Genomic DNA, 139,773 nt, shown 5'->3' on the forward strand with positions numbered 1-139,773 from the left:
GGAAAGCATACCAAACGCCTTCTTCACTACCCCATCTACCTGTGACTCCACTTTCAAGGAGCTATGAACCTGCACTCCAAGGTCTCTTTGTTCAGCAACACTCCCTAGGACCTTACCATTAAGTGTAAAAGTCCTGCTAAGATTTGCTTTCCCAAAATGCAGCACCTCTCATTTATCTGAATTAAACTCCATCTGCCACTTCTCAGCCCATTGGCCCATCTGGTCAAGATCCTGTCGTAATCTAAGGTAACCCTCTTTGCTATCCACTACACCTCCAATTTTGGTGTTATCTGCAAACTTACTAACTGTACCTCTTATGCTCACATCCAAATCATTTATATAAATGACAAAAAGTAGTGGACCCAGCACCGATCCTTGTGGCACTCCACTGGTCACAGGCCTTCAGTCTGAAAAAAAACCCTCCACCACCACCCTCTGTCTTCTATCCTTGAGCCAGTTCTGTATCCAAGTGGCTAGTTCTCCCTGTATTCCATGAGATCTAACCTTGCTCACCAGTATCCCATGGGGAACCTTGTCGAATGCCTTACTGAAATCCACGTTTACTCCTCTGCCCTCATCAATCCTCTTTGTTATTTCTTCAAAAAACTCAATCAAGTTCATGAGACATGATTTCCCACGCACAAAGCCATGTTGACTATCCCTAATCAGTCCTTGCCTTTCCAAATACATGTACATCCTGTCCCTCAGGATTCCCTCCAACAATTAATGCTCAAATCTTGAAGACTCGAGGACACTCCCAGCACACTCAAAGACGCTGGAGTGAATGCTTTTGCTCTCTCCAGTAAAAGCTGCATATTCTCTACAGCAAAATAAAATCAATTTAAATTTGAAACAAAAATGTTACCTTCCCTGCATCAGTTGCTGAGCTGAGACTTTTGAATGAATAAGGCAGTGACATTTTTTAAGTGAATTTTTAAAATTATTATTCATTCATCGGATAAGGACGTCACTGGCAAGGCCAACATTTATTGCAACATCCTTAATTGCCCAGAGGACAGTAAAGAGTCAATCCCATTGCTGTGGGTCTGGAGTCACATGTAGCCAGACCAGCTAAAGATGGCTGTTTCCTTCCCTGAAGGACATTAGTGACCCAGATGGGGTTTTCCAACAATCAACAATGGATTCATGGTCATCCTTAAGGTCTTAACTCCAGACTTTTATTGAATTTAAGTTCCACCATCTGCCATGGTGGGATTCAAACTCAAGTCCCAGGACATTGCCTGGATCTCTGGATGAATGGTTCAGTGATAATACCACTACCCTGTCATCTCTCCCTTACAGTCGATCTGCACGTCTCACAAACCAGTGGAATCTTCCAGCGAAAGACAACTGAACAGTAAGGGCATGGTCAGCTAAGGAGTAATCATCTCAACATCACAATCGGGCAGCAAACACTGACATTCCAATTTATTTCCCACGCCCACCAATTGTTTATTTTTCTCTACAAAAACAGAAATTGCTGGAAAGAAATCAGAAAGAAATCAGAGTTAGTGTTTTGATTGAGTGACCCTTCCTCAGAACTGATGGCAGCTAGGAAAATGTCAGTTTATTTGCAAAAGATAGAGTGGAGGGAGGAGGTAGGGAGTAAACAATAGGTAAGGATAGAGCCAAAGAGAGAGAAGAACATTTAGACAGACAAAGGAGTCAATAGCAATCTGGCTAGGGGGTGAATAGCTGGTAATGGAGATTGTTAGTGGCCAACGATAGGTTGTGTGTAATAGCAGACCATGTGGTAACAAAACCTGGTGTAATGGATGTTGGGGTTAAGACATGGGAGACCTCAAGCCCTGAACTTGATATTGAGTCCCAAGGCTGTAGGGTCCCCAAGTGGAAAATGAGGTGCTGTTTTTCCAGCTTATGCTGAGCTTCACTGGAGCACTGCAGCAAGCCTGAGACAGAGATGTTGGCCAGGGAACAGGGTGGGGTGTTGAAGTGCCAGGCAACTGGAAGCTCAGGATCTTTTTTGCGGGCAGAGCGTGGGTGTTCTGCAAAGCAGTCACCCAGTCTAGGCTTCAATTCCCCAATGTAGAGGAGACCACACTGTGAGCAGCAAATGCAGGAGACTAGGTTGTGGGAAGTGCAGATAAAGCACTGCTTCATCTAGATGGTGTGTCTGAGTTCTTGGATAGTGAGATGGGAGGAAGTAAATGGATAGGTGTTACACCTATGGCAGTTGCAGGGGAAGGTGCTATGGGGCTGTGGTGGGCTGTGAAGGAAGAGTGGACCAGATTGTCCAGGAGGCAGAGAAGGAGAGGAGGGAAATATATGCCTGGTGGTAGCATTTCGCTGGAGGGGACAAAAATGGTGTTAGTGATTTTTTGGATGTGATGCTGGTGGGATGATGGACAAGGGGAACCCTATTGCTGTTGCAGAAGGGAAGACAGGGGGTGAGGGTGGATGTGCGGGAGATGGGTTGGTACCAGCTGGGAGTCCTGTCAATCACAGCACTGGGGAATCCTCGGTTGAGGAAGAAAGTGGACATTTTGGAGTCTCCCTTGTCGAAGCTGGCGTCATCAGAATGGGTGCAACAGATGAACTGAGAGAATGGAATAAAGTCTTTGCAGGAAACAGGGTGTGAGGATGTATAGTCAAGGTAACTGTGGGAGTGGATAATATTGGTTGGCCAGCCTATCTTCAGAAATGGAAGCTGAGATGTCGAGGAAGGGAAGGGAGGAGTCAGAGATGGATCAAGTGAAGGTGAGAGCGGGTGGAAATTGGAGGTGAAATCGATAAACTTTTCCAGTTCTTGACAAGAGAGGGAAGCAGCACCGATTATGTCATCTATATATCGGAGAAAGAGTTGTGGGTGGGGGCCTTTGTCTGTCCAACTGTTCTTCTCTCTCTTTGAGCTCTATCCTTACCTATCACTTATTCCTTATCCCCTCCCCCCACCTCATTTTCTACATATAAATTGACATTTTCTTAGCTACCATCAGTTCTGAGGAACAGTCACACTCAACCTGAAATATTAACCTTGTTTCTCTCTGTAGATGCTGCCAGACCTGCTAAGCTTTTCCAGCAATTTCTGTTTTTGTTTTTGATTTACAGCATCTGCAGTTCTTTTGGCTTTTATTTACTTTTCTGTTTGTTTTTGTGTGTGTGCGTGTGTGTATGTATGTGTGAGAGAGAGTGAGTGTGAGTGTGTGTGTGTGTGAGTGAGAGAGAGCGAGTGTGCATGTGTGTGTTTAAGGGGGGAATTTATCAGGGATTAGTAGTGTTATATGCCAGTAGTTTACCTCTGTTTACTCATTGCTATTGTCCATAATAAAGAATAATTCTTGTTCAGTACAGAAACCTAGTCTGTGTTTTCTATTAACCTTAGTCTGAAAGCAGGGAAATTGGAGAACTATGAATACTTTTAAAAAGTACTTTAATGTTTGGTGTAATTCCAAGAATAATTGGGGCTTGATTTACAGCACACTACCCCAGTGGATCACATTAGTATAAAGGTGCAACCCTTTCTCACCCCATTATCCCTTAATTAGTTTATATTGATTAACAGTTCCTAAGGTTCATTGGGTGTCATGCATTCTTGCCCAACCCAATCACCAGATTGTTACAACACAGAAGGAGGCCATTCAGCTCATTGTACCTGCACCGTCTCTTCAAATGAGCATCATTACCTACGCCAATCCCCTTACCTTTACCCCCACCCTTCCACACTATATCTATCCAAATAATCATTCAGTCCTCTCTTGAATCCTTCATCCACCACATTTCCAAACAGTACACTCCAGACTCTGACTTCTTGCTGGAGAGTGAAAAGGTTTTTCCTCACTTCACTCTTGCCTTTTTTGCGCATCACTTTAAATTGATACGCCTTCATTGTTGTTCATTTTATAAGTGGGAACAGTTTCTCCCTATCTACTCTACTACATAGCTCACTGACTGCTTGTCACTGAGGATGATTTGAATCCTGCAATTTCAAATGTAAGTGAGCTCCTAATTTTCATCAAGTGTTTTGTTGAACATACATAGGAGTTGATGGTACATGAACCATAATTTGCCAAATGTGAATGAGTCAGCATTTCCCAGAAAAACAGTTTATGTAAAGCAATTGGCACAGAAATTGATTGAAGGAACCATCACTATTCATTGCCAAGAGACGGGCTGGAACGAAAAGCACGGATTTAACTAAGACATGCTGTGGTAGACTTCTACTGAAGACAATAGCCAACAGCTTTGAGAATCCCAGAGTCTTGTGGCTTTGGGATATCGGACTTTTGGTTTTTTCAGCCACTCAAGCCAATCCCACCATTCCATGAGTTCATAACTGATCTGTGACCTACGTCCCACCTTTGTTAGACTTACCTTATTACCTTGGGATAAGCGAAATATCAAATATGTCAAATTAGTAATTGACTGAGCATCAGTTGCCATTTGCAGAAGAGAGATCAGAGTTTCCAGCTCACTTCTTGTGAAGAGGTAGTTCCAAATATCACACCAGAAAGGTTTGGATTTAATATTGACCTCAATTGTTCTCCTGAGTATCTTAAAAATGTTTGAGCAAATCACCTCTTAACATTCTAAATTCCAAAGACACAAAGGCCTGCATCCCAATAACCTGCTGTAGTTGTGGGTATGTTCATCAAGCTGGTAAGTTGATTTGCAGATGTTTTGTCCCCTGTCTTGGTGACACCTTCAGTGCTTTGGAGCCTCATATGGAGCGCTGCTGTACTGTGTCTTCTGGGAGTTATTTGATTCTGCTCCTGCTGCATCCAGTTGTTCGTTGTAGTGGCCGGTATATTGGGGCTAGGTCTATGCGCTTGTTGATGGATGCGGATTGCTAGTTGTCTGCCAGTTTGTCCTATATAGTGTTTTGTAGTCTTTGCATGGAATCCTGTAAATTACGTCTGTCTTGCACACGGTAGGTATAGGGTCTGTTGTCCTGGTGAGTCATTGCCTGAGCATGGCTATCACTTTGTGGGTTGTCATGAATCCCAGTGGTTAGAGAAGTCTGGCCAGAGGACAGCCAGAGAATTTCTAGAAGCATGGCGATCATCACAGACGCCATCAACAAGTACATAGACCTAGACCCAATATACAGGCCACTAGAACGACCGGAACCAGGGTGTAGAAGCAGCAGGAACGGAACCAAATAAATTCCACAAGATACAGTACAGCAGCGCTCCATAGGAGGCTCCTAAGCACTGAGGATGTCACCGAGACAGGGGACAAAATGTCTGCAAATCAACTTCCCAGCTCAGCAAACATATCCACAATTATGACAGCTGGCACCCGAACCACAAATCTTGAATTCCATTAACCTTTAGGACTATTTTCTGCACCTGTTTGTGATGCACCTGGATCCCAAGTCTCATTGGACCTTCAGTATTTATGGCTTTCCACTATTTTTGTACCAGTCCATTACTATGATGATCTACAAAGTTTGATTTACATCTTCAGATGATCACAGGAAGCAAAAGACAACTCATTACAGCAAAACTATTTCTGCTACTTGCTAATGTAAATTTTACATTACTTTTAAATTGTTAAATTTTGTTTAATACCAGACTTAAAACATTTCTCTCTCCATTGATGCTGCCAGACTTATTGTGGTTCTCCAGCATTCTCTGTTTTTAGTTCAGGTTTCCAGCTTCTGTAGCATTTTGCTGTTCTCCCTCTACATGTCTCTAGCCAACAGAGTAATTCCACTCTCTCAATCTTCAGGATTGGCCTTCCTTAGTTTGGGAGCAACCAGCCGAACGCTGTGAATTAAAATTTCATTTTTTTGGTTGTTGTTTATCCTTTTGTTGAAGTATAGTAGCATAAATAAAATTTCCGTCCAAAATAAGGAGGGAATGACATGAAATGTTTGAGTGCAGTTGGACAGAATTACAGTGTAACATCTGTCCTGTCGCAACCACATTGTTGGACTCAGATAGATCACTGCTACTCTCTGAATGAATGGTACGCATTTTGTTCCAGCTGAAATTTTTTTTGGTTCTCACACTATTTGACACACAACGCAGTAGTTGGGTCAAGGTTTGAGTGTGCGTGATTCCTGTGTTTAGCAGCTGACAAGATGCTTTTCCCTGGAAAGTCTCCAAATGTAGCAAAAAGGCAAAGGCCTGAGAGTTCATGGTTCCTGCATTTAAGTGACTGAAACAATCGTTTCTTCTGGACAAGCTCAACCCAGCACCCTGTGGCTGACTGTTTACACCAGTAAACAGCTTGCTATTTAGCACAGCAAGGTCTGGTTAGCTGAGTTGACTGGAGGTTGATTTGTGATGGAGATTGATGCTAACAGTATGGCTTCCATTTCTGCACCTGCTGAAGGTACCATAATGGACTCTCTCTGTAGCCACTTGGCTCCTGCTCCAGTGACTCAAGCTGAAATCAAAATGACCACAAATTAATATGATACACTCAGCTCACCCTCACCTACTCTCTCTTTCTGTTATTAACCTGGGCAGCTTTATCAGCCACATCAAGGGGCATGTTGGAAAGCCCTGAAACTTCACCCTGTCAATCCCTGCTTTATATTAACTTCCTGTCTCCTGCCCCCTGACCCGCCTCTCTCACTTTGAGAAAGAGACAAACGCATCCACACCCTGTGATGACTGGGTCCAGACCCTTTGCTCACATTAGCTCAGAGTAATCATTGGTCTGCCCAATAAAAGCAAACTATTGTGGATGCTGGAAATCGGAAACAAACAAAGGGACAGCTGGAGAAACTCAGCAGGTCTGGCAGCATCTGTGGAGAGAGAAACAGAACTAAGGTGCTGTGTTCTGTATCAGGAGTCATACAAGTCTTGAAACATTAACATCCCTAACACTGACCTGACTGAGATTCATTGTCTTATCGCAGAAACAGGATGTCAAACCTACAATTTTCTGAGCATCAGAACCTCAGCAAAACCACATCTAAGTTCACACAGACCGTGAATAAACAGGACCAGATGCAGTATTGTGGAAATGGTGCCTCTTTAAAGGGCTATTAAGTAAAAACGATCCTGATGGTTGATGTAATTTCTGTCAGACAGCTTCTATCTCGCCAGAGACTGACCCACGTTCCTGCTTCAATCCACTTATTTGCTGGAAAGCAAAAATCGTGACTGAAAGAACATTGCATTATGAATTATGGAGAAATATCAGGCTCGGTCCTGACTCAAACAGGAATACACAGCCAAGTATTTCAGTCAGCTCAAGGCCACAGTCCATTATTCCAGTACATTCCATCCCATAGCATGAATTACATTTATTAATTATCATTCAGCTGACAATCATCACCAAGACAGTGAACAGAATGCTCCTTAACATCATAAACTCTGCAGTGTTGAATAGGCAGATGAGTTGGAGAAAAAAATCCTTTAACTAAAGAAAACGTCAATGGGAGACTTCAGAAACTGATGAGCTTTTGTTTGTCATTAGTGTTCAACACTGGAGGACTAGTAGTTAAACAGGCACAGGACAAAGGGATTGCTAATAGCAGTAAATGGTGAATAGGTGATAGCAGGGTCTGTGCACAGTTATAAATGGCTTGGCTGTGCTTGGAGAAGAGGACAGGAGCTCAGGGTATGGGGGGGGGGAGGGGGGGGGAGGCGGGATAACAAACATGGAGGAAGGTGGTCTATATTGAGAAATGAAATGCAAAGCAGGTGACCACTTTCTGAATACCTCTGTAAATGACCCCGGGTTCCCAGCTGACTGCCACTTCAACTCACCACCGGATTCCCAAGCCAACATTTCTGTCTCAAGTTTAACACAGTGATCCAATAAATTTTGACACAAACTGCAGGAACAACATTTACATACCTTACAGCCTTCAGGACTCAACATGGAGTTTAACAATTTCAGACCATGCCCCACATCTTCAGGATCCTGTTCCCAACACTCATCCCATTTTCAATTATTCACAGCTCCCCTTAATATTTATCCAGCATTTAATACATCCTGTCTTACTATCAGCAATCCCTTTGTCTGTTTTTCCATTTTCTTCTTTCTCTCTCTGGGCACCATCTCCATTTATTGATCTCACTCCACCCTGAGCATCACTCTCCCAGCCTTATCACTCCGTCATCAGCATAAATGCCACCAATTTCCCAGTTGCATTCAGTTCTAATGAGGGGGCCACTGTATTCAAAACTTTATCTCTGTTTTTCTCTCCAGAGATGCGACCAGACCAGCTGAGTTTCTCCAGTATTTTCTGCTTTCGTTTCAGATTGCCAGCATCTGCAGTTCTTTCTTTGACATTACATCAGCCTAGCCACTAAAATATCAATGCATTCCTTTACAAATTGAACAAGAATAATGAGCATAAAAACAAGATTGCATTTTCTACCCTCAGGCATCTAATCCCCATCTTTTAGTTTTTAAACTAAAGGGTCCGTGGGGATTCATCTGTCTAAACTACAGCAAGGAAACTAAGTCAGAATTTCTGTTTCTGCGGGGGTGGGGGATGGGGGTGGGGGGGGGGGGGGGAGGGATAGTTGAAGGTTGGAAATAAATTTAAGATCCATCCATCTTACTGGCAAGTTAAAATTAGACGGGACTGTTTTTACACAGTCAGATCAGACTGTTCTATTCTCTGACCCACACTGACTCCCTGAATCAACCCTTCTCTAAATACAGCAATTACTCCCCCACCATCCATCCCCATGTCTACACCCCCACACACATACCCACACCCCACTCCATGTCCTTAAACCTCAGAAAATCGAGCAATGTGTATTGTTTTACTTTGCTATACATCTCTGATTTTAATCTCCTCTGTGACTGTTTGTAGCTGCCTGGATATCATAATTTTTGTTCAGGTTCTATTGCACAATTTGCTGCGTGAAAGACATCATATAAATGCAAGTTTTTCATTATATTGCTGTATATCCACCTGTTTGCAATGAGAGATTAAATTAAGTTTAACAAGTGCTATTTTGTGACATTTTTCACACCTGACTTAAATAATATTAACCTGCAATATTTCTAATGCCATATTTTGGCATCAAAGGCTACATTCATGTTACTGTAAACTATATGTAAAACGCAGACTCAGTCTTTATGAATCAAAAAGAACCACAGATAAAATAATTAACACAACATGTATAACACTCAGAGGGGAAATGTATTAAATCTAGGGAAACTTGTACAAAGTATAGAAATTCTACCTGACTTCAGAATTCATAGCAATTCATAGCCTTCATTTATGAAAGTTCCTTCAACCATTGTAGGACCCCAGGAACTCATATTATTCCAAGAAATCAAATTTGCACATTCAAAATGAAAGGAAGTTGCATTCAAATTCAATTTCTGGTTTCAGGGATTAAATCTTTGTACTGATAATTGTTTGTTTTATTGATTTATTGAGAACAACCAAATAAGAAACAGTGGGAACACCGTGGGCAGTGCACTGCCTCTAATTAACCTGTTCAGAGATGTTACTGGACACCTTTGGAGCAGATGGGACTTGGAATCTGGTTCCCCTGGCTCAGAGGTACCGACACTACCACTGAACCACTCCATGCATTTCGCACAAGTTGTACAAGAGCCCCCTGTCCGAGCTCACATGCTTCATATTCATACAAAAACACCTGTATGCAGTTAGCTAATGGTCTCCTAAGTGGAGACCTTTTGGATAAGGTAGTCTTCATCAAAAAATCTATTAGGGCATTCCAAAGAAACACTTTTAATTAAAGACAATGTGGAACTCACTATCATAGGGAGTAGTCTGAAACAAATAAATGCCTTTTAGTATATGTATAGATACGTTTAAAATGAATCTGAATAGACACATGAGGGAGAAGGAAATAGAGGGTTAAAATGGCAGATGTAGCCAAGGGAGGATACTTGAGTGGCGTATACATGCTGGCAATGGGGTCAGTTAGCTCACTTGGCTGAGCAGCTGGTTTGTAAATACAGGACAATATCAACACTGTGAGTTTGACTCCTGCTGAGGTTACCATGCAGGATTCTCCTTCTCAACCTCTCCCCTTGCCTAAGGCATGGTGACCCTCAGGTTAAACCACCACCAGTTTTCTCTCTCTAATGAGAGAGCGGGACTATGGTGACTTTACCTTTAAACACCAGCATGACCCCTTTTGGACTAGTTGTTATTTCTGTGCCATGTGTCCAAAGTATGTAAACTTTCCCTTCAGTGCAGCAAAGTGGATTTTCAAGTTTAGACTCTAATGGAGCATCAGGGTGCCCAGAACAGATTTAATCGTCTAACAAAAATACTAACCAAAACATCCTTTCTGAGTTAAGACAGTATTTAAGACATTTAATTGTATTCCTGACAAGTTGTTGCTCTAGGCTGTTTGTAGAGTGGTAACGAGGGGAAAGTGAGGAGTGCAGATGCTGGAGATCAGAGTCGAGAGTGTGGTGCTGGGAAAGCACAACAGGTTAGGCAGCATCCGAGGAGCAGGAGAGTTCGGGCACAAGTCCTTCATTAGGAAATGTGATTCTCCTGCTCCCCGGATGCTGCCTGACCTGCTGTGCTTTTCTCGCACCACGTGTTTTGACTGTAGCGTGGTCACTGTTCATTGCTGTTTCAGTTATTTGTTGATTAAAATTTTTGCAAGGATTCTATTGACTGGTCCTGTTTTCGGCTATCTACAGAAACAAAACAATTCTTCCATTTGATACTAGCTGGGAGCAAATTTATTTTGAACAGCGCCTACTTGATCTTCCCTACTCATGGAGAATCTATTTATCTCAGCCTTAAATTCACATATCCAGAAGTCACACAATACCAGGTTATAGTCAAACAGGTTTATTTAAAATCCCAAGCTTTCGGAATGCTTCTCCTTCGTCAGGTGAAGTCACCCGATGAAGTGCACCTCACCTGATGAAGGAGCAGCGCTCTGAAAGCTTGTGATTTTAAATAAACTTATTGGACTATAACCTGGTGTCGTGTGACTTCTGACTTTGTCCACCCCAGTCCAACATCGCATCATTAAATAGACACAGGAATCTTCTCCCACAGCTCTCTGAGGCCAGGACTTCTAAAGGCTCATAACCCTCTGAGAGAACAAATTCTCCCTCATCTCAGTCTTAAATTGGCACCTCTTTATCTGAGTGTATGCCTCTGGTCCTAGACTCTCCCATGAAGAGAAACGTTCTCTCAGCATTTACCTTGTCAAGTCTCTTAAAAATCCTATACATTTCAGTGGGATCACCTCTCATTCTTCTTAAGCTCCAGTGAGTAGAGTCCCAACCTGTTTAGCCTTTGCACATAAGACAATCCCTCCATCCCAGGGATAATCCTAATGAACCTCCTCTGAGCTACATTTACTGAAATAATATCTTTCCGAAAATAAGGGAACCAAAACTGCTCACCAGATGTAGTCTCTCCAGTTGCAGTAAGACTTCCCTACTCTTATACTCCTATCCCCTTGAAATAGAGGCCAATATTCCATTAGTCTTCCTGATTACCTGCTGCATCTGCATGCTAGCTTTCTGTGTTTCGTGCAAAGTGATGTAGGTGTAATATAAGTATGTTATTTTCTTCTCCATCCTTCCTTGGGATTTGAACCTTTGTTCATGCAAACAATTTATCTGGATCAGTTCTTCAATAGCTTTCATGAAATTCTCAACCAAGTCAACAGACCATTCCATTCTCTATCCAGTGTGGGATTTCATTTTATTGTTGTTATTTCGTGAAAGATTCCTGAACATTTACCTGTGTGGTGATCAGAGACATGCAATCCTGTTTGGATATTTAAATATCCACCTGATTTGTGACTATATCTTGTTTCAAACATGCTGCAGGAGTAAGTGTGGAGAAGTTAAAAATCGGAGTTTCAGTCAAGTCAGTGCAAGGCATTGTTTGGCATTCCAATTGTGTCAATGTCATACTGGACTGACCTCCAGTAAATCAATTTCCAATAAAGACTTGGTATGGCTGCCAAGGTTTAGCCAAATTTATTAAGTTGCCCTGACATTTTGTGCAAAAGGGTTTTTGATTGCAACCGCCTCAACATACATTCCTTAAACTGGGATGTTCTTGCAGACTTCTTATTCCTGACAATGACATTTTCCACATCCTGGGAAGTTTAACTTCTGCTACTTATTAATGGGAGCATGGGGTTTGTAGAGATCTCATGATAAATTCTTAGAATATAGGAATAGAACTACCAAGGTCTGAAACAGTATTGCAATTATTAATGTGTTTGCTCAATACTTCATTATCTCTGGTATCAACTTACATTGTCCCCCAAACTGACAACTCTTTGAGTTTAGTATTTCTCATTTTTGGTTTGAAATCTGTCCCCATCTCTGTCATCTCCTCTGTTTCTGCACCTCTCCATGGACAGCATGGTAGCTCAGTGGTTAGCACTGCTATCTCACAGTGTCAGGGACCTGGGTTCAATCCCAGCCTTGGGTGACTGTCTGTGTGGAGTTTGCATGTCTTCCCTGTGTCTGTGTGGGCTTCCTCTGGGTGCTCTGGTTTCCTCCCACAGTCCAAAGATATGCAGGTTAGGTGAATTGGCCAAGCTAAATTGCCCAGGGTGTTCAGGGATGTGTAGGTTAAGTGCATCATTATGGGGAAATGCAGAGTAACAGGGGAGGGGAATGAGTCTGGTGGGATACTCTCTGGAGGGTTTGGTGTGGACTTGTTTGGCTGAAGGGCATGTTTCCACTCTGTAGGAATTCTATTGATATCTGCACTCCTCCAGTTTTGGTCTCTGCTGCATCCTTGACTTTCATCATGAGAAACTGTCTCCAATTTTCTAAGCCCTTTATTCTGGCATTCCCTACCTAAACGTATCCATGCTTCCATCTTCCTTTAAGCTCCTGACCCCAATACACCTATATGCGACATGAATTATTGTTTGATACCCATCCACACAGGCACAATTACACAGATACTCCCACAGAGACAGACAAAAAAAGGATATAGGGACAGTCACAAGTCCTGAAGAAGATCCTCCTCACTTGCCTTTTAATGAGATCTGTGTTTATCAGTTGTCCTGCCTGGCTTTCTTGTGAGTTTTAAAGTACCCACAGTCCTTTGTCCAAAAAAACAAGGAGGGACAAAGTTGGGTGAACTCTCTGGCACTCTTCTTCGCAGTTGATTGTTGATTTCCCCCAGTTTACCCTTGTGTGAAACTTCCTCATTGATTCTTAAGACAGTCTGGTTCTGCAAGTATCCACTGATACCTCACTAAGGAGCCATCCTTTAACTGGGAATTGAAACAGTGAGGTTGATTTTTGTATTTGTACCTTGCCTTTAAGAAAGTTAGGCTTGAAGGAAGTCATGTACTGCGTATATACAATGTTGCAAATCTGCCTCCCAGTTAAATTTCTACAGGTTTGAAAGCTATACTCACATAAATCAGTTAGGTTTGCTGTAATTACTGCTCTATAACTTGTGATGTGTTCCACTGTTTCAAATTAACTAGCCCATGGAGTTAATAGATCCCAAATGCATGATAGGTTATTAGACCATTACTAATCATTTGGCATAGTGACCAGTTTTAGAAAACATTGCACTGATGAGGCCAATTATGCTTGAAAAAGCAAGTTAGTCTGCAGGAGAAACACATGGTCAGGTCTTCAATCACATTAATGTATATGAGACAACCCTTAATGTCTTTGTTTTTTACAATGTTGGTGAGTGCAAAACACAGCTTGCTGGCAAGAAGACAAATCTCTACTGAGAGGCCAGTTTAACTTACTTGAAAAAGGCAAGCAATCAGGGTATGTGCTGATCTATCGCATGATCAAAGGCATATAGCCAAAATGTCCACAAAATTCCTGAGTTTAAATTGGGACAAAGAAGACCTCCTAACAAACATTAAAGTGTCTGAACGGTGTTTGGAGGTTTTAGATTCAGGTACGTGTGATGCAGAAAAGCAAGCCATTATGATCCCAGCTGATGGTACTACTGAACAAGTCAAATTCCAGAAAGATCCCAACTTGATATGTTTCAAATATTGCCTTTTGTTAATGTTGTGGTTAGCTACTGAAAACATAGTCACACAAAGCTGCAAATGTTCTTTAACAACAGAACATTAGCTTACTACAGAAAAAGGACAACAAAACAAAAGAAACAATTTAAAAAGATATTAACACAAACATTAAAACAAAGTTTCACCCTCTTTCCCAATACTATCCAACACAGAGACTCGGCGTGAGAGATATTATACTTCTACCTCAACTCTTTAATTTTCTACCTCACTGACTCTTTGCAGGTTCTTTTAGAGTCATGGAGTCATAGAGATGTACAGCATAGAAACAGACCCTTCAGTTCAACCCATCCATGCTGACCAGATATCCCAACCCAATCTAGTCCCACTTGCCAGCACTTGGCCCATATCCCTCCAAACCCTTCCTATTCATATACCCATCCAAATGCCTGTTAAATGCTGCAATTGTACCAGCCTCTAGCACTTCCTCTGGCAGCTCATTCCATACATGCACCACCCTCTGTGTGAAAAAGTTGCCCTTTGGGTCTCTTTTATATCTTTCCCCTCTCACCCTATACCTATGCCCATTAGCTCTGGACTCCCCCACCCCAGAGAAAAGACATTGCCTATTTACCCTATCCTTGCCCTTCATGATTTTATAGATACGATAAGGTCACCCCTCAGCCTCTGATGCTCAAGGGAAAACAGCTCCAGCCTTTTCAACCTCTCCCTATAGCTCATTTCTTATCCTTCCGATAGGAAGGAGACCAGAATTGCACACAATATTCCAAAAGTGGCCTAACCAATGTTCTGTACAGCCACAACATGACCTCCCAACTCCTGTACTCAATACTCTGACAAATAATGGAAAGCATACCAAACGCCGTATTCACTAAGAGGCAGTGAGGTCTGCAGATGTTGGAGATCAAAGTTGAGAGTGTGTTGCTGAAAAAGCGCAGCAGGTCAGGCAGTGTTCAAGGAGCAGGAAAATCAGGAGCCTCATTCCTGGTAAAGGGCTCTGGCCCGAAATGTCGAATTTCCTGCTCCTTGGATGCTGCCTGACCTGCCGGAGCCTTCTTCACTATCCTATCTACCTGCGGCTCTACTTTCTGTAGGCTGTGAAAACAATTTATCATTCCTTTCTGAATATGCAAACATGTACCTTTCACACTTCTGAGGGCCTGAACATTCTCAGTTCTAACACCCGAATATTTTTATAGAAACAATCCAACCTTGGAAACCACAGACTTGAAAACACACTTCCCTTGAGATGACTAGCTCCCTTGAACTACACTACATTCTATTTCTTCTGAAATGAACTGAAAAACCCAATTTTTCTCTCCTGATGTAGAAACAAAAACTATTGGCATTAAAAATAAACAAAAATAGAAATTGCTGGAAAATCTCAGCAGGTCTGGCAGTGTCTGTGGAGAGAAATCTGAGTTAGCATTTCACATCCATCTATAGGACATTGTTTTGTTTATTTTAAATTCACCAGTATAAACATTTTATTCATTAACCCCCACTCCAGGGTTTTCTCAGGTCATTGATTGTAGTCACGCACTTTGTTAGCAATGACGTTTTTATTTCATTGTACCGGAAAACTTTATGACAATTCTCTAAAAACTCACAAACCTGACCAAAATCCCTCTGCCTGTAAGTTAGAATCCAACTTCCGAAAATGATAACGCATCATTTTTTATCACGTCTTCACATCCGTCCCCAAAGAGTGAACGAAAATGTATCCTGAAGAGGCATTCCACTTTCTGTCAAAAAATTCTTCTGAGCATTATTTCTAAGTTGAGCTAGTGCAATAATGCATTTACATCATTTATGCACTAATTTTCAACACAATCATATTCAACATTAATGCATTTTGATAATGACATGCAGTTTCCTTTCTAATCTCCTTTGACAAAATACTTGCTGAAACATTGTTCATGTTGGTCATTTGAATGATTTTTAAATTGTATGGCTGTAATATTAAACCCCAATGAAACAGTCTTAAATTCTTATCCATAAATCTCATTTTTAAAAAAACTCAAGGATTTTGATTTGTGTAAATAGTAATATCTGGAGAGTTGTTGGATATGAAAATTGCAAATGAATGGAAGAGGGAGTATGAGACTCAATCTCTTTTGCTCCATAATTGAATATTTCTGTTGACCAGTATTCAATTTAATTGATCAAAGAACATTACAGCACAGGAACAGGCTCTTCGGCCCTCTAAGACTGTGCCAATCCATATTTTCTGTCCAAACCTGCCATCTATTTTCTAAGGATCTGTATCCCTCTACTCCCTGCCCATTCATGCATCTGTCTAGATGCATCTTAAATGATGCTATCGTTCCCGCCTTTACCACCTCGGCTGGCAATGCATTCCAGGCACCCACCACCCTCTGCTTAAAGAACTTTCCACGTATATCTCCCCTAAACGTTTCCCCTCTCACTTTGAACTCATGACCCCTAGTAGTTGAGTCCTCCACTCTGGGAAAATGTTTCTTGCTATCCACCCTGTCTACACCTCTCATGATTTTGTAGGCCTCAATCAGGTCCTCCTTCAACCACCTTCTTTCTAATGAAAATAATCCTAGTCTACTCAACCTCTCCTTATAGCTAGCGCCCGCCATACCAGGTAACATCCTGGTGAACCTCCTCTGCACCCACTCCAAAGCATCCACATCCTTTTGGTAATGGGGCAACCAGAACTGTAAAATAACTGACTGGCTATTTGATCCTTGTGTCATCTTCTTGTAATAAAACAATACCCATACCGATGTTGCAGGCATCAACAGCCAGTTTGAATGGTTTCTCATAATTTGATCCTGTTAAAACCATTGAAATTGTCAACCTTGCTCTAAAATTATCAAAGACTGACTGGTATTCTGTCATCCATTCAAATTTCTTGCCTTTCTTCAATTAATTTATCAAAGGAGCCAGCAAAGTGCTGAAATTCATAATGAAATTCTAATAAAACCCCCTCATACTATTGTAACTCAAATTTCACATTTTGTTTTAGGCACAGGAAGATCCCAAATAGCCCTTATTTTTGATTCTCAATGTGCAACCCTAAGCTTGTCTCAGTGTGTGGCTCACATCTGTCACTTGTGCCTTGACAAGTTCACTTTTAGCCAGATATATAACCAAATTGACTTTGGGGAAACATTGTATATCAGGGAAACCTAAAGAACCTCAGGGATGGGAGCACCAGGAAGGGAAACAGATGCTAAAACTATGGGCCTGTTGAATGAATAGAGTCTGTTTCCTTAGAATGTGAGAGAAATGATCAGGACAGTCAAGAAAATCCAGCTTCAACTATTGATAAAGACCACTGGAAATTCAAAGATTTTATCTCAAAGGGAGAGATGGTTTCTTATTCTTCATTATCAAGGAAATAAACTAATTGAGATATCGAGAAACACTGCAGCAAGTCAATCACTAATGCTAGCTAATGATACAATTTTTTTAGAGGGGTTAATGAAGAAGAAAATGTTAATTGAGCATTTACATGAAGGCCCCACTATGCAGAGTTGGATTAAAGAGTAATAACAGCAGTAATATATTGACATTAAACAGACAATGAGTTCTATGGGAGCCCCATTTTATGTAAGTCCGATGTCACCATGGTATTCGGTGCCCTTCATATCTGCTTTTGTTAAAGTGCCCACCATAACATTTTCTTCTCTGTTGAACTTTAGAATTTTTGATTTCCAATCGTTCTGGTATAAGTATCACTCTGGATTAGTGGTGCTGGAAGAGCACAGCAGTTCAGGCAGCATCCAACGAGCAGCGAAATCAACGTTTCGGGCAAAAGCCCTTCATCAGGAATAAAGGCAGTGAGCCTGAAGCGTGGAGAGATAAGCTAGAGGAGGGTGGACGTGGGGAGAGAGTAGCATAGAGTACAATGGGTGAGTGGGGGAGGAGATGAAGGTGATAGGTCAAGGAGGAGAGGGTGGAATGGATAGGTGGAAAAGGAGATAGGCAGGTAGGACAAGTCAAGGAGACAGTAACTGAGCTGGAAGTTTGAAACTAGGATGAGGTGGGGGAAGGGGAAATGAGGAAGCTGTTGAAGTCCACATTGATGCCCTGGGGTTGAAGTGTTCCGAGGCGAAAGATGAGGCGTTCTTCCTCCAGGCGTCGGGTGGTGCGGGAGCGGCAGTGAAGGAGGCCCAGGACCTCCATGTCCTCGGCAGAGTGGGAGGGGGAGTTGAAATGTTGGGCCACGGGGCGGTTTGGTTGATTGGTGCGGGTGTCTCGGAGATGTTCCCTAAAGCGCTCTGCTAGGAGGCGCCCAGTCTCCCCAATGTAGAGGAGACCACATCGGGAGCAACGGATACAATAAATGATATTGGTGGATGTGCAGGTGAAACTTTGATGGATGTGGAAGGCTCCTTTAGGGCCTTGGATAGAGGTGAGGGAGGAGGTGTGGGCACAGGTTTTACAGTTCCTGCGGTGGCAGGGGAAAGTGCCAGAATGGGAGGGTGGGTTGTAGGGGGGTGTGGACCTGACCAGGTAGTCACGAAGGGAACGGTCTTTGCGGAAGGCGGAAAGGGGTGGGGAGGGAAATATATCCCTGGTGGTGGGGTCTTTTTGGAGGTGGCGGAAATGTCGGTGGATGATTTGGTTGATGCGAAGGTTTGTAGGGTGGAAGGTGAGCACCGGGGCGTTCTGTCCTTGATACAGTTGGAGGGGTGGGGTCTGAGGGCGGAGGTGCGGGATGTGGACGAGATGCGTTGGAGGGCATCTTTAACCATGTGGGAAATTGTGGTCTCTAAAGAAGGAGGCCATCTGGTGTGTTCTATGGTGGAACTGGTCCTCCTGGGAGCAGATACGGCGGAGGCGGAGAAATTGGGAATACGGGATGGCATTTTTGCAAGAGATAGGGATGGGAAGAGGTGTAATCCAGGTAGCTATGGGAGTTGGTGGGTTTGTAAAAAATGTCAGTGTCAAGTCGGTCGTCACTAATGGAGATGGAGAGGTCCAGGAAGGGGAGCGAGGTGTCAGAGATAGTCCAGGTAAATTTAAGGTCAGGGTGGAATGTGTTGGTGAAGTTGATCAGTATCACTCTCCCTACTTCTTTCACTGTAATAAGTATCATTTACTCCTGACTGTCATCCCTAATATCTCTTTACATTTAACATGCTATACTCAGTCATTCCTACTCCTGTCTGGAGTACTCATGATATATTTCATATAATTCACTTCCGGTTGATTTGATAAGATCCAGTGAACCTTGTTTTTAATGGTACCCCCACAGACAAAAAAAAAATTTCGGCAACAACATTTCAAACTTTGGCCTTTTTATCTGCTCAAGTTTTGATAATTTGTTGAACACCCTTCAGATGGTTTTTATCCAGCTTACATGCTTTGATCAGCTTCCTTCTGAAATTCCCTCTGAAATAGGCTGGAAACATAATGTTTGAGATTTGGTTTATCACTTGTATTTTTAATTAAATTAGCTGTCCTCTCACTTTATGCCCAGATATTAATTCACAAGGGTGAGATCTTGTAGCCTCACAAGAAAATAAATTTCATTCACAAATTAGTCATCTTGTTTTGGAATATTTGAATATTTGAAAGATAAAGTTTGAACTTTGATCTCATTGTATTTCTTTGCTTAATCTACACATTGCAAATAAAACTAACTTTTCGGCAATAGTTTCTTTTTCAAAAGGCACTAGGAGTCCTACATGATCTATTAAGAAACTACATAATGGTTCTTCCAAAACCGGTATTAGATTAAAAGCACAGGTATAGTTGGGGTTTAACCAAAACCTGCCATGTCTGACATGGTGAACAACATTTGATGGAATTTTTCAGTAATCCTGACCAATAAAAACATTTTGATATATTAGTATATGTCTTTCCAGTATCAGGGACTTGCCATTTTAATTTTATGAACCTCTTATATCATTATAATACACAAATGGGATTGGGATCTAAATGATCACTGTCTGTTGCTCATCATTTAGTGGCTCAGGTATTAACTATTTCCTCACTTACGATTTGTTTTTTTTTCAAGTAACACTCAGACATTGTTTATAATTTGATTTCTGAGTAGGTTGTTTGGTACAATATGTTTAATTATAAAATTATTTCTATTAAAAAAGATGGGCTAGACATGTACAGCTTCATTTTCTTTAACTTCATTCGTTTTATTTAAATTTTCAAAAATTACATCTGAGTTTCCAAAGCATCATCATCCTCTTTCTTGGACTTGTCTGCTTCCTGTCTAATTTTGTGGGCCTGGGATCTAGTTAGACATAGCTCTTAGGTCCAAAAGGAGTTAAGAGTATGGGGAGAAATTGGGAGCAGGAAGCTAAAAGCCAGCCTGTCATTGCGATGATGGCTTAGATGGGGAGGAATTTGTTAAGTGTGGATGAGAAAACATTCTTATTCAATATGTGGATGTACCTACACGAAAAGGAGCAATAATTGACCTTCTGTTGGGAGAAAAGGCAGGGCAGGTGACTGAGGTGTCAGTGGGGGAGCACTTTGGGACCAGTGACCATAATTCTATTAGTATTAAAATAATGATGGAAAAGGATAGAGTAGATCAAAAAACTAAATTGCAGTATGGCCAATTTTGACAGTATTAGACAGGAACTTTTAAAGGTTTGTCGGGGGCAGCTATTTAAAGATAAAGATACGGATGGGAAGTAAGATAGTGATTTTAAGACACAGTATGTTCCTGTTAGGGTGAAGGGCAAGGCTGGAAGGTGTAGGGAATGCTGCATGACTAGAGAAATCGAGGCTTTGGTCAAGAAAAGAAGAAAGCATATGTCAGGCATAGACAGCTAGGATCAAGTGAATCCCTCAAGGCAGAGAAGAGCAACAGGAGTATACTCAAGAGAGAAATCAAGGTGGCAAAAAGGGGACATGAGCTAACTTTGGAAAATAGAAACAAGGAGAATCCAAAGAGATTCTAAGTTCAATAAGTGGAAATGAGTAACTAGGGAGGGAATAAGACCCCTTAAAGATCAATATGATCATCTATGGGTGATGGGTGAGATACTAAACAATTAGTGTCAGCATTTACTGTGGAGAAGGACATGGAAGTTAGGAAACTTGAGGAAATAAATAGTGACATCTTGAAAACAATTCATACTAGAGAGGAGGAGGTGCTGGAGGTCTTAAAATGCAGAAAGATAGATAAATCCCTGTGACCTGATCAGGGGTTTCCCAGAACATTATGGGAAGCTAGGGAAGACATTGTTGGGCCCCTTGCTCAGATATTTGTATCATCAACAGGCAGAGGTGAGGTGCTGGAAGACTGGAGAGTAGCTAACATTGTGCCATTATTTAAGATAGGCTGCAAGGAAAACCCAGGGCACTATATATGGATGAGCCTGATATCAGTGGTGGGCAAGTTGTTGGAGGGGATTCTGAGGGACGGGATTTGCATGTATTTGAAAAGGCAAGGGCTGATTAGGGAAAGTCAACATGGCTTTATGTGTGGGAAGTTGTGTCTCATTAATCTGAGCCTTTTGAAGAGATGACAAAAAAGCGCTTCTGTGATGTTTCCTCCGGCATTTATAGTGATTTGTATCTGCCGCTTCTGGTTGTCAGTTCCAGCTGTCTGCTGCAGTGGCCGGTATATTGGGTCCAGGTCGATGTGCTTATTGATTGAATCTGTGGATGAGTGCCATGCCTCTAGGAATTCCCTGGCTGTTCTCTGTTTGGCTTGTCCTATAAAAGTAGTGTTGTCCCAGTCGAATTCATGTTGCTTGTCATCTGAGTGTGTGGCTACTAAGGACAGCTGGTCGTGTCGTTTCGTGGCTAGTTGGTGTTCATGGATGCGGATCGTTAGTTGTCTTCCTGTTTGTCCTATGTAGTGTTTTGTGCAGTCCTTGCATGGGATTTTGTACACTACATTGGTTTTGCTCATGCTGGGTATCGGGTCCTTCGTCCTGGTGAGCGGTTGTCTGAGAGTGGCTGTTGGTTTGTGTGCTCTGAGTCCTAGTGGTCGCAGTAGTCTGGCTGTCAGTTCGGAAATGCTCTTGATGTATGGTAACGTGGCTAGTCCTTTGGGTTGCGGCATGTCCTCGTTCCGTTGTCTTTCCCTTAGGCATCTGTTGAGGAAATTGCGGGGGGATCCGTTTTTGGCGAATACATTGTATAGGTGTTCTTCTTCCTCTTTTTGCAGTTCTGGTGTGCTGCAGTGTGTTGTGGCTCTTTTGAATAGTGTCTTGATGCAACTTCTTTTGTGTGTGTTGGGGTGGTTGCTTTCGTAGCTCAGGACTTGGTCTGTGTGTGTGGCTTTCCTGTAAACCTTTGTGGTGAATTCTCCGTTCGGTGTTCTCTGTACCATCACGTCTAGGAATGGGAGTTGGTTGTCCTTTTCTTCCTCTCTAGTGAATCAGATTCCTGTGAGTGTGGCGTTGATGATCCGGTGTGTGTACTCTATTTCTGTGTTTTTAATTATTACAAAGGTGTCATCCACGTATCTGACCCAGAGTTTGGGTTGAATTTGCGGTAAGAATGTTTGTTCAAACCTTTGCATTACAGCTTCTGCTATGAGTCCAAAGATGGGTGATCCCATGGGTGTGCCATTGATTTGTTCATATATTTGGTTATTGAATGTGAAGTTTGTTGTGAGGCACAGGTCCAGTAGTTTGAATATGCCGTCTTTATTGATAGGTTCAACGTCCTGTTGTCTGTTATGTCTGTCCAGCAGGTTGGCTATTGTTTCTCTGGCTAGGGTTTTGTCGATAGAGGTGAACAGTGCCGTTACATCGAATGAGACCATAGTTTCTTCCTTGTCTATGTGTATATTTCTAATGTCCAAGAATTCCTGTGTTGATTGTATAGAGTGTCAGGATCCGCTGATCAGGTGTTTCAGTTTCTGCTGTAGTTCTTTAGCCAGTTTGTGTGATGGTGTCCCTGGTAGTGATACTATGGGTCTGAGTGGGATGTCTGGTTTGTGCACTTTAGGTAGTCCATAGAATCTGGGGGTGTTGTTGCTTTCAGGTTTCATTCTTTGTAGGTCAAACCTGGTTAATCCTAACAAAAACGACAGATAACCAGGTTTGACCTACAAAGAATGAAACCTGAAAGCAACAACAGCATGAGCAAAACCAATGTAGTGTACAAAATCCCATGCAAAGACTGCACAAAACACTACATAGGACAAACAGGAAGACAGCTAACGATCCGCATCCATGAACACCAACTAGCCACGAAACGACACGACCAGCTGTCCTTAGTAGCCACACACTCAGATGACAAGCAACATGAATTCGACTGGGACAACACTACTTTTATAGGACAAGCCAAACAGAGAACAGCCAGGGAATTCCTAGAGGCATGGCACTCATCCACAGATTCAATCAATAAGCACATCGACCTGGACCCAATATACTGGCCACTGCAGCAGACAGCTGGAACTGACAACCAGAAGCGGCAGATACAAATCACTATAAATGCCGGAGGAAACATCACAGAAGTGTTTCACAGGAGGCTCCCAAGCACTGAGGATGTCACCTAGACAGGGGACGAAACGTCTGCAACACAAATTCCCAGCTCGGTGAACAGAACCACAACAACGACACCCGAGCTACAAATCTTCTCACAAACTTTGAAGATGACAAAAAAATTGATGAAAGCAGAGCATTAGATGTTGTGTAGATGGACTCTAGCAAAGTATTCAACAAGGTTCCACAGGGTAGTAAGGTTACATCACATGGATACAGGGAAGCTAGCCAATTGGATTCAAAATTGGCTCGAAAGTAGGAGACAGGGAGTGATGGTGAAGGGTTGCCACAAGAATTGGTGCTGGGTCCACTGGTTTTCATCATTTATGTAAATTATTTAGATGTGAATGTAGGAAATATGGTTAGTACATTTGCAGATGACACCAAAATAGGCAGTGTAATGGACAGTGAAGAAGATTATCCCAGAGTACATTAGGACCTTGATCAGATGGGCCAATGGGCCAATGAGTGGCAGAAAGAGTTTAACTTAGATAAATGTGAGGTGCTGCATTTTGGTAAGGCAAACCAGGACAGTTGATGGTAGTGTTGCCAAACAAAGAGATCTAGGGGTGCAGGTGCATATATCCTTGAAGGTGGAGTCATAGGTAGAAGGGATGGTGAAGAAGATGTTTGGCACACTTGCCTTCATTGGTCAGAGCATTGAGTATGGAAGTTCAGATATCACGTTGGGGCTGTACAGAACACTGGTGAGGTCACTTTTAGAACACTGCGTGCAACTCTGGTCACCCTTCTATAAGAAAGATGTTCAACTTGAGAGGAAGCAGGAAAGATTTACAAGGATGTTTCTGAGTTGGGGGTTTGAGCTACAGGAAGAGGCTGAATAGGCTGGGGCTATTTTCCCTGGTGTGTCTGAGGCTGAGGGATGACCTTACAGAGATTTATAAAATCATGAGGGATATGGATAGGGGAATAGGCAAGGTGTTTTTCCAAGGGTAGGAGAGGCCAACACTAGAGGGCATAGGTTAAAAGCGAGAGGGGAAAGATTTAAAAAGGATGACTTGAGAGGTAACTTTTTCATGCAGAGAGTGGTGTGTGCATGGAATGAACTGCCAGAGGAAGTGATGGGGCTTGTACAACTACAACATTTAAAAGGCATCTGGATGTGTATTTGGATAGATTTAAAAGAATATGGGCCAAATGTTGCCAATGGGACTAGATCAGATTGGAATCGACCACCAGGTCGAAGGGACTGTTTCCATGCTGTATAAGGGAGTAAGGGAGCAGTCACCTCATTAGCGGTTTACTACAGGCCCCCCAATAGTAGCAGGGAGATTGAAGAAAGCATAGGTCAGCAGATTTTGGAAAAGTGTGAATGTAGTAGGGTAGTTGTAATGGGTGACTTTAACTTTCCCAATATTGATTGAAACCTCCTTCAAGCAGATGGTTTGGAAGGAGCTGTTTTTGTAAGGTGTGTTAAGGAGGGTTTCCTAACTCAGTACGTTGACAGGCCGATGAGGGGAGAGGCCATTTTGGATTTGGTGCTCGGCAATGAGCCGGGGCAGGTGTCAGATCTTGCGGTGGGAGAGCATTTTGGGGATAGTGACCACAACTGCCTCACATTCTACATCGCTATGGAGAAAGAGAGAAGCAGGCACAATGGGAGGATAGTTAATTGGGGAAAAGGAAACTATGATACTATCAGACGTGAGTTGGGAAGCATGCACTGGGAGCAATTGTTCCACGGAAAGGGCACTATAGACATGTGGAGACTGTTTAAGGAACAGTTGTTGCGAATGATGCACACATGTGTTCCTCTGAGACAGGCAAGAAGGGGTAAGATAAAGGAACCTTGGATGACGAGAGCAGAAGAGCTTCTCGTCAAAAGAAAGAAGGCAGCTTACGTAAGGTGGGGGAAGCAAGGGTCTTGCTCAGCTCTAGAGGATTACAGGCAGGCGAGGAAGGAGCTCAAAAATGGTCTGAGGAGAGCCAGGAGGGGGCAAGAAAAAGGCTTAGCAGGAAGAATTAGGGAGAATCCAAAGGTATTTTACACGTATGTGAGGAATAAGAGAATGATCAAAGAAAGGGTAGGGCCGATCAGGGATAGCATGGGGAACTTGTGTATAGAGTCTGAGGAGGTAGGGGAAGCCCTAAATGAGTTTTTTGCTTCTGTCTTTACTAAAGAAAAGGATCATGTAGTGAATGAAACCATTGAGGAGCAGGTAAGCATGCTGGAACAGATAGAGATTGAGGAAGCTGATGTGTTGAAAATTTTGACAAACATTAAGATTGACAAGTCGCCAGGGCCAGACCAGATTTGTCCTCGGCTGCTTTGGGAAGTGAGAAATGTGATTGCTTTGCCGCTTGCCAAGATCTTTGCATCCTCGCTCTCCACCAGAGTCATACCTGAGGACTGGAGGGAGGCAAATGTAATTCCTCTCTTCAAGAAAGGAAATAGGGAAATCCCCGGCAATTACAGATCAGTCAGTCTCACGTCTGTCATCTGCAAGGTGTTAGAAAGAATTCTGAGGGATAGGATTTATGACCATCTGGAAGAGCATGGCTTGATTAGAGGCAGTCAACACGGCTTTGTGAGGGGCAGGTCATGCCTCACGAATCTTATTGAGTTCTTTGAGGATGTTACTAGACAAGTTGATAAAGGACGAGCGGTGGATGTTGTATATATGGACTTCAGTAAGGCATTTGATAAGGTTCCCCATGGTAGGTTCATTCAGAAGGTCAGGAGGAATGGGATACAGGGAAATTTAGCTGTCTGGATACAGAATTGGCTGGTCGACAGAAGATAGGAAGTGGTAGTGGAAGGAAAATATTCTGCCTGGAAGTCAGTGGTGAGTGGTGTTCCACAGGGCTCTGTTCTTGGGCCTCTACTCTTTGTAATTTTTATTAATGATTTGGATGAGAAGATTGAAGGATCGGTTAGCAAGTTTGCAGATGATACAAAGGTTGGAGGTGTCGTTGACAGTATAGAGGACTGTTGTAGGCTGCAGCGTGACATTGACAGGATGCAGAGATGGGCTGAGAGGTGGCAGATGGAGTTCAACCTGGATAAATGCGAAGTGATGCATTTTGGAAGGTCAAACTTAAAAGTTGAGTACAGGATTAAAGACGATTCTTGGCAGTGTGGAGGAACAGTGGGATCTTGATGTGCAGGTACATAGATCCCTTAAAATTGCCACACAAGTGGACAGGTTTGTTAAGAAAGCATATGGTGTTTTGGCTTTCATTAACAGGGGGATTGAGTTTAAGAGCCATGAGATCTTGTTGCAGCTTTATAAAACTTTGGTTAGACCGCACTTGGAATACTGTGTCCAGTTCTGGTCACCCTATTATAGGAAAGATGTGGATGCTTTGGAGAGGGTTCAGAGAAGGTTTACCAGGATGCTGCCTGGACTGGAGGGCTTATAATACAAAGAGAGGTTGACTGAGCTCGGACTTTTCTCATTGGAAAAAAGAAGGAAGAGAGGGGACCTAATTGAGGTGTACAAGATAATAAGAGGCATAGATAGAGTTGATAGCCAGAAACTTTTTCCCAGGGCAGAAATTGTTAACATGAGGGTTCATAGTTTTAAGCTGTTTGGCGGAAAGTATACAGGGGATGTCAGAGGCAAGTTCTTTACACAGAGAGTTGTAAGAGCATGGAATGCGTTGCCAGCAGCAGTTGTGGAAGCAAGGTCATTGGAGATATTTAAGAGACTGCTGGACATGCATATGGTCACAGAAATTTGAGATTCGTACATTAGGTTTACCTTACATGAGGATCAATGGACGGCACAACGTCGTGGGCTGAAGGGCCTGTTCTGTGCTGTACTGTTCTATGTTCTATGTTCTATGTTCTCTGTTCTATAATTTGATTTGTTACTGACACATATACCGAGATACAGTGAAAATTGTTGTCTTATATGCTTTACAGGCAGATTGCGCTATACAAGTGCTTCAGGGTAACATAGCAGAGTGCAGGATAAGTGTTACAGTCGCAGAGAAGGTGCAGAGACAGAGAGATCAACATGAACATGAAAGAGGTCCATTAACCTGGACCTATTTTGCCAGTCAGCGAACTGGGTGGGATCAAGGCAGTCTGGGAGGCTGGAAGTGATGTGAGCCATAACCAACTTCTCAAAGCACTTCATAATTACAGAGATCCAAAGGCACCAGGTGGTAGTAATTGAGCCACACTGCATGATTTTTCTTTGGGTCTGGGATGCTGGTGGTCTTCTTGAAGCAGGTGGGGACTTCAGATAATAGTAAGGGAGGTTAAAGAAGTCAGCAAACACTCTCACCAGCTGACTTATGCAGGATCTAAGTGCTTGGCTGAGGACTCCATCCAGGGTTTCCATGGGTTGATCCATAAGAAGGTCAATCCAACGTTTGCAGTAGTGACTGTGGTTACAGGTGTATCCAAGGCTATTGGGACAGTTGGATATCGTTTCATTGACCTTCTGTTCAAAGCGAGCATAGAATGAATTGAATTGATTGGGTAGGGATGTACTGTTGCCTGCAATTCTGTTCAACTTCATTTTGTAGCATGTTATACCGTGCAAGCCTTGTCACAAATGACGAGTGTCTATGTGGTTAATTTGGGTGTCAATCTCTATGACTCTACTGCTTGGATGATCAGCTATTGAAAGGCGGGGCAGGTTCGAAGGGACAAATGGCCTACTCCTGCCCTTAATTTCTAAGTTTCTACTTAATATTATATCTACAGGGACAGCTAATTAAAAAAGTGGTATCATTATCCCACTTCATGTCACATTAGATCCCACATTACTCAACATTACAGTGATATCACATTAGACCAGTTTAGACCAGGTATACAATATAGAATACATCAATACTTCAGTCTAGAAGAGACACACACCCCGTGGGCAGTCCATCATGCTCCAAGTCAAGTGAAAACCATCATTCTCAATCACTCACACCAAGTTAGAGCACATTCCATTAACTCAGATTGTATTACACCCGATTAGATCGCATTAGAGCAGATGAGATCGCATTATGCTGATTAAATCGCATTACACTAGATTATTTCACATTTCATCAGATCACATCGCAATAGATCGGATTAGATGAATTTTAACAGATTAGATCACATTTATGGCATTGCAATATGTGATTCAGACTTTTCATTTCTGTTTATTGGTTACAAAATATTTTATAAAGGATAAAACAAACATCTATTTAACTGAAATTAACAAAAGTCTCCAAACCAATGATGGATATCAGAAACAAAAACAGAAATGGTGGAAAATGTCTGGCAGCATCTATGCAAAGAAAGCAGAACTAACATTTCAGGTGCAGTGTTCCTTCTTCAGAACAAAAACAGAAATTGCTGGAAAAACTCAGCAGGTCTAGCAGCATCTGTGAAGAGAAAATAGTGTGAATATTTCAAGTCTAGCGACCCTTGGGTGCCTGCTTTCTCTCCACAGATATTGCCAAATCTGTTGAGTTTCTCCAGCAATTGTTTCCGATCTCCAGCATCCACACTTCTTTGTTTTAGTTTCATCTGTTTAACTGAACAGGGCAATTAGTTTGGGAAGTAATGTGATGAAACCTCCTGCAATATGTCCAAATAATGTTAGGTAGATTGTTCATTGTGTTTACCTCATACCCAGATCTGAAGTATTCTAATGTGGATAAGGGTAGCCACTTCTTTAGTCTAACTACAAGAGTCCTGTTAAGGAACAATGTGAAGTTTATTGTATTAAACATAGACAAAGAACAGTCTGTACCCTCAATGTTGTGCCGAACTTTTATCCTACTCTAAGATCAAACTAACCTATATACCCTACATTTTACCATCATCCATGTGTCTATCCAAGAGTCACTTAAATGTCCTTAATGTATCTGACTCTACTACCACCGCTGGCAGTGCATTCCACACGCCAACCACTCTCTGTGCATAGAATCTACCTCTGACATCTCCCCTAAACCTTCTTCCCACCACCTTAAAATTATGGCCCGCATGGTAGACATTTCCACCCTGGGAAAAAGTCTCTGGTTATCCACTCTATCTGTGCCTCTCATCATCTTATACACCTCTACCAAGTCACCTCTCATCCTTCTTCGCTCCAAAGAGAAAAGCTCTAGCTCCCTCAACCTTTCTTCATAAGACATACCCTCCAGTCCAGACAGCATCCTGGTAAATCCCCTCTGCATCCTCTCGAAAGCTTCCACATCCTTCCTGTAATGAGACAACCAGAACTGAGTGCAATATTCCAAGCGTGCTCTAACCAGGGCTTTATAGAACTGCAGCATAACCTCACGGCTCTTAAACTCAATCCCCCTGCTAATGAAAGCCAACACACCATAAGCCTTCTTAACAACCCTTATTACTGCTATTTACAGGTTACATGAATATGACCTATATTACAACAGTAAGTACTTACAAAGACACAGGTAAGATGTTTCCCCTGCTTGTAGAGTCTAGAAACAGGGACACAATTTAAAAATAAGGGGGTTATTACTTAGGTCCAGGATGAGGAGAATTATCTTTTACTCAGATGTTTATGAACCTTTGGACTTCTCTGCCATTGAGGGCTGTGGAAGCTCAGTCTTTGAAGGTTTATAAAATAGAGATTGATTGATTTATGATTACCAGTATAGGGTTATAGGAATAGTGTAGCTAAATGCATTGAGATGTTCAATCATCCATGTTGTGTTAAAAGGTGGAGCAGACTTGATGGGCTGAATGGCCCACTACAAATCCTTAGCTCCTGCCCAGAAATAAAATATGTAAAAAACTGGTCATACTTGATCTCCATTTCAAAGAATGAGAACAGCAAGTGATTGTTTCCTTTGCAGTATTTTGGATCTTTGTACATTGTTTCTCTTTTTCTTAGTGGTGTCTGCCTTAACGTTTATGTGTCACATCTTCAATTAATTCCAGTTGGATGTGGTTCATATTCTATCTGTATATCTCTGCTGAAATAGTTCATCACTTTAACTTCTTCACCTGAACAAAATACCCAAACATGACAAAATCAGACCATTTGACCTCTTTCATGGGTTTTACTGTATTTTTCCCAATTCTGGGTGATGAAGTCCACCTCTCGTTACCTCAATGGGTGATGCTTACTGCAAATAGAACCTTTCCGTAAGACCATAAGATGTAGGACCAGAGTTAGGCTATTCAGCCCATCACATTAGATAACGGTTCATCTCAGTTCCAAAGGTTCATCCCTTTGCTCTGAGGATATGCCCTCAGGCCCTAGTCTCTCCTGCTAGTGGAAACATCTTCTCCACATCCACTCCACTCAGGCCTCTCAGTATTCTATAAGTTTCAATGAGATCCCCCTTATCCTTCTAATCTCCCTTGAGCGCAGAGCCAGAATCCTCAATCACTCATTCAATGACAAGCCCTTCATCCCTGGGATCATTCTTGTAAACCTCCAAAGTCAGCACATCTTCCTCAGATATGGGGCCCAAAACTGATCACAATATTCTAAATGCTGTCTGACTGGTGCCTGATACAGCCTCAGCAGTACGTATCTGCTCTTGTAGCTCTCTTGAAATGAATGCTAACATTGCATTTGCCTTCCTAACTGCCAACTGAACCTCTATGTTAACCTTAAGAGAATCCTGAATAGGACTCCTAAGTATATTTGCGCTTCAGATTTCAAAAATCTTTCCCTATTTAGAAAACAGTCTATGCCTCAATTCTTCCTACCAATGGATAGAAACTCACACTTTCCCAAATTGTATGACATGTGCCACTTCTTTGCCCACTCTCCTAGCCTGTCTAAATCCTTTTTTTGCCTCTGCACTTCCTCAGCACTAACTTCTCTCCATCTATCTTTGTGTCATCTGCAAAGTTAGCAACAATGCCCTCAGTTTCTTTGTCCAGATCATTAATGTATAATGTGAATAGCTGTGCTCCCAAACTGACCCCTGCAGCAATCCATTATCCATTGGCTGCCAGCCTGCAAAATACCCCTTTCTCCCTAATCTCTGCCTTCGGCCAGTCAGCCAATCCTCTATCCATGCCAGTACCTTGCTCCTAACACTAAGGATTCTTGTCTTATTTAGCAGCCTCCTCTATGGAACCTTGTCAAGGGCCTTCTGGAAATTCAAATAGATCACATCCACTGGTTCTCCTTTGTCTGACTTGCTCATTACTCCTCAAAGAATTTTGATAGATTTGTCAGGCAAGACCTCCCCTTGACGAAGTCGTGCTGACTCAGCCCTATTTTACCATGCATTTGCAAGTACTCCGCAATCTCATCCTTAATAATGGGCTTTAAAATCTTACCAATGACCAAGATCAGGCTAATCTGCCTATAGTTTCCTTCCTTCTGCCTTCCCCCACTTCTTAAACGGAGGTGTTATGTTAGCCATTTTCTAGTCCTCTGGGACCATCCCTGACTCCAGTGATTCCTGAAAGATCACCAATGATGCCTCCAAAATGTCTGTAGCTATCACCTTCAGAACTCTGGGGTGCAGTCCATCTGGTCCAGATGACTTATCCACCTTCAACCCTTTCAGTTTCCCCACTACTATCTTGTTAATGATGGCCACTACACTCAGCTTTGTCCCCTTACTTTCCAAGCACAAATATAACATCTCTCCATCAGTCTTTTTTCTCATACTACTGTTGTTATAGATTTGTTTGTTCATATTTATCGAATCTGGGGAATAGGAATCAAAGGTTTTGGGAAAAGGGAAGGATGTGGGTATGAAAAATGTCACCCCATTGAATGGTGGAGCAGGCTGTTGGAACTGAATGGCCAATTCCAATTCCTATTTGTTATGGTCTTATTATTGCAATTTTCACTCAAGTAGTTACTTTGCAAATTCAGACGACCTGAAGGTTTAATTTTTTTCTCTTCAGACTTGGAAGAATAGTGGGCCAATGTGTCTGTTCCTGTGTTGTTCTATCCTAATGGCAGTTTATTGGATGGAAGGCAATTTATTGAATGATCTTCCTAATGGTTCCAGGACATTCTCTTAAAGTGTAGGAAATTTAACCTCTCGTTTTTCTTCTGCGAAGGGTTTTGATTGCATATGTCTTTTTTTTATTTCTGTCAGTATAGTTCCTGTTGTAGCAGGTGATTTTTTTTCTTTTCAGTATCTTGGATCTTCACACATGATAGAGCCATAGAGATACACAGTACAGAAACAGACCCTTTTGTCCAATTCATCCATGCTGAAAATGTGTTGCTGGAAAAGCGCAGCAGGTCAGGCAGCATCCAAGGAGCAGGAGAGTCGACGTTTCGGGCATGAGCCCTTCTTCAGGAACAAAATGTCGACTCTCCTGTTCCTTGGATGCTGCCTGACCTGCTGCACTTTTCCAGCAACACATTTTCAGCTCTGATCTCCAGCATCTGCAGTCCTCACTTTCTCCTCCAATTCATCCATGCCGACCAGATATCCTAACCTAATCTAGTCCCATTTCTTACTAACAAAACAACATCACCCTACCACAGCTCCCAATAGCAGACTTTAATTTGGAGCAGGGATCTGTTCAGTGGGTTTTGTCACAGTCTGACTCAATTCAGTGAAAAATGCTTCCATTGTCTGGAAATAAATGTACATCATCAAATGATGTAAATGGTTCCATTGTCTGGATATAAATGTACATCATCTAATGATGTAAATGGTTCCATTGTCTGGATATAAATGTACTTCATCTAATGGTGTAAATGGTTCCATTGTCTGGATATAAATGTACTTCATCTAATGGTGTGAATGGTTCCATTGTCTGGATATAAATGTACTTCATCTAATGGTGTGAATGGTTCCATTGTCTGGATATAAATGTACATCATCTAATGATGTAAATGGTTCCATTGTCTGGATATAAATGTACTTCATCTAATGGTGTGAATGGTTCCATTGTCTGGATATAAATGTACTTCATCTAGTGGTGTAAATGGTTCCATTGTCTGGATATAAATGTACATCATCTAGTGGTGTAAATGGTTCCATTCTCTGGATATAAATGTACATCATCTAATGGTGTAAATGGTTCCATTGTCTGGATATAAATGTACTTCATCTAATGGTGCAAATGGTTCCATTGTCTGGATATAAATGTACATCATCTAATGATGTAAATGGTTCCATTGTCTGGATATAAATGTACATCATCTAGTGGTGTAAATGGTTCCATTGTCTGGATATAAATGTACTTCATCTAATGGTGTAAATGGTTCCATTGTCTGGATATAAATGTACATCATCTAATGATGTAAATGGTTCCATTGTCTGGATATAAATGTACATCATCTAGTGGTGTAAATGGTTCCATTGTCTGGATATAAATGTACTTCATCTAATGGTGTAAATGGTTCCATTGTCTGGATATAAATGTACATCATCTAATGATGTAAATGGTTCCATTGTCTGGATATAAATGTACTTCATCTAATGGTGTAAATGGTTCCATTGTCTGGATATAAATGTACTTCATCTAATGGTGTGAATGGTTCCATTGTCTGGATATAAATGTACTTCATCTAATGGTGTAAATGGTTCCATTGTCTGGATATAAATGTACATCATCTAATGATGTAAATGGTTCCATTGTCTGGATATAAATGTACTTCATCTAATGGTGCAAATGGTTCCATTGTCTGGACATAAATGTACATCATCTAATGATGTAAATGGTTCCATTGTCTGGATATAAATGTACTTCATCTAATGGTGTAAATGGTTCCATTGTCTGGATATAAATGTACTTCATCTAATGGTGTGAATGGTTCCATTGTCTGGATATAAATGTACATCATCTAATGATGTAAATGGTTCCATTGTCTGGATATAAATGTACTTCATCTAATGGTGCAAATGGTTCCATTGTCTGGACATAAATGTACATCATCTAATGATGTAAATGGTTCCATTGTCTGGATATAAATGTACTTCATCTAATGGTGTAAATGGTTCCATTGTCTGGTTATAAATGTACATCATCTAATGGTGTAAATGGTTCCATTGTCTGGATATAAATGTACTTCATCTAATGGTGCAAATGGTTCCATTGTCTGGATATAAATGTACATCATCTAATGGTGTAAATGGTTCCATTTTCTGGATATAAATGTACATCATCTAGTGGTGTAAATGGTTTCATTGTCTGGATATAAATGTACATCATCTAGTGGTGTAAATGGTTCCATTGTCAGGATATAAATGTACATCATCTAGTGGTATAAATGGTTCCATTGTCTGGATATAAATGTACTTCATCTAATGGTGCAAATGGTTCCATTGTCTGGATATAAATGTACATCATCTAATGATGTAAATGGTTCCATTGTCTGGATATAAATGTACATCATCTAGTGGTGTAAATGGTTCCATTCTCTGGATATAAATGTACTTCATCTAATGGTGTGAATGGTTCCATTGTCTGGATATAAATGTACTTCATCTAGTGGTGTAAATGGTTCCATTGTCTGGATATAAATGTACATCATCTAGTGGTGTAAATGGTTCCATTCTCTGGATATAAATGTACATCATCTAATGGTGTAAATGGTTCCATTGTCTGGATATAAATGTACTTCATCTAATGGTGCAAATGGTTCCATTGTCTGGATATAAATGTACATCATCTAATGATGTAAATGGTTCCATTGTCTGGATATAAATGTACATCATCTAGTGGTGTAAATGGTTCCATTGTCTGGATATAAATGTACTTCATCTAATGGTGTAAATGGTTCCATTGTCTGGATATAAATGTACATCATCTAATGATGTAAATGGTTCCATTGTCTGGATATAAATGTACATCATCTAGTGGTGTAAATGGTTCCATTGTCTGGATATAAATGTACTTCATCTAATGGTGTAAATGGTTCCATTGTCTGGATATAAATGTACATCATCTAATGATGTAAATGGTTCCATTGTCTGGATATAAATGTACATCATCTAGTGGTGTAAATGGTTCCATTGTCTGGATATAAATGTACTTCATCTAATGGTGTAAATGGTTCCATTGTCTGGATATAAATGTACATCATCTAATGATGTAAATGGTTCCATTGTCTGGATATAAATGTACATCATCTAGTGGTGTAAATGGTTCCATTGTCTGGATATAAATGTACTTCATCTAATGGTGTAAATGGTTCCATTGTCTGGATATAAATGTACTTCATCTAATGGTGTAAATGGTTCCATTGTCTGGATATAAATGTACATCATCTAATGGTGTAAATGGTTCCATTGTCTGGATATAAATGTACTTCATCTAATGGTGTAAATGGTTCCATTGTCTGGATATAAATGTACATCATCTAATGGTGTAAATGGTTCCATTGTCTGGATATAAATGTACATCATCCAGTGGTGTAAATGGTTCCATTGTCAGGATATAAATGTACATCATCTAATGGTGTAAATGGTTCCATTTTCTGGATATAAATGTACATCATCTAGTGGTGTAAATGGTTCCATTGTCAGGATATAAATGTACATCATCTAATGGTGTAAATGGTTCCATTTTCTGGATATAAATATACTTCATCTAATGGTGTAAATGGTTCCATTGTCTGGATATAAATGTACTTCATCTAATGATGTAAATGGTTCCATTGTCTGGATATAAATGTACTTCATCTAATGGTGTAAATGGTTCCATTGTCTGGATATAAATGTACATCATCTAATGGTGTAAATGGTTCCATTGTCAGGATATAAATGTACATCATCTAGTGGTGTGAATGGTTCCATTGATGCCTTTATGCTTGCAATTCTTCTCGGACTTTATGTTGGCCATTTGGATACTGAACTTCCTTCAGATTTCTAACTTGTGGAAACCATTTTAGACAAACTACTACAATCATAGCTTTCCATCTAATTTATGGTATGAAAATGTTTTTTTATTCCAACATGTCTAACCTCAAGAGATTCAGTTCTTTATTTAGTTTCCATAGAGTCAGCAAACCATTATACAGCTTTTCCTTGACTTTTTGCTTTTTAACCTCTTTGACCTTGAACAAGATTATGTTCAACATGCATGCTCCTATCCAGGTGAGAGATACTTGGATGTGAAGTACATATCATTTTTCTATTATCTGATGTCCTCTATGTTGAAAAGTTACTTGTAGCAGTCCTTTATCATTAAACGCAATGCCTCCTGGACCATGCAGTTGAACAACCATTAGTTGTAAGCAGAGTTTTGGCAAACAAGGCTTGCTATCTCACAATGTTGTGACACTAGCCCCTGTGTCTAATCTGGAATCTGGGAGATACCCTATGATATAATTGTATGCTGAATGATTAGTCTCAGTCATTGATTCTGCTGAATAAAACTTTGGGTTTATTTTCTACTGGAATCTATTCCACCTCACCTACCACTTGGGGTGTCAAGTTGATCGGTCTTTTGCTTTTCTGCAGCTATTTCATGCTACAACACATTTTCTGAAAGTGTCCTACTCTTTTATGACAATAGCATTCTGTTATTAAAAGCTGCACACTGTTCACATGTGAGGGTTCTTTCCTCCACAGTATTGGCCAGACTGGTTTCTGTCACTGCATTGACTTATCTGGTGCGTCTCTGTCCGTCAAGAAGGTAATGGACCCCATAAATCCCCTGCACTAAGGTTTACCTTCCCCTCTTAGGAATTTTTTTATAATCTATTCATGGGAAGTTGGCATCACTGATTAGACCAAAATGTATTGCCCATTCCTAATTGAGAGTCAACTACATTGCTGTGGATCTGGAGTCACATGTAGACCACCAGTTTCCCTCCTTAAGGATCATTGGTGAACAAGATGGGCTTTTATGACAATGGTCATCATTAAAAGCAAAAACAAAACTGCAGATGCTGGAATCCAAAGTAGACAAGCAGGAGGCTGGAAGAACACAGCGAGCCAGGCAGCATCGGGAGGTGAAGTCAACGTTTCTGGTGTGACCCTTCTTCAGTACTCAAGTCTCCACCTCCTGATGCTGCCTGGCTTGCAATGGTCATCATCAAGCCAGCTTTTAATTCAAGATTTTAACTGAATTCTAATTTGACGAGTGGGTTTCAACCCACATGCCCAGAGCATTAGTAGGGTTTCTGGATCATCATTCTGGCTTACTATTACGCCAGTGCCTCCCTGAACTGATTAGTTTTGCTTCCAGCCTTTTGGCTCACTCACCATTGGAATGGCTTTGTCCAGATTTACATCTGTTTCAGACTGCCAAATCTGACAGAGTCATCAGTAATGCCTCCAATAATCCTATCTGTCATGAATTCTGACGTTATGTCACCACAGTTGCATCTCCCCACTAACATGTAGAGCTCATTAATGAAAACAGCTATGGCATCTCCTGGATGTTGCACTCTTTTACTGAATTTTGTCCTTTCAAAAATGTTATAGGATTTCAGTACCTCTTTGAATTTGTCTGCTAAAGGCAGTTCTGCTATAACGTGCATTTGGTCAACACGAGCTCACTGTAACATGTTTGACGAATTGGGGATATTGTTTTTAAAGCTCAAACTTTTAAAACGTGTGTAGTTTGTAATGCCAACACTTTAAATGCTGTTTCTAAATCGCGATCATGTTGGGTATGGGGACTATTTCAAACTCAAACTTGTCAAGCATGAATTAGTGAAGCCACATTCCTGGTCTAACTAGCACAGCCTCATTGAGTATGAAGTCTACTACTATTTAAGATTGCATGAATATGATCAACATAACTACCATCTAGAAGGCCAAGGACAGCAAATACATGGGAACCCCATTCCCTGCAAGTTCCTTTGCAAGTCACTCACCATCCTGATTTGGAAATATGTCACTGTTCCTTCACTATCGCTGGAAATTCTATTCCTAAGGGTAAACCCACAGCACATGGACTGCTGCAGTTCAAGAAGACAGGTCACCACCTCCTTCTGAAGGGTAACTAGAGACAGGAAATAAGTACCAGCCTGGCCAGTGATGTCTTCATCCCACCAGTGAATAAAACTAAATCTGTTAGAGGAACACATTTGCCTCAGGTCTGTGTCTAACAAGCTCCCTCCTTGTTCTAACCACGTCCTTGAGGCATCATTACAGGCGGTGGTGCTAACTCAATCAAATATTAACTCTTTCAGATCCTTTCAGATTCAGATATAACACCAACCATTCATATTTGTGTATTTATTTTAGTGGACAGCCCATCCTCACGTTTCAGTTTTAATGCAGATTTTTAGCTTTGCCCCATGATTAATTTTGCCTCAGATGTTGCAGAGCTGTGAATTCTTTGGTCCTGTCTTTTTCTCTCTAATCTGACTGATTCCTTGAAACCTTTCCGTAACAGTGGCATAGAAAAGTGTTAGCATGTGAGAGGTTGCTCATAAACATTGAAGATTTTGCAGCTTGTTTACATGTTGAAATCTCTTTCTGTTTAGCAGGATCCAGAGATTGAATACACAAATACCATATAACAAATTCTTTGTGTTTTAATGAGATCATTCATGAAGTCCTGTACACAGTTTTTGTTTCCATATTTCTCTCTTTTTCTCTGTCCCTTCCCCTTCTGCCTCACTCACTCCTCCCTATCCTTCTCTCTATCCCTCTCTAACATTCTCCCTCTCTTCTCTCTCCCCCTCTGTGTCTCTCTGTCTCCCTTTCCCTTTCTCTTCAGTCACTGTATTGAAATCAAGACTCATTCTGCCTACAATTCCTTTCCCAAGGTTTAAAACCCAGAAATCAATCCCTCACTGTGTTAACCCCCACCCACTCCCCTCCTTCTTATTATAATTTACAGCCTCTCAAATTCTAAGCTTGGAATTGATTAGCCACCATTTAGCTTGCCTTCTCTCCTCACCTGCGCTGGTTCAATGTCAAAATCAAAGTGGTGCTGGAAAAGCATAGCAGGTCAGGCAGCATCCAGGGAGCAGGAAAATCAATGTTTCGGCCACTCTAATCTTGACTCTGATCTCCAGCATCTGTAGTCCTCAGTTTCGCATGCACTGGTTCAATACCAGACCAGGTTAATTGTGCCCATAGATGGCACCACACCAGACACTGCACTAGGGGTCACTCTGTACCCATGAGTCAGGGTCAGTCGATACCAGTGAACCATTGCATTGCAATTGAGGCTACACTGATGATGAGATTTGAACTGTGAGATCTCACTGCTCCTAAAGGTGTCACTATTGTTCCCAAATTGTTTGCTTAAGTTGTCACTGTGTAAAATTGTTAAACACAGACTCTAAATCCCTTCAGTTCTTATTGACTATTCTGAATGTGACAATTTGGTGACTAACAACTGAAAGTTTGCTTGCGAATGTATTCAGCTTCCAAAATTATCTTCAGATCTAGCTGTACCATAATAGAACTACGTCAGCTATGTCCCATCTTCTCTATCTGGTAAGTAAACTGTTAAAGTTGCTGGAGTCACCAACCCCTTTAAATAACCTCCCCTTTCATAGGGCCTCCATAGTAAGACCTGGCAGCTACCTCTGTAGGAGCTCTGATGTTTCCAATCTGTCGCTCTGATCTGTCTACAACAAAAAAAAATCAACATTTGAACTAACCAGTGGTTTCAGAAAGCATCAAAGAATCATAGAAGACAGAATGAGGCCCTTCGACCAGTTGTCTCTGCACCGGCTCTGTATATTTTCTCTCTCCCTTCCTTAAGGCTCTGCAACATTTTCCTTTGCAAATATTTAGACAATTTTGTTTTGAAAAGTACAGAGAGAGGAAAGGTGAAAAACAAGAAAGAACAGAAGGGAAGGTAGAATTGATTCTATTGGGAAGATTAATTTTATTTTAATTAATTATTTTGTGTTGAGTGGAAAGTAGAAGTTTGTAATGCCTCAGGGATAGCAAGTGAGACTAAATGAGACTCGCAAACACTGGATTCGCAACACAGTGAAATTAAAACATTCAATGGCCATCAAAATACCCAGTTGTTTGTAAACAGATATTAAGACTAACAGATATCAGACACCAAATTAATAACTTAAATAGAAATTATCAATTTAATATTACTACTGTAACTTTAGTAGAGTGAAGCTAAGCAACAAGATAATCTAATTAATGTCCATGACCTAAACCGAGTCTTCTTTGAGTGTAATCCCCACTCTCACAAATAGACAGACACATAGAGTCACAGAGTCATAGAGATGTACAGCACGGAAACAGACTTTTCGGTCCAACCTGTCCATGCCGACTAGATATCTCAACCCAACCTAGTCCCACCTGCCAGCACCCGGCCCATAGCCCTCCAAACCCTTCCTATTCATATACCCAGCCAAATGCCTCTTAAATGCTGTAATTGTACCAGCCTCCACCACATCCTCTGGCAGCTCATTCCATACATGCACCACCCTCTGTGTGAACTATGGGATAAATTGAAAAGAAAATAAAAGAATTGAAATTTGCCAGTTCAAAAACCATTTCAACAACGATTACCAGTTTTTAATGGAATCCTTGATGATGCATTGTATCACAGGCACGTGAGATTGTATATTGTTTGAACTCCAAAGTAACTGGTAAAACAAATAGCTTCCAGCAGGCTCCAAGGAATATTAACTTACTTCTTATGAACTGGGATTCTTTTCTTAGAACATTCAATAATTCTTTAACTGAAAATAACATTAGTGAGAGAAAGTAAAACTCGAACATAGCTTCCTAGTCCAGCAGTTTACAAGCACACAGCCTTCTGCCCAAAAGCACAGTCTAAATCAGTTCATTCTGTGGTTTCTCTTTCTTCTTCAACATTCTGTGATTGGCTGGTCAACACCAACCTTCCCTTGATTGGCCAATGCAACATCCAAACAAATGTCAGTCCTTAAGCAGAACACTTCCTAGTGCCAAACCATCTGCAGTGTTCTTAGAACATAAATTAGCTTGCAATTATCTCTCCAGGCCAGTTCCCAATTGCAAACATTAGTTTATATGCTCTCTCCTACTTTCCAAGCAAACCTGCTACTCAAAGTTCAAAGTTTGATTCTCAATTTCAGCTAAAATCCAAACCAACCCACAACGAAAATCAGGGATGGCCTCAACAAATTAAAAACGGCCCAGAATTTGTTTGGAATGGAGCATTTGGGATGGTTTGCCCCAATAGTTAGATATTTTCCTTCTGGAGTCATAGTCATAGAGACATACAGCACGGAAACAGACCCTTTGATCCAACTCGTCCATGCCGACCAAATATCCCAACCTAATCTAGTCCCATTTGCCAGCACTTGGCCTATATCCCTCTAAACCCTTCCTATTCATATACCCATCCAGATGTCTTTTAAATGTTGCAATTGTACCAGCCCCACCACTTCCTCTGGCAGCTTATTCCATACACGCACCACCCTCTGCGTGAAGAATTTGCCCCTTGATTCCCTTTTATATATTTCCCCTCTCACCCTAAACCTATGCCGTCTAGTTCTGGTCTCCCACACCCCAGGAAAAAGACTTTGTCTATTTATCCTGTCCATGCCCCTAATAATTTTATAAACCTTTATAAGGTCACCCCTCAGTCTCCAACACTCCAGGGAAAACAGCTCCAGCCTATTCAACCTCTCCCCATAACTCAAATCCTCAAACCCTGGCAACATCCTTGTAAATCTTTTCTGAACCCTTTCAAGTTTCACAACATCTTTCCGATAGGGGGGAGACCAGAATTTCATTCAATATTCCAAAAGTGGCCTAACCTACGACCTGTACAGCAACAACATGACCTCCCAACTCCTGTACTCAATCCTCTGACCAATAAAGGAAAGCATACCAACCACCTTCTTCACTATCCCATCTACCTGTGACTCCACTTTCAGGGAACTATGAACGTGCATTCCGAGGTCTCTTTGTTCAGCAACACTTCCCAGGACCTTATCATTAAGTGTAAAGGTCCTGCTCTGATTTGATTTTCAAAATGGAGAACCTTGCATTTATCTAAATTAAACTTCACCTGCTGCTCCTCAGCCCTTTGACCCATCTGATCAAGATCCCATTGTAATCTGAGGTAACCTTCTTCGCTGTTTGCTTTGTTGTACACATTCCTGTAAGTGTCTGCTGATAAGGATAGTAAGAGAGAACATAGAGCAGGACAGCGCAGGAACAGGTCCTTGGACCCATCATGTTTGTGCCGATCATGATGCCATTCTAAACTAATCCCATCTGCCAGCACATGGTCCAGACTCCTCTATGTGCTGCCTGTTCATGCCTCTGTCTAAGTACCTCTTCAACATTGCTACCTTCTCTGCCTCTACCACCTCCACTGGCAGTGCATTCCTGGCACTTACCTCCCTCTGTGTAAAAAAGTGCCTTGCACATCTCCTTTAAACATTCCCCTCTCACCTTAAATCTACGGCCCCCTAGTATTTGACATTTACACCCTGGGAAGAAGACTCTTCCATCTTCTCAGAATTTATACATGTCTATCAAGTCACTCCTCGGCCTTGCATAACCCCTCATCCCAGGATTCAGTCAAGTGAACCTTCTCTGGATTGCCCCTAACATAGAATCATTATTTTCTAAGTGTCTAGTTATCACATTCTTTATAATAAAGTCTGAAAGTTTCCTTATTATTTTTAAAAATCCCTTGAATAGAAGTGAAGCACTGTAGATGCTGAGAAACTGAAATGAAAACGGAAATTACTGGAGAAACTCGGCAAGTCTGGCAGCCTCTGTGGAGAGAAAGCAGAACCGACATTTCAAGTGTGGTATAACCCTTCATTGGACATTCTGAAGAACTCGTCCACTGAGGAGTCATATTGGACTCAAAACGTTAACTCTGTTTCTGTCTGCACAGACACTGTCAGACCTGCCGAATTTGTCCAGTATACTCTGTATTTGTCACTGTAATATTAATTGAGCCTGATTTCTGATGTAGGGCTAATGCCTGAAACATCGATTCTCCTGCTCCTTGGGTGCTGCCTGACTGGCTGTGCTTTTCCAGTACCACACTCTTCAACCATACTATTGATGTCAAACTAGCAGGTCTGTAGTTGTCCATTCTCCCTCTCCCTCCTTTCCTTAGTAGTGCGGTTACATTACCTAGCCCATCACTGGTCATCTCTTTCTAATGAGAGAGTGGCCCCACGGTTCCCTAATACCATGACAATTTTACCTTTACCTTACATTTGCTACATTCCTGACATCAGGAACCTTTCCAAAACCTATAGAAGTTTGGAAGATAATCACCGACGAATTACTATCTCTATAACCATCTGCATCAAAACTCTGGGATATATCATAGGCTCCAGGGAATTTATCAACCTTTTATCGAGCTGACTTGTCAAATACTGTCTCTTTACTAACTCTAATTTAGTTTAGTCCCTCTGTTTCACAAGACCTACAGTTGACAATTTTTTTTCTAGGAGGTTTACTGTATTTCTTCAGTGAAGTAATTGTTCACTTTCTCCATCAATTCCCTGTTCTCTGCTACAAATATTCTGTCTCTACCTTACACATGTTTAAGACTGAGATAGATAGATTCTTGATCAGTCAGGGAATCAAGGTATGGAGGAAGGGCAGGAAAGTGGACATGAGGAATGTCAGGTCAGCCATAATCCTATTGAATGGCAGAGCAGACTCGAGGGGCCGAATGGCCTATTCCTGTTCCTATTTCTTACAGTCTTATGATTTTAACTGGCTAAAGAGTTTTGAAGAGGTAACAGATACCTCGATTTCCAAAAGGCATTTGGTATAGTACCACTAAACAGACTTCTGAGAAAGAATTAGATTAGATTAGATTACTTACAGTCTGGACACAGGCCCTTCGGCCCAACAAGTCCACACCAACCTTTCGAAGAGCAACCCACCCAGACCCATTTCCCTACACTTACCCCTTCACCTAACACTATGGGCAATTTAGCATGGCCAATTCACCTGACCTTTGGACTGTGGGAGGAAACTGGAGTACCCAGAGGAAACCCACGCAGACACGGGAAGAATGTGCAAACTCCACACAGAGAGTTGCCTGAGGTGGGAATTGAACCCGGGTCTCTGGTGCTGTAAGGCAGCAGTGCTAACCACTGTGCCACGGTGCCGCAAAAGTGACAGATCATGGCATAAAAGAAATAGTTAGCAGCATGGATGCAAAAGTGACCAAGAGATAGAAAACAGTGAGTAATAGTTAATGGGTACTTATCAGGTTGGAGGCAGCTTTCAAAGAATTAAAGTCATACAAAATAGAAACAGGCCCTTTGGCCCACCATATCTATGCCAACCAACAAAGATAAAACTATACAAATCCCATTTACCAGCATTTGGTCCATAGCCTGGTGTGACCCAGCATTTTAAGTGCTTATCCAGATGCTTCATAAATATTTGCGGTGGATTCCCCAATGATCCATTTGGGACAATTACTTTTTCTGATATAATTTAATGGACTAGATTTTGGTGTGCAGGGGGCAATTGTAAAAACTGCATATGATACAAAACCTGGTAGCATTGAAAACCATGAGCTGCACAGTGTTGTTCTTCAAAATGACATAGGTAAAAACAAAGACTGCAGATGCTGGAAACCAGATTCTGGATTAGTGGTGCTGGAAGAGCACAGCAGTTCAGGCAGCATCCAAAATTCCAGCGAAATCGACGTTTTGGGCAAAAGCCCTTCATCAGGAATAAAGGCAGTGAGCCTGAAGCATGGAGAGATAAGCTAGAGGAGGGTGGGGGTGGGGAGAAAGTAGCATAGAGTACAATGGGTGAGTGGGGGAGGGGATGAAGGTGATAGGTCAGGGAGGAGAGGGTGGAGTGGATAGGTGGAAAAGAAGATAGGCAGGTCGGACAAGTCCGGACAAGTCATGGGGACAGTGCTGAGCTGGAAGTTTGGAATTAGGGTGAGGTGGGGGAAGGGGAACTGAGGAAACTGTTGAAGTCCACATTGATGCCCTGGGGTTGAAGTGTTCCGAGGCGGAAGATGAGGCGTTCTTCCTCCAGGCGTCTGGTGGTGAGGGAGCGGCGGTGAAGGAGGCTCAGGACCTCCATGTCCTTGGCAGAGTGGGAGGGCGTGTTGAAATGTTGGGCCACGGGGCAGTGTGGTTGATTGGTGCGGGTGTCTCAAAAGGACATAGACAAGTTGGTGGAATGAATATATAGATGGCTGATGAATTTCAATGGAAAGAAATGGAACGTGATACATGTTTATACAAAAAATAGAGAGTAAATGTAAAATCAAGGCTACAACTCTAAAGGCTGTGCAGAAGGAGACCTACGTTAGTGTGTATGTGCATAACTTATTAAAGGTGACATGGCAGGTGGCGAGAGCAGGTAGTAAAGCAAACGGCATCCCAAGCTTCATTAATTCAAAATATACCAAGGCTCCTGAGACAGAACCTTCCAACCACACAACAACTACCTCTAGAAAGACAAGGGCAGCAGATACATGTGAATGCCAACCTCCAAGCCACACACCATCCTGACTTGGAAATATTATTGTCGTTCCTTCAGTGTCACTGGACCACAATCCTGAAACACTCTCCCTAACAATGCCGTGGGTGTACTTACAGCAGCTGGGCTGCAGTGGTTCAAGAAGGCAACCCACTACCACCTTCTCAAGGGCAACTGGGGATGGGCAATAAACACTGGGCCAGCCAGTGACACACACGTTTCATGAGTGAATAAAACAAAACAGAGTCAACATTACGAGATCCGTGACCTTTTGACAGAAATTCTTCAGATAATTCACTGACTCGAAATATTAACTGTATTTTTTCTCTCTACAGAGAGGGACCTTGTGAGAGGCCATAGTTTGGACAGAAACAAACCTGGGACCAGGAATCAGGAAGTAGTGGCACAATCAGAAGGCAGGCAACAATACGTCAAGCACCGAATAGAAACCAAACACAAAACAATATTAGAAAAGCAGAATTAAAACATACAGCCTTCACAATAAGACTGATGATTTGATGGCACAAATTGAGGTAGATGGATATGAAATTACAAAGATGTGGTTGCAGGGTGATCGAGCTTTGGAAATGAATATCCACTTTAGAAAAGAAGGGGAAAGAGAGGAAAGAAGTTGCTCTTATTAAGAAATGAGACTGATACATTGATAACAGAGGATGTTTGATCAAAGGATCAAAGCATAAAATCATGTTAGGAGTAGCTGAGAAACAGCCAAGAGCAGGAAACCGCAATGGGAATTGTTTGTAGGTCACCAAAGTACACTGGTAATGCGGGGCTCAGTATTAATCAGGAAATTACACACACATATAACACGAATAACACTGTATTCATGGGTGACATCAATTTACAGTTAAACAAGATAAATCCAATCAACACAAATGCTGTGGAGGATGAAGCTCAGGAGTTGTATGAGATGAGTTTGTGGAAAAAAATAAAGAACGGTAGATGCTGGAGATCTGAAACAAAAACAGAAATTACTGGAGAAACTCAGCAAGTCTGGCAGCGTCTGTGGGAAGAAAGTAGAGTTAATGTTCCAAGTCTGGTGACTCTTCATCGGAACTAAGTTTCTGAGTCAGTAGTTTGAAGAACCAACTAGGAATCAGGCTGTTTTAGATTGAAGTGAGAAAATGCTCATTGATAAACTTGTTGTAAAAGAAACCTTTGGGAAATAGTGATCATAATATGACAGAATTTCACATTAAACTTAATGTGAGGTAGTTTATTTTGAAATAAGAGTCTCATATCTGAACAAGCGAAACTATGGGGGTTTAAGGAGGAAGTTAGTATGAGTGGATTGGGATAATACACTAAAAGATTTGATGTTAGATAAGGAATGATTAGTTTTAAAAGAAATACAAAAATATCTGCAGTGGTTACTAGAAGACAGTAAAAAGGGATTTACAAAAAGGGATATCGTGTTTGACCAACCTTGGATTTACATAGATAAAGTGAGAACCAGTAGATGTGGTATATTTGCATTTTATGAAGTCTTTTTCTGACATCCTAGGCTGGAGTATTATAAACAAAATTAGAGTATGAGGGGTTAGGAGTAATATTCAGCAATGGGTTGAGAATTAGCTAACAGAATGAAATTAGAGAGCAGGAAGAAACAGGTCATTCTCAGAATGCAGGATGTCACAAGTGAGTGATTGCAAGGATCAATTAAGTCCTGCTGTTCACAATATCAATGATTTGGGCACATGGACAAAACGTAATATTTCCAAAATCTGCTGATACTAAAGGATTTCTGAGGATGATGCCAGGAGACTTCAAATGGACCAGGACAGTGGAATGGCATGAACGTGATGGAATGTAACATGAATAAAAGTTACCACTTGGTAGGAAAAAAAACAGACAGAGCAAATATTTCTTGAATGGTGAGAGGTTGGAAGTGTTAGTGTCCAAAGGGACCTGGGTGACCTTGCACATGAATCACTAAAAGCTATCAGGTAGGTTTATCAACCAATAAAGAAAGCATATGGTCACTGCATTATAGGAAGTATGTGGAAGCTTTGGAAAGAGTTCAGAGGAGATTTACTAGGATGTTGCCTGGTATGGAGGAAAGGTCTTATGAGGAAAGGCTGAGGGACTGGAGGTTGTTTTCGTTAGAGAGAAAAATGGCTGAGAGGACACTTAATTAAGACATATAAAATAATCAGAGGGTTAGACAGGGTGGACAGTGAGAGCTTTTTTCCTTGGATGGTGATGGCTAGCATGAGGGGACATAGCATTAAATTCAGGGGTGTTAGATATAGGACAGATGTCAGAGGTAGTTTCTTTACTCAGAGCGTGGAATGCCCTGCCTGTAACAGTAGCAAACTCACCAACTTTAAGGGCATTTAAATAGTCATTGGCTAGACATATGGATGAAAATGGAATAGAGTAGGTTAGATGGGCTTCAGATTGGTTTCACAGGTCAATGCACCATCGAGAGCCGAACGGCCTGTACTGAGCTGTGATGTTCTATGTTCTATGTTCATATGGTATATCGGCTTTCATCACAAGTGAATTTGAATACATAAATAAAGATGTTTGATTCATTTGTATACAGCCTTAGTGTGACTGTGTGGAGTATTGTGTATAGTTTTGTTTTCTTTATCTAAGGGACAATATACACACCATTTGAGGGAGTGCAACAAAGGTTCACCAGACCTCTCCTGGGATGTGGGATTGTCTTATGAGGTTGATTTGAGGTAACTGTACCTGTATTCACTAGATTTTCAAAGAATGAGAGTTTATTGCATTGAAACTTAGAAACAGGGTGGATGCAGTTGCCACATCCCCCTTGGCTGGTGAACATTGAACCAGGGAACATTGTCGTGGGATAAGGTCTGAGATGAAATGGAATTTCTTCATTCAGAGGGTGATGAATTTTTGAAATTCTCTAGCCTAAAGGACTGTGGAAGCTCAATTATTGCAGATGTTCTAGTCAAAATTGATAGACCCATTAAAAAATTGAATACTGAAGCAGGTTTAATGTGTTGAATGGCCTAGTCTTTTCCCTCTGCTTCTACGTTTTTGTGTGGGGAATGAGCCTGGACGGATGATCGAAGTTTCAGTGGGGGAGCATTTTGGGAACTGTGATCATAATTCCATTAGTCGTAAGACAGCTGACAGGAAAAGGATAAGACTGGTCCACAGGTGAAAGTGCTAAGTTTGGGAAAGGCTAATTATGATGGTATTTAGCAGGAACTGGAAAAATTGGCTTGGGGGCAGCTGTTTAAAGGTAAATCTGCACCTGACCAGTAAGAGTAATTTAAAAGCCAGTAGACCAGAGTTCGGGGTCAGCAAGGTGGGCTTGTATCTATTGGAGTTTTGAAAAACGTGCAGGCTAGGTGGATTAACCAGCAGTACAGGGGTTCAGTCAGGGTTGGGTCTGGGTAGGATGCTCTTCAAGGGGTTAGAGTGGACTTGATGGGCCAAATGGCCTGCTTCCACAATGTAGGGATTTGAACTGTTTTTCTCCCCAGTCACCACGACCGTTTTTTGTTGTTTTTAGCTACTGGTAAATCACCTGAATAGTGCATTCGGTATTTACATACAAACCCGGCTTTGGACACTGAAAAACCATCAAAAGTAAGGGGGACAGGGCTAAATCAAAACAGAGCTGGGGGGGGGGGGAGATAAAGTATCCCCCCAGGGCCCACCTCTCTATCAAGAGTGCTCCCTCCGCAAGTACAGCCGCGCACAAACACAGCCTGTAACGTTTTGCAGTGCAGCAGATCAACTTCACATATGGCAACCCTGTATCCTAGCAGAATCTACTGCTTATGTACATTCATTTGTACAGGTCTCTGTGGTTCACAGCGAATGTCACATTATAAACTCTGGCCTGCACAATTCTTTTGGTTCAAGGTAAATTATCAGTTCACAAACCCAAGCAGAAATTGCTGGAAAAACTCAGCAGATCTTTGGTGTTGTCTTTTGAAATGATCAGCTCCACTTGGTATCATTTTCCAACACACTTTGGCCTCCCTCCCTGTGGCGTTGGCCGCGGGTGTATGAGCAGAAACTAGAAACCAATTTTTGCAGACTGATGGAACCGGAGTTATTTTTAGGGTGTTGCATTGTTCCTGGCCCTTTTGTTAAGTTTATGACTAATGCTTGTGGATTTGCGACGATTAACATTCATCAGATCAGTCATGTGTTCCCAGCAGCTCCGCCCAATGAGCAGATGACAGTACATGGACCCTGCCGAGGGAGCCCAGGCATGGGCTGAAGGTTCGGTGAGTATCTGAGCCACTATTGCTGCACTGCGTTGTGGAGGGGAGGTTAGCCTCAAAGTGATAGAGCACTTACCTATCCAGATCCCCATTGGCAGCAAAAACAGAGGGATCTGTAACCACGAAGTCTGGCTTTAGGCAATGGAAAATATTTACCAGCAGTCTCCCCATCAGCAAGTCATTTGAGGCATTCATTCGAAATTTTAAAAATTGGAACTGCACCTAAATTTGGAAACCAGGGGTTTAATGCAGCTAGAAAAGCTGAAAGCGTGTTGCTGGAAAAGCGCAGCAGGTCAGGCAGCATCCAAGGAGCAGGGGGATCGACGTTTTGGGAATCCTGAAGAAGAGCTCATGCCTGAAACGTCGACTCTCCTGCTCCTTGGATGCTGCCTGACCTGCTGCGCTTTTCCAGCAATACATTTTCAGCTCTGATCTCCAGCATCTGCAGTCCTCACTTTCTCCTAGAAGAGTTTAATGCAGCTAAACTTGTCTTTTGTCCAATTAGGTGGTTCTTATTTGTAATCTCACCAGAGAGGTCAATTAGGGGTTTAGATAGGGTTGACCATGAGAACCTTTTTCCATGTATGGAGTCAGCTATTACGAGGGGGCATAGCTTTAAATTAAGGGGTGGTAGGTATAGGACAGATGTTGGGGTAGATCCTTTACTCAGCGAGTCATAAGTTCATGGAATGCCCTGTCAGTAGCAGTGGTGGACTCTCCCTCTTTATGGGCATTTAAACGGGCATTGGATAGGCATATGGAGGATAGTGGGCTAGTGTAGGTTAGGTGGGCTTGGATCGGCGCAACATCGAGGGCCAAAGGGCCTGTACTGCGCTGTATTCTTCTATGTTCTATCCCTGTCCTTCTATTAGTGGGAATTCACAGAGTGTCAGAGAAAACGTTTGTTTCATCTCGTTCCTTATTCCCTGTCCGTTGCTGTTCAATTTGCTGTTGGTGCTATTTAACCACACAGTTATAACTGACTTTTATGCTCCTGCGATGCGTTTCCATGCACCGACTGTTCTGGATGTTACAAGCAATTAGTGTTACAGGTGTCAACTATCGTTGTGAATCCCTCTCAGAAGAGGGCTCTTGAGGCACAATTAGAGTTTCCCTACCTCTGAGCTAAGAGACCTGTATTCAAGTCCTACCTGTAATAACATCCCTGCACAAGTTGAAGAGAAATATTATGCCTCTCAGAGCCGGAAGTTGGTGTTTCAGTTCTATTCTAGAGACTTTGAGCAGGACCGTTTGTTTCAGTGCTCCCTTTACAATCAGTGATGCCAGAGGGCCCCAGCCCTGACCCAACTCTGAGAGACAGACCGGGCCAGTTCCAGGAAAGGCTTTGTCCTTAACCTAACTCCACATGAGATTCCTGTGTAAAGCCAGGGTTTGACACATTGAGCATTAATTGAGATTCCAGCCCATGGTTATAATGTCAGAGCAGCAGAGTGACGGATCAGGATTGAACCCAGTGAACCTGATATTAATGTAGAAAATATTTGCAGCCCCTGTGCATTGCTTGCACAAGTTCTCTCTGTACTGTTTAACATTCAGAACACCCATGGAATTATGGGGTACAATAACATAGTGGTTATGTTACTGGGCCTATAATCCCCAAGAATCCCTAGTAAACAATTGTTCAATTGCCACTATTAGCATGAAGTTACTGAACTATTGGAGACTGGTTAGCTTGGATGGCTGGTTTGTTACGTAGCGTGACTCCAACAGTTTGGGTTCAGTTCCTATACCAACTGAGGTTACCACAAAGGTCCCACTTTTCAACCTGTCTCCTTGCCTGACACATAGTGACCTTCAGGTTAAAGCACCACCAGTCATCTCTCTGTAACGAGAGAGCAGTCTGGTAGGATTGTAGCAACTTTATTTTTCATGAGAACCTTTTTCCACGTATGGAGTCAGTAAAAATCCAACCTGTCCACAACTATACTTCTGAGGAGGGAATCTGCTGACTCTGTTCAGTCTAGCCTTTACCTAACTTCAGATCCATGGATGGATGAGCTTGAGGCTCTTTTGGAAATTGGCAGATACGATATTGTGGGGATAACTGAGACGTGGCTTCAAGTGGACAGGGCCTGGGAAATGAATATTCAAGGCTACACGTGCCATCGTAAGGACAGACTGACGGGCAGAGGGGGTGGGGTGGCCTTGTTGGTAAGGGATGATATTCAGTCCCTTGCGCGGGGGGACCTAGAGTCAGGGGATGTAGAGTCAGTGTGGATAGAGCTGCGAAATACTAAGGGTAAAAAGACCCTCTTGGGAGTCATCTACAGGCCCCCAAACAGTAGTCTGGATGTCTGATGTAAGTTGAATCAGGAGCTGAAATTGGCCTGTCACAAAGATGTTACTACAGTTGTTATGGGGGATTTTAACATGCAGGTAGACTGGGAGAATCAGGATGGTATTGGACCTCAAGAAAGAGACTGTGTGGAGTGCCTCAGAGATGGATTCTTAGAGCAGCTGGTGCTGGAGCCGACCAGGGAGAAGGCAATTCTGGATCTGGTATTGTGTAACGAACCAGAATTGGTCAGAGACCTCGAAGTGAAGGAGCCATTCGGAAGTAGTGACCATAATACATTAAGCTTCAATCTGCAATTTGAGAGGGAGAGGGTACAGTCGGAAGTGACAGTACTTCTGTTGAATAAAGGGAACTATGGAGCTATGAGGGAGGAACTGGCCAAAGTTCAATGGTGCAATACCTTAGCAGGGATGACCGTGGAGGAACAATGGCAGATATTTCTGTGTATAATGCAGAAGTTGCAGGATCAGTTCATTCCTAAAAGGAAGAAAGATCCCAGGAGGAGGCATGGGTGGCCGTGGCTGACGAAGGAAATTAAGAAACATATAAAGTTAAAAGAGAAAAAGTATAACATAGCAAAGATAAGTGGGAAAACTGAGGACTGGGAAGCTTTTAAAGAGCAACAGAGGATTACTAAGAAGGAAATACGCAGAGGAAAAATGAGGTACAAAGGTAAACTGGCCAATAATATAAAGGAGGATAGTAAAAGCCTTTTTAGGTATGTGCAAGGCAAAAAAATGGTTAGGACTAAAATTGAGCTCTTGAAGACAGAAACAGGGGAATATATTACTGGGAATGAAGAAATGGCAGAAGAATTAAATGGGTATTTCAGATCTGTGTTCACTGGAGAAGACACAAGCAATCTCCCTGAGGTAACAGTGGCTGAAGGACCTGAACTTAAGGGAATTTATATTTGCCAGGATTTGGTGTTGGAGAGACTGTTAGGTCTGAAGGTTGCTAAGTCTCCGGGGCCTGATGGTCTACATCCCAGGGTACTGAAGGAGGTGGCTCGGGAAATCGTGGATGCGTTGGTGATTATTTTCCAGAGTTCGATAGATTCGGGGTCGGTTCCTGAGGATTGGAGGGTGGCTAATGTTATACCACTTTTTAAGAAAGGTGGGAAAGAGAAAGCAGGAAATTATAGACCAGTTAGTCTGACCTCAGTGGTGGGAAAGATGCTGGAGTCTATTATAAAAGATGAAATTACAGCACATCTGGATAGTAGTAACAGGATAGGACAGAGTCAGCATGGATTTATGAAGGGGAAATCATGCTTGACTAATCTTCTGGAATTTTTTGAGGATGTAACTCTAAAGATGGACGAGGGAGATCCAGTAGATGTAGTGTACCTGGACTTTCAGAAAGTTTTTGATAAAGTCCCACACAGGAGGTTAGTGAGTAAAATTAGGGCGCATGGTATTGGGGGCAAAGTACTAGATTGGATTGAAAATTGGTTGGCTGATAGTAAACAAAGGGTAGTGATAAATGGCTCAATTTCGGAATGGCAGGCAGTGACCAGTGGGGTACCGCAGGGATCAGTGCTGGGACCGCAGCTTTTTACAATATATGTTAATGATATAGAAGATGGTATCAGCAATAACATTAGCAAATTTGCTGATGATACAAAGCTGGGTGGCAGGGTGAAATGTGATGAAGATGTTAGGAGATTACAGGGTGACCTGGACAAGTTAGGTGAGTGGGCAGATGCATGGCAGATGCAGTTTAATGTGGATAAATGTATGGTTATCCACTTTGGTGGCAAGAACAGGAAGGCAGATTATTATCTCAATGGAATCAATTTAGGTAAAGGGACAGTACAGAGAGATCTGGGTGTTCTTGTACACTAGTCAATGAAGGCAAGCATGCAGGTACAGCAGGTAGTGAAGAAGGCTAATAGCATGCTGGCCTTCATAACAAGAGGAATTGAGTATAGGAGCAAAGAGGTGCTTCTGCAGCTGTACAGGGCCCTGGTGAGACCACACCTGGAGTACTGTGTGCCGTTCTGGTCTCCAAATTTGAGGAAAGACATTCTGGCTATTGAGGGAGTGTAGCATAGGTTCACGAGGTCAATTCCTGGAATGGCAGGATTACCTTACACTGAAAGACTGAAGCGACTGGGCTTGTATACCCTTGAGTTTAGAAGACTGAGAGGGGATCTGATTGAGACATATAAGATTATGAAAGGATTGGACACTCTGGAGTCAGGAAACATGTTTCCGCTGATGGGTGAGTGCCAAACCAGAGGACACAGCTTAAAAATATGGGGTAGATCATTTAGGACAGAGATGAGGAGAAACTTCTTCACCCAGAGAGTGGTGGCTGTGTGGAATGCTCTGCCCCAGAGGGCAGTGGAGGCCCAGGCTCTGGATTCATTTAAGAAAGAGTTGGATAGAGCTCTCAAAGATAGTGGAATCAAGGGTTATGGAGATAAGGCAGGAAGAGGATACTGATTAGGAATGATCAGCCAGGATCATATTGAATGGCGGTGCAGGCTCGAAGGGCTGAATGGTCTACTCCTGCACCTATTGTCTATTGTCTATTGTATCCAGAGAAATATGGCTGATTTTTAACTGTCCTATGAATTGTCCTGACAGAGAATGCAATTGCATTCAACAAGGTACCTCCTCCTCAGGGCAATAAATTGTCCAGGTCTAGTGACTGAATAAAGAGTGTATTCCATATATTGTTCATAACTTTGCAACTTGAAATTAATGTTACATCTCAGACTCATAGGGTTTAAGTGCACACTGTTAAAAACCAGAAATTGGTCAAAGGATCTTAAATTACTTTGTTTCTGAATTGTAATGGAACACATATTGAATAAACTTAAATGGACATCACATTGGAAAGACCAATCTTGGATATTACTTATTGGAGATAGGGCACTGAGTCACATTCGACTTACAGCTCAGAGTAAGCTATAAATGTTGTGTTCAGTCTGGAATGTCCCATCTACAAGCCAATTGTTGAGCAAGAAATTTCTGTTGGTTAACTTCATCTTTTGAATTCTTGTAGCAAGAGGGAGAGAGGTGATGGTATTATTGCTGGGCTATTAATCCAGAGACAAAAAGTGTGGCACAGGAAAAGCACAGCACGCCAGGCAGCATCTGATGAGCAGGAGAGTTGATGTTTCAGGCATAAGCCCTTCATCTATGCCTAAAATGTCAACTCTACTGCTCCTCAGACGTTGCTTGATCTGCTGTGGTTTTCCAGTGCCACACTTTTCAACTCTGACTTATCAGCATCTGCTGTCATCACTTTCTGTCTGTTGATTCAGAGACCCAGGTAATGTTCTGGAGACCCAGGTTCAAATCCCACTATGGTAGATGGTGGAATTTGAATTCAAAACAAATCTGGATTTAGAGTCTAATGATGGCCATGAATCCATTGTCAATTGTTGGGAAAATCCCATCTGGTTCATTAATGTCCTTCGGGGAAGGAAATTGCCATCCTTACCTGGTCTGGCCTAGATGTGACTCCAGACCCACAGCAATGGGGTTGACTCTTAATTGCCCTCTAGGCAATAAATGATGGCCTGGCTAGCAACACCCTCATCCCATTAATGAATGAAAAAAGGTAAAGTTGGAGTGGTTTCAGGGGTACAGGCAATTGGAAAATAAATGGTGGGGCAAGGGATGTGTAAAATGCCAGGATTGAAGTGTACAAATATTTTGGGGGTTTGTAGGGCTAAAGGAGGTTGTCTAGATAGATTAGAGCAAGGTCATGGAAGGATTTGAAAAGAAGGAAGTGAATTTTAAAATCAAAGCATAATGAGCTTGGGGCCAGAGTATTTTGCTGCATGTCCTCCTGTTTACTTGCAGATCCTTTTCTGGCCCTATCACTTCTTCCAACTTTTCCCATTTTGTTTGAGGTCTCTACGATGCTGGTTCTCCATCTCCTCTTGTCAATCATCCATTCATCTTCCAATCCCACTATGTTGAACTCTTCCAGCACCACACAATTCCATCTGATCATAAGCCTTCCTGTCCTTCGCTCAGGCTGTCCCAGGTACATCAATCACCACACCACATTGCCCTGCGCTCTCTGCAATAGGTGTCCACGACATTTCAATCTCTTATTGGCTAATTTTCTTGATCCTCCCTGCATCTCCCAACCCCCGATGCCCTGGTTCTGGATTTGTCCTCTGTTGTTACTCCACACAGCCATTTCATTAGTAGATAGTTATGGCCCTCTCCTTTTGGTGTTGACCAGTTTTCTGCCGATATATAACCAGGCCACTCTCACAGTGCAAATTGCAGACTTTTCCTTTCAGTTTCAGCGAGACTTCCCAATCACATAACATTTCACTGGACTCTCGGAGAACCCTCTGGTGTCCTTTGAATTACATCACTGGGTCTTTATTCTTGTACCCTCAGATCATCTCTGGCCATTGACGAGATCTTTCTTAAAAAGGTCCAAAAACAATATTCCCCATTGACTATGCACATGCACCCTGGAAGGTACAGTGCAGACAGACACCTATCATCTTTAGGGCACCATTTCTATCATTGTCCTTTTGGCTGGCTGTCTTATTTTAAGTGTGCCTTTCTGTTCTTTTTATCTACCTCTGATTCACAACCTCTCTCTATTTTTATCTGTCTTTTCCAATATCTATTGCTTTGATTCTGTGTCGTTCTATCCCACCCTTTCTCTGGGTCTCTCTCCCTTACGTTCTGTTTCCTATTATGTCAGTACTTGATGGGCACGGCAGATAGTGTTTAGTTCATAACTGAATATGGTGTGTGGACTGTTTCTATTTCTCTGTCCTTGCAGCCAGGCCAGACGTTAGACAGGATTACATTACAAGCAGCAGGAGGTGCTTGGACTTCAGGCTATTCACAACAATCCAGTTTGAACTTTGTGAGCTGACAGCTGATTGCATTGTTATAAAGGAGAGAGAGAGAGACTGACTCTGACCGACCAGTGGGGTTTGTGAGTCAGTGCTCTTTCCATGGGGCAGGTTCAATTGCAACAGCTGGGACTCGAGTGCGTTTCAATTCTCGGACACAGCAAAAATCAAACAGCAATGCTCTCCCTCTCATCGTACAAAATCTCTTATACATTTATTTCTGTTCACTGTGCAAATGTTGCTCATACCTCTTCCTTGATACTGATCTTATATTTCATACTCTCTCCCAATCTATCACTCTGTCTTTCGCTGTCTATCTCACTACATCAACGTGCCTTTATATCCATTTTTTTCTCACTCTCTCTCACTCGTTCTTCTCATCTCTTCCTCTGTTTACATGCAGTTATCTGACCTTCACTTCTCCTTCATTCTATCTCTGTGAATCTCTCTCCATTTGTACCTGTGACAGTATTGTCTTCAAACATAATGGAGTATCACAATTGTCATAAATGTCTCATCGGTTTGATGTTGACACTGCAAGCTATTGCACCAAATATCACCGCGCAATTTCACAGCACATTCAGCAGGTGGGAGTGGGAAAACATACAGTCCTTGCCCAAATCCACGACAGTTTCTTACACAAAAATAGAAATTGCCGGAAAAGCTCAGCAGGTCTGGCAGCATCTGTAGAGAGAAATCAGAATTAACGTTTCGGGTCAAATGATTCTTCCTCAGAACCCAACCTGATTTCTCTCCACAGATGCTGCCAGACTTGCTGAGTTTCTCCAGCAATTTGATTGCAATTGTATTGGTCACGGGTAGGAAAGAGGACAAGACCTGGAGCTCTTGTTATTAGAGCTGAGACTGTCCAGAGATCAAATTAAGCTGTCCGTAACTACAAGATAGGTAGATGGAGAAAATATATATTAACTGGTCAGTCACTAGAAAGAATTAATTTAAGAATATCACCAAAATGGGGAAAAGGAGAAGTCAATATCATGTTTTATACAATGGGTTATTACACACTGGAACATTAACTTCCTGAGCAGAATCTATGATGCAAGAAGAATTAACTATCATTTTTGTTTGAGGAATGTAGCTAAGTCACTCCATAAGAAATTGGCATCCTTAAAGGCCAGAGAGTATAATCACACTGTGACATGTTTACATTTGACATTTCCATTTTAATTAGGGAAATTGAAATTTAAGATTAATGGGTCAATATAATTTCACCAGAAAACTATCAGGAATATCCTTGGGGAGGTGTGGTGGCTCAGTGGTTAATACCACTCCTTCACAGCGCTAGGGACCCGGGTTCAATTCCCGCCTCGAGCAACTGTCTGCGTGGAGTTTGCACATTCTCCCCATGTCTGTGTAGATTTGCTCCGGTTTCCTCCCACAGTCCAAAAGTGTGCAGGTCAGGTGAATTGACCATGCTAAATTGCCCGCAGTGTTAGGTGCATTAGTCGGGTAAATGTAGGAGAATGGGTCTGGGTGGGTTGCTCTTTGGAGGTTTGGTATGGACTTGTTGGGCTGAAGGGCCTGTTTCCACACTGTAGAGAATCTAATTTAAATTGCCTGTAGTGTATAGGGATGTGTAAGTTGCTGGGTTAGCTATGAGAAATGGGGGTGTGGGTCTGAGTGGGATGTTGTTCAGAGGGTAGATGTAGACCTGATGGGCTGAATGGTTTGCTTCCACACTGTAGGGGTTCTATTATTTTATTATATCATTTGCACATGTAAATTTCCAAGCTACCTCAATGAAAGTAGGAGCAGCTCCTTGGTTTTAGAATTCTTGATATTGTACCAAATGATTGAAAGAGGTGGTTGGTGGTCAGTGAATAGAAACTGGGAGCAGGAGTAAGCCATTTGGCCCTTCAGTTCTGCCATTCAGTATAATTATGACCGATCATGTACCTCAATGTCACACTCCTGCTTTTTCCCTATACCCCTCGATGTTTTTCAAATCCATTAAAAAAATCTTACTGGAATAATATATTCAGTGAAAAGCAAGAAAAATGAAAGGTTTTCATTCACATAGTAACTTTGATAACCTGCAGAGGTCTTGAAATATTGTAGCCAATGAAATGTAAGTTCTGTTGTAATGTAGGAAACAGAGCAGCCAATGTTTACGCAGCAAGGTCTCATAATGTGATAATATCCAGGTTATCTACTTTTTAATGATGATGGTTAAAGGATAAATATTGTCCAATAACCTGAGGAGAATTGGCCTGTCCCCTTTTTATATATAATGTGGAGGTGCCAGTGTTGGACTGGGGTGGACAATGTCAGATGTCACACAACACAGGGTAATAATCCAACAAGTTTATTTGAAATCACAAGTGTTCAGAGCGCTGCTTCTTTCTCCGAGATTTGAAATAAAGTTTTTGGACTATAACCTGGCTTCGTCTGGCTTCTGACTTTGTCCTTTTGTATAGTGTGATGAGATTTTTACATCCACCTGGGAGGGCAGGTAAGATCTCGGTTTAAAATCTTGTCGCAAAGTCAGTAGTCTTTGGCAATGCAGCTCTCCTAGTACGACACTGGAATTTAGGTTAGATTAGATTCCCTACACTGTGGAAACAGGGCCTTTGGCCTAACCAGTCCACACCGACCCTCCAAAGACTAGCCCATTCAGACCCATTTTTCTCTGACTAATTGACCTAACACTATGGGCAATTTAGCATGGCGAATTCACCTGACCCACACATCTTTGGACTGTGGGAGGAAACCCGCGCAGACACAGGGAGAACGTGCAAACTCCACACAAACAGTTGCCCGAGACTGGAATCGAACCTGGGACCCTGGTGCTGTGAGGCAGCAGTGCTAACCACTGAGCCATTATGCCACCCCTTATGGGAACATAGATTTTTGTGTTCAGGTAGTAGAGGAACTTCAGTGTGGAGAAGTGTGAGGTGATATGTTTTGTTCACCTGAGCATGGAGAAATGAGCTAAAGTAAAGGGTAGCCCTTTAAAGGGAGTGCAGGAATGGGGTGAACTAGATTCGTCATTACAGGGTAGGTGAAGAAAGCTTTTACCCAAAAAAACAGTATCCTAGGCTTTATTAATAGAAGTATAGAAAACATAAAAAAGAATGCTGAACTTGTATAAAACACTTGTTAGACCTGACCTTAGGGGAGGTGATGGCCAAGTAGTATTATCACTGGACTATTAATCTGGACACCCACGTTTGAATCTTGCCATGGTAGATGGTGAAATTTGAATTCAATAAACACCTGGAATTAAATGTCTAATGATGACTGTGAATCCATTGCTGATTGTCATGTAAAAATCTATCTCGCTCACTAATGTCCTTTCGGGATGGAAACTACCATCCTTACCTGGTCTGGCCTAGATGCAACTCCACACCCACAACAACGTAATTGACTCCTCCTTTTCCCCATTTTGGTTCAGTTGGGAACGGGCAATAAACGCTGACCTAGCTAGTGATGCCCACATCCTGTCAATGAATTTTTTAAAAATTGGAGTTATTGTGTGCAATTTTGGGCACTGCACCTTGGGAGGGATGTGAAAGTATTAGAAAGAGTGCAGAAAAGGTTTATGAGCATGATCAACAGAAAAAAAAACAGAAATTGCTGGAAAGGCTCAGCAGATTCTATGAAGAGAAATCAGAGTTAATGTTTCATTTCCAGTGACCCTTATTGACATGATTCCAGGGATGAGAGATTACAGTTCCCAGGAATGATTGGGTTGTGTTGGATTGTGTTGGGATTTCTTTTGTTCTTTTGAAGAGAAGTCTTTTTTGGGGTGGGGGGAGGTTTTGATCGAATTTGCCTCAACCATTTTGGACCGAGACAGAGTAGTCAGGGAGAAACTATTCGTAGTCATAAAAAAATTAGGAACCAGAGAGCACAGTGTTATAATCAGATCTGTGTGAAGTTCCCTAATTTAGGAAAGTTCTAGATGGGCTATCCCAAATTGTTAACCTCCTGGGTAAGGAGGAATGATCCAACTCCCATTCTTTATTCAGCTGCCCCCTCAATTAGTCACAACAAGGTTAATGAGAAAGGATTCCTTCCCAACTGGATAGCCTTCTCCCAGATCCGAGTGAATTCATAATTTAAAAGGAGCTAATTTAACCAGGCTTTCTTGGGTTAGTGAAATAATGAGTTTTATTAGCTACTAAACTGGCAAAGAAATAATAACGCAACACACATGAATGGATTAGAATGAGAATCAATCCAAAAAGATAAATGTTAAAATAAGTAGGTTTCTCGCTGAGTCATTTGTGAAGTGTAGATAGTGGAGCATTGATAGTTAAGCAGTTGATTTTGGGTTTCTTGACTTTGTTGATCAGCTGAAATTCTTTTGCCTTGGTTCAAGGCTTTTAACATTCAGAGCAATAGAAGTCTTTACCTGCAATGCAGAGCAACTAGTTCTTAGCCTGTGTGACTTTCACAGCACATGTGTGTTCAAACATGGGCTAGTATACATGAGCATCTGGGCCCACAAGCACACACAGACCAGGGCTAGAATGTACTGTTAGCCCCTTTTTTCCATTAAGGGGAAAACACAAAGATGTCTCCCACCCAGCCTGCTGCCTTTTCTCCCATCATGTTCGCAGTCTGTGATTTAGGAGGCTACAGATCTGCTTGTCATGCATTTCTCCCTTTAAACCTTCCTCGATACTTTCAGGTGTGACAATCCAAGCTTCCTTTCCAGGCACCCACTGAATTTTGTTTCAGAGTTAGCTTTTGGTTACATCTCTTTTTTTAAAACTATACATGGTAATTAAGAGTTCAGTATGTCCCTAAATAATACAGGGTTATGATCCATCATCATGACAATAGATATTTCAATGTCATTTGCATATCTTTCACATATTGTGTAGCTAGGATCAGGAACACATTGCCTGGAAGTGTGGCAGAGGCAGGTTGAATCAAGGCATGCAAGAGGGTGGTTCGATGTTTCTGTTCAGATAGTCAATGTTCATGGTTACAGGGGAGAAACAGAAGATTGGCACCAGGTTATTATGCCTATTTGGAGAGCCAGTGTGAATATAATGGACCAAATGGCCTCTTTCGACACTGTAACAATTCTGTGATCCTGTGAAAACTGGGATTTGAACTTTTACATGAAACCTTCAGGCTCAGAGCCAAGTGTGCTACCAGCTGAATTATGGCTGGCACATTGACAAAGGTTGAAAAGATCATATTTGTCGTTATAAAATTGGATTATTTGTCTTCAGGAGAAACTATACAGTGAAATGCCAAATGTTTTCATCCCCTGGTGTTTGGAGGAATGCTCTGTGGACATTTCGAAAGATGTTGGGCAGGTTTCATTTCAGTTCTATTCCCAGCTGACTTGTCCAACCGGAGAATTACTTTGTCTATTTATTTGTATTCTAAGTTCGGGACCTCATGGGACTGAGCTTTAACTCAGCAAGCAGCTGTCTATTTTCACAGCACCCAGTCATACACATAATCTGTCAGTTGTATGATGATAATTTGTCATGGTCTTCAATGCCTGGATCATCTGGACATGTCAAGCAGCTAATTATGTTCCATAGCATAAACCTGAGAAACATTGATGTTATTCACCATTGGCCATATCTTCGGGTTTGGTTGTCATTCTCAAATTCCAGTAAAATATGTCCCTCCATAAGTTGAAATCAATTCACAAAGTTACAAGTAAGAAAAGCATTTTTTTTTTGGTAAATCAGTTCATCTAACGGCACCTGTAAAAGATTGGATCATTCTCCACATTTTGTGCTTCCCCCCACTCTCCTCACCCTTCAATTTACAGCCTTTTGTCACCCTATCTCTGGACCAAGTTCATGCTCTCCTCCACCCCTCTCAATCTTGTGAGAGTCTTTTTACTTTTCTATAACTTCCTCCAATTCTCACGACCTCCAGCATTGATATTCTCGTCTTCCTGCTGTTTCCTCAAAATATTTTCTCCGGGATGTCTCGAATCAGTCCAATTCTTCTCAGGATGTACTCTGCCCAGATGGTCTACCTTTTCCTAATTGCATCCAATTAATTGCTTTGTTCATTCACTCATTCATTATTTGTTACTTCTCGTCTTTTGATTCCACCCTAGGCAACTGTGTGTGGAGTTTGCACATTCTCCCCGTGTCTGTGTGGGTTTCCTCCAGATGCTCCGGTTTCCTCCCACAGTCCAAAGATGTGCAGGTCAGGTGAATTGGCCATGCTAAATTGTCCATAGTGTTAGGTGCATTAGTCAGAGGGAAAAGGGTCAGGGTAGGTTCATGTTCGGAGGGTCGGTGTGGACTTGTTGGGTCAAAGGGCCTGTTTCCACACTGTAGGGAATCTGATCTGATCTGATCTAATCTGATCTTTTCCTACTCACTCAAATTCACATTTCAAAGTCATTTACCAAATTGGTTTCTTTCTGTGTGAAAACACTGTCTGCAGATGCTGGAAACCAGATTCTGGATTAGTGGTGTTGAAAAAGCACAGCAGTTCAGGCAGCATCTGAGGAGCAGTAAAATCGACGTTTCGGGCAAAAGCCCTTCATCAGGAATACACACAGAGTGCCTGAAGGGTGGAGAGATAAATGAGAGATGGGTGGGGGTGGGGAGAAAGTAGCATAGAGTACAATAGGTGAGAGGGGGTGGGGATGGAGGTGATAAGTCAGGGAGGAGGGTGGGAGAAGGTAGCAAAGAGTACAGTGGGTGAATGAGGGTGGGGATGAAGGTGATAAGTCAGAGAGGAGGGTGGAGTAGATAGGTGGAAAGGAAGATAGGCAGGTAGGACAAGTCATGGGGACAGTGCTGAGCTGGAAGTTTGGAACTGGGGTGAGGTGGGAGCAGGGGAAATGAGGAAACTGGTGAAGTCCACATTGATGCCCTGGGGTTGAAGTGTTCCGAGGCAGAAGATAGGCGTTCTTCCTCCAGGCTTCAGGTGGTGAGGGAGCAGCGGTGAAGGAAGCCCAGGACCTCCATGTCCTTGGCAGAGTGGGAGGGGGAGTTGAAATGTTGGGCCACAGGGAGGTGTGGTTAATTGGTGCGGGTGTCTCAGAGATGTTCCCTAAAGCGCTCTGCGAGGAGGCGTCCAGTCTCCCCAATGTAGAGGAGACCGCATCGGGAGCAACGGATACAATAAATGATATTAGTGGATGTGCAAGTAAAACTTTGATGGATGTGGAAGGCTCCTTTAGGGCCTTGGATGGAGGTGAGGGAGGAGGTGTGGGCACAGGTTTTACAGTTCCTGTGGTGGCAGGGGAAGGTGCCAGGATGGGAGGGTGGGTTGTAGGGGGGCGTGGACCTGACCAGGTAGTCATGGAGGGAACGGTCTTTGCGGAAGGTGGAAAGGGGTGGGGAGGGAAATATATCCCTGGTGGTGGGGTCCATTTGGAGGTGGCGGAAATGTCGGCGGATGATTTGGTTTATGCGAAGGTTGGTAGGGTGGAAGGTGAGCACCAGGGGCGTTCTGTCCTTGTTACAGTTGGAGGGGTGGGGTCTGAGGACGGAGGCGCGGGATGTGGATGAGATGCATTGGAGGGCATCTTTAACCACGTGGGAAGGGAAATTGCGGTCTCTAAAGAAGGAGGCCATCTGATGCGTTCTGTGGTAGAACTGGTCCTTCTGGGAGCAGATACGGTGGAGGCGGAGGAATTGGGAATACGGGATAGCATTTTTGCAGGGTGGGAAGAGGTGTAATCCAGGTATCTGTGGGAGTAGGTGGGTTCTTCAGCTATCTAAGCTCTCCCCCTTGACCCTCCCCCATCTCGACCCTCTCTTTTCTGTCCACCTTTCTTTCTTTAAGCCCCATACCTAAAACATGTGGTTCTTTCTGCCAGTATATCCTTCTCTGGTTTTAGTGCCCATTCTTTGCTGACCCCTTTCCTGGGAAGCACCTTGGGGCTTTCCATGATTTCATATTTGCCATGTCAATGGAAAATGTTGCTCTTATCCATCATATTCCCGTGAATGTAATTCTAGTTGTGATCCATGAAGTCATTAAAAGCCTTCATTCGTTTTTGCTTTTTTTCAACCTAGTGTCTACTCTTTTGAAAGTACCAATATTTGGATTCCCACATGACAGCAGCCAGTAAAGCCCAGGGTTCCACATGGTAAGTAAAGCACTCAGAAATGCCGATGACAGGATGTGGTATCCCATCCATTCAAGCCTTTAAAACTGACACATCATAGCAGAGGCATTAGGATCAAGAGGAGGAGGACATTCAGCCCTTTGGGCCTGGTCTGCCATTCATTATGGCTGCTCTCACCTTCACTTTCCTTGTCTACACCTCAGATTCCTCAACTCCCTTGTCTATCAACAATGTATCAAACTCAGTCTTAAAGGCCGTGTCTCCGTTACCTTCAAAAGAAGTGAATTCCACACTCGAATGATCTGTTGGGAGAGAAAAATCTTATCTATTTACCTTAAATTATCTTCCCTAGTTTTAATCATGAGTGGAAACATTCTCCAGGTATCTACCCTATGCAGTTCCCTCCAGATCAGACTTGATTCAATAAGATTAATGATGTACAGTTTGTTTGAAATTTAAATTGGGAGGATTGTATTTGCAAATGATAAAATCTATGTCTATATCATTCTTGAGTAGTTTCACCTACACTCATGTCCCACTGTGAGAAAGTTATAAGTTCAAACCCATATCCAGAGACCTAAGCCTATAATGGAGGTTAAGATACCCAATGAGTGAGTCTCATTCTGTCATCTTTTAGATGTTAAAAAATCCAATCCATCACTGACTCAATCTGCACCCTCAGGGTGTGAGAAACCTCAAGTCAGTTATTGGAAGAAGGACAGGGAGTTTTCCTCAGTGTCCTGACCAACATTTATTGCTCACCAAATGACTAAAATAGTAGCTTATTCTGTCTATATTACTGGTCTGTGGGGACTTGCTGAGAGCAAACTGGTTGCCATTGTTACTACATTACACAGTATGTACACTGCAGAAGTGCTTAAGTTGTCTGCAAAATAGTTTGGGACATCCTGAGGTTGCCTTATATATATTTGCAACTTTAAAAGCAACCATTCAAAGATTTGCAGAGTTACATTGTACTTTGCTCAAAAACTGCATGAATCCATGTGAGACTCTGTTAACTCATTTTTCAGATTAGAATCAGTCTAAACATTATGGTACAGACAGGGAACACAGGGGGCTAACACCCTCAACACATTATCTGGACTGACACCAATTGTTAAAGTTAACCTGAAAATGTAACTTTTTAAAACGTTTTGTGATTTACAGATGAAAGAAGTGAAACTAACATGGTCATTCTAACAGTTGAGAGACTTATACATTGAAAATACCTTGATTGTTAATTTCAGTTACATCACACTATAAACTTTTGCTATAAATTCTGTGTCTTACAATTGTGTCCTTCACAATCACCTGATGAAGGAACACCGCTTCGAAAGCTAGTGCTTTCAATTGAAACCTGTTGGACTATAACCTGGTGTTGTGTGATTTTTAACTTTGTACACCCCAGTCCAACACCAGCATCTCCAAATCATTCAAAGATGGTCACCAACTTGTTCATTGTAAGAGCTATATGTTCAACAAATTCTGATGGGCGCTAGGACCCAGATGCAACAATTTAGTATCAGGTATTTAATCGCTTTAAGCCTTTATAGATCTCCTGAACTCTGTGTGTCTGTGTCTGTGAGTGCTGTGTGTAATTTTACTCCAGCAGGTGGGGGTGTGGTGCTTTTTCGTGCTGCAGCTCCAGTTCCAGCTTTGGTGTCAGTGAGTAAATCACCAGTCAATAGCCAGGAGTGCCAGTGTTCTTCCCTCGCACAGCACTGTTATTCACTCAATCCAGTGGGAGAGCGACAGAGACAGTCCCAGTCTGCCAGTGCTTCACTGTCCATCTGAATGAGGCGCTCCCAGTGTCAGCAACCAAGCAAACACAGAGGAAGAGAAGAAAAGAGAGAGAGAGAGAGAGAGAGAGGGGAAGAGAAAGAAAAAGGCATTCAGTTAAAAGCCACGCTCACTCGCCTCAGACCCGACTTTACAAAAGGGAAATTTACAGATTAATTTGAGGTGTCAGTGCGGAGAATGAAGATCCGACCACATCAGAAGATGAATTGAAAATGTTAAAATCCCCGAGGTATTTAAAGCACGACCATTGACCATCTGAAGACGTCGGGAAGAATTGTTTGTGCACAGACCTTGCTCATCTTCTTCAAGATTGTGAAGGTTTATTTTGTTAAATCACAATATCAGGGTGAATCAGATCTGAGGAGTCCAGGCAGCATTGGAAAATGTCCCACACCTCAGGGGAAGAAGGTGTGAAGCAGATTAATAGGAAAACCAGCAATGACGGAGCCTGCTCCAGACTTTACCTTGCCTTTATATTAATATTACTCACCTTGACACCACGAGTGGATTCTTCCTGGTGGTAAGTCCAATTCATTCAAAATCGTGAGAAAGATCTTTTGCACTTGGTTTGCTGACTGGTCTGAGGGATGGGGAATGTTTTCTTTCCCCAGGGTGGGCTCCTCAATACCAAAAGCATACAAGAGGCACTAGAATAAACTCACTCAGACGATGTCAAAACCGAAGTTAAAACTCCCAATAAATATTGAACAGGCTAGGAAACCTTGCTGTAGAAAATTTGAAGGCTGAGCATAATCCAGGTAGGGTTTTTAAAAAGTCATAACGTCATTCAATTGGGTAGATGTTTTTACTCATGGGTATGACCAGATCTGAAGCATTAATGATTATGAACCCAATAAGAAATTCAGGAGAAACCTCTTTACCTTGAGAGAATGGTGAGAATGTGGACCTTTTAAATTGCTAAGTGCGACTTACAGCAAAAATGTCTTTAAAGGGAAACTATGCAAACATAAGGGTAGTTTCTTCTGATAGGATTAAATAGGATGGAGTGGAATGTACAGCACCAGCACCATTGGGCTGAATGGCCTATTTCTGTGTGGCAAATTTGATGTGAGGTTTTGCACTGTCCCCAAATCCTGTTTGAACCCCTTTCCATCCCAATCTGGTCAGAACACTGCAGTCTCGGTAGACAGTGTTAACAAGTATATTGTGTGACTGGGATGATGGTGCCTTATCTGTCCTAATCCTCATGACATTTTTACTGACAGACATTGCTCTGTCACTTCAGAGTTAAAGGGTCATGGGTATGATCTGATTCCGGGGATTTGCCTTTCCGATGAGACTTTAAAACGAGACTCTTGTCTGCTGAGAGTGATCCATTTCAAAGAACAGCAGTTGGCTTATATTTATCCCTCAATCAACAAAACACAGTAACTCATCATGTTCACATTGCCATACCTATGCTGACTGCTGTGTTTCCAACATTACAACAATAACTACTTGGAACCAGACAACGACTACAGAGAAAGGCCATTGAGCCCATCATGCCTGCTCTCTGCAAGAGCAACTCAGCTGGTCCCCTTCACCCACCTTTTCCCTGTCAACTTGCAAACGTAATTCTCCAAAGGTGCTCATGTAATTCTGTTTTGACTGTCACGATTTAATCTGCCTCCACCACACTTTCAGATCCTAATAATGCACTGCGTAACAATGTGTTTCCTTTTGTCTCCATTGCTGCTTTTGCCAGAGCCCACAGTTTCCAGTTCCCGATCCTTCATCTGTCACAAACTGTTTCTTCCTATCTAACCTGTCCAGGTCCCTCATGATCTTGAGCAAGTCTATCAAATCTCCTCTTAACCTTCCCTTTTCCAAAAAGAACAACAGCCCTAGCCTTTCCAATCTATCCACTTCATTGATGTTCCTCATCCCTGGAGCCATTGTCGTGAATCTATACTGCGTTGTCTCCATACCTTTCACAAGCTTCTTAAAAGGTGTTGCCCAGTGCCTCAGTTACTCTTCAATACGGATTGTCATAACTTCCTTGCTTTTATACTCCACACGCCTGTTTATAATGACTATAGTCCCTTATGCTTTATTGACCATTTTGTCACCTTGGCCAACAACCTTCAATGGTTTGAGCATGTATATCTGCCCCAGCATCCTTTCCTGAGTTTTAACCTTCAGTTTGCATTGCCCATCCTCGTTCTTCCTACCCGAATGAAACACTTCACACTTCTATGCGTTCAATTCCATCTGCATCTTCTCTACCTGTTTCACCAACTCCCTCCCCAAAGCTTGTAACTACCTTCACTGCTCTTCCATGTTCTCTGTCGTCCACAACTCGAGAGACTTTGCCCAATACACCCAAGTTCACTAATACATACCAAAAGTAAAGCAGTTCTAGTAAACCCCTCCCCCACCCACCTTATTCCCCCCACCCAACTGAGGAATCCCACTTTATACCTTCCTGTAGTCTGAAGAACTGCTTGTTCACCAAATGACAGACAACAGCCTCATTGCCATGCTTTGATCATCCCTGTTAGTCCATGAACTTTAACCTTACTGATAAGCCTTTGTGTGGCACTTTATCAAGTGTCTTTCAGAAGTCCATGTCCACCACCTCAACTGATTATTCTCACCAAACCTCTTTGCAATGTCAAAAAAAACTCATGCAATTTGTGTTAAACCCCACTTGCCTGATCAAATCCTTGCTTCTCATCTTTAGTAAATGTATATTTGTCAAAGTGACTGTTAATTTTATTCAGAATTATTAATTTTAAAGGTTTTCTTGACCTCTGCAGTTTTCACTCCAGCAATATCCTTGGATGAATCATCCTCTGTTTCTGGTTAACTTTTCAACTTTAAGTGCAACCAGCCTAACACCTTTTTCACAATTTGAGTCCAGCCAGTACCTTATCACCTCTTTCACCTTACATTTATGAACATCGTCTTCCTTGCTAAAGACTGGTGCTAAGTATTCACTTAGTACCTCAGCCATGTGTTAAGTGGATCTTATCCAGGCAGTGAATTAAGCCAACAAGCTTCTCCTTAGAATATAGAATCTAAGGACATAAGAACCAGGAGCAGGAGTGGGCCGTCTGGCCCCTCGAGCCTGTTCCCCCATTCAATAAGGCCATGGCTGATCTTTTTGTGGCCTCAGCTCCACTTACCCGCCCTCTCACCATAACCCTTAATCCCTTTACTGTTCAAAAAATGATCTATCTTAGCTTTAAATGCATTCAGTGAGAAAGCTTCAGCTACTTCACTGGGCAGGGAATTCTAAAGATTCACAACCCTCTGGGTGATGCAGTTCCTTCCCAAGTCAGTCCTAAATCTGCTCCCCCTAATTTTGAGGCTATGCCCTCATGTCCTACTTTCACCTGCCAGTGGAAACATCCTTTCTGCTTCTATCTTATCGCTTCCCTTCATAATTTTATATGTTTCTATAAGATCTCCCCTCATTCTTCTAAATTTCAATGAGTATAAGCCCAGTCTATTCAATCTCTCCTCATAAGCCAACTCCCTCAACTTCAGAATCAATCTAGTGAACCTCCTCTGCGCCCCAACCTATGCCAGTACATCCTTTCTCAAGTAAGGAGACCAAAACTGCAGTAGACCAAAACTTGACAGCAATTTTAGTTTCTTGTGCAGTCCCACAGACCTGCTGCCCATAGTTGTACCCTGTTTATTCTCTTTTGAACGGCTAATTAATTTTAAAGTTCCCTGTTTAGGTATTTTCTAAACAGCCTGCTCAGAGATGTTATGACACACCTCTAGAGTTGATGGGATTTGAACCCAGGCCAGCTGATCCTGAGGTAAGGATGCTACTACAGCACTAGAAGAGTCCTAGCTCTTTGCTTTTATTTTGTTTTTAACTAGCAATGAGTAAAAGCACCCAAAGTGTGTCTAACTGAGTATTTACAAACAAAGTTTGTTATGGTCAGTTCAAACCATCAAAGGTAAAAGGGGGATGTTAGAAAGGGATTAAATTAAATTGGATTTGGAGGAGGTGATAAAGCACTGTATCCCCCATGGTGCCCACCTGTCTCTATAGAGTGAGACAGAAAAAAGACACTGTTGTGAATAGACTTTATGATGTATATTTTTTCCACCACCAGGACAACACCTGCATGGCCAATTCTATATTAACAAGCAGGCCCTGTTAAGGGCAATGCTGACATCAAAAATGTGAGGTGGGGGATACGGGGTGAGAAGAAGGGAACTAAATTAAAATGGATATGGAAGGAAAGATAAAACACTCTATCCCCCGCAGTGCCTACCTCTCTCCAAAGGCAATGAGAGAACTGAGATGAGGAATCATCTAGACTGGAAATGTTAGCTTGCTCTCTGCTCTCTGCTTTCTCTCACACTCTCTCTCACACTCTCTCTCACACTCTCTCTCACACTCTCTCTCACACTCTCCAGGGATGCTGTGCGACCCACTGTGATCTCTCCAGCATTTGTTGTTTTCAGTTATTGAGTTTGTTGATGAGCACCACTATCTCCCTTTTATTATGAACTCAAAACAATTAATTAATTAACACTCATTACCTGTTTATCCTTCACCTTAACTAATGAGTGACATGATGTTAACACAATGCTCCCTGCCTCTATGCATTAATCCTCCTTTTTGTACCTGATTAGCCCCACTTCTCCTTTTACAAACCTGTCGTTATTTCAGTGTCTTAGGAAGATTTTGGATTCTCTTTTATGTTTGCTACCAGTCTTTCCTCATACTCTCTCTAAGCTTCTTTTCTTTCTCTTTACACTACTCAATTTTCTATCTTCAAACTGGTTCCCAATTGTATTCTACTGACATTTGAACATCTCTTCCATCATCTATGGAGTGTATCCCTAATGTACCTATACCATCTCCTCTTTGAAAGCAACCCAAAGTTCCATTACATGTTTTGTCTGTCAGTCTTTGATGTCATTATCGGGACTGGATCTGTTCTCAACACATTGAAATTGGCCATCTCCCAATGATATACATAAGGACTAGGAGCAGGGGTAGGCCATCTGGCCCATTGAGCCGGCTCCGCCATTCAATAAGATCATGGCTGATCTTTTCATGGACTCAGCTCCACTCACCCACCCTTTCACCATAACCCTTAATTCCTTTACTAGTCAAAAAAATTATCTATTTTAGGTTGAAAGCATTTACCGAAGAAACCTTAACTAATTCACTAGGGAGGGAATTACATAGATTCACAACCCTCTGGGTGAAGTCGTTCTTCATCAATTCAGTCCTAAATCTGCTCCCCCTATTTTGGAGGCTATGCCCTCTTGTCCCAGTTTCACCTGCCAATTGAAGCATCCTCTCTACGTATATCTTATCTATTCCCTTCATAATTTTCTATGTTTCTATATGGTCCCCTCTCATTCTTCTAAATTTCAATGAATATAATCCCGGTCTATTCAGTCTCTCCTCATAAGCCAACCCGCCCTCAACCCTGGAATCAATCTAGTGAACCTCCTCTGCTCTCCACCCCCCCCACCCCCCCCATCCAGTGCCAGTACATCCTTTCTCAAGCAAGGAAACCAAAACTGCACGCAATACTCCAGGTGTGGCCTCACCTGCACTCTATACAGCTGCAACATAACCTTCCTGCTTTTAATCTCAATCCCTTTAACAATGACGGACAAAATTCCATTTGCCTTCTTAATTACTTGTTGTACCTGCAGACCAACCTACTGTGATTCATGCACAAGGACACCCAGGTCCCTCTGCAAATCAGCTTCCTGCAACTTTTTACCATTCAAATAATAGTCCTTTTACTGTTATTCCTATCAAAATGGATGACTTCATATTTATTAACATTGTATTCCACATGCCAGACCTTTGTCCACTCACTTAAACGATCTATGTCCCTTTGCAAAGTTTCACAGTCCTCTGCACACTTTACTCTGCCACTCATCTTAGTGTGATTTGCAAACTTTGACACACTACACATGGTCCCCAACTCTAAACCATCTGTGTAAATTGTGAATAATTGCATTCCCAACACTGATCCCTGAGGCACACCACTAGTCACTGATTGCCAAACAGAAAAGCACTCATGTATCCCCACTCTTTGCTTCCTGTTAGTTAATCAATCCTCTATCCATGCTAAAACATTGCCTGTAACATCTTGCAGCTTTAACTTATGCAACAACCTTTTGTGTGGCACCTTGTCGAATACCTTTATTACCTTTATTCTGAATTGCTCCTTGTCCTTTCCCATTTTCAGCCCAAACCTTATAAACCATAACTTTTCCCTATGTGTGCCCTGACTGACACTTGATCCACTTGACTCACCTTATTCCCTGGAATCAGATCCAACACCTATTCCTCATTCAGCCAAAAACATACTGATCTAGAAAATTCCACTGATTGTATTTCAGGAATTCTTCTCCCCCTCTCTACTCCTTACAATTTTCCTATGTCAGTCAATAAGAGAATAATTAAAGCCCTCCACTATAAATAATCTATAGTTCTTACATCTCTCTGTAATTTGATTGCAAATTTGAATCTCTTTATCATTGATAGCTGATAGAATAGTCCCAATCGTATAATGGTACCTGTGTTGAACTAAATAGATTCTGTCCTTGACCACCCCGCCCCCCCCCGCCCAAATTCCCAGTGTCATTATGTGTATGCAAAATTATAATGTTCTCCTTTAGTAATACAACAATCCCTATTCTGTTCTGTCCTTTCATTCTGTATCTTTCCTCAACACATTACATCCAAGAATATTTGTGCTAGCTTTATTGAGCAATGTCATAGAATCCCTACAGTATGGAAGCAGGCCATTCAGCCCATTAAATCCACACCAACCCTTCAAAAAGCATCCCACCCACCCCTCAATTGTCACTCTCTACACATTCTCATAGTAAACCTACCATGACCTGTTACATTCCCTCTCTGACTCCTCCTAGCAAGAAATTATTTCCCACTCTAATGTTTTCCATTTCTCTCAATATTCTTTTCACCAGGCTTTGCCTTGTTAATATTACGACCTGATTCCTCACACCACAGCCAAATTGAACTAAACCTTCCCAGGAGCACTACCAAATCGCCCAAGCAAAATTATTGGTCACAGTTCTGTTCAGGTGCAACCATTCCCTCTGTACAGTTCTCGTTTTCCCAAAACTGGTCCCAGTGTCCCAGGAATCTGTTTCCTTCCCTCCTTGCACCGTTTTTGCAATCATGCATTTATTTGCTGTACACTCCTACACTATTACAAACCTGGACCAGACTCCAAATTTATGTTACGATCTGGCTAGGAACCAGTAATTTGTTTTTTAAAGTTTACAAGATGTGGTTTGCTGGAGACTTATGAAAGAAAATAAAATCACAAGATTCCATGGTTTTGAACAACAGCGATAAAATTTACTGTAAAACATCAGAGCAGTAATATACTCTACAATATGTGTACAACTTCTTTCTGATAATGATGGCATGGTGGGTCATCAAATCTCATTAACTTTCATGAGGGATCACAATTCTGCACTTTTATTGATCTGGCCTTGAAACTCTTTCTGAAGAGCTGCTTCAACATAGACTGCCTCTAATTCCACTTCCGTTCTGATCAATTACCCACTTTTCCCAGGTCAATGCTCTCCTGGACTCTGAAACTGCCCCCTTGCACCCCTTACAAACGTAACACCAGCTCTTCCCTGAGTCAGTACTACCCCTGGAGTTTTCCTGAGCTCCAACCTTGCCCAGTTGCTTCAAGCAAATAAAGTTTGTGAGTATTTAAACCCCAGTCTGTCGGCTGCACTGAAATATTAACACCCGCAATCTTCTTCCAAGCCCCTCGTGGTGTTCTCCAATATAGAGCCAGTGACATTCACATATCCCCAGGATGTCTGGACGCGGGAGTTCCTGACTCCAACACTAAGCTACTTCCTAATTTCTAAAACTTCTTCCTGAGTTGTAACTGTACAGAGCCGGTCTTGTTATTGACAGCTCACTGAATCCCATCTACAGAATCTATGTTGTTCAGTTGCCAACCCAGCACTGAAGCACTGCCTCATGGATGCTGCTCTGTCCCTATCTGTCTCTTTAACTATAACCTTTGAACTCCACTTCAGTTACCCCAAACTATCTAAGTTGCCTATTTAAAATCTTGCAGTTAGCCCCAGTCCTGAGGCTAGGCTGAACGTTGCCACCTGACAACTCTTAGAACTGGCTGTTCCATAAATGCTACAGGTTATAGATTGATGGTTTGCTCAGTACAAAATAAAAACACTCTACAAATAATCAATATCATCACAACAGTCAGTAGTTTGTGGTACTGGGAGTAATCCACAGATTACTGACTTTAATGCTCTGTTTGCTACTTTCTTCTGTAATTCCTTAAATCCTTCCAGTAGCCTGTCAATCCTCTTTTTATTAATGAACATGGATCATAATTACATTCCCTTAGAATACACTGCAACCACTCAATGACATTCTTCAGAAGCATCTCATTGGCTATGAAACGCTTTAGGATATACTGGATTACTTTAAGTCGCTAGAGAAATGTAAATACATTCTTTAATTGTTGTAATGTTCAGCTCTGCTGACTATGTCAACTGCCTTCACTGCTGACAGGCTGTGGTGGGTTGCTTCTGGATGTTTCTTGATGCCCCTTATGATTTTGTAAACCTCTATAAGGTCACCCCTCAGCCTCCGATGCTCCAGGGAAAACAGCCCCAGCCTGTTCAGCTTCTTCCTGTAGCTCAAATCCTCCAACCCTGGCAACATCCTTGTAAATCTTTTCTGAACCCTTTCAAGTTTCACAACATCTTTCCAATAGGAAGGAGAATGGAATTCCATGCAATATTCCAACAGTGGCCTACTTATTCATTTTCAAAGCAACATTTCAATTTGAATTTTGATCATTTAAATTTGCAGGCTCCATTTCTATCACAACCTCTTTTAACCAGGTTAATTTGATTTGATATCATTTGGTTGAACGTGATTTAATTGATTTTAAAAGAGCTAGAAGCCACAGCACATAAGATGAGATTAGATTAGATTAGATTACTTACAATGTGGAAACAGGCCCTTCGGCCCAACAAGTCCACACCGCCCCGCCGAAGCGTAACCCACCCATACCCCTTACCTAACACTACGGGCAATTTAGCATGGCCAATTCACCTGACCTGCACATCTTTGGACTGTGGGAGGAAACCGGAGCACCCGGAGGAAACCCACGCAGACACGGGGAGAACGTGCAAACTCCACACAGTCAGTCGCCTGAGGCGGGAATTGAACCCGGGTCTCCGGCGCTGCGAGGCAGCAGTGCTAACCACTGTGCCACCGTGCCGCCCACAAAGGTTCAACCTGAGAAGGCCCACACTACAGAAATGACACCACATCAGCTTCATTGTGATCATAACAGAATGTGTGTGTGAGAGAATGTGTGTGTGTGTGTGTGAGAATGTGTGTGTGTGAGAATGTGTGTGTGTGTGAGAATGTGTGTGTGTGTGAGAATGTGTGTGTGTGTGTGTGTGTGTGAGAGAATGTGTGTGTGAGTGTGTGAGAGAATGTGTGTGTGAGTGTGTGAGAGAATGTGTGTGTGTGAGAATGTGTGTGTGTGTGAGAGTGTGTGTGTGAGAATGTGTGTGTGTGTGAGAATGTGTGTGTGTGTGAGAATGTGTGTGTGTGTGAGAATGTGTGTGTGTGTGAGAATGTGTGTGTGTGTGTGTGAGAATGTGTGTGTGTGTGTGTGTGTGAGAGAGAATGTGTGTGTGTGTGTGTGAGAGAGAATGTGTGTGTGTGTGAGAGAATGTGTGTGTGTGTGTGAGAATGTGTGTGTGTGAGAATGTGTGTGTGAGAGAATGTGTGTGTGTGTGTGTGTGAGAGAATGTGTGTGTGTGTGTGAGAGAATGTGTGTGTGTGTGTGTGAGAATGTGTGTGTGTGTGAGAGAATGTGTGTGTGTAGCTGTGTTTGTGAGAATGTGTCTGTGTAGCTGTGTGTGTGAGAATGTGTGTGTCTGTGTGTGAGAATGTGTGTGTAGCTGTGTGTGTGTAGCTGTGTGTGTGTAGCTGTGTGTGTAGCTGTGTGTGAGAATATGTATGTGTGTGTGTGTGTCTTGTGTGTAGCTGTGTGTGTGAGAATGTGTGTGTGTGAGTGTGTGTGTGTATGTCTCTGTGTGTGTAGCTGTGTGCGTGTGAGAATGTGTGTACGTGCCCTTGTGTGTAGTTGTGCGTGTGAGATTGTGTGCGTGTCTGTGTGTGCAGCTGTGTGCATGTGAGTATATGTGTCTGTCTGTGTAGCTGTGTGCGTGTGTACGTGTCCTTGTGTGTAGTTATGTGTATGTGAGAATATGCGTATGTGTCTGTATACATGCTAATGATATACGGACATGTCCACATTCTATGGTGGAAAGTCATTCTATATTTTGGGTTGACTATAATTTTCATGTTTGCCATTCATTAGAATCATTTTGTGTTTAAGATTCAATGTTCTTTAATTGGTGTTTCATATATCTATTCGTAATGAGAAGATCATTAGATATCTTCTGTTAGGGGAGTTTTACACGTGCAGTGTTTGGTGTAGTCCCTGCTTTGGATTTCCTTTTGACAAAGTTTCCAGGAAAACAGTTTAGAGAATGGAGGATACTTCTAATTGATGATGTTTATGACAAAATGGATTTGGACTGGTCTGAAAAGGATTGGGAGTGTATGTTAAGGCCAGACACTGACACTGATATCCAGGGTCCTCAATGAGTTTGGTACCTTCTTCCCAGATCTCCCAACAAACATTCCCAACATGGGGAGCCACATTGTCCAAACTTGCTGACAACAAACTTTTCAGGAATCTAGTGCAAAAGGAATGGGAGAGGAAGCTGGTTCATGTTGTAGGTCAATCCTCACCAGCCCTGCACCCCACGACAATCATTCAGGGTGGCATGATGGCTCAGTGGTTAACACTGCTGCCTCACAGCACCAGGGTCCCAGGTTCGATCCCAGCCTCGGGGGACTGTCTGTATGGAGTTTGCACATTCTCCCTGTGTGTGTGTGGGTTTCCTCCTACATTCCAAAGATATACAGGTCAAGTGAATTGACCATGCTAAATTGTTGCTAGGTGCATTAGTCAGAGGGGGGGTTGGGTTACTCTTCAGAGGGTCGGTGTGGACTTGTTGGGCCAAAGGGCATGTTTCCATACTATAGGGAATCTAATTCAGAGAGGACCAGGAACTAAGCCCCTGCTTGCTAAAGGCACATACAGAGGCAAAATGACCCTTCAGTTAACAGTGAGGTTTGAGTTATCAGGACAATCTTCAAAAATAGAAATTCAAGGGGAACATCAATATTTATACTGCATATTGGGAGATACCTGGGTAAATGTTGCTTTCCCTCTGAATTGGTATTCTTGCAAAATGTCCTGATGAGTGCAAACAAAAAGCTTCATAAAGTGCGTTTTTTCTGAAATATTCAAGTTCTGTAGTGGCTAATAATGAAATTATTACAACACAGAAGGTGACCATTCAGCCCATCAGCCTGTGCCAGCTCTCTGCAAGAGCAGGTTAGTTCATTCTCCATCTCAGATCCTTCCCTGCAGTCCTGCAAGTATCCATCTATTTCCCTACTGACAGCCATGATTAAATCTGCCTCCACCAGTCTCAGACTGTGCATTCCTCTGGATCCTAACCATTCTTTCATAAACATGTCACTTCTGGATCTTTTGCCAGTCCTCTTGACTCTGAGTTCGCTGGTTCTCAAACCTTCCGCCAATGGGAACAGCTTTCCTCCAATTACCCTGTTCAGGTTCCTCATGAATTAAAATGTCCTCTTAATCCCTTCTCAAAGGAAAACAACCCCAGCTTCTCCAACCTAACACATAACTGATACTGGGCAGAATGTTTGACTGTGATTGGCATTTATTTATATCGTACAAATTACACCCCCCCCCCCCCCCCATACATTTAAGAGAGGGGATCTGATAAACTTCTCTATATGGTGGCAATGTCACTGGATTTAGTAATCCAGAACTCAGAGGTGGCACGGTGGCTCTGTATTTAGCACTGCTGCCTCACAGTGCCAGGGACCAGGGTTTGATTCCACCCTTGGGTGACTGTCTGTGTGGAGTTTTTAAATTCTCCCCGTGTCTGGTTGGGTTTCCTCCGGCTGCTCCGGTTTCCTCCCACAGTCCAAAGATGTATAGGTTAGGGTGGATTGGCCATGGGAAATTGCCCATGTGTACAGGCTAGGTGTATTAGCCAGGGGAAGGCAGGGGATAGGGTGGGGGAGGGGGTGTGGGTCTGGGTAGGAGGCTCTTTGGAGGGTCAGTGTGGACTCGATGGGCCAAATGGCCTGCTTCCACAATGTAGGGATTCTATGATTCTGTGAACTCCACACTAATGTTCTGAAGGCAAGGTTTTAAATTCAAAGCAGCAGATGAAAATCTGGTTTAAAAAGGCTATTTTAATTTTGACCATCATCATCAAAGCCGATCAGGATCACTCGCGTGCTTTAGGGAAGGAAATCTGCCATCCTTACCTGGTCTGACCTACATGTGACTCTAGGCCCAGAGCAATGCAGTTCACTCTTAGCTGCCCTCTGCAATGGCCAAGGAAGTCACTCAGCTAAAGGGCCAATTAGGGATGGGCCTCAAATCCTGTCCTGGTCAGCGGTGCCCACATTCCCTGAAAATGAATGCATGAAAAATGTGGGATGTTCTTGTTGAGGTGTTCTGATCTAACAGCGATGATCTCTCTTGCAGGTACATCGGAGCTCTGGGAGCACGGGTGATCTGTGACAATATCCCAGGCCTGGTCAACAAACAGCGACAGTTGTGTCAAAAGCACCCAGACATCATGCAGTCCATTGGTGAGGGAGCCAAGGAGTGGATCCATGAATGTCAGCACCAATTCCGACACCACAGGTGGAACTGTAGCACCCTAGCCAGAGACCACACTGTATTTGGCAAAGTAATGTTGCGTAGTAAGTTGTTGTTTTACCTTTCATAAATTTTTCTGTTTAAAATGATAAGAAAGCAATCCTGGCAAAGTGGGTGTTATCTGGAGCAAGAAGGGGAACATGCTGAAGTTAAATTGTCCCCCCAGTTTAACGAAAACCCCACAGGATTCACAGCTTCATTCAGTGAATGAAGGTGAAGCATTCAAATGGAAATTATCATTTGTAATATAAATAATAACTGGGTGTTCCCAAACTTCCAGGATTGCCAGATATAAAAAAAAGTCACTAAAAACATTATTTTTTCTTTTAATTTTCATTGATTTTTTTAACTTATAATCATAAATGTTACTGGAGGTGAAAAATCAAGAATCAGCTGATTGGATAATGAAGAAGCTGACTATTCCAATATTGTAGGTAGGTAGGATGTCATGTGAAACTCCGGAAATATATTTCCAACTAAAGTTGGCAACCCTTACAGCAAATATCAACTCATTTCCAAACAGAAGTTGAATCAATTCCATTGGAATGTCTGAGTATTATTTTTGGATTACTTCAAATAATTTACGGTCTGAATAAAAGTCTGAATGGGTAGTGCTGGTTCAGACGTGAGCAATGTAGGATCTTAGACATATAGGCCATATAATAATTTGTGAGGATGGAAACTGAGTCTTGGTTTAAAAAAAGACACACTTTAGACAAAGCTTTTCATCATGACAACTTACAAGAATATCAGCATTCATGTTGTATGAGAGGATAGTGCTGAGTTGGCTAGTAGACTCTGATTGATAGAGACATTGCCATGGAGAATGCATTGGTTAATGATGACTGACTGTTAACTATTAAGCTGGGCTTAAATTTTAAAGAAACTCATTGTGGATTATGAATGGTCAAGGCTTTGCCCTAAACCAGAGAATGGCTGTCACCTATTCTGTTGGCTTACAAATTTCTTCTTAGTCTTAGCCTCTTGAGGGAAAACTGCCTCAAATTCTCCGACCTTTTCTAATAAGATAAGTTTCTCAGCCTTAAACGTCTTCTGCGCTCTCACCAATGCACTTTCATCTTCCTAAAGCATGGCACAATACTCCAGCTGGTTTCTAACCAATCTCCTACAAAGGTTCCTGATTACTTTCCTTCTCTTGTACTCATTGCCCCTTTTAATGAAGATTGTCTGCTTTATCAATTGTTCTCTCTATCCGACCTGCCATCTTTAATGACATATGGATGGTCTTACTGCTCCTGAACAGCTTTTAGAGTGGAACCTTTTATTTTACACTGTCTCTCCATGTTTTTTATACCTCATACTTCTCCACATTTGAACTTCATCTGCCATCTATCCACCTTCTACAGAACATGTCAATGTCCTTTTGGATTCTATACTGTCATTCTCACAGTTTATAATTCTCCCAAGTTTTGGGTCATCCACTAACTTTGAAATTGCCCCCCTGCACACCAAATTTCAGCTCATTTATGTATAGCAAAACCTCACAAGTCTCTTGTGCGGCAGTTTTAAACATCTTCTGGAAGTCCGTGTACACCACATCAATAGCATTACTTGATCAACCCTCTCTGTTTCCTCTCCCAGCAAGTTAGCTAGACAAGATGTCCCCCTAACTAATCCACACCCATGCTTCCAAATTGACCTCAGCTTCTCCATTTGATGATTAATTCCATCGCAAATAATTGTTATGAGAAGCTTCCTGAACACCAAAGTTGAACTGATCTGTAGTTGCTGGATCCGTCATTAAAATCTGTTATGAACAAGAATGTATTGTTTAAATTTCTTCAAACCTCTGGCACTGTCCCTGAATCTACAGAAGATTGAAACATTGTTGCTGGTGCCTCCGCAATTTTCACTTTCACTTCCTTCAACATCCTGGATGTATCTCATCCAGCCCCAGTGTCCAACTTTAAGTACTGACAGCTCATCCAGTACAACCTCCTTATCAATTTTATAACTTTCTGTGACTGACCTTTCTCTTCTGCTATCATGACCTGGGTAGCTCTGCCTAGTGGGTAAAGACAGATGCAAATTATTCATTAATACCTCAATTATGTCTCCTGCCTTTGAGTGCAAAACCCTCATCGGCCCCACTCTATCTTTTACCACCTTTTCACTATAAGTGACTGAGTCCTTAGTGGATGCCACGGGGTGATATCTTGTTGTTAGAAAGCACACTGCAGACCTCCTGCACTTATAGACTATCACAAACACACAAATTCCTGGCTCGAATTGCTGTCTGTGCTTTTCAAGTGCACCAATGTCGAGCCAACAAGCCTGCACTAAATCAAAATCCCTGATGAGCTGTTGGGTGCTGAGGCTTGGCCAGCACAGCGCTTTCTGGAAATTACCTCAAACACAATGCCCTGAATTAAAGGGGCAGTGCGCAGAACACTTACAGAGCTTTAAGATTAAAACAGGAGGGGCGGCGCTGTCAGCAAGGTTGGCACTAAACTGTACAACCCCTTGGAGGGTGCGTGCACCCTGGATTGGTGTGCAGATGTATTGATTTTCTGGGAGGCCCTTTCAGCAGCAGGAAGGATTAGAGGGAACATAAGCTGTTGGGAAAGGGTGAAGTCTCTGGAATGATATTCCAGAGCCCCAGGATAAAGGCTGTGGCAGCACAGATTCACATCCATTTCGTGAAATTGAAAAGTTAATTCAATAAAACCTGCAATTAAAAGCTAGTCTTGGTGGTAGTCACTGTGAAAGTATCTTTGATTGTTGTAAAAAAAACCAAAACTGAAAGAACTGCGGATGCTGTTAATCAGAAACAAAAATAAAAATTGCTGGAAAAGCTCAGCTGGTCTGGCAGTATCTGTGGAGAGAAGTCAGAGTTAACATTTCGGGTCGAGTGACATTTCCTCAGAATTCAACCTGAAATGTTAACTCTGATTTCTCTCCACAGATGCTGCCAGACCTGCTGAGCCTTTCCAGCCAATTTCTGTTTTTGTGTCATAAAAGAAACATCTGATTCACTAATGTCCAATAGGGAAGGAAATCTTCCATCCTCACCTAGTCTGACCTACACCTGACTCCAGACCCACAGCAATGTGGGTAGAACAAAGAACAAAGAAAATTTACAGCCCAAAAATAGGCCCTTCGGCCCTCCAAGCCTGAGCCGATCCAAATGTACTGTCTAAACCTGTCGGTCAATTCCTGAGCATCTGTATCCCTCTACTCACCACCTACTGATGCATTTATCCAGATGCATCCTCAATGAATCTACCATGCCTGCCTCTACCATCTCTGCTGGCAACGCGTTCCAAACACCCACCACCCTCTGTGTGAAGTACTTGCCACGTGTATCCCCCTTAAACTTTCCACCTCTCACCTTGAAAGCATGACCTCTCATTATTGAATCCTTCACCCTGGGAAAAAGCTTGGCTCTATCCATCCTGTTATACCCTTCATGATTTTGTAAACCTCAATTAGGTCCCCCCTCAATATCCTTTTTTCTAATGAAAATAAACCTAACCTACTCAACCTCTCTTCATAGCTAGCACCTTCCATACCAGGCAATATCCTCGTAAACCTTCTCTGCGCCCTCTCCAAAGCGTCTATATCCTTTTGGTAATATAGCGACCAGAACTGTACACAGTATTCTAAATGCAGCCAAACGAACGTCTTGTACAATGTTAACATGACTTGCCAGCTCTTATACTCAATACCCTGACCAATGAAGGCAAGCATACTATATGCCTTCTTGTCCACTCTATCCACTTGTGCAACAACCTTCCATAATCTTAACTGCCCTCTGGAATATCTCCACAAATTGCTCAGTCTGAGGGCACTTAGCAATAGACAACAATTGCTGTTTCTGCCAGTGACATTCTCTGAAAGAACAAGTGAATCAAAAACTAAATACTGTAATATTCACTGAGGACCTGAATAGAGGGGATAACCTCCTGCCGTGTTTATTCCAGCTGTAATCACACACAGCCTGGTAAGTAGGGAAGTATTCAGAGGAAATTCTTCATTACACGGAGAGAATTCAGTGGCATGTAATCCACCTCCTGACCCCCCCAAAGCCTGTCCATTATCTGCAAGGCATAAGTCAGGAGTGTGATGGAATACTCCCCACTTCCTGGATGGGTGCAGCTCCAACTCTCAAGAAGCCTGACTTCATCCAGAGCAAAGCAGCCTACTTCAATGGCACCACATCCACAAACATCCATTCCCTCCACCACCAATGTGTACTATCCACAAGATTCACTGCAGAAATTCACCAAGATTCCTTCAGCAGCACCTTCCAAACCTGTGGTCACTTCTATCTAGAAGAACAAGGGCAGCACATACATGGGAACACAATCAGCTGCAAGTTTCCCTCTGAGCCACTCGCCATCCTGACTTGGAAATATATCACCGTTCCTTCAGTGTCATAGAGTCATAGAGATGTACACCACAGAAACTGACCCTTCGGTCCAACTTGTCCATGCCGACCAGATAGCCTAACCTAACCTAGTCCCGCTTGCCAGCACTCAGCTAACATCCCTCTAAATCCCCCCCCCCCTTCCTATTCATATTCATATACCCATCCAGATGCCTTTTAAATGTTGCAATTGTACCACCCTCCACCACTTCCTGTGGCAGCTCACTCCATGCATGTACCACCCTCTGTGTGAAAACGTTGCCCCTTAGGTCTCTTTTATATCTTCCCCCTCTCGCCTTAAACCTATAACCTCTAGTTCTGGACTCCCCCACCCCAGAGAAAAGACTTTGTCTATTTGTCCTATACTGGCCCCTCAGGATCGTTGGGTCAAAATCTTGGAATTTCCTAGGAAATGAGACAGGCCAAGTGGAGAACATCAGGGTGGGGGAGCATTTGGGAATAGTGATCATAACAGAATAAGGTTCAGTATTAAGTTAAAAAGAAGAAAAATCAGTTTAGGTTTAAAATTCCAGGTTGGGAAAGGGCAGTTATTAAGGGTCTAAAAGTTGAACTGGAGGAAGTTGATTGGAAATACATTTTGGTAGATAAAACATTAGATGAAAAATGGGAAAACTTCAAAAGAGAAATTTATTGGGTGCAAGCTACATACGTACCCATGACAAATAAATAAAGGGTATCCAAAACTAGAATACTGTGGATGACTAAGGGTATTGGTGAGAAACTAAGGAAGAAAAAGGAGACATGTGATGCATATCCTAATAATAACAATAGAAATCAGGGAGAGTATCTCAAATGCAGGACAGAGGCTAGGGCTGAATAAGGAAGGCTAAGAGGAAACTTGAGGAAAAGATAGCAGGCTGCAGTAAAACAAGTAGGAAAGTTTTCTTCAAACATATTAATAGTAAAAGATTAGTGAAGGATAGAGTAGGGCTCATAAGGAACAAGCAGGGTCAGCTGCTTATTGAATCGTATTGGTTATGGCAGAGCTAAAAATGAATACTTTGCTTCTGTCTTTATCAAGTTAGAAGATGATGAAAGTGGCCTAGTTGAAAGTATGAGCATTCAGCATCTGAGCAGGATAGTGAGGGCTAAAGTGGAGGGCCTAAAAAGGCTGGCAGCGCTCCAGGTAGGGAAGTGTCCAGACCCAGATGGGATGCATCCTGGATTGCTCAGACAGTTAAAGAAACAAATTGTGGAGCCTTTGATAGAAATTTTCCAGGTCTGTCTGAACACAGAATTAGTCCTGGGGGACTGGAGGATTGTAAATGTGACACCTTTATTTAAGAAAGTGGCAAAAGATAACCCAGGAAACTATAAACCTGTCAGCTTGACGTCAAAAGTCGGAAAATTGATGGAGACTATAATACAGGGCAGATAAATGTACGCTTAGAGAAATAAAAGTTAATACTGTCAAGTGCAGGTCGTGTCTGACAAATTTATTTCAGTCCTTTGGTGAGGTGACCCAGGCAGTGAATGAGGGTAGTGCTGTGGATGTTGTATATTTGGACTTTCAGAAAGCATTTGACACTGTGGCACATGGCAGGTTGGTTAGTAAATTAGAAATGTTTGGGATTAATGGGTCCATGGCAGCATGGATTAGAAGTTGGTTAAAAGACAGGAAACAGAGGAAAAGTATAGGTAGACATTTCTCAGATCAGAGACAAGTTGAAAGTGATGTTCCGCAGGGATCAATGTTGGGAGCCTTGCTTTTTCTGATTTATATAAACAATTTGACGATGGGTGTTAAGGGCAAAATCTCTGAATTTGCAGAAGGTGCTAAACTAGGGAGAAGAGTGAATTGCATGGATGATGCTGGGTGACTTCAGAGGGATAGTGACAAGTTGGCGAAATGGGCAGACATCTGGCAGATGGATTTCAATGCAGAGAAATGTGAGGTAATTTGGTAGACAAAACATGGAGAGAAATTACAGGCCTGACAGTAGAACGCTGAGGGCACTACAGGAGCAGAGGGACTTTGGAATTACACACATGATTCTCTCAAGGTGTCCGGGAAAGCTGAAATAGTTGGTAGGAAGGCTTATAGGATCCTTGAGTTTATAAATAGAGGCATCAAGTGTAGAAGCAAGGAATTGATGCTGCACCTCTCCAAAACATTGGTCAGACCTCATTTGTAGTATTGTGTTCAGCTCTGGCACCTTATTTAACAATAGATGTTAAAACCCTGGAGAGAGTACGAAGGAGATTTATGAGAATGATACCAGGAATGAGGGGCTTTATACACCAGGAAAGATTAGAGACACTGGGCTTATTCCACTTGGAGCTGAGAAGATTAAAAGGTGACCTTAGTGAGGTGTTCAAAATTATGAATAACTTTGACAGGATAACAAAGGATATTCTGTTTCCACTGGTTAGTATGTCAGTAACCAGTGGGTCACAATTTCAAGTTTATCAGCAAGAGAGCTAGGAGTGAGATGAGGAGAAACCCCTTTTCTCAGGGAGTTGTTAGGATTTGGAATGCGTTGTCTGGGAGTGTGGGGGAGGAGGATTCCATCGGAGGTTTCAAAAGAGAGCTGGAGATAAATTTGAAAGTGATAAGTTATAGTGGTTTACAGTGATAGGGCTGGAGAATGGGACTGGCTGGGTAGCTTTTTCAGGAGCTGGTACAGACACAGTTGGTTGAATGGTTCCTTCCGTACTGTGAAGTTCTAGGAATCTATCCCCACCTGTTCATATGTCTGTCTAAATGTCTCTTAAACCCTGTAAATATATCTGCTTCTACCACCTCCCCCTGGCAGCACATTTCAGGTACCCACCACTCTCTGTGTAAAAAATGTTCCTCACGCATCTCCCTTAAACTTTCCCTCTCTCAGTTTAAACCTATGCCCCCTAGTTTTTGGCATTTCCACCCTGGGTAAAAGACTGATTACCTGTCCTACCCAAGCCTCTCATAATTTTATATACTTCTCTCAGGTTGTCCCTCAGCCTCCTACTCCCTAGTGAAAACAATCCAAGTTTAAACAACCTCTCCTTATAGCTAATACACTTCAATCCAGATACCATCCTGCTTGAGCCATTTTGCATGCTCTCCCAAAGCCTCCACATCCATCCTATTGTGTATTAGAACTGAACACAATACTCCAAATGTGGCCTGACCAAAGCCTTATACAGCTGCAATATGACTTGACAACTTTTATTCTTCAGTGCCCCTAAAAGGGAAGACAAGCATGCCATGTATTTACCTTATTCACTTGTGTTGCCACTTTCAGGAGCTATAGACCACCACTTTAGGATTTCTTTGTATATCAATGCTCCAAAGGGTCCTGCCATTTACTGTATATTTTCCTCTTGCATTTGATCTCCCAAAATTATGTCACACTTGTCTGGATTATATTTCATCTGCCGTTTCTCCATGCTGTATCCTTTGACAACCATGCTCACTATCCACAACTCCATTAATTTTCATGTCATCGGCAGACTTATTAATCAGACCACCTGCATTTTCACTTAAATCATTTATATGCATTACAAACAGAGGTCCTGGCATTGATCCTTGCAGAACGTTACTGGTCACAGACCTCCAATCAGAAAGCACCCCTCCACAATATCACAGAATTCCTACAATGTGGAAGCAGGCTGTTCAGCCCATCAAATCCACAACAACCCTCTGAACAACATCCCACCCAGAGCCATGGCTAAACTACTTTGCCTGCACATCCCTGGACACATGGACAATTCAGCATGGCCAATCCATCTATCTGGAACATCATTGGACTATGGGAGGGAACCAGAGCACCCAGATAAACCCATGGAGACATGGGGAGAATATGTGATCTCCACACAGGCAGTCGCCCAAGGGTAGAATCAAACCCAGCTCCCTGGTGTTGTGAGGCAGCATTGCTAACTATTGAGCCACTGTGCTGCCCTGCCAGTATTTAATCTATCAAACAATCAGCCACCCACAATCAGAGATCGAATAACCATTTCACTTAAAGTGAAAGGAATGAAATCCACAAGGAAATGAAATCTCATGTTGCAGTAAACAAGGCTCCTTACACAGGAGCAAACATGTACGGGACACCAGCTCAAACAGGGTTTTCCATCAGCTGGAGCCCTGCTTGTACCATAAATACCTGACAGTCCTTCACAATGAAAGCACAGGGACCAGGTCATTTTTGCCACAACTTGCATTAGGTACAGCACATATCAGGAGTTTGTGAGTTTAGGTCTCACTCCAGGAGACCTCAGTGCAGAGGTTTAAAAGGATATTTACTTGTCTCAGGGAGAGTTGCACTGTCAGTGGTGTCTACGTTTGAGGAGAGATTAAACTGTGCTTCATCAGCTGAAGGTAAGTGATTCCATGAGAATGATGTTGAACAGCAGGAGAGGTTTTGCCCAATGTGTTGGAAGATATTTATCCCTTATCCAACTTCAGTGAAATGGATTATTTGATCATAATTGTTTGTATGAACTTGCTGTGTGCAAGTAGGCTGCTGTGCTTCCCACTTTACAACACTTCAAAGTACTTCAATTGGCTACAAAGCACTTTGAGGTGTTATGAAGTCATACAATAGAATTTAAAAATCCTTTAATAATGAAAACATTAGCAGTGATAATTTGTAAGTAGAATGTATACCCACATATAAGTGCACTTACACACTTGTGTGTAGACATACATGCACCTACACATATACATACACAAACACACATACTCTCACACATACACATAGACACATGCACACATTATCATACACACACTTGCACATACATGGAAACACATGCTTACATGCAAAAGTGTACAACAGACACGCATGCATACACATACATATTCACACTTGCACACTCACACTTACATATACACAGACACATGTACAGACTCACATGAGTGCACTCATACATATGCATTCACTGTGACACACATTCAGAAGCACGCACTCATGTACACATACATATGGACATGCACTGACATGCACGCACACGTTTGAGTACACACGCATGCTGAAAATAGTTTGGCACCTATCTAGGTATGGACATTCCTGACCAAAACATCATAGCTATTCATCAATATTGTTTCTATCAATGTTTGCATGTTTAATCACTGCTTAAGTTGCTCTGAACAGGGAGAGGGAAAAAGAAGATTTTACGAGGGGTCAGACAGTGTGCTGCTTTCCTAAACTAGCTGATGCTAGAGCATGTCTTTGCGCTGAGTTGTGTAAACAGTAATAAGAGATGTAAATATTTCCACAGGAAAACTGGTGAAAAGTCAAACAGAAATAATTCAGAAAATATTTGGCTGCATTGGTCAGCCCCGGTCAGTAACTGTGAAGACGGAGACTTGTTTCTTACAAATCTCACTAGCTCCCATCTTGCTCTACATTCACCCTGAGACTCCAGCCAGCAGAGATACTGTAACTAAAACCTACTGTCTCAGAGTTCATCTCCTACTGATTGAGATGTAAGCAGTAAAGCAGTTTGATTGTGTAGGTAGAGGAAAACATTGAAGCACAGAAACAGGAGTAGGCCATTTAGCCCATTCATTATGATCATGGCTGCTCATCCAACTCAATCCCCTGTCCCCACTTTTTGCCCGCAAAATTATTTCTGGTTCAGGAGTCCAGATCAAAGCAACAGAACACCAGAATTGGAATCCGACTGCACAGGACTAAACTCAGAAAACGCTTCCATGTCAAGGATAGTGGAATCACAACAAGCTGCCTCAGGAACACTTGGAATTTCCAGGAGTGAGTTTGATCAGTTGTTGTTACAGGGAAGAGTATCAATGCAGAATAAAGACAGATAAAGTTCTGCAATTCTCATTCTTGTTTTCAAAGCCCTTATTAACCTGCCCCTCACTACATCTGTAATTGCCACCCACCCTACAGTTCAATGAGGCTTCTACACTCCTAAATTATGCTCACTTCCCCATCTGCCCCTGGCCATTGTACCTTCAGGGGTCTGGCTCCTAGGTTGTAAAATTCTGTCAATAACACAGTTTGCCCCATTACCTTACTCCAGATATTTCCTTAAAACCTACTTTATCCCGTTCCAATGGGGAGGATTTATACAGTGGACCTGAGGACCACAGCATTAGAGTCAAGTGGAGATCTGCAGTCTGTAGAAAGCCAGTCTGGAGAACCCCCTCTGTCCTCATTCACCGTTCTTTTAAGGTCACCGTTGAGACCACCACGACCCCAGTGGGTGAGGTACACACAACCCAAGCCATAACTAAGGAAATTACTATGATTGGACATTAGAGGCAGGTTGATTGATGAGGGATCAGTCGATTCAAGAGGACCAGTGCAGATTTGTGATGAATCATGCCTGACTAATCTGGTTGAGATTTTCAAAGGGGTCACAAGGATGACAGATCAGGAAGTGTTTATGAGCATTGACCACAGGATTTCTAAACAAAATGTGATAAGGTGCCACAGAAGAGATTATTAAAGGAGCTATTACATGGAGTTGGAAATGAACCTGGTTGGCAATTTGTTGAACTGTTGGAGAGAAAGAGTAAAAATGTTCCGATTGGCAGAATCCAAGGACTGTTCCCAAGAATTAGCACCAGGATCTCAGTTCTTCACTACACGCCCCGATGGCTAGGACAAAGAGATAGAGAGTTCTCCACCCAGGTTTTGCAGACAGTGTCAAGCTTGGAGGCACAGTATGTTCAGAGCAGGAAGCTACAAAAGCACAGAGATAAACGATAGTGGTAAATGGAGTTCAATGTGGGGAAATGTGAGGTCATCTTACTCTGGGTGGACCGAAGTCGGTTTGATACATTTGCTAAATGATGCGAGACCAAGGACAATCAGGGACAAAGAGAGTGACCCTGTCACAAGTCACTAAAGGATTTTGGAGGATACAAAATGCCTTCAAAATGGTAAATGAAATGTTGTCCTTTATCGCAGAGGGGTCTAAAATATCAGTTTGGGCAAAAGGTCATGCTTCAAACTGAATAGCAACAGCAGCTTGCATTTGTACATTGTAGGGATTTTTTGATATAAACATATGATTCGATTTGTGTGATCTAAAGCAGAAAACACAGCTAGAACTGGCACCAAGGAAGAGTCTTCATAAAACTGACAGTAAGACACAGCACAATGTTACTCATCTTGCTTCAGCCTTTCAGTTCTCTCACCGATCTCCTATGTGACTGTAACAATTTAAATCATACACTAGAAAATCAACGACAATGAATGATTGAACAAATATGATCACAAACCTTGGTTAGGGCAAAACATTTCAGGTCTATAAAGAAAGAATACAGGAGTTAGGACTATTTAAGGTTCTTTGTCAAAGAGCTGACTTAGTCATGTTGGGCTGAATGGTCTCCATCTGTACTGTATCATTCTATGATATTCACTGTAGTTGCACTGGTGGCAATTTGAAGTTGTTGACCCAATATTCCTGTTAGCCATTGAGATGAAAATCAGAGCCATTGTGCATTCAACAAAGACAGATACACTTAGTTTGGGGTCAATTATTTCTTTTAAATAATTAAGGAAATAGCTTTATACACTAAGTGGCTGGGATTTGAAATGCACTGCTTAAGAGGGTGGTGGAGGCAGATTCAGTCATTGTTTTTAAAAGAAAATTGGCTTTCCCTTATACATTGCCTTTAGGGTAATAAATTGTCCCAAGTTGCTTTTATCATACAATATTTGACAATGAACCGTATCAAATGTATTGGGACAGATGATCAAAAACTCAGTTAAAAGACCATCTTAGAGTGAGATAGAACCTCTGGATGTTTTAAAGAGGGGATTCCAGGACTGAGGACACTATTCGCTGTAGGAACAGCACTCGCCAATGATGATGTAATTGAACAGATGCACCAGGGACCAGAGTGGGAGGAGCACAGAGGTCTTGGAGGGTTGTGGTGCTCCAGGAGACTCAATAGGAACAAGGGAACAGGTGTAGGCCATTCAGCCCCTCAAGCCTGTTCTGCCACCATTTAATGAGATTATATGATTACTGCGTATGCCTGACTTTAGCCCATATCCCTTAATACCTTTGCTGAACAAACAGTTATCAATCTCAGTCTTAAAATTAACAACGGACTCACAGACAGAGTTGAAGATGACACATCGGGGTGGACAAATGCTGGCCTTACCACTGACTCAATTCAGATTTGCTGATTTCCCTTTTTTCTCCTAACATTCCAAGTGTTGCCAAATACCTGTTAGTACTTTACCTGCTTGTTCTGGACAGTAGCTGACAGTGGGCTATTGGGCTGTGGGAGGCATCATTAACAGCTGAGGCCTCAACTCATTCAAGATTTAACACGTGTGTGTCATTTTTGTAGTCATTGGCTGGTGAAAGGGGTGAATTCAAAATGAGCGTGGACAAACAGGGTTAGAATCAGGAGAAGGTGAGCACTATAGATGCTGGAGAGTCAGAGTTGAAAAGAATGGCGCTGGAAAAGCACAGCAAGTCAGGCAGCATCCGAGGAGCAGAAAAGTCTACATTTCACAGTAATCAGGCCCAATTAATATTACAGTGACAAATACAGAGTATACTGGAGAAATTAAGCAGATCTGGCAGTGTTTGTGCAGGGAGAAAACAGAGTTAATGTTTTGAGTCCAAAATGACTCTTCAGTGGGTGAGTTCTTCAGACTCTCTGATGAAAGGTTATACAACACTCGAAACGTTGGCTCTGCTTTCTCTCCACAGAGGCTGCCAGACCTGCTGAGTTTCTCCAGCAATTTCCATTTTCAATTCAGTTTCTCAGCGTCTACATTGTTTCACTTTTATTCAAGGGTTTTTTTTTATTCATTCTTGGGTTGACAGCAAGCTCTGCATTTATTGCCCATCCTTAATTGCCCTCAGGGCAAATGGTGACCCATTCAAAGGTAAAGTCGCCATTGTCCTACTCTTATCAGGGAGAGTTTCACCCAAGGGTCACCATACTTCAGGCAAGGGGAGAAGATGAGAGGAGAATCCTGCAGGGTAACCTTAGGTAGTGCCGGACAGCGAAGAAGGTTACCTCAGATTACAACAGGATCTTGACCAGATGGGCCAATAGGCTGAGAAGTGGCAGATGGAGTTTAATTCAGATAAATGCGAGGTGCTGCATTTTGGGAAAGCAAATCTTAGCAGGACTTAGACACTTAATGCTAAGTTTGTAGGGAGTGTTGCTGAACAAAGAGATCTTGGAGTGCAGGTTCATAGCTCCTTGAAACTTGACTTGCAGGTAGAAAGGATACTTTCCTTTATTGGTCAGAGTATTGAGTACAGGAGTTGGGAGGTCATGTTGCGGCTGTACAGAACATTGGTTAGGCCACTGTTGGAATATTGCATGCAATTCTGTTCTCCTTCCATCGGAAAGTTGTTGTGAAACTTGGAAGGGTTCAGAAAAGATTTACAAGAATGTTTCCAAGGTTGGAGGATTTGAGCTACAGGAAGAAGCTGAACAGGCTGGGGCTGTTTTCCCTGGAGCGTTGGAGGCTGAGGGGTGACCTTATAAAGGTTTACAAAATTATGACAGGCATGGATAGGATAAATAGACAAAGTCTTTTTCCCTGGGGTGGGGGGTCCAGAATGAGAGGGCATAGGTTTTGGGTGAAAGGGAAAGATATAAAAGAGACCTAAGGGGCAACCTTTTTCACGCAGAGGGTGGTATGTGTATGGAATGAGCTGCCAGAGGATGTGGTGGAGGCTGGTACAATTACATTTAAGAGGCATTTGGATGGGTATATGAATAAGAAGGGTTTGGAGGGATATGGTCCAAGTGCTGGCAAATGGGACTAGATTGGGTTGGGATATCTGGTCAACATGAATGGGTTAGACCGAAGTGTCTGTTTCTGTGCTGTACATCTCTATGACTCTATGAAGGCTAAAGATAAGGTGAATGGCAGGTGTCTTTTTCCTCGAGTAGGGGATTTCAAGATTAAGGGCATATTTCTAAGTTGAGAGGAGACTTAATAAAAGACATGAGTGGCATATGTTTTTACACAGACACTGGTTCATATGTGGAACAAATTTCTACAGTAAGTAGGAGATGTGGGTGCAACATGAATAAAAAAAGGTTTGGAGGGATATGTGCCAAGTGCAGGTCGTTGGGACTAGTTTAGTTTGGGATTGTGTTCGGCTTGGACTGGTTGGACTGAAGAGTCTGTTTCCGTGATGTATCACTCTATAAATCCTCCATTCTCACCGTAGGGCAGTAGTGCAGTGGTGTTGTTACTGGGGCAGCAATTGCGAACCCTTAGCTGGTCTGAATCCCACCATAGCACATAACAAAATTTGAATTCAATTTTTTTTAAAAAGCCCTGACCTAACGGTGGTCCTGTAGCCACTGTCGAAACCTAACGCCTTTAGGAAAGGAAATCTGCCAGAATTACAGGCTGTTCTTCCATAATGTGACAGGTGTGTTCTTGTGCAACCCTGCACTACAGAAAAAAACTGCGATTTAGAAACTGCGTTTAGCGTGTTGGTGATATAACCACATTACAGCCAACACACGTATTAAAGGTTCACGCTTTAGAAACAGTATCCCCAATTCATCAATCCCGTGACAGCAAATTCACGAAGACAAAACACATGTTATAGCAGAACCACCTGTACCTATTCTGATCCTGGTTGGTTCTCACAAAAGGGAGGTAATAGCCTGGTGAAGCAATGTCGAGACTATTAATCCAGAGACAGTGATAATGTTCTGGGGGATTTGAGTTCAAATTCTGCATGTGGCAGATGGTCGACTTTGAAATTAATAAAATTGGGAATTAAAAGTCTAGTGATGACCACGAAGCCATTGCTGAATGTTGGAAAAGCTCATCCGGTTCACTGGTATCCAAGGAAACCCACTGTGCTTACCTGGCCTACATGTGACCCCTCTAGAAATGTGGTAATTCTCTAATAAATGCATTAGTTACGGATGGGAAATAAGGACTGGCCTTGCCTGTGCACCCCACATCACATGAACAAAGTAAAAGAAAGAATTGGAAAGTGAAATTCTGAAGCAGCTAAGGAACTAGAAGCAAAGGACCATTTAGATCTGTGAAAGAGACAATCTCTTCAGTCAAAGGTTTGTGAACATTTGGAATTCTCTGCCCCAGGTGCCTAGTTACTGAGAACATGCAAGACCAGGTCAATGGAATGCTATTAAAAGATGTTGAATCAAGGAGATATGTTGGAAAGCTGCAGCCAAAATGCTAAAGATACAAATTGTTATTCTTGTTGTATTACATCAGGGCAACCCCTTGGTCATCTGACATCTAGAGTAAGAAACAATGGGAGGCAGAGTAAGGACAATTTTGTAACATAGTCACTTGACCCAATGGACAAGATTTGAGTTAGCAACTAGAGGAGATGATCAAAGGAAAGGGAAAGAATGGATAGTAGAAACAGGTGAGGATGAGAGAGGTGGAAATGGGTGAAAGGGCAGTGTGTTCGCACAACAGCAATGGCCAGATAGTGCTGTGCAGTCAGGACCTGGCATAACGTGTTCACTGTGGAGTGAGCAACTCACACGGATTTACTGCTGTTTACAATTGCTTGTTAGCAGTTAGTTGACCTCAATAAATAATGAACATGTAACCTGACACCTTTCACAAGAAAATAAATGATAAGGCTCTGTGTGTAGGAAAAGTGGAATGGAAATAAATGTCTCTTTTGCACCAGTGTTTTTGTCAGTTAAAAATATAAAAAGGTATATACACAGTAAACAACACCTGATTTTGAAATTCCTATATTGTTTTGAAATCCATCCATGACATCGTCCCACCCTATCTCTGTATTTTCCTCCAACTCTACACATTCTGTAATGTCTGCATCCTAGCAATTGCAGCTTCATGCAGAGCTGTGTGTGATGTAGTGTTCCTGTCCCTGGGCTAGCAATCCAAAACTGCGGGTTCCTCTTCTGGGGATGTGGGTTTGTGTCCTAAAATTGAGGTTTTTAGGTTCATGTTTTTCAAAGCTCTAGAATAAACGGGCTACTACTGGATTAGTGGTGCTGGAAGAACACAGCAGTTCAGGCAGCATCCAAGGAGCAGGGAAATCGACGTTTCGGGCAAAAGCCCTTCATCAGGAATTCCTGATGAAGGGCTTTTGCCCGAAACGTCAATTTCCCTGCTCCTTGGATGCTGCCTGAACTGCTGTGCTCTTCCAGCACCACTAATCCAGTATTTGGTTTTCAGCATCTGCAGTTATTGTTTTTACCTGAATAAACGGGCTAGCCTAATGGCGCCTATGTAACTATTGCTGTAGACGTCCATCTGGTTTATGGAAGGAAATCTGTCATTCTTATCTGGTCTGGCCTACATGTCATTCCAGACCAGGTTGGATCATAACGGTCCTCTGGAATGGCTTGTAATAGATAGGCAGGAGGCTGCAAGAACATAGAAGGCCAGGCAGCCTCAGGAGATGGAAGAGTTGACATTTCGGGTGTAACCCTTCAATACGACTTCACCTGAAGAAGGGTTACATCTGAAACGTTGACTTCTGCACCTCCGGATGCTGCCTGGCTTGCTGTGTTCATCCAGCCTCCTGCCTGTTTACTGCAGTACAATCTACAGGGTCTTTTTGTCTCTAACCTCTGAAATGGCCTAGCGGGCCATTCGGTCCAAGGACAATAAGTGCTGACCCAGCCAGCAAAGCCCACATCCGCCAGCAAAGCCCACATCCACCAGCACATGTTTAAAAAAGGGGTCTGATTTTAATTACTTCATGTTGACAGCTGTAAGGGTCCAAACTTTGAACTTCCCTCCAAATGCTTCACCACCTCCTGCTCCGCACTCCTCAAGAGAGAAGCTTCTTAAAATCTACTGCTTTGAGCACCGCTGGATTACTTGTGGCTCCAGACCCACCTGCAACGTTTGGTTGACTGTCAAATGCCCACTGGGCAATTAGGGATGAACAATAAACAATGGCCTGGCCTGATGCTTCTGATATACACATCTATTTGGGGGAGGATTTTCAGCTAGTAACAAAATTTTCTTCATGCAAGAAAATAATTTTACTTTCAAATCACCTCACTCTAATTTTAAGATTATTTTTTATTGGAGTAGGAACAAGCTATTCTGGCCCAGTCCACCAGATCATTGCAGTCTTCTATCTCCACTCCATTTTGCCCCATATCCTTTGAAGTAATGGCTCAGTGGTTAGCACTGCTGCCTCACAGCGGCAGGAACTCTGGTTCGATTCCCGCCTCAGGCAACTGTCTGTGTGGAGTTTGCACATTCTCCCCGTGTCTGCGTGGGTTTCCTCTGAGTGCTCCGGTTTCCTCCCACAGTTCAAAGATGTGTGAGTCAGGTGAATTGGCCGTGCTAAATTGCCCATAGTGTTAGGTGCATTAGTCAGGGGTGAATGTAGGGGAATGGGTCTGGGTGGGTTGCTCTTCGGAGGGTCGGTGTGGGGGGCCGATGGGCCTGTTTCCACACTGTAGTGAATCTAATCTAATCTAAATTGCTTTCTGTTTTAAATGTCCTCAAATTTCCACAGCTCTCTGGGGTAAAGAATTCCAAATTACGCCATTCTCTGAGTGAAAAGGTTCCTCCTCTAAAATTGGAAACTTTAGAGAGGGTGCAGAGGAGATTTACCAGGATGCTGCCTGGACTGGAGGGCATGTCCTATGAAGAAACATTGAGGGAGCTAGAGCTTTTCTCATTGGAGTAAAGGGTGAGATGTGACTTGATAGAGGTGTACCAGATGATGAGAGGATAGATAGAGTGAATAATCAGAGACTCTTTCCCAAGGCAGAAACGGCTAATACAAAGGGGCATAATTTTAAGGTGATTGGAAGAAGGTTTAGAGGAGATGTCAGAGGTAGGTTCTTTACACAGGGAGTGGTGGGTGCTTGTACTGTAGGGTAAGATACATTAGGGACATTTAAGTGACTCTTAGGTAGGCTCATGAGAGTTAGTACAATGAAGGGTATGTAGGTTAGTCTGATCTTAGAGTAGGATAAAAGGTCGGCACAACATCGAGGGCTGAAGGGCTTGTACCAGGCTGTACTATTCTATGTTCACTGAAATGGATTACCTTTTTTATTCTGAGACTGTGTCCCCTGGTTCGAGACGCCATGACCAGGGGAAGTATCGTTCCTGTGGCCATACTTGTTCTTCATATTCCCCTGCAGAGGTGCTAGGCTGGGGAAGTGAAGGCAGAGCAGTCTTGTCATTGTCCCAGCAATCAAGAGACCCCAACTAATGACCTGGCGACCTGTCTTCAAATCTCACCTAGTTGGTAGAATTTCCATGTTCAGTGAGCGAATTGAATAGTTAGTTTCAGTTATTGTGGCCTTGAAGCTAACATTCATTTGTTGTTTTTTAAAAAAAACCCATCTGGTTCACTCGAGTCATTTATGGAAGGAAATCTGCCATGTTTATATGGTCTGACCTATATGTGACTCCAAACCCATAATGATTCTTAACTGGGCCTCTGAAGTGATCTAGCAATCAATCAGTTCAAGAGGCAATTAAGAATAGACAATGAATGTTGACTAGCTGGGGATGATTCCACCCCGTGAAAAAGTGTTTTATTAAAAATCAGACCTCCACAGGGATTGAGGAGAGGCCAGAAGCAGCAGCAGAAGAATTTTGAGCACATCTGTATATAGGCAATAAATGTCAGTCTGGGTCAATGACTCATTTCTGTGAATGAATGAATAATGAAATTGAGTGTTGTTTGCTTGTGTTCTCTGGGGGAAAGAACATTGTCCAGTTCCTTGTCTCTAAGCACATCTCCCCCTGTTTCCTCAGGTAGCCGAGAGGCTGCTTTTGTCTACGCAATTTCCTCTGCTGGTGTAGTGTACGCTATCACACGAGCTTGTAGCCAGGGAGAACTGAACAGCTGCAATTGTGATTCACATAAGAGGGACAAAGCCCAGGACCTGAGAGGGGAGTTTGACTGGGGAGGCTGCAGCGACAACATCAACTATGGAATCAAGTTCTCTAAAGATTTTGTAGATGCCAAGGAAAAGAAGGAAAAAGACGCCAGGGCGCTGATGAACCTCCACAATAACCGGTGCGGCAGGACGGTAAGTAGATGTCAGAAAACAGGCCAATCAAACAAATGACAATCGGATCCTGGTTGACATACAATCTGATTCTGACTTGGCTGCACACAGCCTCCAGGTTTTGAGCTAAACGTACTTTTAAAACAGAACTGACCAGAGAGCTAGGCAAGTGTTTAAGTGAGGCCTAGAAAATTTCTAATGGTGTAACCTGTGCAGCGAAATCTTTGTCACTAATTTGCATGCTTTATAATAAGAGGTTGTTAGCTATTGATGAAGAAATAGTTCTTGAAGTAATGGGACCAATTATTGATGAAACATCCCGACTTATTAATGAAAAGTACTTATTATTGAGTATAAGTTATTTATGCCAATTTAAAGGCACCAATGACCATTTATTTTTGATTGATATAAAGTCCTGAATTATTGATGTAAAGGCAGGAAAGAAAGGTAAGGAACCATTAATTAATGATACAAACACGGGTTAATGGGCATGTTCTTACAGAAATATGGTTACAAGGAGGTCAAAGTTGGGTACCAAATAGTCAAGGGTGTATAACCTTTTGAAAGAAAGGCAGGAAGATGGGGTGGCTTTGATAGTACAAAATGGAATAAATATGATAACTAGAAATGATCTTGGATCAGAAGATGTCAACTCTATATAGAACAAAAAAGAAATATCTAGAAGAAAATGTGAGAATAGTCTGTAGGTCCCCAACAGTAGGACAGCGAATAAATCAGGAGATAATGAGAGCATTAACAAAGGCAATATATTAATCATGGGTGTTTTTTTGGTTTTCATGTGATTGAGAAAATCAAATTGGTAAAGATAACTAAGAGAAAGAATTCATAGAGTATATTTAGGTTCAGAAAATAATATGTTGTAGATCCAACCAGGGATCAGGCTAATTTGGGATCTGGTAATTTGTTATGAGGAATTTTCTCCAATGGTAGGGGAGTCCAGAACTATGGGACATAACCTTAAACTTAGAGCTAAACCATTCACAAAGGAGATTAGGAAGCAGCTCTTCCCGTGACACGTGGAAGAAACTGGGAGTCCTCTGTGCCAAAACGCTGGTGGTCAGTTGTATTTTGGTCATTTAAGATAGCAATGGATGTTGAACAAATGTGATTAAATGCAAATTTGCATTGATCCAATTGGACAGCAGAGGTTTGAGGGCTGAATGGCCTGCTCCTGTTACTCCATTGCAGTGAATGCAATAGTTGGTTCTGGGAAACTTGCAACTTAAGGTCATAGCTAAGAACTACCCGATCACGTTCTACAAAATTTAGTTTAAAGGGTGGCTTGATCCAACTTTTTAAGATATTAAGGAGAAACTGATTGGTTAGACCTCAAGGGACAACTTACACTAGTTGGAGAATTAAGAACAAGGGACAAAACTCAAAAGGTAGAGCCAGGCCTTTCCAGAGTGAAATTCAGAAACAATTCCATACACAAAGGGTGGTAGAAATTTGGAACTCTCCCCTGTAAATGTTGTTGGATCAAGTAAAACTTGGGACATAGCCTCAAAATAAGGGGGAGCAGATTTTGGACTGATTCGAGTAGAAACTTCTTCACCCAAAGGGTTGTGAATCTATGAAATTCCCTGCCCAATGAGGCAAGTTGAAGCTATCTTGTTGAATGTTTTTAAGGCAAAGTTAGATATATTTTTGAACAGTAAAGGAATTAAGGGTTATGGTGAGCGGGCAGGTAAATGGAGCTGAATCCATGAAAAGATCAGCCATGATCTTATTGAATGGCGGAACAATTTGAGGGGCCAGATGGCCTACTCCTGCTCCTATTTCTTATGTTCTTAATGTTCTTATTTAATTATTAGATGGATATATTCTTTTCTCAACGAGAGCGACTGAGGGATATGGCCAAAGTTGGGTTTCAGATCAGCCAAAGTTGGATAATAATGAAAAAGAATTCAGAGACCGAATGGCCTCCTTTGTCCTATTTTCCTTTTCTGAACTGCCGTGAGACGGGGCCCAGAGATACAAATAGTCTCCAAGAGACCTGTATGAAAAATCTGTTGAATTTTGTATCAGACAACATGCCAGGAGAGTGAGATTGATATCAGATGTATTACAGATAACATCCACATGTGCAAAACATGCAAAGGAAACACTATTGTCAAGGGGTTAATGATTTCTAAATCAATTTGCATCAGTTATCATAGAGAACATATTTCATCATCAATTTTATTGCATAAAGCATTGTAAAACAAAACAAAAAGTTCTCAAAGGAACTATATATTTTTTACTCATTGTGCTGTCCTGTTAGATATTTTTGGGCATCATTTTCAGGTTTTGCTTTTTGCAGAGAGGGAATGATTTCAGTCCTGCTTTCTCCATTGTTTGATATCCTTCCATCAAGGTGCCTGAGCAAAACTGGAGTCAATGGGATTCAGGGGAAGACTCACTGCGAGTTAGAGTCATACCTAGAACATAGGGAGATCGTCGCGGTTGCTGGACGTCAGTCATCTCAGCTCCAGGACATCTCTGCTGGAGTTCCTCATTGTTGTGGCCTAAGCCTAACCATCTTCAGCTGCTTCATCATGACGGTCCCTCCATCATAAGCTCAGAAGTAGGGATGTTCGCTGATGACTGCACAATGTTCAGCACCATTCATGACTCAGATACTGAAGCAGTCCATGTTCAAACGCAACAAGACCTGGATAATACCCAGGCTTGGGCTGGCAAGTGGCAAGTAACAAGTGCCACGCAAATGACAGACAATGAACATTTAACCAATAGCCCTTGACATTCAATGACATTAATATCACTGAATCCCCATTGATATCAAGGAGTGTTACCATTGACCAGAAACAGAACTGGACTAGCTATACAAATAAGATTAGATTAGATTACTTACAGCGTGGAAACAGGCCCTTCGGCCCAACAAGTCCACACCGACCCGCCAAAGTGCACCCACCCATACCTCTACATTTACCCCTGCCCCTAACACTTCAGGCAATTTAGCATGGTCAATTCACCTAACCTGCACATTTTTGGACTGTGGGAGGAAACCGGAGCACCCGGAGAAATCCCACGCAGACACGGGGAGAATGTGCAAACTCCACACAGTCAGTCACCTGAGGCGGGAATTGAACCCAGGTCTCTGGCGCTGTGAGGCAGCAGTGCTAACCGCTGTTCCACCATGATGCCCTATAATATGGTTACAAAAGCAAGTCAGAGCCTAGGAATCCTGCAGTGAGTAAGTCACCTCCTGACTCCCCAAAGCCTGACCACCATCTACATGGCACAAGTCAGGAGTGTGATGGAATACTCCCCATTTACCTGAATGAGTACAGCTCCAATAACACTCAAAATACATCGCACCATCCAGGACAAAGCAGCCCACTTGATTGAATACCACATCCAAAAACATCCACTCCCTCCACCACTGACACTCAGTAGCAACAATGTGTACCATCTACAAGATGTACAGCAGAAATTCACCAAAGATTCTTCAACAACACCTTCCAAACCCATCTAGAAGGACAGGGGAAGCAGATAAATGAGAACACAACCCCCTACAAGTTCCCCTCCAAGCACTCTCCATCCTGACTGGGAAATATATTGTCTTTCCTTGACTGCCACTGGGTCAAAATCCTGGAAATCCCTCCCTCACCTACACCTGAGAACTGCAGCAGTTCAGGAAACCAGCTCACCACTACTTCCTCAGGGGATCTAGGGATGGACAATAATCGTCGGCCCAGCCAACGAAATCCACATCCCTTTGAACAAATCAAAAAACAATTAGGTTTAAGTGGAGCAGGGAGGTGAGGTTCGAACTGCTGCTTGTCTATCTACAGAAAACTGCTCCTTCCTGACTCTCATGAAATTTAAAACAAATTTTGGAATATCACTGTGTCCCGAGACTGGGGGGTTAGTTTTCTAAGATCAAAAGAGAGATTGCTAGAAATGCTCAGGTCTGGCAATATCTGTGAAAGTGGAAATAGAGTTAACGTTTTCACAGACATAGCCAGACCTGCTGGGCATTTCGAACATTTCTGATCTCATTTCAGATGCCCAGCCCCTGCATGAATTGTCTTTTGGTTTTCAATGTTAAGTTTAAGGAGTACTTTTGGATGGGAGATTTTTGCATCATAGGTTCTAAGAATTGTTACCATACAGAAGGAGGCCATTCAGCCTGACATACCGATGCTACCTCTTTGCAATAGCAATTGAACTAGCTCCACTCTCACTCTCTTTTCCCAAACCCCAGGATCTTTCTTTCCCTCTTTGGAAAACTACCAGGTTTTCCTTTTGAAAGCCCTTGTGAATCTGCCTCCATTTCTTGGCAAAAGGTTTTACCTTATGTTGTCTTTCCTCCTTTCACCAATTACTTTAAATCCATGTCCTCAAAACTGTCTCCAATGAGCATGATTTGGAGATGCCGGTGTTGGACTGAGGTGTACAAAGTTAAAAATCACACAACATCAGGTTATGGTCCAACAGGTTTAATTTGAAGCACACTAGCTTTCGGAGCGACGATCCTTCATCAGGTAATAGTCACCTGATGAAGGAGCAGCGCTCCAAAAGCTAGTGTGCTTCAAATTAAACCTGTTGGACTATAACCTGGTCACCAATGGAAACACTTTCACTCTATCTGCTAAACCTCCGACTTTTCAACAGAAAAATCATGAGGGGCAATAGAAGAACTATTTTCACCCAAAGTTATTAAAGTCTAGAATGCTTTGCACCAATAAATAAAGCACCATTGGAAAGGAGAGGGGAAAAAAAGACTTCAAAATCTATTAATTACAGGCATTATGCGGAGATTTTTTTATGTTCAGTCATTTCAGAGTAAAACACATTGACATGTAGAAACCAGGAGTAGGCCGTTCAGTCATCGTAGGGGTGGCAATGGCCTAGCAGTATTATCGCTAGATTATTCATCCAGAAGCTCGGCTAATGTTCTGGGGACTCGGGTTCAAATCCCACCACAGCAATAAAAGAATCTAATGGTGACCATGAAGTCATTCCCTACAGTGTGGAAACAGGCCCTTCGGCCCAACAAGTCCACACTGACCCTCCAAAGAGTAACCCACCCAGACCCATTTCCCTCTGACTAATGCACCTAACACTATGGACAATTTATCATGGCCAATTCACCTGGCCTGCATATCTTTGGACTATGGGAGGAAACTGGAGCACCCAGAGGAAACCCACACAGACACAGGGAGGATGTGCAAACTCCACATAGACAGTCGCCCAAGGATGGAATCAAACCCAGATCCCTGGCGCTGTGAGGCAGCAGCGCTCGCCATGTGCCACCAATTATTGGGGAAAAGCCATCTGGGTCACTAATGTCCTTAAGGGAAAGAAGCTGCCATCCTTACCTGGTCTGGCCTAGATGTGACTCCAGACCCACAGCCATGTGGTTGATTCTTAACTGTCCCCTGTGCAATCAGGGATGGGCAATAAATGCTGGCCCAACCAGAGATGCCCTCATCCTGTGAGTTAATAATAAAATAAATTACTGAGACAAACTTTCAATTCCAGAGTCATTAACTGAAACGTGCAGAATTTGAGTATGTGTCCCCAAAGCCTAACTCTGGACTATTATCCTGGTGACACTAGCTCTGTGCCATTATCCCTGTAAGGGTAATAGGCTGAGTATAGACTGCTTCGGCTTGGAATGGCCTGCTTTTACTGTATACATTTTGATTTTGTTCACTGTTTAACGCAGACCTTAGAAATGGTTTTCTCCTGATTAATGAGAAGAAGTACACTCCAAAGTCTTTTTCCAATTCCCTGAAAATTTATTTTCTAATTCTTACTCTTCATCGTGGAATAATAGCCTTTCAGGAATTGTTCATTCTGTAACCTTTAATGCTTTCTAAAACTCCCATATTTTTAATTTCCACTATTAAATAGGACTGTAAGGTGGAGGAGCAGAAGTAAGCCATTCAGCCCATTATGTCTGTTCTGTCATACATGGCTGATCTGACAATCTTCAATTCCACCATCCTGCCTTTTCCCCTCGATTCCCAAACTGATTAAAAATCTGCCGATCTCAACTTTCAATATACTTAGCCTCAACAGCCCTCGATGGTAAAACTTCTTCAGATTCACAACCCTCCGTCTTATCTCTATCTGAAATGATAAGCCCCTTTCAGATCATGGCCCTGTTCATGTCTATTTACTGACGTTCATCATTCTGCTAAAGAAGGAATCTACGCACACATGGAGCATGCGATATAACTGCAGAAAATCCCAGTGGGATTTTCACCTGATGATACATTTTAGAAATGTAATTGCTGCTATAACCTGGGGAATAAAGGCACAGCAAGCTCCCGTGAAGGGAGTGAACTAAATGCAGGGTTATAGAAAAAGGGCACGAGGTTGGCACTGAGTCAAGATGCTCGAAGACCTGGTACAGACTCAAGGGGGCCACATGCACTGTAGCAAATCAATGATTCTGTGAAATGTTCCGATCATTGGTTTTGAGTCTTGGTTGAAGCCTGAATCTTGACCAGGACAAGAGAAGAACTCCCCTGTTCTGAAAACAGTGGTTTGAGCCTTAGTTCTATCATCTCTTTCTGACACCACAGCACTCCCTCGGTACTGCACTGCGGGATCCGCTATGCCCACACTCGGGTTTCTGGAGGGGATCTTGAGCTAATGACCTTGTGGCTGAAAGCAGGAGGGTGATGCATAGGCCTAGCGAGACTGGGCTGGGATCCCTGGAGACAGGGACCACTCAAGTGACTGTTCCCCAGATGATTTAACAGCTCTTGGCTGAATAAAAAAGAGGAAAATGAGAGGCAGAAAAATTCCCATGAGAGGTTTGGGCTGAACTAATGGCCCTGACTACAACTTATAGGTTCAACCACTGATTCAATAGCACTGAGGGAGGTTATCACCCTTTAAAGAGACATCTCCTGTAAGTCATTGTACACGTGTATTCCAGTGAGACACAACCCAGAAACAATGCTTCTGTTTGTGGGGTGGAACGTCCACTCACAACACTCTGATTCAGAGCAGAGCCTGAGGTCTCACACAATACACTGCTCATACCTCCACGGGATCAGCCTCATTTATCGACCCTCACTAGCGGCAGCTTCAGACCACAGATTCAAAGCCGTTGTGTTCTACAAACATCTCCAGTAGTGCTCCTCAGAAAACAATAGGAATGGAGCTGGAAATCAAACAGTGGAGGATCATTAATAAATAATGGCTGACCTTGGACCAGAGGGCAGTACAATCAGTAACTATGGTTAGAAACGGAGTAAATGTTCCTCTGCACTGTTCCCCATCCAGCAATCACAGGACAGGGACACCACAGGGTTAGATAAAGGGTAAAGCTCCCTCTACACTGACCCCAACAAACACTCCCAGAACAGGGACAGCATGAGGTTAGATACAGAGTAAAGCTCTCTCTACACTATCCTTATCAAACACTCCCAGGACAGGGCTTTTGCCCGAAACGTCGATTTTGCTGCTCCTTGGATGCTGCCTGAACTGCTGTGCTCTTCCAGCACCACTAATCCAGTATAGGGAGTAAATGTCTGTCTACCCTGACCCCATCAAACATTCCCAGGACAGGGACAGCACAGAGTTAGTTACAGGGTAAAGCTTCCTCTCCACTGTCCCCATCAAACACTCCCAGGACAGGGACAGCATGGGATGAGATACAGGGTAAAGCTTTCTCTACACTATCCCCTCCATCAAACACTCCCAGGACAGGGACAGCACGAGATTAGATACAGAGTAAAGCCCACTCTACACTGTCCCCATTAACACTCCCAGGACATTGATAGTTCGGGGTGAGATACAGAATTAAGCTCCCTCTATACTATCCCCATCAAACACTCCCAGGACAGGGACAGCATGGGGTTAGATACAGGGTAAAGCTACCTCTACACTGCCCCCCATCAAACACTCCCAGGACATGGACAGCATGAGGTTAGATACAGAGTACAGCTCCCTCTACACTGTCCCCCATCAAACACTCCCATGACAGGGACAGCATGGAGCTAGATACAGAGTAAAGCTCCCTCTACTCTGTCCCCATCAAACACTCCCAGGACTGGGAGAGTGTGAGGTTCAATATACATTCAAGCTCTCTCTACACTGTCCCCATCAAACTCTCCCAGGACAGGGATAAGATTTGAGAATGGCAACTCTTTTTTGAATGCCCTCTAAGATCTGAGACTGGTGATTTGTATCTCCTGTGATAACTCAGTGTCTCTGTAACCCTGCAGGCTGTGAAAAGGTTCATGAAGCTGGAGTGTAAATGCCACGGTGTCAGTGGATCCTGTACATTAAGGACTTGTTGGTTAGCAATGTCGGACTTTCGAAAGACAGGAGATTACCTGCGAAAGAAATACCACCTGGCGGTTCAGGTCACCATGAATCAAGACGGAACTGGTTTCACTGTCACCAACAAACACTCCGATAGGGTGATCAAGAATGACTTGGTGTACTTTGAGAACTCGCCTGATTATTGTGTCATGGATAAAGCAGCAGGTAAGATCCAAGCTGTCTCTGGATTAGTGGTGCTGGAAAAGCACAGCAGTTCAGGCAGCATCTGAGGAGCTGTAAAATCGACATTTCGGGCAAAAGCCCTTCATCAGGAATACCACACCAAGTGGAAACTGACTCTGAAAAGGTTGCAGTGTTTGTGAGAGAGATAGCAAGACTGGGAAACTGGGAAAAGTGAGGCACGTATAGAAATTAGTGTTCTGAGGGCAAAGAAAGTGCAGGATCAGTGGCTGAGCTCATGGAGGAGGAAATGGTGAGCTTCAGCCCTGGATCCCATTAAAAAAGGACACAGTGAAGGGGAAACCCAGGAGCTTGATGCAATGAGATGGAAAATGATCAGAGTGACTTTGATTGTAGTTGATAACCAGGAGATTCAGGATACGCAGGTACCATGGAGATGGAGCAGGGGGTTGGGTGTGAAAAAGAATGAAGTCATCAACAAACTGTTGGAGACGTCAAAGTGCATCAATAAGCTGTGATCAAAGTCAAACACAATGTGACTTTGACTCAAGTGGTATATATGAATCTTTCAGAAACAATTACTGTAGAAGTAGGGACCAGCAGAGTTGGTGGCAATAGTGCATTCAAGGACCTTGAACTGTCATTTGATAAGTTAGCATGAGAGAGCAGAAGGGTTTTGAAAGTGCTATTACAGAGAGGGGTGATAATCTTGCTAAAGAGATAACTTTTTTCACTCTGCTCCACCTCCCCAATCACCAGCCATTGTCACAGAATTTTCAATCATCCCCAGAGGGAGGCTACCTGCAATATTCAGGCAGTCCACATTTCCCCTTTCACTAAACACACTGCTCACCATTGTTACACCAGACACAGTGAACACTCTGCTGATGAAGAGTCACTGGACTCGAACCATTAACTCTGCTTTCTCCCCACAGATGGTGCCAGATCTGTTGAGTTTAGATTAGATTACTTACAATGTGGAAACAAGCCCTTTGGCCCAACAAGTCCACACCAACCCTCCGAAGAGCAACCCACCCAGATCCATTCCCCTACATCTAACACTATGGGCAATTTAGCATGGCCAATTCACCTAACCTGCACATTTATAGACTGTGGGAGGAACCCGGAGCACCCAGAGGAAAACCACACAGACACAGGGAGAGTGTGCAAACTCCACACAGACAATTGCCTGAGGCGAGAATTGAACCAGGGTCTCTGGCGCTGTGAGGCAGCAGTGCCACTGTGCCACCATGCCATCCACAAAAAAACAAGCTGGTCTTGTTGGAATTTAAACACAGCAGCGGTTAACACTGAAATTTAACATGCTGCAGCACAACAAGCAACCCCCAGAAATGGCAGCGGTGGGATTCCTCCAGCAATTTCTGTTTTTGTTGAATGTAATCCATCCTATAGCAAATACGATGTTGATGGTTGAGGGATAGCCCAAGACTGCAACAAACCAGAGCAGTTGTCCACCATAAGTGGTCACACATTTTTGAGGGTCATTATTTCTTGATACTATTTGAACTATCAATGGAAGTATATCTTCTCAGCTGACTAATTGATAAGATTGATAGATATCATTTGTTAAGAACACTATTGTCATTCAATCTGTCAGTGTGAAATAAGGAGATCCTGATCCTCCCTCACAAACTTTGCTGTTTCATTTGCACCTGGGATGTCCCTGACCATGCAGCAACTGCCTTCCATTTGTATGTCAAAGACTTTACAGCTCTATTGTCCTTTTAACCTTTTAATCTTTGATCAAGTTTTAAGAAAACGTTAGACATACTCAGCAGGTATGGCAGCATCTTTAGAGATAGAAACAGAGTTAATGTTTTGTATTGATGACATTTTCTAACTTGAAATTGAAAAGGTTTAAGCAAGCACAGAGCTGGGGAAATTGGCCGGTGAGTGGGGCAAGAGAGAAAAAACAGAAGCATGTGTGACAAACTGAAAGGCAGGAGACTAAAGGCGAAAGGATTAATGAGGCAATTATCAAGAAACAAAAGATAGTTCGCAGAGGAACTGTTCATGGTGAGAGCAGGATAGTGGTAGGAGGGTAGAGACACAGAGATCTGTTCGGGGTGGGGGGGTGGGAGGCGGTAATGGTCCTGTCGTTGGTGGGGAACGTCTACAATCTGGTAAAAAGTAGGTTCCCATGGATCAGGAATACAGGAATCAGATGGAAAACCACAGTGCTGTAGAGAGCTCGGCTGTGTATCAGTTGACGGTTCCATCCTGAACTCTATCCAACTGTATTAGGAAGGTGATAGCCAACAAATTTGACAGCATCTGTGGAGGGAGAAACAGAGTTAATGTTTTGAGTCCAGTGTGACTTCTCTTTAGTCACACTGGACTCAAGAACCACAGTAAGAGTCACGCCAGACTCAAAATGTTAACTTTGTTTCTCTCACTCTCTGTACAGACTGGCAGACCGACTGAGTTTCTCCAGCATTTACTGTTTTTAATTCCAGCCTTTCCAAACCTTCTACAAAACTGCAGTCTCTCTCTCTCTCTCTCTCTCTCTGTCTCTCCCTGCAATCACTCGGGTAAGCATTTTCTACATCCCCTTGATGCATTCATGCCCTTCTTAAAGTGTGGTGCACAGGATTTCACTGCGTACCCCAGTAGAACCTAAATCAATGTATAAAATAAAATAAAATCATTTAAAAGTGTCAGAGTCCATTAGTGTCTGCACTGAGCCCTGGTATTGAAAGGGTGCCACCTTTTGATTGGGGTAATCTTGTCAAACGTGTGGCGGAGGAGGAAGTTGAATGGAATTCCCCTGGTTTCAACATCTAATCTTCTTGAAAAATAAATTCTCAGCAAATGTTGAATGTAAGTGGAGAACAAGACAACTGTGCTGCAAATTACACCTCCTTTTCTCTCTGTCCAAATGTAAGATTAACTGTATTTCCCAATGTATGCAGCACGATTACATTTCCATAGCAAGAAAGGACGTGTCATAAACAATGACAGTGACCTTGCAGCTGTCATGATATATCTCCCAGGCCCTTAATAAATCCTAGCAACATGCCATAGAAACAGCGCATGGCAAATCCCATCATTCAACTCTCTCAACTTAATCTTGACTTCCACAGAAGCCAAAACAGAACTTGCAGCAAGACAATCTTTTGGGAGTCACTACTGATTTTGCAGCTGAAACTCAAGGATTATCAGCGTTTTGTTAAACGTTGGTTCCTCCTGCATTTCTCATATGGTGAGAAATCGGCCTGAATCTGTGAGAATTCCAGCGATGCCGATCTCGATGTCAGGAGCACTCACTGCATTTTCCAACAGAGTTCCAGGATGTAGAGAGAAGATTATTTCCCAGCAGCGGCCAGATACCTGTTAAAGCCAGGGTGTTGCAGAGGGATGATTTATCAGTTGTCAAGCTCATTACCTATGGGTTTTACTGCATTAATAAACAGCTACCACCCATCGTAAGGAACTAGATGCCGAGAATTCTCAAAGTGAAGGTCCAGGCGGGTACTAGGTGACTCCAGCTCTCAGTGTGCTCCTTCAGGCTCCCATCTTGGACACTGAGCACCAACATCGCAGGGCACATTGCATGGGCAGTGGCCACCAACACTTCATGTCCATGCACCTTGCAGTCAGACCCCCTGACACCAGCCTCCACATCACCATCTCTGATCCATTTGCAGGGTATTTCTGCTCTTCACTCCTGCACCTCAGGATTTTTATTTATTTTCATTTGTGGGATGTGGGCATTGCTGGCTGGGCCCAGCATTTATTGCCCATCCCTAGTGGCCCTTGAGAAAGTGGGGGTGAGCTGCAGTCCATGTGCTGTAGGTAGACCCACAATGCCCTTAGGCAAGGAATTCCAGGATTTTGACCCAGTGACACGGAAGGAACGGTGATATATTTCCAACTCAGGACAGTGAGTGGCTCAGAGGGGAACTTGCAGGGGATGGTGCACCTCCCAACATTGCATCACTCACTGAGTCCTCGCTCTGAGACCGCTGCACTGTAATGTTTAAGCAAGCACACTGCATACAGGGCAATTCCCCCAGCTCACAGAGTGAGTCAGGCTGCCTCTCAGCATTGTCTTCCAGCTCTCTCAGCCCCACTCTCTGTCTTTCAGCCTCTCTGGAGGCTAACTACATTCCTTTTAGTGTTTCGCCCACTAAACAGGACCTTGATCAGCTGGTGAAGTGGGCCGAGAAATGGCAAATGGAGCTTAATGTAGATAAGTGTGAGGTCTTGTATTTTGTAAAGTCAAAGCAAGGTAGGAGTTTCATGGTGAATGGTAGGGCCTTAAGGAATGTAGTGGAACAGAGGGACCTTGGTGTTCAGGTGTATGGTTCTCTGACAGTGGAGTCACAGGTAGACAGGGCAGTGAAGAAGGCTTGAGGTTAGATTCCCTACAGTGTGGAAACAGACCCTTCAGCCCAACAAGTCCACACCGACCCTTCAAACAGTAACCCACCCAGACCCATTTCCCTCTGACTAATGGACCGAACACTATGGGTAATTTAGCACAGCTAATCCACCTGACCTGCACATCTTGGACTGTGGGAGGAAACCGGAGCACCTGGAGGAAACCCACGCAGACACAGATAGAATGTGCAAACTCCACACAGACAGTCGCCCAAGGCTGGAATCAAACCCGGGTCCCTGGCACTGTGAGGCAGCCGTGCTAACCACTGAGCCACCATGCTGCTTTTGGCACAGTGGCCTTCATCAGACAGGGCATTGAGTATAGAAGTTGGGAAGTTATGTTGCAGTTATACAGAATGCTGGCGACTTGGAGTATTGTGTTCAGTTTTGGTCACCTTGTTATAGGAAGGATGTTATTAAACTGGAAAGAGTGCAGAAGAAATTTACAAAGATGTTGCCTGAACTCAATGGTCTGAGTTATAGGGAGAGGTTGGACAAGCTAGGACTTTTTTTTTTAAGAGCCTATGAGACTGAGGGGGGATCTTATAGAGGTGTATAAGACCATGAGAGGCATGGATAGGGTGAATGCACCAGTCTTTTTCCCAGGGTTGGGGAATTGAGGACTAGAGGGCATCAGCTTAAGGTTAATGGGGAAAGAATAAAAGGGAACCTGAGGGGTAACTTTTTTTACACAGAGGATGGTATTCATATGGATTGATCTGCAAGTGGAAGTGGTTGAGGCGGGTACATTAACAATATTTAAAAGGCACTTGGACAAATACATGGATAGGAAAGGATTAGAACAATGTGGGCTATGTGTAGGGAAATGGGGTTAGCGTGGATGGACATTTTGGTCGGCATGGACCAGTTTGGGCCAAAGAGCCTGTCTCCGTGCTGTAGGACTCTATGATTCTATAACTGAGCTACCAGACTCGCATTACCCCTCTCTTGCCTCACCACCCAACTCCAGCTGGGAAGCTAGGCATGGTTCACATCAACCTTCGGTCAAGTCAGGCTCTCAGTCAGAGGGCCCTGGTCTGGTCAGTCAAGGGCAGCCTTTGATACCAATCTGCAATATGGTCACGGTCAGTCAGCTGCTTGTAGGTTGAGATGAGTAATGATGAACACATCCCTAAATGGACAGATTTCAGGGAGTGACTGTACAAGAAGAATAACCAAGACCTGAATCCTCGATATGAAAAACTTAGAATCTGCACCTGCCCAGATCAATGTAATTGCATTTTCATTTCAGTGAATATGCAATCCCAGTCCAATCAGTGTGTCTGCACCCAACTGATCAATATCGGCACCAGACAGGGCAGTGTATCGATATCAACAGATCAGTATCTGTACCTAGGGACCAGTGTATCTACACCACCTCCATCAGTAAACCTGCACTACCAGATCATGTCCCATATTCTGAGCAAATGGACATTAGTAAACCAGATAGGTTTTGTTTCTGATCATTGACAATGGTTTAATGGTCACCATTAGACTCTTAGTTCCAGGCTTTTATTGAATTCACAATCCACCATCTGCCATGGCAGGATACAAAGCCAGATCCCAGTACATTACCTGATCCAGTGATTGTCCCATCTCCCCACATCCCACAGATCAGTGTATTTGCAACTCCTCAATCAATCCAACTGCACTTCAGCATCAATGCATCTACATCTGCGTTCCCAGATTCATATATCTGCTGCATTAAAAGCTATAGCATTATTGCAGGGGCAGTTCATAGAATCCCTCCAGAGTGGGAGCAGGCTATTTGGCCCAACAAATCCACATCGATCCTCCAAAGAACAGCCGACCTAGAGACACCACTTTCCTATGACTCATCCACCTAGCCTTCACGTCCCTGGACACTGTGGGCAATTTAGCATTGCCAATCCACCTAATCTGCACACCTTTGGACTGTAGGAAGAAACCGGAGCACCCAAAGGAAACCCACGCAGACACGGGGAGAATGGGCAAACTCCACACAGACAGGCACCGTGGCTGGAATCAAACCTGGATTTCTGGCACTGTGAGGCAGCAGTGCTAACCACTGAGCCACCATACTGCCCCAAACTTCTGAAGGAGAGTCATTGCATTCTCAAACAGTTAACTCTGTTTCTCTCACCACAAGTGCTGTCTGACAATGTGTCTGAGTTTCTCCAGCACTCTCTGATTTTATTGTAGGGCAGTTGAAGGGCTTCTGCATGTACCAACTTGGCCAGTTTAATGCACTGCACCTGCCACTAACTCTCATGATTCATTGGGCATTATGATATTTTGGCACAAAAGCAAATATTAGGCTCATTCTGTTGACAGGACTGTGCTAGGGAAGCTTCAGTATATCAGGTTTTGTAGGTTTTGAATAAACTGCACACAACCACTCTGTCCAAGTATCAGATATATATATATATATATATATGTGTGTGTGTGTGTATATATATCACAGAAGGAAAATTACTCAGCTCTGGATATTGAATTCTGAATTTAACATTTAAATTGAAATTTGGAAAATGAGCCTTCAGAAAATGCAGAAAGGAAGATGTACGGTTATTCAGGGGATGCCTAATGAGAAGATTACAACAAATGAAGCACAATAACCAAAACAATCCACTAAATTCAATCCTGAACAACTTATACCCACCAAGAATTACCTCTGTGACAGTGCACTGTCTTGTGAGACAATGGTTTGCATCTTGATTATAGAATCCCTACAATGTGGAAGCAGGTCATTCGGCCCATCGAGTCCACACCAACCCTCTGAACAGCATCCTACCCAGACTCACCGTTTAACCTTGCATTTCCCACAGCTAATCCACCTACCCTGCACATCCCCTAACACTATGGGCAATTTAGCATGCCCAATCCACCTAAACTGCACATCTTTGGGCTGTGGGAGGAAACCCACACTGACACGGGGAGAATGTGCGAACTCCACACAGACAGTCGTCCGAGGCTGGGATCAAACCCACTGTGAGGTAGCAGTGCTAACCACTGAACTGCAATGCAATGCACTTGATGACCACTTCTGTGTTAAACTCTGTCTGGAGCTCCAGTCTGACACAGCCGTCTCAGTGGGGTTGACTGCACAGGGAGACAGTGGGGGTGGGAGTGATTGACTCACCAGCCTCTGTTTTCTGTGGGCCCTCTTCTCAGTCAGTGGAGCTTTATCTTACTGCTCACCTCTCCCAGATGGTCAGCCTGGAGTGGTAACGGCCATCAGCGACTGCCCCCAGTGCCAGTCTTCACTATTTTCACCTCGGATTTGCAATTGTCCTCCATCCAATTAATGAAACTTGACCAAATTGAAACATCCTGGATTTTCTGATCACCAGTGAATCATTTCTGCAGTGTAGCTGGGAGTTGCATATCGGGATCCTGCTAAATCCTGCTCCACCAACCAGTGGCTGATCCGATTATCCTCAGCTCCATTTTCCTGCCTTTTCCCCATAACCTTCGATTCCCTTAAAGATTAAAGATCTGTCTGTCTCATTCTTGAATAAACTCAATGACCCAGCCAGAATAACCCTCTGTGGTAAAGAATTCCTCAGATTCACTCTCCTCTGAATGAAGGATTTGGAGGTGCTGGTGTTGGACTGGGGTGCACACTCACACAAGACCAGGTTATAGCCCAACAGGTTTATTTGGAAGCACCAGCTTTCGGAGCACTGATGAAGGAGCGGTGCTCTGAAAGCTAATACTTCCAAATAAACCTGTTGGACTATAACCTGGTGTTGTGTGATTTTTAACTGAGAGAAGAAATTCTTCTTCATTTCTGTCTTAAGTGTATGACCCCATACCCTGAGATGATACCCTCTGCTCCTAGAGTCTCCCGTGATGGAAAACAGCCTCTCCATCTCTACCTTGCCAAGCCCCTAACAATCTTGTACATTTTAATAAAGTCTCATCTCTTTACTCTTTATTCCAATGATAACCATATGATATAGGGGCAGAATTAGGCAATTTAGTCTATCAGGTCTGCTCCACCATTTAATCATGGCTGATATGTTTCCCAACTGAAACATGTGTTGCTGGAAAAGCGCAGCAGGTCAGGCAGCATCCAAGGAGCAGGAGAATCAACGTTTCAGGCAAAAGCCCTTCTTCGGGAATCCTGAAGAAGGGCATCGATTCACCTGCTCCTTTGATGCTGCCTGACCTGCTGTGTTTTTCCAGCAACACATTTTTAAGCTCTGATCTCCAGCATCTGCAGTCCTCACTTTCTCCTAGTTGATATGTTTCCCAACCCCATTCTCCTGCTTTCTCCCATAAGCCTTGACCCCCTTACTAATCAATAACCTATCTATCTCTGTCTTAAATACCTTCAATGATTTGGCCTCCACACCCCTCTGTGGCAATGAGCTCCACAGACTTCCCACCCTCTGGCTGAAGAAATTCCTCCTCATCTCAGTTCTAAAGGGTCATCCCTTCACTCTGAGGCTATGCCCTCAGGTCCTGGTCTTCCTACTGGTGTAAACATCTTCATGTCCACTCTATCCAGGCCTCTCAATATTCTGAGAGTTTCAATCAGAACCGTCCTCATCCTACTAAACTCCATTGAGTACAGACCCAAAGTCCTCAAGTACTCCTCATAAGACAAGCTTTTCATCCCCAGGAAGATTCTTGTAAATCTTGGCATGGTGGCTCAATGGTTAGCACTGCTGCCTCACAGCGCCAGGGACACGAGTTTGATTCTGGCTTTGGGCGCCTGTCTGTGTGGGTTTGCTCCAGTTTCCTCCCACAATTTAAAGATATGAATTGGCCATGTTAAATTGCCCATAGTATTCAAGGATGTGTAGGTTAGGTGCATTTGTCAGGGGTAAATTTAGGATAATAGGGTAGGGGGGATAGGTCAGGGTGGGTTACTCTTCAGAGGGTTGGTGTGGACTTGTTGGGCTGAAGGGACTGTTTCCACACTATAGGGACTCTCGAGTTTTTTTTCTTCTGGAATCCCTCCAAGGCCAGCACATCCTTCCTTAGATACAGGGCTCAAAACCACTGACAATGTTCCGATTGTGGCCTGAATAGAGCTTATACAGCCTCAAGAGTACATCTCTACTTTTGTAGCCCTCTTGAAATGAATGCTAACATTGAATTTGCTTTCCTAACTGCTAAACGAACCTGCATATTGAATCCTGAACTAGGACTCCCAAGTCCCTTTTTGCTTCAGATTTCCAAAGCCTTTCCCCAATTTTGAAGATCGTCTGTGCCTCTAAGCTTCCTACCAAAGAGCATAACTTCACACTCTGTCCACATTCTACTCTATCTGCCTCTCCTTTGCCCATTCCCCCAGCCTGTCCAAGTACTTCTGCAGCCTCCCCCTTCCTCAACACTACTCATCCCTCCACCTAAATTTGTGTCATTTACAAACTTAGCAACAACGCCCTCAGTTCCTTCGTCCTGATCATTAATGTACGACATGAACAGCCATGATCCCAACACAGACCCCTGTGGAACTCCACCAGTCACTGACTGCCATCCTGAAAAGACCTGTTTCTCCCCACTCTCTGCCTTCGGCCAGTCAGCCAATCCTCTATCCATGCCAGGACCTTGCCCCTAATGGCATGGGCTCTTATCTTATTTAGCTCCCGCCCGTGTGGAACCTTGTCAAAGGCTTTCCAGAAATCTGAATTTATCACATCCACCGGCTCTCCTTTGTCTAACCTGCTCACTACCTCCTCAAAGAATTCTAACAGATTTGTCAGGCATGACCTCCCCTTGACAAAACCATGCTGACTCAGCCCTATTTTACCAAGTACACTGTAATCTCATCCTTAATACTGGGCTCTAAAATCTTACCAATGACTGAGGTCAGGCTAACTAGCCTTAATTTCCTAGGGTAAAAACAATGACTGCAGATGCTGGAAACCAGATTCTGGATTAGTGGTGCTGGAAGAGCACAGCAGTTCAGGCAGAATCCAAGGACAGCGAAATCGACGTTTCGGGCAAAAGCCCTTCAGGAATAAAGGCAGTGAGTCTGAAGCGTGGAGAGATAAGCAAGAGGAGGGTGGGGGTGGGGAGAAAGTAGCATAGAGTACAATGGGTGAGTGGGGGAGGGGATGAAGGTGATAGGTCAGGGAGGAGAGGGTGGAGTGGATAGGTGGAAAAGGAGATAGGCAGGTAGGAGAAGTCCGGACAAGTCATGGGGACAGTGCTGAGCTGGAAGTTTGAACTAGGGTGAGGTGGGGGAAGGGGAAATGAGGAAACTGTTGAAGTCCACATTGATGCGCTGGGGTTAAAGTGTTCCGAGGTGGAAGATGAGGCGTTCTTCCTCCAGGCGTCTGGTGGTGAGGGAGCGGCGGTGAAGGAGGCCCAGGACCTCCAAGTCCTTGGCAGAGTGGGAGGGGGAGTTGAAATGTTGGGCCACAGGGCGGTGTGGTTGATTTTGGTGCGGGTGTCCCGGAGATGTTCCCTAAAGCACTCTGCTAGGAGGTGCCCAGTCTCCCCAATATAGAGGAGACCGCATCGGGAGCAACGGATACAATAAATGATATTAGTGGATGTGCAAGTAAAACTTTGATGGATGTGGAAGGCTCCTTTAGGGCCTTGGATAGAGGTGAGGGAGGAGGTGTGGGCGCAGGTTTTACAGTTCCTGTGGTGGCAGGGGAAGGTGCCAGGATGGGAGGGTGGGTTGTAGGGGGGCGTGGACCTGACCAGGTAGTCACGGAGGGAATGGTCTTTGCGGAAGGCGAAAGGGGTGGGGAGGGAAATATATCCCTGGTGGTGGGGTCCATTTGGAGGTGGTGGAAATGTCGGCGGATGATTTGGTTTATGCGAAGGTTAGTAGGGTGGAAGGTGAGCACCAGGGGCGTTCTGTCCTTGTTACGGTTGGAGGGGTGGGGTCTGAGGGCGGAGGTGCGGGACATAGACGAGATGTGTTGGAGCGCATCTTTAACCACGTGGGAAGGGAAATTGCGGTCTGTAAAGAAGGAGGCCATCTGGTGTGTTCTGTGGTGGAACTGGTCCTCCTGGGAGCAGATACGGCGGAGGCGGAGGAATTGGGAATACGGGATGGCATTTTTGCAAGAGGTAGGGTGGGAAGAGGTGTAATCGAGGTAGCTGTGGGAGTCAGTGGGTTTGTAAAAAATGTCAGTGTCAAGTCGGTCGTCATTAATGGAGATGGAGAGGTCCAGGAAGGGGAGGGAGGTGTCAGAGATGGTCCAGGTAAATTTAAGGTCAGGGTAGAATGTGTTGGTGAAGTTGATGAATTGCTCAACCTCATCGCGGGAGCACGAGGTGGCACCAATGCAGTCATCAATGTAGCGGAGGAAGAGGTGGGGAGAGGTGCAGGTGTAATTACGGAAGATCAACTGCTCTGCGTAGCCAACAAAGAGACAGGCATAGCTGGGGCCCATATGTGTGCCCATGGCTACCCCTTTGGTCTGGAGGAAGTGGGAGGATTCAAAGGAGAAATTGTTAAGGGTGAGGACCAGTTCGGCCAAACGAATGAGAGTGTCGGTGGAAGGGGCCAAATGAATGAGATGATTTCCTGTCAACTCAACATCTCCTTATAAGGAAACCTCTCCAGGCTTTGGATCAACCAATTAACCTTCTCTAGACTACCTCCATTACCAATATATTTTGCCTTGGATAAGGGGACCAACATTGTTCACAGTAGTGAGTTTTGAGAAGATTTTTAGCTCAGGTTGAGTTTCTGGATGTAGGTTTGTCGCTGAGCTGAAGGGTTCATTTCCAGATGTTTCGTCACCCTACTGTGGAAATGACATCACCACAGGAAACGACATCACCAACCCAAAGATATAAATAGAAAGCAGGAATTATCAGCAGTGTTTCTCCTGAGGCCCAGTGAAGATGTTACCTAGTAGGATGATGAAGCGCCTGGAAATGAACCCTCCAGCTCAGAGGGCAAACCTGCATCCACTGTTCACAGTATTCCAGCTGATGGCTAACTAGTGTCTGGGGTAGTTTCTGTGTAGTTTAGTGCCGGTTATGGTTAAACAGTCTCCCTGTCTCTCACTCATTTGGATACAATTTAAGGGCACTACTTTGAGCAAGAGCGGGGTTCTTTGTCAGTGACCTGGCCAATATTTATCTTCAACCAAAGCCATTTTGCTCCCCAAATCTGTCCAGTGTTGAAATGTTGCAAAGAGATTGGTCTGGGCTATGAATTGTGGAATGCCACTGTGTGTCTCAATGCTTTTCTTATCCGTTAACAGTTCCACCATGCCACTTTGTCTTTCTTCCAGGGTCTTTGGGCACAGCGGGAAGAATGTGCAACAAGTCGTCCAAGGATACCGATGGATGTGAAGTGATGTGCTGTGGCCGGGGCTATGATACCACTCGGGTTGTGCGAGTCACTAAGTGTGAGTGCAAGTTCCACTGGTGCTGTGCAGTAAAGTGCAAGGAGTGCCAAGAGACCGTCGATTTTCACACCTGCAAAGCTCCTAAACGCGCTGCCTGGCTTGACCAGACATGATCACAGCCAACAATGCCACCTCAACATGGGATATGCGTGAAGGCACGTGGCATTTTGGGGAGTTGTAGTTTAGCTGCATGGCTTTTCTTTTTTAATTAATATCCTGTGAAGCACTAAAGAATGGACTACACCTCCCGGGGACCATGGTGAACCGCTGCATATGTTCAGTAAATCATCGCATATTCCTTATCAATAGGGGGAATTGCAATACAAAGCATAAATCCTGAACCTTATCATTCGCAATTTTATTTTTTATTCCCCGAATGGAACAGTGCAACTGTCTATTAAGCAAGAGACTTTATAAAAGTGAAGAACGAGGCTTCTGTAGTTGTCAAGTGACGGGGACCTCCCTGTAGCACCAGCTGCATGCAACTAATTTCTACAGTCTGTTTTTTTTATTATTATTGGTACATCAATGCCTTATTACTAAGTGAAAAAGCTGCTGACCGCTTCTAATGATCATTCAGAAGGATTCAAAGCTGCATTCTGTGCAAGGAACAGGAAGCCTGCACTTTCTGAAGGCAATTACATAACTGTATATTAACAAGACAACCTGCACTATGAACATTAGCTACAAGAGGATAGCAGTGAAAGAGAGAGAGAGAGAGAGACAATGAAAAAGCGAGAAAGAAAGTGAGTGAGAATGTTAGAGAGACTTGCCTGGTCATGACTAATCTGTCTGTTGATTTGAACTCATGTCAAGAGCTACAGCCTGCAATCTGTGACAGGAATTCTGCAAAGACAATAAGAAATAAGGTTTAGCTCTGAATTGTTGCTGCTGATTTCAATAGTGCAACCCACCTGAACTTTTTTATGATTTAAGAATTTTTTTTTAGAAATTGTAATGATTCTTACATTGCTATAGTATGTTAATGTTTGGCAATCTGCAAATGCAGTTCCTACGGTTATAAGCTGATGCAAAATCAAAACTGCATTCTACACTGTACTGTAAGTTGAAGGCACCCCACCTGAGTACTTTGTTTGTAATTTCACAGACAAACCTTTTTCTAATTAAAAAGAGAAAGAAGTTAGGCTGGAGCCCATGTATTTCAGACTCAAGCCCCTATGGCAGCCCAGTCATAACTGAAGGAAGTACACTCTTAAACCTAGACCCAAACCATTTAGAAATGAAGTTAGGGTGGATTTTATTTGCATAAAGATTACAGCCAAAACTGACAACAATTCCCATGTCCAAACTCAAAAATCAATGGTCTCTGTGAGACAACATTAGACAAAATTAGGTGCAATGGCAGGTTGTGAGAGTGGTAGAAATGGTTTACAGAGAGATATTGGAAGGGTAAACAAGTGGGCAAAAAATTGACAAATCGGGTGTATATGAAGTTGTTCATTTTGGAAGGAACTAAAGATTTAACGAGAATCCAAAGGGTTTTTACAAATACATTAAGGACAAAGGGTAACTAGGTAGGGAATAGAGCCCCTCAAACATCAGCAAGACAGCTTTGTGGGGAGCCGCAGGAGATGGGGAGATACTAAACGAGTATTTTGCATCAGTGTTTACTGTGGAAAAGGATATGGAAGATATAGACTGTAGGAAAATAGATGGTGACTTCTTGAAAATGTCATATTACAGAGGAGGAAGTGTTGGATGTCTTAAATGCATAAAAGTGGATAAATCCCCAGGACCTGATCAAGTGTACCCTAGGACTCTGAGAAGCTAGGGAAGTGATCGCTGAGTCCCTTGCTGAGGTATTTGTATCATCAGTAGTCCCAGGTGAGGTGCTGGAAGACTGGAGGTTGGCTAACATGGTGTCACTGTTTAAGAAGGGTGGTAAGGACAAGCCAGGGAACTATAGACCAGTGAGCCTGACATCGGTGGTGGGCAAGTTGTTGGAGGGAATCCTGAGCGACAGGATGTACATGTATTTAGAAAGGCACAGACTGATTAGGGATAGTCAACAAGGCTTTGTGCATGGGAAATCATGTCTCACAAACTTGATTGAGTTTTTTGAAGAAGTAACAAAGAGGATTGATGAGGGCAGAGTGGTAGATGTGATCTATATGGACTTCAGTAAGGCGTTCGACAAGGTTCCCCATGGGAGACTGATTAGCAAGGTTAGATCTCATGGAATACAGGGAGAACTAGCCGTTTGGATACAAAACTGGCTCGAAGGTAGAAGACAGAGGGTGGTGGTGGAGGGTTGTTTTTCAGACTGGAGGCCTGTGACCAATGGAGTGAGTGCCACAAGGATCGGTGCTGGGTCCACTACTTTTTGTCATTTATATAAATGATTTGGATGTGAACATACTAGGTATAGTAAGTTTGCAGATAACACTAAAATTGGAGGTGTAGTGGACAACGAAGAAGGTTACCTCAGATTACAATGGGATCTTGATCAGATGGGCCAATGGGCTGAGAAGTGGCAGATGGAGTTTAATTCAGATAAATGTGAGGTGCTGCATTTTGGGAAAGCAAATCTTAGCAGGACTTACACACTTAATGGTAGGGTCCTATGGAGTGTTGCTGAACAAAGAGACCTTGGAGTGCAGGTTCATAGCTCCTTGAAAGTGGAGTCACAGGTAGATAGGATAGTGAAGAAGGCATTTGGGATGCTTTCCTTTATTGGTCAGAATATTGAGTACAGGAGTTGGGAGGTCATGTTGTGGCTGTACAAGACATTAGTTAGACCACTTTTGTAATATTGCTTGCAATTCTGTTCTTCCTATCGGAAGGATGTTGTGAAACTTGAAAGGGTTCAGAAAAAAATTACAAAGAATGTTGCCAGTTTTGCAGGATTTGAGCTATAGGGAGAGGCTGAACAGACTGGGGCTGTTTTCCCTGGAGAGTTGGAGGCTGAGGGGTGACCTTATAGAGGTTTATAAAATCATGAGGGGCATGGATAGGGTAAATAGACAAAGTCTTTTCCCTGGGATCGGGGAATCCAGAACTAGAGGGCATAGGTTTAGGGTGAGAGGGGAAAGATATAAAAGAGACCTAAGGGACAATGTTTTCATGCAGAGGGTGGTGCGTGTTTGGAATGAGCTGCCAGAGGAAGTGGTGGAGGCTGGTACAATTGCAACATTTAAGACGCATTTGGATGGGTATATGAATAGGAAGGGTTTGGAGGGATATGGGCAGGGTGCTGGCAAATTGAAGTAGATTGGGTTGGGATATATGGCAGACATGGACAAGTTGGACCGAAGGATCTGTTTCGGTGCTGTACATCTCTATGACTCTCTAACAGAATTTTGGAAAACTGCAGAAAGCTGCGACACAGAGGGACTTAGGAGGGACTTGTGCATAAAACACAGGAAGTTAGCACACAGGGGAAGCAGGTAATCAGGAAGACTAATGGAATGTTGGCCCTTATTTCAAGGGAGTTGAAGTGTAAGAGTAGGGAGGTTTTACTGCTACTGCACAAAGTGCTGAGGAGATCATACCTGGACTCCTGTGAGCAGTTTTGGTTCCCTTATTTAAGGAAAGATATAATTTCATTGGAAGCTGGTCGTTGAAGGTTCAGTAGGAGACTCCCTACAATGGCGGGGTTGTCTTATGAGCAGAGGTTTAGCAGGTTGAGACTATACTCACTGGAGTTGAGAAAAATGAGAGGTGATCTTGTTGAAACATATTGGATCCTTAAGGGGTTTGACAGGGTCAATGCTGAGAGGATGTTTCCACTCATGGGAGAGCCGAGGATCAGAGGGCATAGTCTCAGAGTAAAGGGGCACCAGTTTAAGATTGAGATGAGGAATTGCTTCTCTGAGAGGGTTATGTATCTTTGAAACAGCTTAACAAGAGACCTGTGTGGACAGAGTCTTTGGGGCTGAAGTAGAAAGATTCATGTTCAGTCGGGGAACCAAGTGTTACGGGGAAACAGCAGGAAAGTGGATGTAAGGAATGTCGAATCAGCCGTGATCCTGTTGAATGATGGAGCAGGCTTAATGGGCTCTTGTTCCTATTTTTTATGGTGAATTTAAACGATGAAGGCTGAGATCCTTGGACATTTTTTTGTCAAAGATATGAAGCAAAGGTTGGCGAATCAAGTTGGATCCAAGTCAGACTAAGGGTGGTGCAATAGACTTGAGATGATAAAATTAAAACATAGGAGACAATGGGGACTGAAGACTGGGAGAAATCAGAGTTGATAAGGTGTGGCGCTGGAAAAGGCACAGCAAGTCAGGCAGCTTCCGAGGAGCAAGAGAGTCAATGGTTTGGGCAGGGCCCTTCATTGAGACTGGGGAGGGGGAAGGGGGCTGAGAGACACAATTACAACATATAAGATTAGTGGTTTTGGTAGAATTTGGCTGAAAAAAAGCTTCATTTTGTCAGATTTTCATCAGGATTATTTGCAAGAATACCAAAGTGTAGTGGAACAACTTTTTATACTACATGAGAAGAAATTGCTGATTGGTTGGATGTAGACAGACTTCCATTATGGGCGACTCAACTACCAACTTGTGCAGAACGAACTTTCCAAAATAGAAATGAAAGATATTGGAAGAGAGACGAATATTGGCCAGTTCCCTGTGAGGAAGGTTAACAAAAGTAAAATACCGCAGATGCTAAAAAATCTAAAACAAAGACAGAAAAAGGTGGAAATACTCAGTAAGTTAGACAGCTCCTATGGAGCTTATGCCCAAAACATCGATTCTCCTGCTCCTCGGCTGCTGCCTGACCAGCTGTGCTTTTCCAGCACCACACTTTTCAGCTCTAATCTCCAGCATCTGCAGTCCTCACTAACTCCTATGGAGAACGTTTCAGATGAATGCACTTTTGTAAGAACACTGACGTGAGTGAACATGTACAGAGGCAGAGAAACTTCATAGTGAGGTAAGAACAACAAGTCTGTGACTACATCAGGCTCTGAGAGTTTAAAGTAAACCTCAGCCTGAGTATTGTGTACACTTGTGGGCTCCTCATTATAGGAAAGATGTAAATGCATCGGAGAGAGAGAGAAAGAGAGACAGAAAGAGACAGAGAGAGAGAGTGAGTGCAGAAGCAATTTACAAGAATGGTTCCAGGAATGAGAAAGTTCTGTTATAATGGAGACATTGAAGAAGTTGGGACTAAGTTGGAGAGAAGTGGGCTGAGGGGAGATTTGATAGAGATTTTCAAAATCACGAGTGGCTAGATAGAGTGGACAGTTGCTTCCAGTTATAAAAGGAAGAAGAACAAAACAACATAGATTTAAAGTGATTTACAAAAAAAAGCAAAGGAGGAAAGAGTTGTTCATGCAGGGAGTTGTTAGGGTCTGGAATGCACCATCTACTAATGTGGTGGAGGCAGGTTCAATTAAGACATTCAAGGTGGTCATTAGATGCTTATTTGGATAGAAATGGTGCCCAGGAATGTGGGGAAAGATCAGGATATTGGCACTAAGTAATGATGTTCATTTGGAGAGCCAGTGCAGGCAGAATGGACCAAATGGTCTCTTTCTGTGCCATAAGAATTCGGTGATTGTGCTGTAGGATGAAACACAAGAGAAATAAAATAATGAAAAGGGTGACAATGTGAGGTAAAAGGAGTTGGGAATGAGACAAGGAACAAAAAGTGTGTCTAGAAGAGGTCTGAATGGAAACAGTGCAATCACCAATAAACTCTGTATGAAAGCCAGTCAGGATCACTGGTTACGAGGTGACATTGTTGAGCTCAATGTTGTGTTGGGATATTTGTAAAGTACCTGATTGAAATTTGTGGCGCTGTTCTTTGAGCTCACATTGAATTGCATTGGGCTTTGGAGAGCAAGGACAGGAAAGTCAGATTGAGAGAGGGCATTAAAAAAGACAGGTGACCAGGATCACACTTGCAGACTGAACAAGTCTGCTAGAGGTATCCTGCAAGATGACATCCCAGTCTGTGTGTAACTCCCCAGTGTAGATAAGACCACATCAGAAGCAGCAAATACAGGAGATTAAAATGAACACATTAATCACTGTTTCACTAGTGAAGGATATTTGGAGACTTGGGCAGTGAGAAGGGGGGTACTAAAAGAGTCTTGTGTCCTCTGCACTTGTTTGGGAAAGGGTGTGGCTGATGAAGGTGATAGAGAGGTGGACAGAGTGTTGCAGCTGGAACAATCCTTCTGGAATACTGGAAGAGGCAGCAGGTGGTGGCATCACACTGGAGGTTACAGAGGTGAATGTGGAGGCCAGTGAAAAATGAGGAATGACTGCCACGTTCTCAGTGGGAGGAGAAAGAGTGAGGACAGAAGTGCAGGAGAAGTGGGAAGGAGAGCCAAGGTTTCTATCAGTGGATAGGAGGGATGGGGAGAGGAAACCTCTGTCAAAATAAAGAGTAGGCATATCTGAAGCACTGAATAATTTAAACAACGCTGCTTCATACTTCAATAAAAATGAAAAACTGCAGATGCTGAAGATCTGAAACAAAAACAGCAATTGCTGGAGAAACTCTGCAGGTCTGAAGCATCTGTGGAGAGGAAACAGAGTTAATGTTTGGGTCTAAAATGACTTTTCTTCCAAACTGGTAGTGTTCTTTAGCACTGAAGAAGAGACATAGTGGACTCGAAATGTTAACTCTGTTTCTTTGGGGTGTCATGTTGTGGTTGGACAGGACATTGGCAAGGCCACTTTTGGAATATTGCATTCAGTTCTGGTCTCCCTGCTATTGCAAAGACATTAAACTTGCACGTGTGCAGAAAAGATTTCAAGAGATGTTGTGAGGGTTGGAGGATTTGAGCTATAGGGAGAGGCTGAAAGGGCTGGGGCTGTTTTCCCTGGAGCATCGGAGGCTGAGAGGTGACCTTATAGAGGTTTATAACATGGTGAGAAGCATGGATTTGGTGAATAGTCAAGGTCTTTTTTCCATAAACTAGAGGGCATAGGCTTAGGGTGAGAGAGAAAAGATTTAAAAGGGACTTAAGAGGCAACTTTTTCATGCAGTGGGTGATGCGTGTATAGAATGAGCTGCCAGAGGAAGTGGTGTAAGCTGGTATAATTACAACATTTAAAGGCATTTGGATGGGTATATGAATAGGAAGGATTTAGAGGGATATGGGCCAAATGCAGGCAAATCCTTACTACCACTCCTATGTCTTATAGTCTTAAATGGGACTAGATCAATTTACAATATCTGGTCCGCATGGATGTGTTGGACCAAAGGGTCTGTTTCTGTGCTGTACAGCACAATGACTCACTCCACAGATGCTGCTAGATTTGCTGAGATTTTACAGGAATTTCTGATTTTATTGCTTCTTAATTTGCTTCCTTCTCTCACCTTCACATAGTCATCTGCATTGTCAGATCAGATGAGACACAATGGAAACAATGAGAGAATGGAGTTGAGTCCTTTCAGAAAGTGGGGTTGAGAAAACACAGCCCAGTATCTGTGTAGGCCTTATAGTGGATATTGATTGACAGGGTATCCCCGGAATTGGACACAGAGGAGTTGACGAGATGATGGAAGAGTTTAACAATGAAAGTGGAAGAAAGGTCAAACAAGAGCAAGTTGCTGAAATTACTCTGATCAGATTGAGAGAAGGAAATGGCAATGGTATAATCATCAAGGTGATGAGAAACGGCTGAACAGAACTGGAAGAAGGAATTTTCCACATATTCCACAAAAGAGCTGGCATGGCTCGGACACATAGGGGTTCCCACGGTAACGCTCCAAAACTTCTAACACTCCTTCGAAGTGAAGCTGCAATATTCTTCACCCAGAGGGTGGTGAGCCTGTGGAATTCATTACCACGGGAAGTAATTGATGCCAAAACATTGAATGTATTCAAGAGGCGACTAAATAGAGCACTTCGGGCTGCAGAGTTATGGGGGGAAAGCAGGGTTAGGCTGTGAAGTTGGACGATCAGCCACGTTCATGATGAATGGCAGAGCAGGTGCGAACAACCGAATGGCCTCCTCCTGCGCCTACCTTCCTTGTTTCTATGAAGTTGCTGAATCCACTGATCTGCTGCACTCTGAGGATATCAAACACAGAGCGATTGCCTTTCAGCTCCCAGGTTTAAAATCTCCAGCCTGCTCCCACACTGCTTTCTCGGTCCCCGATCCATCGCTGCACTGTTCAAGTGAAGCTTGAGAGACGGAAACTCAGTGTTGAATTTTCCAACTTTCCAGACTTACTCCATACTTTAATTTCAGATTTCCAGCATTTACCATAATTTACCTATAATCACAATCCTTTCCCATATTTTCTCAGACAGCAGCTGTCGGTAGGATTTTGTTATTGCGTTGCTCTAAAACAATCTTTCATTTCTTTGCCAATTCCATTCCTATCATGTTTTGCTTTCATCATTATGCCTTTCTGTTGTTTGAATACTCCTTCCTTCCAAATTTCATTTAGCATTTTCGCTTTGTTCTGTTCTCCCCTCACCATCTTTCCTCGCCTCTGTACACACCTAAAACCTATTACATCTCAAACATTTTTAAACAAATGTGCTGGTGTAGTGCCAATGTAGCCTAATAACTAGCGGACCCAGGCTTACACTATGGGGATGTGAATTCAAATCTCCACCATGAAAGTGAGTGAGATTTATGTTTAATTCATAAATCTGGAACTGAAAGTCATTTTCAATAACGATAACCATAAAACTCTCATTAATCGTTGAAAAACTCATCTAGGTCATTCATGTTCTTACCTAGTTTGGCCTACATGTGACTCCAGACCTGCAGCAATGACATTGACTGAAGCCACTCAACTCAAAGACAGGTATTCACAGTATTGCTCACATCCAATGAAAGAAAAAAAGCCCTGAAATATTGATGCTTTTGCAACATTTTCCATTTTTATATCTGGCCAAACACCCCTGTTCTTTTTGGGGTATTTTATATCCAGTTGAGTTGAACTGGAGAAGCTGGGGGCCATTGGTTTGTTTAAACAGCTCTGTCTTGGAAATGTTAGGTTTATTTAAAGGACTCTGTATTGGGAGAGGGGAGCTTCTGAATTTTGATTTAGCTTTTATTGTCACTTGTACTCAAGTGTACACTATTGCCATTCACAGTGTTATCTTAGGTTACAAAATCTTAGGTAAGATCTTCGGTAAAATCTTATTTAAGGGATTCCGTATTGGGGGAGATGGGGTTTATTTAAGGAGCTCTGTATTGGGGGAGATAGGGTATATTTAAGGAACTCTGTGTTAGAGGAGATGTGGTTTATTTAAGAGGCTCTGTATTGGAGGAGCTGGAGGTTTTTCTAAGGGACTCTGTATTGGGGGCTCTTTCTGGATCAGATTTTGTTTATTTAGAGAATGCTGAGTTGGTGCTGAGTATTTAATGAGATTCTGATTAGGAATGAAGCAGTTACTGCCAGGGGTGTATGTTGGTGAAGGTCAAATGGATGTTAGATTTGTCAATATAAATGACTCCCCATTGGGCTGAAGGTGTCTGCATGGTTTCTACTTTTTATGTAAGTCCCTACCATGATGTAGTGTCGTAAATAACACACAAATTCTGATAACTGATATATTACCCAGATAATCATCTTCTACATATTGACTAAGACATAAAGACTTCAGCTGCTGTTAATCAAAAGATCTGAGGGGACAGGCTGGGCCTCATTTTAACATCTCATCTGAAAGACAACATCTCTGGCAGTGTGGCACTCCCTCAGCACTGCACTGAGAGTGACACAGAGTTACGTACCACAACTTTCTGTTTGACCAGTGTGAGCGAACCAATCTGAACATCTTGTTTCCTCAGCTCATAGTAACTCATTCAAACATTGGGAACCTCATCTCATACACAACTTTACAATCGTCCAAGAAAGGAGATTCATCACATCAGTCAGAACTGAATTCAAATCTTGGTATCAAAAAGAAAACACTTATCTCCTACACTTTGGATAATGCCTCAAACTTGACAGGGAAATGATAAAAATCATTTTCCAGCCAGGTGGCATCTGGGAGTGAGCTTTCTATCATTCAGTCTGATAGGAATTATACTATAAATCATCTTCATTCTACATCAGAAAATACAGAAAAACAATTGGGGCAAGGATGAATTAAATTGAAAGGGTGCAAATAATTTGGGTCTTTTCACACCTGGAACAGCTCAACAAACCCAATGATTAAAATCTTCAAAATTATAAACAGGCCGTGACAGGGCGGATGTGAAGAAATGTTCCTACTTGTGGGTGACTCCAGAACAGAATGGGCTGATAAACCGGGGAGTGGACGGACATCTCATCCAATACAGCGTCCCTTAAATAAACCCCATCTCATCCAATACAGCGTCCCTTAAATAAACCCCATCTCATCCAATACAGCGTCCCTTAAATAAACCCCATCTCATCCAATACAGCGTCCCTTAAATAAACCCCATCTCATCCAATACAGAGTCCCTTAGATAAACCCCATCTCATCCAATACAGAGTCCCTTAGATAAACCCCATCTCATCCAATACAGAGTCCCTTAGATAAACCCCATCTCATCCAATACAGCATCCCTTAAATAAACCCCATCTCATCCAATACAGAGTCCCTTAGATAAACTCCATCTCATCCAATACAGAGTCCCTTAAATAAACCCCATCTCATCCAATACAGCGTCCCTTAAATAAACCCCATCTCATCCAATACAGCGTCCCTTAAATAAACCCCATCTCATCCAATACAGCGTCCCTTAAATAAACCCCATCTCATCCAATACAGCGTCCCTTAAATAAACCCCATCTCATCCAATACAGCGTCCCTTAGATAAACCCCATCTCATCCAATACAGAGTCCCTTAGATAAACCCCATCTCATCCAATACAGAGTCCCTTAGATAAACCCCATCTCATCCAATACAGCATCCCTTAAATAAACCCCATCTCATCCAATACAGCGTCCCTTAAATAAACCCCATCTCATCCAATACAGAGTCCCTTAGATAAACCCCATCTCATCCAATACAGAGTCCCTTAGATAAACCCCATCTCATCCAATACAGCGTCCCTTAAATAAACCCCATCTCATCCAATACAGAGTCCCTTAGATAAACCCCATCTCATCCAATACAGAGTCCCTTAGATAAACCCCATCTCATCCAATACAGCGTCCCTTAAATAAACCCCATCTCATCCAATACAGAGTCCCTTAGATAAACCCCATCTCATCCAATACAGAGTCCCTTAGATAAACCCCATCTCATCCAATACAGCGTCCCTTAAATAAACCCCATCTCATCCAATACAGAGTCCCTTAGATAAACCCCATCTCATCCAATACAGAGTCCCTTAGATAAACCCCATCTCATCCAATACAGCGTCCCTTAAATAAACCCCATCTCATCCAATACAGAGTCCCTTAGATAAACCCCATCTCATCCAATACAGAGTCCCTTAAATAAACCCCATCTCATCCAATACAGCATCCCTTAAATAAACCCCATCTCATCCAATACAGCGTCCCTTAAATAAACCCCATCTCATCCAATACAGCGTCCCTTAAATAAACCCCATCTCATCCAATACAGAGTCCCTTAGATAAACCCCATCTCATCCAATACAGCGTCCCTTAAATAAACCCCATCTCATCCAATACAGCGTCCCTTAAATAAACCCCATCTCATCCAATGCAGCGTCCCTTAAATAAACCCCATCTCATCCAATACAGAGTCCCTTAAATAAACCCCATCTCATCCAATGCAGCGTCCCTTAAATAAACCCCATCTCATCCAATACAGAGTCCCTTAAATAAACCCCATCTCTTCCAATACAGAGTCCCTTAGATAAACCCCATCTCATCCAATACAGCGTCCCTTAGATAAACCCCATCTCATCCAATACAGCGTCCCTTAAATAAACCCCATCTCATCCAATACAGCATCCCTTAAATAAACCCCATCTCATCCAATACAGCGTCCCTTAAATAAACCCCATCTCATCCAATACAGAGTCCCTTAAATAAACCCCATCTCATCCAATACAGCGTCCCTTAAATAAACCCCATCTCATCCAATACAGAGTCCCTTAAATAAACCCCATCTCATCCAATACAGAGTCCCTTAGATAAACCCCATCTCATCCAATACAGCGTCCCTTAAATAAACCCCATCTCATCCAATGCAGCGTCCCTTAAATAAACCCCATCTCATCCAATACAGCGTCCCTTAAATAAACCCCATCTCTTCCAATACAGAGTCACTTACACAAAGAGATGTGAAGAAGTAAATTCCACTTCAACATGGAGTGCTGAAGTAAGGTGCACAAGCAGAGTAAACGATGATGTATTGTTGAGGGAGAGATGGACGGAGGGGTACACTAGGGCAGTTCACGAGGATGGAAGATGGTCCATGCAGTAGTGGTTGGTAAGGTCTCCTCTGGAATACTGTGTCGCATTCTGGTCACCCTATAATAAGAAGGATACTATTAAGCTAGAGAAGATTCAGAAGAGATTTACCAGGATGATGCCACGTATGGAAGGTTTCAGTTATAAAGAAAGGCTGGACGTTTTTCACTGGAGTGTAGAATGTTGAGAGGTGACCTTATAAAATCATGAGGGGTATCGATAGGGTTAATGGTTGGTGTCTTTTACCTAGGATGGAGGATTTCAAAATGAGGGGACACATTTTTAATATGAGAGGAGAAAGATTTAAAAATGACATCAGGGGCAAACCTTTTGCACAGAGGGTGGTTTGCATGTGGAATGAACTTCCTAGAGACATTTGGCTAGATACATGATTAAGAAAGGTTTGGCCAGGAGCAAACAGGTGGGACTAGTTTAGTTTAGGATTATGTTTGGCACAGGCTGGTTGGATCGAAGGGTCTGTTTCTGTGCCGTATGTCGTGATGACTATGACAGTTGTCTCCTTATTTTTAAGTAGAACAATCCTGTGGACCTTCAGCAGGTCAGACAGCATCCGTGGGAGCATATATCAGGGTTTAGATTCCCAAACAGCCAGGATTGGAAATGGAAAGGAAATTGTAAATTATGGATGCTGCCTGAACTGCTGTGCTCTTCCAGCACCACTAATCCAGTAATTGTAAATTAGTGCAGAGCCAGAGAACAGGTGAGATGAAGGGGAAGGACAGTGAAAGTTGAGTGATGGGGTGAGGGTGGGCTGGTTAGATGACCAAAAGGGCGATGCTTTCATCCTAACAGGAAACAAGTGAAAAGGGCAGCTCAGGCTGACAGGTTGCGTGAAAGCTGGAGGATGTGGCTGGAATCCAGTGGGCGATAGGCCGACCCTGCCAATGCCCTAGTTCATTGCTCTGGGGTTGTGTGTCAGTGGGTGGTGAGATTATAATGTGAGGAGGTCTTTGCATGGATGCAGTAGATTCTCAAATACCTTCTCCCTCTCTGCTGCCCCGGAGGTATATCCCTTGCTCCGTACTGAGCTCCATGGCTCTGCTAGACTCTCTCTATCAGCACTGTCAGAGGGTCAAAGCTTTCAGGCTGAAGCATTTCAAATGACTGGGCTTCTGGCATTCAGTCAAGATAACACAGAGCAAGATAATCCACAAACAGTAGCAGCCCAAACATTGAAATCCTTCATTCATAATCATTATCAGGTCATTTTTCTCTTTTTCTTTGCTATTTCCTCATGCCTTCTTCTGAATATTTGGGAGTTCGAATCACATTTTCCACTGACATTAGTGGCCAAGATCCCCTCAAGCATTTATGGCAAAGTGAGAGATGTTGTCATTTTTCCTCATTCCCGGGATGGAATGGAGGTGGATTGTCTTGCCGTTCCTTTACAAGCCGATGGGTGGTTACTTTGCTTGGGGCAAGGAAAAGTCAACCTCTCCAGTTGGGTCTTACACTCAGCATCGAATCCTGACCAAGTAAATACAGCAGCTTTCATTCCCAAACCTACAAATAAAGGGACAGTCACAGTCAGATCTTTCCCCCTCCCCCACCCCAGTTGGGGAGTCTAGAACCGGGGGCAGAATTTAAAAATGAGGGGGATGCCACTTAGATCCAGAAGGTTGTGAACCTTTTGAATTGTCTACCCTAGAGAGCTGGGGAAGCTCAGATTTAAGTGTGTTTGAGGTAGCAATTGATAGATTTCTGATTCCCAGTGATGCGCAGGGTTATGGGGTTAGGGTGACTGCAAGGCAAGTCTTTGATCAGCAATGATCAAATCTAATAGTGGGAGAGGTTCATCAGGTTGAATGGTCTCTTATTTCTGTCTTCCTAAGAAACATTAAGGAACACGTTAGGCGTTTCTGACAGTTGCTCTTTTTGAATTAAATTCAACAGGGGAGGATTTCAGCTCACATTCTCCAGGTTAATAATCCACATCTTTGATTCATGGTACATAATGTAACGACATTGTTATGGACCAGACCAAACCCCCTCAAAATACATTAAGAAGGTAGTCTAAACCCAAACCTTTTCTTATTTTAAAGGTAAGTGTAAGACATTGTGTTCCTTATTCGTACACTATAATTAAAATACAGACAAAATAAAAAAGGTAAGAATTAACTTAACTATCAAAATGCTTAATAAAATAATGTGTATTAACTACTACTAATTAACTGTTCCAATATAGTAACAGCCCATAAACACACCCTTGGCAAAGGTGAATTCAGTAACATAGATTGTCTCACATACAATTCCAGCAGCAGGAAGGGAACCCCAGTTTTTCGCTGTAACTGAGAGAGGAATAAGAGCTTCCACATCCAGCTTCAAGACCCCAGCAACTGCTGAAAGTTAAAACTAAAAATCCTGGTCCTGTGGGAGTGTGATCCAACCCATTCAAGCTGCTTCTATTGTTCCAACTTTTAAAAAACCTCAAGGCCTCACAAGCTGTTTATTTTATTGGCGTTGGAGCAGACAAATTGGTACTTCTGTCCCAACCAGGACAAAATACAATGCTTAAAGCATTAGGACCATCACACTTTCTTTCCTTAATTATTTCAGGGGATGTGGACATCAAGGACTGAGCCAAGATTTTTCTTACCTATCCCTAATTGCTCTTAGAGTCATAGAGATGTATAGCACAATCACAGACCCTTCGGTCCCACCCGTCCATGCCTACCAGATTTCCCAACCTAATCTAGTCCCACTTGCCAGCTCCCGGCCCATATCCCTCCAAACCCGCTCATCCAGAAGCTTTTTAAATGTTGTAATTGTACTAGCCTCCACCACTTCCTCTGGCAGTTTATTCCATACACACACCACCCTCTGCATGAAAAAGTTGCCCCTTAGGTCTCTTTATATCTTTTCCCTCTCACCCTAAACCTATGCCCTCTAGTTCTGGACTCCCCCATCTGAGGGAACAGACCTTGTCTATTTATCCTATCCATGCCTCTCATGATTTCATAAACCTCTATAAAGTCACCCCTCTGCCTCTGACGCTCCAGGGAAAACAGCCCCAGCCTATTCAGCCTCTCCCTACAGCTCAAATCCTCCAACCCTGGCTAAAGATCAACCCTGGCAACATCCTTGTAATTTTTTTTCTGAACCCTTTCAAGTTTCACAACATCCTTCCAATAGAAAGGAGACCAGAATTACACGCAATATTCCAAAAGTGGCCCAATCAACATCTGTACAGCCGCAACATGACCTCCCAACTCCTGTACTCAATACTCTGACCAATAAAAGAAAGCATACCAAATGCCTTTTTCACTATCCTATCTACCTGCGACTCCACTTTCAAGGAGCTATGAACCTGCACTGCAAGGTCTCCTTGTTCAGCAACACTCTTAAGTGTATATGTCCTGTTAAGATTTGCTTTCCCACAATGCAACACCTCGTATTTAAATTAAACTCCATCTGCCACTTCTCAGCCCCTTGGCCCATCTGATCAAGATCTCATTGTAATCTGAGGTAACCTTCTTCACTGTCCACTACACCTCCAATTTTGGTGTCGTCTGCAAACTTATTAACTGTACCTCCTAAGTTCATAGCCAAATAATTTATATAAATGATGAAAGGTAATGGAGTCAGCACCAATCCTTGTGGCACTCCATTGGTCACAAGTGTCCAGTCTGAAAAACAACTATCCCACCACTATCCTCTGTCTTCTACCTTTGAATCAGTTCTGTATCCAAATGGCTAGTTCTCCCTGTGTTCCATGAGATCTAACCTTGCACTTGAGGAAATGGTGATGATCTTATTGAGAAATACAAGGTCTTGAATATGATCTTCTCTCCATCATAAGGTAGGAAGTGGAAATGTTCATCAATGATTGCACAATGTTCAGCACCATTCACAACTCGTCAGATACTGAAGCAGTCAAGTTCAAATATAGTATGACCTGGATCATACCCAGGTTTGGGCTGAAACATTGATAAGTAAAAATGCACATCATACAACTCACCAAGACTCCTTCAATGGCATCATTCAAATCCATTCAAACCCATGACCACAACCATCTAGAAGGACAAGGGCATCAGATACATGGGTACATCACCCCTTGCAAGTTCCCCTCCAAGTCACTCACCATCCCCACTTGGAAATATATCACTGTTCCTTCACTGTCGTTGGGTCAAAATCCTGGAATCCCCTCCCGAAGGGCATTGTGGGTCAATCCACAGCATGAGGACTGCAGAGATTCAAGGAGGCAGCTCACTCCCACCTTTTCAAGGGCAACTAGGGATGGGTAATAAATCCTGGCCCAGCCAGTGACACCCACATCCCACAAATGGACAATTGGCTCTGAGTAACTCAGATCCACACCCCATTGCCAAAACCTGATAGATTGAGAAAAAAGCATCTAGTTTGGGTGGCCAAGCAATTGGTTACTCATTGCATCTCAGGTCAGATATTAACACTAATTACAGGGAGCTTTCTGGTGGTCGGTGTACCTAGTCATTATTTTGTTTAACGATATGAATCTGGAGAATGTTTCTCTCCATCAAAAGTGCATTGATTCGCACCAGAACCAAATCACTCTCCGGTTGCATGGTTTAACTGGGAGCTAAACTTCACATCAGAAGATTAAAAGGGTTTGAAGATTGTAACTACAGATATTTTCACACCCATCTGTAGCAGGTGGGACCTGAACCATCTGGCTCAGAGATAGGAACACTACCGCTGCACCACAATAGAGCTTACAGATTGGAATGCATTTAATTTCCAAACCAATCTGCTTAGATATGTTATCACATCCTCTACAGGAGGTAGGACCTGAAACTGGGCCTTCGAGCTCACAGGTAGGAGCACTACCATTGCACTACAAGAGGCCTAAACATAAAGCTTGCAAGATATCATTGCAGGTTCGGTACAACAGGATAAAGGTTAAACAATGAATAATGCAATGATCAGAAAAAGCTTTTATTCTTTCATGGGAAGTATGTATCACTGTCTAGGCCAACAGTTATTGTGCATCCCTCACTGCCCAGGAACGTAACGGCATCGAGTCAAACAGCATGGAAACAGATCCTTTGGTCCAAACTTGACTGCACCAACCAGACATCTCAATCTGACCTAGCCCCACTTGCCAGCAATGGGCCCATATCCCTCTAAACCCCTCCTAAGCATATAATCATCCAAGTGCTTTTTAAATATTGTACTTGGTTCCTTGAAGGTGGAGTTGCAGGTAGACAGGGTGGTGAATAAGGCATTTGGTATGCATGCTCTCATTGGTCAGTGCATTGAGTGTAGGAGTTGGGAGGACATGTTGTGGCTGTACAGGACATTGGTTAGGCCACTTTTGGAATACTGTGTTCAATTCTGGTTTCCCCGCTATAGGAAAGATGTTGTGAAACTTGAAAGGATTCAGAAAAGATTTACAAGGATGTAGCCTGGATTGGAGGATTTGAGCTACAGGGAGAGGCTGAACAGGCTGGGACTATTTTCTCTGGAGCATCGGAGGCTGAGGGCTGACCTTACAGAGGTTTATAAAATCATGAGGGGCATGGATAGGGTGAATGGACAAGGTCTTTTTTGTAGGGTAGGGAAATCCAAACTAGAGGGGCATAGGTTTAAGGTGAGAGGGGAAAGACATAAAAGGGAGCTAAGGAGCAACCTTTTCACGCAGAGGGTGGTGTGGGTATGGAATGAGCTGCCGGTGAAAATGGTGGAGACTGGTAGAATTGCAACATTTAAAAGGCATCTGGATAGGTATGTAAATAGGAAGGATTTAGGGGGATATGGACCAACTGCTGGCAAACGGGACTAGATTAATTTAGGATATCTGGTCGGCATGGACAAGTTGGACCAAAGGGTCTGTTTCTGTGCTGTACATCTCTAAGACTCTATCAATGATGTAGTGGCCTCCACCACTTCGTCTGGCAGCTCATTCCATAAATGCACCAAAGGTTGTTAGGGTCATTTCAGAAGACAGTTAAGAGTTAACCCCATTGCTGTGGATCTGGAGACCTACACAGGACAGACCAGCTAAGGACAGCAGATTTCCTTCCTTAAGGGACATTAATGAACCAGATTTTTAAAATATAAACAATAATTCCTTGTCTCCATTACTGGGAATAGCTTTCAATTCCAGATTTTATTACTAGAATTTAAGTTCTCCCAGCAGTCCTGGTGGGATTTAACTCTTAACCTCCCTCCCTGCAAAGCACTAACCTGAAGCTTGGACTATTCCACTCAGCCTCTGTCTCCCTGCCATTAGCTTGGAGATTCAACATGTTGTTTTCAAGGTGGTGGAGGGGACAGGGTAGGCGGTGTTTGGGCTCCTGGCCCATCCACTCCCTCTCACATGGCTGACCACATCTTTCTTATTTTATTTTTCTTCATTTGACTTTGGATCAAATTTCCTCCTTGCGTGACTGAGGCGGTGATGGAGAGGTTGTGGGGAGATGTCGAGTGCAGGATCCTCATGGCCACGGCCTGAGGAATGACTCCTGTGTCGACGAATCAGGGCCTGTACTTTTCCTTTGGTGTGAACAATGGAGTGAATGATCCCTCGGTCCAGGGGGGAGTTAATTTGGATGGTCAAGCAGTTCTTGGAAGTTGAGGTAGGGCCCCAGGTCCTTCTGGGTTGGGAGTGTCTCGGGGCTATGGTGGTGGTTGGAATATTGGCAATGATGAGGCAGCTTGGCAGGAATGGCATTCTGGGTCCCATCAGCAGCAGCAAGGGCTGCTTCCTCCTCGGTGTTACATCCTTGGATTAAGGCAATGTCTCGTAACCACTCAGGAAATCCAGAAGCCTTGGTTGGAACAAAACATGAAATTTATCTTATGTTTGGATGCATAATTTCATTTTTTTAAATTTATGTAAATAAAATGTCACTACATTAATTGTGGTGATTTATACACATTTTACCGTATTTTCATAAGTACACATCACAATGAATTACTATATATGTCTAATAATTGGCAAAGGGAGCTTTATTGAGTTAAACAGGTTTTTATCCTGAATGCTGCTGAGCTGAATGCGTCCTTATTGTCTGATATTGAGTCTGTGTTACAGAGAGCTGAGCAAAAAGCATCCCAGCTCTCACAGCTAAAAACAACCAGTTGCACTGACGTCACATTTTTACCCAGTCGCAAGTACTTAACACCCAGACACAGAGAGAGGTGACCAAAGCTTAGTCGAAAGTAGATTTAGGGGTGATTGTTAAAAGAGAGAGAGAGAGACGTTCAGACAGAGGGAATTCTAGAAACTAGGGGCAATGGAGCTTGACCAATAGGAACACAGAGATGCTGTAGTTTAGAAGAGTTTATAGAATCCTTACAATGTGGAAAGA

The 139,773-nt window shown here is 42.8% G+C and overlaps 1 protein-coding gene across 1 annotated transcript; it reads left to right on the forward strand.

Annotated features, from left to right (window-relative positions):
- The first annotated feature begins 66,667 nt into the window (after window positions 1–66,667).
- On the forward strand, window positions 66,668–121,233 carry wnt2bb (wingless-type MMTV integration site family, member 2Bb). The gene is made up of 5 exons (XM_072563894.1): window positions 66,668–67,339; window positions 79,476–79,696; window positions 98,721–98,998; window positions 107,194–107,458; window positions 120,037–121,233. The coding sequence occupies exons 1-5, from the start codon at window positions 67,203–67,205 to the stop codon at window positions 120,264–120,266; spliced, it is 1,131 nt and encodes a 376-aa protein (XP_072419995.1). The 5' UTR covers window positions 66,668–67,202; the 3' UTR covers window positions 120,267–121,233.
- Window positions 121,234–139,773: the final 18,540 nt, after the last annotated feature.

Source organism: Chiloscyllium punctatum, chromosome 45 (genome assembly GCF_047496795.1).
Source record: "Chiloscyllium punctatum isolate Juve2018m chromosome 45, sChiPun1.3, whole genome shotgun sequence".
NCBI lineage: Eukaryota > Metazoa > Chordata > Chondrichthyes > Orectolobiformes > Hemiscylliidae > Chiloscyllium > Chiloscyllium punctatum.

What these genes read in the sequence shown, in the direction of transcription:
- wnt2bb (XM_072563894.1), top strand. Translation starts at nt 67,203, where the DNA reads ATGTCCCACACCTCAGGGGAAGAAGGTGTGAAGCAGATTAATAGGAAA. An exon ending in TGGCAAAGTAATGTTGCGTA is followed by an intron (nt 79,697 to 98,720) that starts GTAAGTTGTTGT and finishes CTGTTTCCTCAG; the next exon opens with GTAGCCGAGAGGCTGCTTTT. An exon ending in TGTCATGGATAAAGCAGCAG is followed by an intron (nt 107,459 to 120,036) that starts GTAAGATCCAAG and finishes TCTTTCTTCCAG; the next exon opens with GGTCTTTGGGCACAGCGGGA.